Genomic DNA, 121,896 nt, shown 5'->3' with positions numbered 1-121,896 from the left:
GTTGTATAAATATTCAGTGTTTTCATGACCGTTTCCAATGGTATAAAACAAAGTTGTCATCATAAATGAACCATTACTTAGAAACCTGTGATTTTTTTTTTTGCTTCTGTCATATCTTATCCCTCAACTTCCACATCGACTGACTGGGGGAGAGGTAGCTAGGATGGTTAGCACCCTCTCTTAAATCCACCAATGTTCCCGTTTAATTAATTAATTACTTAAATAAGGGAGCAAACCTTATTGATAGCTGTGTCAATGAGATATTCCAATGCCCAGCACATTCCTACAAGGCAACTACTACAAGGCTAACGGATGTAATCACGTGGTTTTTGTCTCTCGCCCCCTATATAGCTTAATGATAGACAGTGGTTCTACCTTAGATGGAGAAACGTCTCGACATAGAAGAACATGAAGTTTAGTATACTTATTCTATGCAGCTTAATATGTCAAACCATAGCACGTGAGTCTTACCTTCTGTTGCATTCTTAACTTAAGTATAGCTTATAGCAAAACATTATCTGCCATTTTTATTTAAGCATTCAATAATGTTCTATAAATTTTCATAATAAGCACAGTGTAGTGTGGACATTTATATTCTGTGATGATTTTAGTGGTTGTTAAGGCATAGCTATTCTTTAACAGGCGCGAGACCATATAATCTTTTAAAATAAACTACTAAAAGAATTATTATGCTAAACCGAAAACAAATAAGGTTTCCCATGTTTATATATCTAACTTACAGATACGGAAGATTTGAATATTTATTTTAATTGGGCAGCGTAATGCAACAATATCAAATATATTTGGTGATTCATTCGGGTGTCAGATTTGTATTCGAATTGCTCGCAGTAAAGGCGAATATTTTACCAACTTTCCTAGAGGATTAACTCAATAACGCAAGTTTTAGCAATTCAAACCTCCTACAGGCTGGTAAATCTTGTAAGTTCTTATATGAACTTTTTGCCAACAAGTTAATGGTTTAACAACATAAGCAATGTAAAAAAAATGTCAATAACGGTTGCTAATGTAACAATTCCCCATCTAAAGAACAGAAACAACCAATAAGAAAAACACAGTAGCAGAGACGAGCAATTGAAACAAAATGGAGTAAGACAATTTCATACCATATCCAGTCTTGAAATGCTGTTGTATAAACAAATGATTGGTGTTCTCGATGACGAGAAAACCACTTGAAATAAAAATCCATCTCAGAATAGCTGGTATGAGTATTAACAACACTTCGACCTTCATAAGTCTTCTTCAGTATTATGAACTCCTGCCTTACTTATCGATTTTAAATATTCACCGAGATTAAATTAATTATTGGAACCGAAACATCATGAATAATAATAATAGTGTAGTATTGCGTTTAGAACGAATAGAAATTCCTAATATAAATAATTCAAAACTTCAATAATTTCATTAAACAATTTTCATACTATACAACTGTACAATGATAAATTGATTTTTTAAACTATTTGATAAACATAGAAAAATCGATTTTATAGTAGGTACAAAGCCAAAAAAATTATTTCTATAATGTTAACATCTAGAAACAACTCCATATTAAAATCGTTTTCCTTAGTACAACGCTAAGCAATAGGTCATCTGCATTTTGTCCACTGCAAGGTTTGTTTGAAGTTATGTGCTCTGCCTACTAGGGGTATCGAAATCCAGTTTCTAGCGCTGTAAGTCCATAGACATACTGTTGGGCACTAGGGGACCCATTGCAAGGAATCAAACCCCAGAAGTTAGTAAAGTTACAGCTGACACAACGGAAATATTGTATTAAAATAAATACGGAAATTATCGAGGCAAATGCTATAAATAAATTAAGACTTCCTAAGTGTAGTAGTTATGAATTTAATTTTATGAGAAATTGCCCTTTTAATCACTTTCAATAAAACACGTATTGATTTACGCATTAGTTTAATGTACAAAATAAATTCTAGTTTAATATATCTAAGAAAGCAGCGTATGAGGCTGTAGTACTGTCTACAATATTTTCAACAAGCAATAGACGAAAATGTTTATTAATATATTTTTTCACAGGCTAGCAACAATTTGTAATAAAAAGTAACTAAAAATGTTATTATAATTGAATTAAGCATTTCACACCAATAGTCGCACATTATACAGAAATTTATGTTTTATGAGAGATGTTTAGATTTTGATAGTTTGATAATTGTTGTTGTTTGCAATAAAACACAAAGCTACACAATGGGCAATCTGTGGTCTGCCCACCACAGATATCAAAACCCTGTTTCTAGTCTTGTAAGTCTGAAGGCATCAGCACCCGCTAGTTCAGCGGTAAGTCTACGGATTTACAACCCTAAAATCAGGGGTTCGATTCCACTCGGTGAACTCAGCAGATAGCCCCCGGTGGCTTTGCTAAATGAAAACACACGCACACGAAGACATTACGTTACTTAATTTGACGACAATCATGTACCTCCTGAATTCTTTTGACAAACACATATATGATATTTTCACGTAACTAATACTTATAATTTTATGTATAAGAGGTATATTAGTTTCAGCACGAATTAAATGGAAATAATATATCACAACATGTGTCAACTTTTTTTTTCAGTTTTGTATAAGATAAAATGGTAGATTTTGTTTACACTGATGTAAAAATATCCATTTCTAATTGCGCCGAAATGATACATATCACTTTCGGAAAAGAGAAAAAAAATTTTTTTTCAACAACATCTCCTTCCTCTCGCTTGATCATGCGTAACACGAACGCGATTCTATAAACTGTGATAAAAATACTGTGAAAATAAATGATCTCATTGACAGGTGCATCCTTCAGTTTGAGTGGTAACTTGATTAAATGAATATTGCAATTACATTTTTTTTTCTTCAAAGGATCAAGGAACTGAGACTTTAAGAGGCTCGTGCGCAGAGCTTGTTTTTTTTTTTTTTCTAATTTCACGCAAAGTTACACGAGAGCCATCCGCGCTCGCTGTCCCTAATTTTGCAGTGTAAGATTCATGAAAAGGCAGCTAATCATCACCACCCATCGCCAACTCTTAGGATGTACTCTTTTACCAACGAATAGTGGGATTGATCGTACCATTATAACGCCACCATGGCTGAAAGGGCGATAATGTTTGGTATGACGGGAATTAGAACCCGCGACCCTCGTATTACCTAATCACCAGGCCATGGTTGGACCGAGTAGAGCTTTCAAAGGAATATTACAAATATTAAATTCGAATAATCAAAAGGTATTGAGCAGTTGAAGCATTATTATAGCAATGTATAAACATATGTATTTTACTACGTGCGATTTTATTTCAAGTATCACATTATGTGTTGTGTGTGTAAAAATACTTTTGCTAAAACATATTAAAAAGTCTAGAGACTTTTAATGACTGTTTTTCCATCAGTTCTCACTTCGGGTTGAAATGAATTATTCAAAATTAAGCAATCGTAAAGACATTCTTGGTGTTAATGTGTGTTTTGAAAGAATATAGAGAAAGGAAATCAAATAAGACCCCCCAGGTAATAAGTTTAATATGAGACAAACCAATTTAGGTGTTAAAAGTTATAAAATATTTACACAATAACTTACATTTAGTCAAATAAAGCTATAATGTCATTTATTTGGATCAGTATAGGAAAAATAAAATTATACACTTATGCAAAAATGTATCTAAAATAATAAAAGGGTGTGTCTGTGTGTGCATGCGTGCGCAGCTTCCATAATTCCAACAGAAAAGAACCTAGAAACCTGAAATTTTGCACACATACTAAGTGAGAACTGAGGGTGTGCACTTGGGTGTTATTACTTAACCATATGCGTGCACATTTATTTGTGAGGTAAGCAAGAGAAAAAAAATCTGACAATCATACCCCTAAGATCAAAGAGCCTAGAAACCTGAAATTTTGTACACGTACTAAGTAGACCCTGAGAGTGTGCACCTGGGCATTACGTCTTATGTTATTTATGTGTGTGTGCGCATACGTATCTTTTTAATGAGGTAAGTTAGCGAAAACCCACATATAGCAAAAGGAGATTCCTTATATTACAAATAGAAATCACAGACCGCCATACAGACACGTGTGAGCGTGTGCATGTGCGTGTCTGTGAATATGTGATTGCCATAGCTCCAATAAGAAAGAACCAGAAACCTGATATTTTGTACCCGTACTAAATGGACCCTGAGGGTGTTAACCTGTGTATTATTTATCTTATTCACGTGCGCATGCGTGCCTGCGCGTCTTTTCAATGAGACAAGGTAGCGAAAAGCCATGTAGAAAAGAAGTGGGTCCTTATATAACAACTTTTAATATATAGAAAAGCCAGTAAGGTTTGGTAACAATACGTTCCAACAATGTCTTTCATGTCATATTGCTTATTAACAAAAGTATATAACTCATACGTTTATGCTAAAATGGGTCTAGAATACAACACTATCAATCTAATAATCCGGGACTTTTGCTAGTAATATATAATTTAATCTTTTCATCATACATCTATTGACCCAATACAAGTAGGATATAAATTTAACTTCCAGTCTTTAACTTCACTTTTTAGAAAGCTATGCTTGGAAAAGAAAACTTGCATACACTGTATCCTGCTCCACTTGCTAACATGTCATATTTGCAAGACGTAAACTAACGTATTCAATTATGAGATCCACTTTTTAGCATGTCATTCTTAAATACATATACTGATATACAGTCTTGAGATCTTCTAACCGGCATGCCAAACTTACGAGACATAAACTGACATGCTCAATATTCAGCCTCACTTGCCAGCACGACACTTGAACGGTGCAAACTGGCATGATAAATATTGAACTCCGCTTGAAAGCATATAATACTTTCTAGACGTAATATAACATATTCGGTCTTGATATCCACTTACTATATGCCACTCTTAAAGACATATACCGATATAATCAGAATTGTGGTCTTCTAGCCAGCATTAGATACTTGTAAGACATAACTCAGTTTGAAGCTTCACTTACCAGCATTTCATTTTTGTCAGACAAACTGACATAGCCAGTCCTGAGTTCCATTTTAAAGGCATCATTATTTCAAGATGATATTTTCAGTAACCAGTCTTGAATTCTTGGTGTTAGGCTGTCACAAAGGTGAGAGGTGCATTTACAATCCTAAATCTTTAACTTAACTCCTGCGTAATACGCTGGTAAGATATTCCTTTACTTTCTGGTTTTCATTACTGGCCAATATTGCGTACCACTTGTCAGATGACAATTTACTTAACCACTAGTGAGCTCCTGGTCACGATCTTGTACCACTGGTAAGATGGACATTTACGCAGTCATCGTTGAACACTGATAAACACTATATCATACTAATAACATATAATGAAAACTAAGGTGCAGTTGTCAAATTACAGCTATTAATAGTTAATTTATTAACATAATGTAATCAGAATGTGCACTATAAGTAATGGTAAATAGTGTATAAATTCATATTGTTTTGTAAATATTTTCAAGCTTGCATTATAAATGTGAGATGGAGCAATGAATTTTTATTATACATTGTTATTATGGGCGAATTGGTCATAAAATAAGCGATTTAATTTTTAAAAATTCTTTTCTACCTTTTTTTACTCACTTCTTCTAGTAACTCTGTCTGCCCCAAGGAATTTAGCGGTCACTGAATCCAGTACATTGTCACATTCTCTCGAGCTCCGCTGGGACCCACCTCTAAGTCATGACAATGATATAGTTGGTACGTATGTGGTCAACTTAATTTGATAATTTATTAATTATAACAGGTCACGTGTATCACACTTGTTGCAAAAACTTGTAATTCTGGTTGCATGATGAACTTCTGCACTGAAAGCAGTTGTTAATAAAACGTTCATTCCTTATTAAGTCATGTGAACTACATCTAAAATTTAATGACAGTTACTGGGTGTGAACCCTTTACGAAACTAATTTTTTATGGCAATGATAATTCTTATTATAAATAACTTGGGAATAAGCACAAATTAGTAATATCGCCAAATCAGAATCATTTAAATGTAATATATATATATAAATTAGTATCGACGTATAAAATTGATCAGTGGTTGAAATGTTTGATGAAATCATGATCTCACTTGGGCATTTTCACATTAGCAGATCGCAATTTGATAGTACAGTTTGGATGAGATCGATTTTGGATCTTAGTGCTAAACACATAATATTGCAAAATCCTTATTTATAAAAACATTTTTCCTAAAAGTCCATTTTTCGAATTAAAGTCTTGTTCGAGTACATCTGTTGACAAAAAATATTTATCCATTATATTCATTGTGCTTTATTTAGGGTACACAATCTACTACATAATCGATACGCCAGGGTCTCATGGAAGTTGGGAGATAGAAACAACCAAGGGAAACGAAACCTTTGCCACAGTCCCACAACCTCACCAGGTTACTTCTGAGAGCAGATATGTGTTTCGCTTACAGGCTCGTGGGAAAAACGGCGCCGGACCACCCTCAGACGACTTTATTTTTGATACAAAAGAAAGTATGTAGACGCTAAAAAATACAGTTATTTCACAGTGGATAATGATCACTATTTAATGATAAACAAGAGGGAATCCTCAATAGCTGCGTGATTTTTTAGGCAGGATAAGACGGTTTTTCTCTACCCTCTTTCTACTAGCTATATTTTTTATGTCCCAATAATACCAAGAGTGGGAGGAAGCATATACCCGATTCAGATTTATTACTCCTCAGGATCTCTTTCAGTCTACCTCAAACTGTAAAAAGAGATGACGGACCTATGAGCTAAAAGTTTGTACTTGAAAAAAACATACTGAAAAACTCAGATCCGTTTTATGAGCTGCTATGCCGCGGTTAAGGATAACAATTTTGTATTGTAAATAGATTATAATAAGGTTTAAAGTTAAATCTGATATTTTGTGTAATGGACAAAATGTTAAGGTAATTATGCCAAAATATAAAACCATTAGACATGCCATGGTTAACTGTATGTTCCTCTAGTTCATTTTTTGAACAATTTGATACATTAATTCTATATTTGATATTCTCGAGATAGTTCCGGGTGTACTGGGGACATTCCGTGAAAGCTTCGGTTCAGCACGGGATATTCCGCAAACGCTTCGGCTTAACTCAAGACAGTCTGTGAAAGCTTCACATGTACATTCCCTATACATTTAATTGTAACGTTTTTAAAACCTCGAATGAATAAATATAAGAAACTGTTGTTTGTAAACCCGCACACCGCCACGCAACCTTTTTCATTAAATGAAATACAGTTAACGCATCGAGTTACGCCAGTATAAAAAGAGGTTAGAAAGACAACCAGAAGGAACTTTATGAAAGAAAATCATATAAATTAACAACAGGTGACAAAACACATGCCATGACAAGTCGAGAACTGAATGTAACAAATCTCATAAAACAACCATTTGGAAACTGTAAGTAACAAAATCCATAAAACAGTCAACAGAAAACTGTAGGTAACAAAACCCACACCACGATCTAGTTGAAAGCTGTAGGTAACAGAACTCATACCACGACCTCGTTGAGAGGTGTAGGTAGCAAATCTCACGAAACAACCATCTGGAAACTGTAAGTAACAAAATCCATAAAAGAACCGTTTGAAAACAGGTGGTAACAAGACCCATAAAATAGTCAACAGAAAACTGTAGGTAACAAAACCCACACCACGATTTAGTTGAGAGCTGTAGGTAACAGAACTCATATCACGACCTAGTTGAGAGCTGTAGGTAACAGAACTCATATCACGACCTAGTTGAGAGATGTAGGTAAGAGAACTCATACCACGACCTAGTTGAGAGCTGTAGATAATAGGTAACAAATCTCATATCATGAACATCTGAAAATTGTAGGTAACAAAACCATCAAAACGCCCAGATGAGAATTGTATGTAACAAACCTGTACCACGACCAGTTGAGCGATGTAGTTTCAAACACCATTAGCTTTTACCGTCCGCTAAAATGACATCTTGATAGTGTATAAAGACGTGTGTGTATCTAAAAGCTATACCTATTCATTTTCTAAACCACTATTTAAACCTTCTCTGGACAAGATATAGTTGTCCAGATACACACACGTCTTTATACACTATCAAGATGTGAAAAACGTAAGTGCTAGTCTAGCTGTGACACTGAACAGACCTTTTGTTTGTTAATTGTATCAGTAGTAATGAGATAAAGATTGGCTTCAATAATTACATTCATTTGAACAAGCTCTATATTTACCCAGGTGACATTACAATTTACTTTTTCTGAGATGCGAGAAAAGCTGAATAATTTTCGGAATAATAGATTATAAATCTGCATGGATATCTAAAAAATACAAGTATTTGTTCCTAGTGCAGTTACAAGGTGTTCTGGAGGCAAGAAATACACAAATAATTCTAAATAGTGTAGCACCAATGGTAGAAACCTGAAAAAGGTATAACACTAAAGGTAGATCAGTGTAGTAATAACACCCAGAAGTCTGTGGGGCATACTGCTCCATTGGATGTACCAAACTCAGGTGAATATCCAGAAGGCTCAGAGTATCTGTGTCAATACCCAGATGGTGCTATCATTCACTTTCTACTACCAGGTTGGAGTAACTTTGGGTTAAGTCTGTATAACAATGAACTGTTCTGACGAAAGATATAAAGTTGTTAATATAATATTCTATATAAATTCCAGAAAAAGGCAATGTTACGTAAAGATCCCCAGGCTCGCTGGTTAGTTGTCGTTGTGTGTATGATGTTTCTTAGATCTATTTTCTCTATAAGTAAGTACTGTATATTCAAATCAGTTCCTTATTGGGAAAGAGAAGCGTTATATTTAATTTTTATTCAGAAAAAATATGATTTCATTTTCAAAATTACTCTTTACAATCATTCTTAAACAAGTACATGTAAGCACTTATTATTTTTTCGTGCTCCAAAGTCTTTTCTTGGTTTGTGGTAATGTGCAATATTATTGACAGTTGCAACACCTACATCATTGGTTGTGGTCTTTGTCAGCCTCGCTGTAAGAGGAAACTTGATCCCTTTATATTTCACTATAAATAGCTCCTAGCATGACAACTAATACGGACTATAATATTGTATTAATGCCTGAAAACAATTATGTGGAATTATTAGAAGGTGATTATGAAATAGTGGAAAGCTCATCACAGGTATGCTTTTAAATTTTTCCTTGGCAAATGTTCAAGTTCTGTTATGCGCACACACTCGCTTACAGTTTTCAGGTCATATAATTTGTTTAGCATTTAGCAGATACAATGGTGTGTTTCGCATGATGAGTACAACAATTCTGTTGGATCATGACCATCCTAGATCATAACAAAAGGATATAAACCCCAATCTAAATATCCTTGGCGCGTAGTAGCAGAGCTTATTGACAGTGTTTGTTGGAACACAACTTCTTGGAGGTCTGTCGAATTTCCAAGGTCATGGCTGCTAAATACTTACTGGTTCGAGACACTTCCAGCTTTCAAATTTGTTCACTGTTTTATTTATAAGTCTTCCAGTCTCCTTGTAAAATGTCAGCCTTTATTCATAATTTAGCTATTCAAAATTATTACTGCAAATATTCGAATTCAGTTCATTTTGGCTTCATAATAGTCTATATTTTTCCCTAACGAATTTGCGTTTTCTCAATAAGACGATGGAAATAGACGTTTTTGATTTACGTAGCCACAGTAATTACAGTATTAGCCAAAATGTATCCATACTGATCTATACTGATGTTATTGTCTACATGCATGTAGTTATTACTGAGCAATTACTCGAGTAGTAACAAGGAATGGAGTTTATGATCGTATAAATACGTACTACGAGTTATTATTCTAGTCTGTATAAGTTGGTTTAAACATCCGTTCGTCAGCTCATGCATACATATCTGTTTTGTATCAAACAGTGTGCTTTTGATATAATGTTTTTCGCAACAGATCAACTATTTGTTCAAACAATTTCTCTGTACTTGGTGTAGAGTCATGTCGCCAAGAATGTCTACTTTTAGATGCCGCTAAACTACTATCAACCGTGATGGCCGTGTTTTATTCAGGTTAACACGTCAAGGTCGAAATCACTCTTGCAACCTTACGACAGGAATTGCAGGAATACATTCATTTTAGGGTATTTAGAGGAACAGTGAATTATTGACGAAAGAAAATTATTTTACAAGACAGCACGTCAGCGTATACTGATGAGTTCTGATTACAGTTTGTTACAGCTGATAGTAGGATTCGTGTTCGTCGTTTGCCCCCAAAACAGATAACACACAGCAAATGGTGCAATACATATGTGGGCAGCTATTCATCATGGTGGAAAACTTCTCTTCATATCCCTCACGGAAATGTCAATGTATAGGATTATCTCGACCAGAGATTTCCCTGGTCAATAAAACCTCGAGACTGTAATCCTATTAAGAACTGACAAGTAGAACTGCGTAGAAAAACTGCTAACCATGATCTTGAACCAGATACTGTAGCCAAGTTGCAGCACCTTATAGTGACAAGTTGGAATGAATTAACGGTTTATTACATCAATAACTTTATTGTCGCATTACGGAGGTTATTAGAGTACGAGGGCTAACCACGTACTGAATGTTCAATATGAAGTGATATGTGGTTATAAACGCTATTTATAATAATATTTTGTTATATTTGCTCATTGTATATATCTTGGTAAGGGTTTGTTATACCAGGTAAAATGCTGAATTACATATCTTTCTACAGGTGCCAAATAATTTTTTGTTTGTTTTTGAATTTTGCATAAAGCTACCCCAGGGCTATCTGCGCTAGCCGTCCCTAATTTAGCAGTGTAAGACTAGAGGAAAGGCAGCTAGTCATCACCACCCATCGCCAACTCTTGGGCTACTCTTTTACCAACAAATAGTGGGATTGACCGTCGCATTATAACGCCCCAACGGCTAAAAGGGCGAGTATGTTTGGTGCGACCAGGATTCGAACTCGCAATCCTCGGATTACGAGTCGAGCCTCTTAATCACCTGGCCATGCCAGGTTTTTTGGGTGTTGTTGTTGTTCTAACAAATCATTCATAATGTCCATAGAATCTGTCTCATTATACAAATTACATATATAGATGTTTAATATAACATGCGTTTCCAAGTTTGACAACGCTAAGTGTATTTGTATGCCATCGTAATAATAACGATATTATTTGTCACAAAATATGCAAGCATTTTGGCTAAGACTGTATTTATGTATCAAGTAGGCTATATAATATGGACCATAAGCTGTTCATTCGCTTCTTTTCCTGAGCAGAAAGTGTGCGTTGTTTTATAGCAAAGCCACATCGGGCCATCTGCTGTGTCCACAGAGGAGAATCGAACCCATGATTGTAGCGTTGTAAATTCGCAGACTTACCGCTGTCCCAGCGGGGAATGTAAGCAGAGAGAGCCATGATTAAAAATAGCGAGCACAGATTTTAAATCTTTATACCCCTAACGGTATATGAACTTTGGATATAAATTTTTTTTGTCAGAAAGAAAAGTTTGGAACAACTGCTCTTAGCACTACAAAAGCTATGCTTTCCATTTGTTTTTAAGAACTACGGAGTGGTTTCCAGTTGATATACGTTATTTATTTTATTTAGTAGTTTTAAAGATGCTAGAATTCTGAGGTACTATTTCGCTCAACTGGGACACTGTATGACGTCTGTCGCATTTTACAAGCCATTTAAATTGTTTTTCTCTTAGGTTAATTGTCAGAGGTTGATGGGTACAGGAATTCCTGGTTGCAGATATATTCTTGTCTTGTATGATTGTTATCATTGAGAAACTGATTGTAAATATTCTTGAAAACTAACAAGAAATGGTCTTTGATTACAATGCTTCTGCTAAAATAGCACCTATTATACCCCCCTCCCCCAGAGTCGGTGACACCCATGCTCTTACTTATTGTCCGGCAGATTAAAGATAAGCTAAATTATTAATTGACAATATTATGTATATGTGTGTCCTCTTCTAATTGGCGTAACTCTGAATCAATTTTCACTAAACCTAGCATGTATCCTTGATGATCCCCAGAATTTACATAAGAGGTCGGCGTTGGTATATTACCTCCTGTATCGTCCCCGCAACATAAACGGATAAGACAGCTAGTACGACTGTGTCTCTGCATTCATAGAGCTAAACCAAACCATAACATGTCGCGTGATCAAACTGTTTTGATATAAGTTTTGAAATATCTGTGGGGAGGCCCGACTTAAGCGTAAAGATGCGAACAATTCGCTTAACGTGCCACAAGAAAAAAATGTTTTTATGTATAGATATATGTAAAATTTGCGCATCATTGTATTTGTGTATTAAGTAATCAAGATTTTTGAATATTCAATCTATATATAAAAATCTTTAAGCATTTTAGTTAGAACGCAGCATAAAATACTAAATATCCTTTTAATATCTCTAGAAGTACGAAATTTATTTTAAAACTCGACATTTGTAGGTTTTGTCCATTAAACAAAGAATCCAATGCTATAATACTTTACAAGGAAGTTATGTATTCCTCAATTATCGTCCATTTATACTACCATATTTAAAATGTTAGGAATGAAACTATTTTTAATTTAATAGCTACAAAAATTATCACATCAATACTGCAGTAAATGTAAAGTAATCTACAACTAAGTTCTTAAAAAAGCAGCGTTTTCTGTTCAGATTTAATTATCATTTTCAAACAAGGATAAGTTTGATCTCGAAATTCCCATTATTATTTTTTTCGAAATTATTAGTTTTGAGATGAAATAGGATGGCAAGTTCATTTTCTAGTAAAGCAAGTCGACACACCTGTTACGTATGACAAGAAGCGTAGCCACGAAAAGTTCTCGGTAAATAAGGTGTGTGTGTGTGTTTTCTTATAGCAAAACCACATCGGGCTATCTGCTGAGTCCACTGAAGGGAATCGAACCTCTGATTTTAGCATTGTAAGTCCGTAGAACTACCGCTTTACCAGCGGGGTACCGTGTGGGCTGATGTCTTTGTAATCTGAGAGAACATTTAAATACAATAAAACAAAGCTAGAAAAAATCGCTTTTTGAAACTTGAATGGGTTTAAAGCTCAGTACTTATTTTGGGCATCGTCTGTCTTGTTGCCCTCTGATCATTTTCAGTTTATTTGAAAGTGAAAATTCAAGTACCTTGTCATAAGATGTTAAATTCTTAAAGTGATTATTATAAAGTTTCAGGAGATCACACGACAAGTGAGGTAACGACTTCAGACGACGAGTGCAACCTCCCAAAAGATTCTGGCCCGTGTTTAGCATACTTGAGGAATTATTATTACAACTCTAGACATCAACAGTGTGAGGAATTTATCTACGGAGGCTGTAGAGGGAACAAAAATAATTTCAAAACTAAAGAGGAATGTGAAGAAAGGTGTATAAAGGGTCACGCTGAGGTTCAACCAGATCAAACAGATAACGGTAAACCTAAACTGTGTATGTGTGTAACTAATCAGACGAGGCCACTATTGTAGTAAATACACATTTACAGTAAGATACCCAAAGTAATTTCAAGAAATTAAGATCACAAAAAAAAGGAAAGTGTATGGCCAACTCTTTTAAATTTGTGACGATTATAGTTATACGAGCTATGGCAATTAGGCATGAGACAAAACTATAGCATTTATTCCAAAACACCTTAAGCATGTTAATAATATAAAAAAATAAATAAAGTAAGCTCCAGATAATAAGCTTTTATTTCAATTTTAATGTTGGTCTTTAGCTAAGAATAATCCAAGACTGAAATAATTCACTGCACAACAGTTTTTTAAAAAAGTTTTGCTTCCTGAAAGGTTTTTGCTGATTGTAACAGGTACCTGGTGGATATGCACAAATATAGTTTTGGTTTTGCTTCAGCACGTAGGAACTCTGAGAAATAGACAGTTAACTGTTTACCGGCAATAACGTATTTAGTTGCGTTTATGTTTCTAATACGCTATTAAGTTCAACATAATTAAAAGTGTTTTGTTTCTGATTTTCGTTTGTATTCAATGTCTGGTGCATCACGTTGCAATGTATAACAGTAGTCAGCAAGCATTGACGGATTCCAGTTGCCCTGATATCGTTTTTCCATTGTAGCAAAACTGAAGATTTCGATGAAACGGTACTTGATGGGCAAATTTGGATGTGATTTTCGTGATCAGTAGCCAAAAATCTATAAGAAACACCCAACAGTGTTCAAAAAGCAAAAACTCTGTTGTGCAATATAATTGATCTGTTGTTGGTTGAGGAACAATTTTTAGTGCTGTAAAAGCGCCACGTATTGAAATACAAATTTAATATTTAAATCGTTCCTGTTTATTATTTTATTACGATAATTCTTTTAGTTATTTTGTGTTTCGATTATATACCTAAATTAGCTTCGATTGTTACACACACTTATATTAATAAATAAAATAAATTGATCTTTTCGTTTTTTTAAGCTCTATTATCTGTTCCAAGAAACTTAGTAGTCACTGCGTCCAGAACTTTGTCACGTGTTCTTGACCTCCATTGGGACCCTCCTCTCAACCACGGTGAAGGTATAACTGGTATGTTTCTAATAAGCTTGTGGTTAAGGTTTTTTTTCACAACGATCTGTTTTTCACAGAACCTTTAGCAACACAGTCGTTCGTCTGTTTTTGAATCTTGCGCAAAGCTACCTGAAGGCTATTTGCACTAGCCATCCCTAATTAATTTAGCAGTGTAAAACTAGAGGGAAGGTAGCTAGTCATCACCACCCACTGTCAACTCTTGGACTATTCTTTTAGCAAAGAATAGAGGGATTAACCGTAACATTATAGTTAATCATCACCACCCACTGTCAACTCTTTGATTACTGTTTTAGCAAAGAGTAGTGGGATTGACCGAAAAACGCAATCGCTGTTAAAAGAACGAGCATATTTGGTGTAACGGGGTTTCAACCCGTGACCCACAGATTACGAGTCGAGAGCCTTTATATAATCATCTCAGAGCATAAGATATAGATACTTTGTGATTTTCACCCCCACCCATTCTCTAGCACTTACAGTTGTTTAATAATTTCTACCCAAATAGTTCCTAAAATTCTTAATAATTAGTTTTAATTATGAATAATAGACAAAATTCGTAAAGGCTCTCTGACCACTCTACCCAGGATTAACAACTGGGTAATCTTGTTGGTAACAGTAGCTTGGATCCTTTAAATCCATTACAAGGTTGGATCTGATCAGCGAATTACTAGGTACTAAAGAAGAATTGTCAGAAATAACGTTTCATGTACCACGCGTATTACACTCGGCCATTGTTATTATTAACGTTTAGTAATTCTAATGTCCTATATTTAATATTATAAATAAATGAAATATGTATCAAATTTAATACTTTACTTTGCAATAAGATTAAATACACACATAAATATAGGTCTTATTTAAAATTTAAAAATAATATACAAATTATACAATGGTCTTAAACATTTAACTTTTTTTCCCCCATAGATTACTGGCTGTTCCAAAACAATTTGATAACTGACTTGTAGCGGTTAATGTTTCAGTACATTTTGTGACATGTATCGCCACAATCGTCTTGAATATATAGGTGCAAATAAGCACACAAACTGTGAAGCAACAAGGGCAACTAAGGTTTGCGGGTTCGAATCCCCGTCACGCCAAATATGCTCGTCCTTTCAGCCATGGGGACGTTATAATGTGATGATCAATCCCACTGTTCGTTGGTAAAAGGATAGCCCAAGAGTTGGCGTGGGTGGTGATGACTAGCCGCCTTCCCTCTGGTCTTACGCTACTAAGTTAGAAACGGATAGCGTTGATAGCCCTCATGTAGATTTGCGCGAAATTCAACAAACAAACAAAAATAATAATATATATTTATAAGGTTTTGCAACAATGTGATTGAAACCTTTAGAACAATTGATTTGAAATACTAGCATAGAATAAAATCAATTAGTTAGAAAGTAAGAATCTTGGTTTTTAAACTTTGTGTCTGTTAACTAGGTATTTTATGTTTTATTCATATCTAGGTTTTATTGAGCGATAATTACTTAAGAAACGATATTGTCCATAAAAATGCGATAGAAGTACAAAAACAGCCTGTAACGTAGTAGGCATATCTTAACACGATAAATTCATAATAAAGACAATTGTTTAAAAAAAACATGAAAAATGCAAGGCGTTCCATAAAGTGAATTTCATTCTTTTGCTTTTTGCTAGTGGTTCAAATTTAGGACAGACTACAGAGGTTGAGTTAATTATTTTAAAACGATCCAATGATCTCACCATGGTGCTACAGTTCATGACGCAACATCCGGTCATGCTCTATTTCAGAGGTTCCCAAACATTTTAGACTTGCGGAGCTTTACATCAAAAAGGAAAAAACATTCTGGAGATTTAATAAAAATATACTAAAAATAAAAACAATCGGTCTCTTACACCATATAAAGTTTACTTCAAGCTTTTAGAATATAAATTTATTAAAAATATTAATATTTAAAGAAAAAATCTTATTTCTATTCACTTGTTCAAAAATTTCTGCTTGCAAAATTTACATCAGTAAAAATACAGTGTACTTGTTTATTTATTAGTGGCTCGGATGTGCTTGCTTTTGTTCACAAGGTAATTCAACATTTGGAGTTATGGTTGTTACCTGTAAGCCCAAATCATCTTCAATATTTAGCCTGTTTCTAAATTTGGTCTTTGTAGCTGTATAGAGTGAAAATGTTTGCTCACAAAGACATGTTGGAAAACGCATCAACATTTTCAAAGCTTTGTTACTTGTTTCAGGGTATTCCATGGCCATTTGAATCCAAAATTTTGTAATTTATATTCCTGCTGAAATTTTGTTTTTAGGGTGTAATCAGTTGATATTTCTATAAACTGTTCTTTCTCTTTCAAAGGCAAATCGTAGGTATTTGCAGACTCAACAAAAAGATTTTGAATCCACAGTAATTTTTCTAAATAAGGAGGGAATTAATCCTTAATAGTTGTACACAAACCAGATATGTGCTGCAAGACTGAAATGTTTGCATCTTCACTTAAGGAAATAACATTCATGAGTGAAAAAACACTGAGATTTTCGAAGCATTCAAGTTCTTCCATAAGTATACATTCACCCCAAAGTTTTGCTTATGTTGAAGCGCTTCCATTTTACTCTGGTCTTTGAAATACGTTACCATGGCACTCTAAATTGTAGCATTTACTTCTTTTAGATAGGTAAATACATCAGAAAGGAAAGGTATTTATGTATCCAGCACTTATTCCTAACGCAGTTCGTAAAACCGACAAAGCACTTTTTCCTGATAAAGCCATTGAACTTCAGTATCAAGCAGCAAATTTTTATGCAAACTTTCAATATCCTCACAGAATAAACTGAAAATTCTCGCAACGAGTTGTTTTGATTTCATAAAATTAACTATTTTTATAACATCATCCAACACCTCTTTTAAGTCTTCTGGCATTCGTTTCATTGCAAGTGCATGACGATGAAGTGGACACTCTCAATTTCCGGTTTTTTTTTATGCGTGCCATTGCACCTAGAAATTTCCCAATCATAGCTGCAGTCTCATCAGTGCAAATACTTGAGTAAAGCTGCCATTGGATCACATGTTTGTCCATACATAATCGATCAGTTTAAATATTTCTTGGCCTGTTGTTTGAGCAGGCAAAGGTTTGCAAATTATCATGTCTTCTTCAAAACTAACTTCGTGAATATAGCGAACAAAAAACAAGCAACATCCCATAACCTGCGACATCTGTTGATTCATCCATTTGAAAGGAAAAAGTTGGACTCGCCTTTACTCACCTTATTAACTCCGTTAAACAATTTGCTGACATATCCTTGATTCCTTGACAAACCGAGTTTTCAGACAGAAACACAGAGTTAATGCTTTTAAGAGATTTCTCACCAGTTGTGCACTTTACCAAATCTTTTGTGCATGGTTTTATCAAATCTTCTGCAATTGAATGAACTTCACTTTCTTATGCAATACTGTAACTAACACGATATGAAGCAATAAGAGCATCTTTGTTGTCCTGATGGGCAAACGAACGAAATGTAGCTTTCCTTGCATTTCATTGCAAACACTTTCTTTTGAAATACTCGGAAGTCGGATTTTTAAATTGGGAGTGTTTGGTTTCTAGATGCCGCTTTAACTTTGCTGTATGCAAACTACTGTTACTCAACATTGTATCACATTCAACACACAACCCACTAGGTCCATCTTCATTACTTGTCCATGTAAAACCATATTCAATACACCTTTCATCATACTTTCTTTTCTTTATTGTTTCAGTACTTCTTGCATGATCCAGCGTTGAAGTACGTACACACGACGATAACGCCGATAAATTCGTATTCAGCCTAGGCCTAGAAAGAGTTTTACTCATATCAGATTTATTACTGATATTCATCCACTTATCCATTATAAGGGTGACAACTAATTATTAATTTGTCTAAAAACGTATTCTTATTATCTTTGGCACTTCACAAGTATTGTCACGGATACAAAATAGTTTTTTAATGCTAACTCGTTCAAACACTTGAGTTTTATCACCGTAAAATGACATGCTGACCGACAATCAGTGTTGCCATAACGAAGTCAAAAATAAAAATTTGTGGAAAAAAGGCTAGGGCGCTAGAATAATACATTTTTCTAAAGGAAAAGGGTAACCTATTACTTGTACAGTTTTATATTTTTTACAGAAATTTTTGAGCCAAATAACAAAATATTAAGTCAGACGTGCGTCTAAATCTCGAATGAAACGAAACAAAATGAAACATGACGTCATGTGGACGTGTGACGTCATACATCTCATTTGTAGCAAGTTTGTCTTATTAAACTGCAACGAATGTAACCTAACCTAACAATTACCAATTATAGTTCTCATAAATATAATTATACTTCATATAAATATACTTTCGAGATTGAAACAATTGATCTCATTGCATCACACAATGTTTCAAACTTGAACACGTTTCAGCTATGATGTCATGTTTAATTTTGTTTCATTTCTTTCGAGATTTAGCCGCTAATCTTGATTTGGCTTTTAAAAGACAATTGGCATCATTACCCATTCATAAGAAAATTACCAGGCTATATTGCATCTGCGATGACACATGCGATCATGAGAGGATGCCATTTCTACTAGCAACCAGTGGTGCCACTGTCAAAGTTAATGAGATTGTATTAACACTTTCACCGCGAGACGTTCCCCTAAGCTAAACAAAATTGTCTGGCGTTAGGCAGAATGAAATATTAAAAGGCTCAGGCAACTATGGCGAGCCCAAGGGCTCCGCGGAGCACAGTTTGAAGAAACCATGCTCTATCTGACGACCATGCATCTTGACAATAGCAATGCATCATAGTTTTCTTTGCCAAAGGTCCATAAGAATATTATACTCAAAGGACATCCTTCTTTCCCGCATGTTTTATAACTCTTCGAATATACGAGGACGACGGTTTCTCAATCCATTTTTCAATAATGTCATTCCACAATAATTCATACACGCTGCATCCAAACACTTAACACGTTTATTTTTTAAAAGAATAACATGGATATTCGTTTCTTCCTCCAATTATCCGAGTTATGCGACAGCTGAACTGATAGTTTGTGGGAAGAAGTTGAGTATTCGTGTCAAGTTTCACCCGCATGTTCTTCAGCAGCAAGTTCGAGGGATTGTAACAATAAGAACTGAATTTTAATATTCAGTGATGACGAGAAACCCACTTGTTGAGAAATTTATATGCAAAAAACGGCTCGTTTGGGCTGAGAAAACCCTTTACATAGAAGAGCGAACAACGTTTCGACCTTCTTCGGTCATCGTCAGGTTCACAACGATGTGAACCTGTAAAGTGTTTTCTCAGCCCAAACGAGCCGTTTTTGCATATGAATTTTAATATCTTTAGTGTGCAGAAAACAGACATTATATCGTGTAGCTATGTGCTTAATAATAGCAATGGCTTCTGACTCCTTTTTCTAGACGAAGAGCTATCTTGATTATGCTACATGCTATTGCCTTGGGCACGTGGACAGCTTTTTCTAATGACCTTTAAGTTCGTGGATTCTCAGCCGTTAGAAAGCATGACTTACTGTAGACCATTTTGGATGGAACTTGTTCTCTAGTTTGATCCCCCCCCGTCTTAGAATTTATAAATCCTCAATCTGAACACAACTTTATAATCAGAGAACATAGATATTTCTACATCTGAAAGGTTTGTTTAATACCATTCTAAAACGATGTATTTTCAACGACGTCACACCATCTACGAAATGCCAAGCAATGTCAAAATGCTATTCCAATACATTCTGTTCCAATGTGATTTTATAATGGCTGTAGTTGTCACGGGATATTTTGACTTGGAGCCCCCAGTGACACAATGGTATGTATGTGGACTTACATCGTTAAAAACTGGGTATCGACATCCCTGGTGGGCAGAGCACAGATAGCACATTGTGTAGCTTTGTGCTTAATTTCAAGCATGCAAACAAATAGACTTGGATATTCAAAATCGTTTTAATACAATTTACCCAACCATTTCTATTTAAAATGTGCTGTGCGTTACATCTAATACTAGTATATGGCAATAAAATATCTAGTTTTTAAATTTATGTTATGTTAAACATAATATGTGTTTTGTTCAAAAAGACAGACGCATAAGTAATGTACCTACTAAGCTCAGTAAAAATTTGAATAAAGTTTAAAACAGTTCCTACAAATTTATGTATTTTTTACCCATTTCTGCATCTCAATGGAACAACCACTTTCACGTTCTTTACATGAGCTTGTTTGTTAAAAATATTTAAAAGGATAAATCATAAGGTTTATACTGTATAAAAATATACTAATTATTTTCAAAATATATCAAAGTCTCCACGAACTTTTTGTATTTGCTTACAAAATGAATTTTTGCTTTTCTGTTAAGGATATGTTATCTACTACTCGGTTGATACACCAGGGACCCCTAATGAATGGAATGAGATAACAACTGAAGGAAGCGAAAGTTTTACCACTATTCAAGCTCCACATTCCGCAAATGACCGCAGTAAATTTGTATTTCGTTTACAAGCTCGGGGAAGACACTCCAATGGCCCGATTTCTGAGGATTTTGTGTATGACTTTGATAAAGGTAAATAGAAAATTAAAGACTAAACCTCGTGCATAATTAATTATAACTTGTTAAAACGAATAAAACATAAATTTGAAGAGTTAAGTTACTGGATTCGTTAAATAAAGAAATAAAAACGTTTAAATAATATGATTAAAAATGAATAATTGGATTCATCGGACAAAAAAATGAAAATGAGTATATGATTAAAAAATGAATGACTGAAACTGGAAATTAAAAATCGCTTTATTTTAATTTTCAAAGGATATCATACCTGACACATTCATTTTCGTACACATTATCTTGCGTGTAATCAACTTAAGACCAGGTAACCTTAAAACTTAAAGCATAATACTTCGTCAATAATTATTATAGGAAAATGAAATTAGTATGTAAATTAGAATGACTAATGGAACTAATATTTAGTTGTTACATTAAATGAACAAACTCATTACAACTACATATATAGATGTGCATTTATCCGTGATGAAAGGAACTCTTTTTTTTTTTTTACCACTTGAACAACGTTATTTGAACTGGTAACCGCAATTCTGCCAGGCTGGAAACTAAGAAGCAACAGTAGTAAGAAATCATATCAACTACTTAAATGTTCTCATCTCGTTAAATTGTGTAATTACAAACAAAATTTGTTCGCCATTTTATTTCAGTTACTATACGAGTAGAAAACGTCAACACACCATAAATTTGTTATATATTCCACCACTACTACTAAATGAAGCCTTACTTTATTCTTTAGACTTGTTTAGAACTACTTAAAAGGGGTTGAATTCCCCGAAACCAGTACAATTCAATAACAAGTGGTGAAACAAATAACAGACAACAGAATTAATCTGAAACCCAGTGTAATTAACTTGAGAATAAATTAGATTTTATAAAACCAGTAACAAATATATGTGTAGCGTGTTTCTAAAAATTAACTATTATTTTTTACGATAAATTACCAGTTTTAAATACATCTAAAATTGATTTAACTCTTCTCAACTTCAGAAACAATATCCCGTCATCATTCTGCTTTTCTTATTACCCATTTGTACGACAGAAAAAAAAAAAAGTTTCATCATAGACATTTAGCACCATCTGTTGGAATAACGTAAAATTATTACAACAATTATCAAATAAAAAGATAAAACATTAAATACGCAATTTTGTGAGCTTCCAGTGCATATAAAATTTATAAATTCACAGTTTTTAATTTATTAAAATTTGCGCTAATGATTTATTAGATTTGTATAATATTAAAAATCAAAATATTTACTTTTACCCTCTGGAAAATAACTGTATTTTTATCTCAGTAATCACTATAAAGGCGGTAATTTTTAAAAATATCGTAGAAATCGAAAGCATGTGGATACAATTAATCACAAAATTATGTAATTAAATAGTTGAGGTGGTTTCCCATTGCCTTTCTCAACGGATGCAATTTACTGGTCGACAAACGTTGGTCATAAACCACTGAACATGGTAATGGGACCCGAACCTTAATTATCTGTATTCACGACTTGGCTCGCTAGGTACCATGACAAGCGCGACCAAAGGCACTGTAATAAGTTTACAAATATTTAAAATGGTAGTCACTTTCTATTTTCGTGTTGTTGCATTCCCCTAACAGTGAACGCTTAAATTATTCTAGACGTACGAGAGTATAATTCTAAAGTGTTGGGGTCTTTTATATTTGTAAATAATAATATTAGTTACACTTTCCTCGGCTTCATAGGTTAAGTAAAATATTGCCTCCAATAGTTACATATTACATATGGTTATAGCAACACGACAGCCACGCCACTATTGACATCAATTAACCACTATTTATTATTTGGATAAACGAAACTTGATATTGCATACCATGAGAGGCAGCAATGATCGAAAGAAAATTACATCCTTTTAAAATCAAATCATTTCTTGCTGTCGTAAAAATATCATATCTTCAACTAGCACAACATATTTTTAACATTTGTCATTAAGCAAATTTTCACCCAATGCTGATATTTTGTGAAAATAAGTAATTGTCACAATCACTGGTTTCAGTTCTCTTGCTTAATCTAAGGCTTCGTACAGTTTTTTCAGACGACAGAAGCGGTCTTGAGAATTCCCTAAACTTTTGCAACCTTCCCAGTGATACTGGTCGTTGTTTAGCGTACATCCAACGTTATTATTACAACCCTGACAGCAAAAAGTGCGAAGAATTTATTTACGGAGGGTGTGAAGGGAACGACAACAACTTCCAAACCAAAGCAGAGTGCGAATACACTTGTGGAAGAGAAGAGGAATATAGCCCCGTTTTACCTCCAATAAATAATGGTATTTCTATTACTTTATTCGGAGTTCTTTTACGGTAAGACAATTTTTAGTCGGGCAGACGAAATATTATTTCAATGTATATCTACAACATACATTAAATAATTTATTAGTAATCATATTATTTACGAGCTGCACGGAATTTCTAATACGTACATAATTTAAATTATTAGTAAAAATGTTTTGATTTGAAAAATCGCTAATTTAAAGCCTCAACGAAACTATAGAGTTCAACTACAAAAATACCTTACACCCAATGGGACAAACAAAATGAAGGTGAAATACGATCTTTGAAAAATATCAGTGTAACAAATGGTGCTTTTGGAAAACAGGGGATTTCTTACTCTCATCAACAACAAAGAAAAGACACATTTGTGTGAAAAATGGACTAATGTACATCTTTTAACAAAAATAATTTATACTTTTCTCTTTGGTTTTGGCCCAACATGGCCAAGCGTGTTAAGGCGTGCGACTCGTAATCTGAGGGTCGCGGGTTAGCATCCCCGTCGCGCCAAACATGCTCGCCCTTTCAGCCGTGGAGGCGTTATAATGTGACGGTCAATCCCACTATTCGTTGGTAAAAGAGTAGCCCAAGAGTTGGCGGTGGGTGGTGATGACTAGCTGCCTTCCCTCTAGTCTTACACTGCTTAATTAGGGACGGCTAGCACAGATAGCTCTCGAGTAGCTTTGTGCGTAATTCAAAAACAAACACAACAAACTCTTTGGTTTTATATCTGTAGCTTAAATACGTAATAGAAATTATTTTTCTATTATTTTTTTGGAGTTAAGCGTTAATCTACACAATGGACTATCCATGCTTTGTCCATCCCGGGTATCGAAATCCAGTTTCTAGCCTTTTATGTCCACAGACACGCCATTGTCACCAAAAGTCGTTCTTTTGTTGCTGATATCGTAAAGGAAAAGTATAATGATTATAGTTTAAAATATTTCAAGAATTTAAAAATATTATCTTAAATACAAAAATATAGTTTACATTTTGAGTTTGTAAAAGGGTATAAAGTTGGCACCAAAATTTCTTTTATTTACGATTTTCAACAAAAAATTAAAGAAAAGTAGACGATTAAACTTAGGAGTCCAGTTCGCTGAGAAGAAACTCCTGATTTTAATATCGTCATTTAATTTCACTTGCTGTAAAATGTTGTATAGAAATAACAACTAATGAGGAAAAAGCCAAATTATATTGAACCATTTATATAAATTTAACGATTTAAATTGAAGGTATTTTTAAAACATTTATTGTTTCTCACATAAAGTTATATATGACTTATCTCAGAACAAAAATTTATAGACAAAACAGATAAAGGAAAATATATAAATACCATGAAAAACAAAAAGGAATATGTAAGTAAAGTACTCAAAATAATTAGAATAACAACAGATGTGTGTTTCCAAAATGGTACAAATGTGAAAAAGTTAATAAAATAACATTTCATCGAGCTCTTTAACGCTGCTACTAAGATATATCATATTAAATTTGATAGTAGAACATGTTGATCCTGAAATATATGGTGTTATTATGGACTTAATATTGTCACCTCTTCTAACAGTTATTTTTACGTTTTCGTAAAAAACGATGTGTGAATAGTTACCCCAAAACCTCCACCTCATGTTTTTAAACTGTATCTATGAAAATCCATTCTTTTGATTTTACCAAAAAAAAATCTTCCGTAGAACAAAATTAATAGATGAGAAAGAAGAGAAGCCATATTTGTAAACAAATCAACATACGCTGGTCTTAACGAAAACATCATTTATTTATATTTTAATTCCCTTTCTCTCTTGTACAAAGAACGTATTTCAGTAATTAGACTCAGGCCTAAAAGTTTTATTTTATACTCAGATTAAGTAGTGTGCATTGATAATTATTTTATTGTTTATACTTTGTCAGTTGTATATTGGTAGATTATTACTATTATAAATTCTGATCTGTTTCTTTTTAAAATTTAAATTCTGTTACCCCCAGTTCTTATATGTTACCATGTTAACGGTTCCAGGTAAACCTAGTGAAACTGTGTGTTTAAAATAAACAAAATTCTATTAAATACAGCCGATAGAAATTTGTGTAAATTTCAAAACTTAGTTCCTTTTAATATTCAATCCACGTAACTAAAATTATAGGGAAATAAAAGTAGAGGGCTCAGTTACATTATATGCAAGTAGGGAATCTTTTTGTAGTAACATTACTGTATGGATAATGCCTTCGTTGTTTTTAGCAACAAAGAACATGTGAATTTATTTTTAAGAGTAACTAACCAAACAACACACTTGTTTTAAGTGTACAACTGAAAAAAAATTATGCAAATTTGCCTTTTTTAAATCTAGCTATTAATAACTTCGGTGATTATTTAGAAGCAGAAACGAATAATAAACATAAATGTATATTATAAAATGTAAGCACAACTTCATAAGTCCCTTTGTCTCACAACTTATCATATTACTTGTCATTATTATTTTCATAAAGGAATAAAAAGTGTTTAAATCTTTTGCTAAAAATCAGTTTTCTTCTCTCTATAGTTGACAACATCTTAAGACCTTCTTAAATATCGTGTAGACGCCTTCATAAAGTAAATTGTGATATGCCTGCCATTCTAAGCGTCTCTCATTTATGTTAAAAAGCTATTTTTTGATGAATAAAATTAAAAGAAAACATCTCGGAAACAAACTTTTCATAAACGTGGTGTTTCTCAAGATATAAAGACATAATTTGTAACGTTTAATGGTCTTCCCTTGTTTAACGATTTTTTTTTCGAAATAAACAAGACTAAGTGGGAAAATATCAATTTTCACCCATTTTGAGTTGATAAGAGCGAAATTACGTACCTTGTATTTTTACGACTTACGTAAAGTTTTTACTTTTATTTGCCCTATTTGTTTTTTGAACTTCACGCAAATCTACACGAGAGATTTCTGCGCTATTTGTCCCTAGAGGGAAGGGAGCTAGTCATCATCACCCACTGACAACTTTTACTAACGAATAGTGGAACTGAGTACACATTATAACACCTCCACGGTTTAAAGGTGAGCATCTTTGGTCGGGATGGGGATTCGAATCTGGGACCCTTAGAGTGCGAGTTGAACCCTCTAACCATATGTGTGCGTGTGTGTGCCTTTTAACATGGCTAGTAATGCTAGCTTTAGGTAAGTTGAGTATGGTAATAATTATAACTTTCATTAGAAAGTGAAAAGTCAGCACAACACAGTCATTACTTACCGTATCGCATTACAACAGCTTTAAGATTCAAGTTATGTTAGACTCATTCTTTTATTGACATTTTAGGAAGAATATCAGATATAATAAAACTATGCCGGTTTAACTTAGAGGATAATTATCTATGGATTCTCATTGTTATTGAAATAATGAAATTATTTTAAGTAATTATTGCATTCGTTACACCAATTAAAATATACATTTCATCTCTTAAAGAGTTTCAAAGCAGCATTGAACGTTACTTATATTCAGACGTATCGTAACAACAACAAAATAAACTTTTGGAACAGTGAGAAAGTACGGTTCTACAAAACAGACCGTCAATTTGAACAAATTTTCGATTGTATCTTATGCTGGGCTACAGACGTAAAGAACAGATCACAGCCACTTTGCAAGCCCGAATTACTTAGAAACGTATGGACAAATATCACTGTCCACTTCTGTCTTCAAATAAGTATCCTCTTGGGGTAATGAACTTGCACTTTTGGTACTCTTGTATAGATTCTCACATTTATTTCATCAGATATTGTAATTCCTACGTTGAGTGGAATGTTTCGATGCTCCAACAGGTGGCCCGGCATGGCCAAGCGCGTAAGGCGTGCGACTCGTAATCCGAGGGTCGCGGGTTCGCGCCCGCGTCGCGCTAAACATGCTCGCCCTCCCAGCCGTGGGGGCGTATAATGTGACGGTCAATCCCACTTTTCGTTGGTAAAAGAGTAGCCCAAGAGTTGGCGGTGGGTGGTGATGACTAGCTGCCTTCCCTCTAGTCTTACACTGCTAAATTAGGGACGGCTAGCACAGATAGCCCTCGAGTAGCTTTGTGCGAAATTCCAAACAAACAAACAAAAATCCAACAGGTTGTCGTTCCAAAGTGTGGAATATTCAGAATCTTTTAATAACTCCTTGCCCAGGAAGATCCCACCTTACCGACTAAAAGCTAATGCTATGGCAGAAGATATTATAATAATAGTTGGTTTTTATCTGTCCTGAAAATGACACGCACTTTACTATTTATATGCAAATACGCGCGTACTTGATTTCAATGGATGTAGATACACTTAAGTATATTTTAATAGGTTGTCTAGGCAGAACAATCATGATAAGTACATTTTAATTGATGGCAGCTGCTTATTGTAGAAAAATACAAATGTAGAAGTTTACGTTTCGAAAGTTTTCGTATTTAGTCTTCAGACGAAAAACTTTCGAAACATCGTCTTCTAAATTTGTGTCTTCTGTACAACTGATAGTTGCCGCCTATTCCATTGCAGTCACCGTACATTAGTAAACATTTTATACAACATATTAAAAACGTTTCAAATGTTTAAAAAAAAAGTCGTAAAATAACACAAGTTTATATACTGACAGTATAAAGTATCGTAAAATCTAGCTCTAACTTAACTGAAGCAAAAAACGTACATGTGTTAGTGTTAATTTATTTCCTCAACCGATATTGGCCTTACTTAATAAAAGCGTAACTAAAAGAACTCAACTCATTTCAATGTCTGTGATAGGACTTTATTTATATTATTCTAAAAATCCTGAATTTAAACAAGTTCTTTCGCAATAAAGCTAGTAGTTTGACCGCAAATGTTTTGTTAGTATCTGCCTATATTTCATCAAAATACTGGATAAAGCAGTGAGAACAAACAATATATCAATTCCTAGGAAAACACCATACGCACAACTTCTAGAAGGCCTACGGCAGAGCTTATGATTATTTGTCTCTTCTGCACCAAGCTTACATTGTTTGAAGAAAAACGAAAAGATAGTGTGTTGAGGAAGCTGCTAAAAAGAAGATGAAACACTGTTTATACACATAATAAAGCAGTCAACTCAACTTTAATAAAACCATGAGATCATATGATGGTGTGTTCGACCAAGAACATAACGCACAAAACTCCTTACGATCCTAACCTGTTAGACCCACAGAAGGACCGATGGTAACGTACAAAGATCGAGAAAACAGATTATCCAAAATGAATCCTATTTCAAAATACTGCGACAGTAACGAGATATGTAGAGGCAACAAAATTCTTACCTCAGTGAGTTAGATGACGAAATAGCACACAGTAAGAAAACCACAACCACGAAGGAAACGGAAAATCAAGCAACAACAGTACGGTATCGTATCAGAAAACAAACTACTTTCGTTTGAGTTAACTTATTGAATGTTCACGTTAGTATGACAGTTTGTATACATTGATTTGAAATCAAAACATTCCATTACTATCACTTTATTAGCTTTTAAAGCCATCCCATATTTCTTGTTTTGTTCACGTTTCAAATATTATATGGTAACCTTTTGTTTATATGCTATCTATCTACACGTGTGTTTGTGTGTGATTATAATATTACTTTATCTTACATAAAGATGAATGATTTATTTTGTAAAAAAGGGTAAGGAATGTATTGTTTGTTTTGAATTTCGCGCAAAGCTATTCAAGGGCTATCTGCGCTAGCCGTCTCTAATTTAGCAGTGTAAGATTAGAGGGAAGGCAGCTATTCATCACCATCCACCGCCAACTCTTGGGCTACTATTTTACTAACGAATAGTGGGATTGACCGTAACATTATAACGCCCCCACGGCTGAAATGGCGAGCATGTTTGGTGTGACGGGGATTCAAACCCGCGACTCTCGGATTACGAGTCGAGTGCCTTATTTACCTGGCCATGCCGGGCCGGTGAGGGATGAATTTAAATAAAAGTAATATAAATAGATTTCTTTCTCACCGTGTGGTAAAATTACGAAAGTGAACACGGGAGTGAGAAATGGGTAAAAAGAAAGGAATAGTAGTGGGAAATGAAGCAGTTGTTCTGTCTTTTTCCGAATTATGTTTTTACTCATCTATTAACACGTAAGAAAAACACTACAAATACATTGAAGATGAAGACTGGATAAAATGATTAAAACTATAAGTAGATAAAGAAAGAAAGCAAATTTAATGTGAATAAATAGGGGTTTACATATTTCCAAGTGTTTGTTTTTGTTGATAAACATAAATAAACTTACATATTTCCCTTAAAGTTAACATATATCATAATGTATCATTATTTTCACTAGGCATAATAAATGACGCAGAAAACTAACTTGTACATCTTTTGTTTCCAAGTTCCATTATCGGCTCCAAAGAATTTGGTGGTCACCGAATCTGACACAGTGTCACATACTCTTGATCTCTATTGGGACCCTCCTCTTAATCCAGATGAGGATATAATCGGTATGTGTTTCATCAATAATTTTAAGGTTAAAAAATAAGGATAAAGGCACTATAAAATTATATCAGTTCCTAATGATACAGAGCCCTCTGAACCCTTTTTTTGTGTAAACTAGTCAATGCAGTATAAAATTATATCAGAGCCTTCTTAATGCCTAAGTGTTCAAGAAGAGCCGTCCATTTTTTATATCACCCATGCAATCATAGCACTAATCACGTAATAAGGCTCTAATAATGTTTTAAATCCTTACATTATCCAATTATTATAAAAAATAAAGCAACGGAGATATTTAAACTGGTAAGTTCTGTTCTTCCCTCAAAGCTTACTTTTGTTTAGTTTTGTACTTGTTAAAAATTTTATTCAGCCAAAACAGATATCTGTGACAAAATACGTGGCAGAGAAGAAGCTGAGATATTCTAACAAAAAAATAAAACGTTTTATTTCAACATAAGTATTTCGGATAGCGACTTATTTTCCCTAATAGTATATGTAACCATCATTTTTTATTTTGAAGCTTTAAGGATGTGTTAGAATCAATAGTAAGCAATGAAACGTTACTCTACAAGTGTACATTCACTGACTTATTCTTTTTGGGTTACTTTTGGCCACATTAGTATTATTACTAGGTACCCTAGTGATGATAAAGTATTATTTGCATTTGTAAGTTAAAATGCACTTTTAAAAGTAAATATAACTGCAACTGTTTTGAAAAAAACAGCTCTTTTATTTTGTCGATTCATAAGTAGTTCTCCCACGTTAGTATCTTATAATATTGTAAATCTACAAGATGAAAGATTTTTTAAGTGTATATTTAGTGAATTCGAACGCGATTATCAATAGATGAAATCTTGAATAATATAAACAGAATACAGAAGATTAAATTTATTATCCATCTTATTACAGACTACAAAAATAATGTTTATATTTTCTTGCTATATTTCAAAGGTAGTAAAGGCGCTAGAGTTATAAGGTAACATAATGGGCTTCAGAAGATGGCATTACAATCGTACATGTGCGCCGGTGAACACTTGGATATATTTACAACCATGTTTAAGCGTAAAGTGATCTTTGCCATAAAGTTAAGTTTTAAATATTCATTTTCTATAAGACGTTCATTATAATTTATTTCATTTTCTGTAGTAAGAAAATATGAATGATTCGTAGACACACCAAACACCTTAAAACAATTGTACAAGTTCATATAATGATAGGCCCAATAATTTTTATACGTGTTATAACAAGGATTCCAAGAAGACGAAGTTATCTTGAATAAATATTCACGAATGCTTTGAAAATAATCAGGATACTAATAAATTCATTACGTAATTCAGGTTTATGTGTACGTCACAGTTATATGTATCTACGTTATGTATGATAAGTGTCTTACACCTTACTATATGAGGCAGACTTACGTACTGAACCATTCAATTTAAACTTTGAATATAGGTTAGGATATACATCTACAGCCTTCTAAAGCAAATGTACTGGCCTTAGCGAAAATAAAAAAAAAAATATCCTGGTCAGAACGTGAGTTAACAGAATGACATTTGCCAGGTCAATACGGTGCAGGTCATTCAGTGGCGTGGGCTAGAGAGAGCTCATCCGCCTATAATGAGGGCCCATTAATAATTTTATTCTATGTAAAATTACATGAGATGTAGGGCCCATAAAAATTATTAGCCCTTGGAATCACACAACTTCAAATCCGCCACTAAAGACATTACAGTGCTTGTTTATCCTGATAAAAGGGACCGCTGGTCATTCAGTGTATTATAGTTTACTGATGATACTTGTTTCGCTGTAATTAATGTTTATTTGTGATCACGTTTATACACTCTTGTGCTCTCATGAGGATAGATAATATGTTAAACTAGATGTACAGTTTCAGTTTCGTTATGATTAGGATACACAATATACTACCTCATCGACACCCCAGGGTCTCGTGGCGAGTGGAAGGTACAGAAGACTGAGGGCAGGGGAACGTTTGCGACAATCTCTCAACCGCATGTCGTGACACCAGAGAGTAGATACGTGTTCCATTTAGAAGCTCGAGGAAGAAACGGCGTGGGACCGGCTTCTGAGGATTTTATTTTTGACCATAAAGATAGTATGTCCAGGTTATTGTTTACAATGATGAGGTTATGAAGTTAATTCTCTTAATGGAAGATATGGGAAAACAATATACTAAAGACGCAATTTTATGGAACACGTGGTACTAATTACGCCTAATGTAGATTTAAAATAACTAGAAGTGAATGCTTAAAGTTTATCTTAAAGTTTAATGTTAAATTCAAGGGGAAAACCAAAATCTGAAATTTAGAGAAGGTCAAGCAATTAATATTTCTTTGTAGGCTTCCATGCATGTTTCAGTTTAGAAACCCCAATAAGAGGGCTTTGTTCGAATCTGGTATCAGTCACATATTCAGATAGAATGTTCTAGTACATCGAGAAACAGTCAATATGTATCAACAAAGGAGAATCAAGTTCTATTTTACCCTTTTAAGAAATTTATTTTTGCTGTTTTTCGCTTATTGTTATATTCTAGCTTAAACAAAAGACCGAGAGTTTTGTTTTACAAAGTTTACTAATAAAAGTCATTACCGAAAATGAAAAGAACAATAACTGCATAATTTTAAATTCGATGATTAAGAAAGGTGTCTTTGTTTGCGTTAGAGCAAAAACCATATTCGGATATCTGTTGTGCCTACCGCGGGGAATCGAACCTCGGATTTTAGCATTCTAAGTCCGTACACTTACCGCTGTCCCAGAGAGAAAGGTTAACAAATAACTAATAAATAATAATGAACATGACTAATACTTTTATGTTTCTTAACCGTAGACTCTTGTGGATGATCTAACTAAGATATTGTTTAAACAAAGTAGAAGTGGACTTTGCGATATGCACTATCTAACGTAATTATTCTTAAGTTATGACAGATTCAACGAAGAGTGGTATTTCGACTTCAACTAATCTATGCAACCTTCCGAGTAACTCTGGTCCATGCAAAGCAAACTTAAGGCACTACTATTACAACTCGGACAAAAGCGAATGCGAAGAATTTATTTACGGAGGCTGTCAAGGCAACGAAAATAACTTTCAAACCAAAGAAGAGTGTGAGGAATCATGTGGAAAAGAACAAACCGAAAATGTCCCAACACAAGCAACAAAAGGTATTATTTTTAATCTCGATAACGACTTAATGTAATGCTCTTAAGTTGCTGAATTACTCTTGCAAAAGATACCAGTATTTACTTAGTAAGTAGCATAACATTAGTAATGTAATCCATGTTAGTAAAGAGTTTGCAGAAGACGCATGAGAAAGTGACATTTATCTTTACTGTTTTTTATCCATAGTGCATAGTACTACTTTTTTAATGCAAATATTAAATGTTAATTTCGATTTTGTGTATTATTCTACATCGGCATCATAGTTACACAATTAAAGAGTTCTTTGGAAAACATAGGAAGATTATAAAGCAATAACAAAAAACTTACTATTTTCAAGTGTTTTGATTCGCTTTCAATAAATATCCACTCCCCCCCCCGCTTGAATTCTGTATCCACTATAACTTACTATACAACAGAATTAGAAGAGCTGGATTTTCGAGAGTCATGCATGGAAGATGTATTGTAAGCTTATCCCTTGAATTTTACCTTATTCTTGATTTTTTCCTTATTATTAACAGAAGTGAACTACGCATAAAAAAAACACCTGGATAGTGGTTCAGTAAAGCGAATAATATAACCGTCCATATGGTGGGTACAATTAACTCATCGTTTTGAAACTGCAATGATGAAGCTCATGACACATAAGTAACGAGTTAAAACTTCGAAGTCGTCCAATATTCTAAATCTACAATTTTCTCCTCTTACTCAATAGCAAGAGAGCAGTAAGACAGATATAAAACTATAACAAGTACATAGAAAAATAGATTTGACAATTGTCGCGTAAGAATATTAAAAATATGTAAAGAAAATGTTGCGAAAATGTATGACATCTTTTAAAATTAATATAAACATCTTCATAGTACGAAAGATACATTACTTTCTTCAGGATCTAAGTTTTATAAAAATAAACGAATCTTATGTGAAATTGGCAAAAGGAATTAAAGAATATTTGTGAATATTTGGAGGTAATTAAATGTTTAGAAACAACTATCTCAGAAATGATTTCTAGTTTTCCTACAAGTTTATTGTTTTCTGTTCACATGGAAATTTTATATCTTCTCGTCTGATAAAACAAAATATTAAAACCAAAAGTCCATACTTATTGTCAACGCTTTTATTCTTTTATTTCTTTTAGTTCCATTATCGGCTCCGAGAAATTTGGTTGTTAAAGAGTCCAGTGAAGTGTCGCACGTTTTGAATCTCCACTGGGATCCTCCCCTTAACAATGGCGAGGGCATAATCGGTATACACTTAGTTAGTTTAAGCCTCGTATTTAAGTAAACTGTACAATAAGTAAATTATTGTTTAATACTGTTAATTAAGATACACCACGTGAAACAATTTATAGATAGGAAGAATAAAAAATAACGTTTAACCGAATGTCTTAGATATACTATTCCTAAAAAATTAAACTTGTTTCTTGTTTATCCTGAGCAAAATATTTGTGTAATAATAATTGTTGTATTTATTTGTTTTAAGGATACACAATCTACTACTTAATCGACACACCAGTGTCTCGTGGCGAATGGAAGGTGGTAAAAACTGAGGGAACTAGAACTTTTACGACCATTCCACAACCTCATGTGGTGACTCCAAAGAGTAGATATGTGTTTCGTTTACAGGCTGAGGACAAAAACGGCATCGGAACGATTTCTGAGGATTTCATTTTTGAACATAACGAAAGTATGTGTAATATTATAACCATCAAGAATGTTTAGTCTTTATACTTCTGTATATAAAATGAGAATTTCAGTATCTCTTCGTATGTAAATAGTTTCCTGGGGTGCTTGTCGATGTAAGGCCAACTACCGAGGGCCAAATATACTGATGTTTTAGCATACCAATTGACCAAATGATACAAACACCCTAATAAAATTGTTGAAGTTTCTCACAACTACTTACTCCTCATGAGAATTTTATTCACTTGAGATAAAACCAATTACAGCTTACATCTTGACATATCTTACTATTACTGACCATGATTGTTCATTTTAGACACAGTATAAAGATATCTCTTGAAATTTAAAGCGTTTTGAAAGATAATACAAGTAAATTTCAAGTTTTGGAAAATGGGGATCTTGAATAAGTTATGAAATATTTAATTTCTTGAACAGCCTTGCGTCAGTGGATTAAAGCCTTGAATGTTAACTAAAATCTTATATTTTGACATTGATGGTTTAAATGCATGACACAACCAGACACTTTGGTTCGAAAGTTTTAGTTTATTATCGAAACCATTCGATTTGCAAAAAGAACCTATATTTTGGATAGAAAATAATTACACAACTTTATAAATCGGATGCCGAAAAATGACAGAAACTGAAATGTTATATTTTTATTAACTAATTTTGTAAATATAAATAAATTAATAACCAAGTAATTTGTGCAAAAAAAGGTGTCAGTAATATAACTGAGGTTACGTATCACAACGTTAAAAATTATTTTATAATACACATTAGTTTGCCTTTCAATTATTTCGCCGGTAAGGGAATATTCCATGAGAAAAATAGTACTGAATACATCTGAGAGTATTTAAAGTATTTAATAAAGTAGATGTTTTTGAGAAATTATTATCTTTTCAAAGAGAAAATCCATAACTTTGATTAAATGGATGAATATTTCAGTTTTTAGAATGACAGACTGCTATATATAGCAATTCCAATGGTACAGTTACGACAGAAAATGTTCGTATCCCTGCGTCCCGAGTAGGTTTTTGCTCATAACTTAAAAAAGTATCACGATTAGGCTAATAGAAATAAAATATATTATAAATATTATACTAACACATCTACATAAATTTTTAGGTAAATTGAACGACAAATAAACTGTTTATAAACAAATAACCAAACATAGGAGGGGAAGAAAGTGTTCGTGCGTCTATTTTAATGGCTAGTTGTGTAGCCTTTAAGGTGAATTACTTGGCGCAATCTCTCCTCATAGCCCCCCATGATCGTTTGATAGTACTCGACTGGTATTTTCTTCCATTCTTCTTTACAGAATGTCTCCAACTCTTGCAAGTTTTTCGGATTACGCTGATGAATCCTGGTCTTCAACTCATGCCAAACATTTTCAATTGGGTTGAGATTGGGTGACTGTGATGGCCACTCCAGAACGCTTATATGGCTCCTTTGCAACCAGGATTGCACATATTTTGATGTGTGCTTAGGGTCATTGTCGTGCTGGAAGATCCAACGACGCCCAAGTCGCAGGTTCCGAGCATCATTCTTGATATAAGTGCCTAATATGTCAACGTACTCTTCTTTTTTTATGATTCCGTTGACGTGGTGAAGGCTACCTACACCACAAGAGCTGAAAGAACCCCATAGCATGATCGAGCCACTTCCATGTTTAACTGTAGGGACGGTGTTCCTTGGAAGATTTCGTTCCCCCTTCTTACGGAAAATATAGCGAACATCATTGTGGACGAAAAGCTCGATTTTAGTCTCGTCTGACCAAAGAATACTCTTCCAAAAGGTAAAGGGGTTATCTACATGCTTTCTTGCATACCTCAATCGTGCTTTTAAATGAACAGGCTTTAAATATGGAGTTCTACGAAGACGGCATGCTTTCAACCCAGAAGAGCGTAACATGTTTGTAACTGTAGAGGTGCTTACTTCAACCCCAGTTTCCCTTACGAGTTTCTGTATGTCATTACTATTAAACGAGGGTTCCTACTAACTTCTCTGAGAACCTTCCTCTTTGTTCCCTCTGGAATTTTGGTGGGGCGTCCAGAACGAGGGAGATAAGCAGTTGATCCTGTAAGCTTAAACTTAGCAATTATGCTTTGAAGAGTAGATTTCGGCTCAATAAATTGTGTAGCAATACTGGAAAGAGACACACGAGACTTGTATTTTACAATAATTCGTTTTTTTTAAATCAATGGACAGTTGTTTCCTGTTCGCCATGATGACCAAGTAGATAATGACGGAGATGGCGCTAAATTGCCGGAAGTACAATTTTTTGCTGGCTAAATTCCAATAATTATGAACCAAGTGTCTAGTTCTTGAATCGTATAATGTAGTTTATTCGCCAAGCTAAATAAAATATTTACGGGAATATCAGTTTTTTTCACACGTTCTGAACTGTACTAACACTTTCTGCTCCTCCTATTTTTGGGCCTGGCATGGCCAAGCGCGTAAGGCGTGCGACTCGTAATCCGAGGGTCGTGGGTTCGCGCCCGCGTCGCGCTAAACATTCTCGCCCTCCCAGCCGTGGGGGGTGTATAATGTTACGGTCAATCCCACTATTCGTTGGTAAAATAGTAGCCCAAGAGTTGGCGGTGGTTGGTGATGACTAGCTGCCTTCCCTCTAGTCTTACACTGCTAAATTAGGGACAGCTAGCACAGATAGCCCTCGAGTAACTTTGTGCGAAATTCCAAAACAAACAAACAATCCTCCTATTTTTGGTTATTTGTTTATAAACAGTGTATTTGTCATTCAATTTGCATACAACTTTATGTAGATGTGTGTTAATATAATATTTATAACATACTGTACTTCTATTAGCCTAATCATGATACTTTTGAAGTTATGAGCAAAACACTACTCGGGACGCAGGGGTACGAACACTTTCTGTCGCAACTGTATTACCACATCACTCGAACATGAAGTTTATCAGGAAAACGTCCTCCAGATATTTTCTTTCAGTAACAAGTATTAAACACGTAATGTCAATTTTTTAAAAATAAGTTTGAAGATATCTCAAGGGAGAACTGACTGTTGTGTATATTGTTAAGAATGTTAATAAGTTTATTATTATTTTTGTTTTATATTTAGTGTTAGTTACATACTAATCTAAAACAACATTTGGTTTTACATAATTTATTAAAAATTCAATTAAAAGCCAATACTGTAAGTGTAAAATAATTTCATAATTTTGTCATTTTGCGGCTAACAAATGACAGATGATTTTATGTTTCTTAATCGTAGTTTCTTGTGTAAGATCTGAAGATATTGTTCAAATAAAGTAAGCCTGGTTTTTACAATATACTATCTAACGGAATTATTCTTAAGTTGTGACAGATTCAACGAAGAGTGGTATCTCGACTTCAACTAATCTATGCAACCTTCCGAGTGACTCTGGTCCATGCAAAGCAAACTTGAGGCACTACTATTACAACTCGGACAAAAGCGAATGCGAGGAATTTATTTACGGAGGCTGTCAAGGCAACGAAAATAACTTTCGAACCAATGAAGAGTGTGAGGAATCATGTGGAAAAGAACAAACCGAAAATGTCCCAACACAAGCAACAAAAGGTATTATTTTTAATCTCGATAACGACTTAATGTAATGCTCTTAAGTTGCTGAATTACTCTTGCAAAAGATACCAGTATTTACTTAGTAAGTAGCTTAACATTAGTAATGTAATCCATGTTAGTAAAGAGTTTGCAGAAGACGCATGAGAAAGTGACATTTATCTTTACTGTTTTTTATCCATAGTGCATAGTACTACTTTTTTAATGCAAATATTAAATGTTAATTTCGATTTTGTGTATTATTCTACATCGGCATCATGGTTACACAATCATACGTTGACCATGAAGTAATAAAACAAAGTATACTTACTTAAGTATATGGTGGGTACAATTAACTCATCGTTTTGAAACTGCAATGATGAAGCTCATGACACATAAGTAACGAGTTAAAACTTCGAAGTCGTCCAATATTCTAAATCTACAATTTTCTCCTCTTACTCAATAGCAAGAGAGCAGTAAGACAGATATAAAACTATAACAAGTACATAGAAAAAATAGATTTGACAATTGTCGCGTAAGAATATTAAAAATATGTAAAGAAAATGTTGCGAAAATGTATGACATCTTTTAAAATTAATATAAACATCTTCATAGTACGAAAGATACATTACTTTCTTCAGGATCTAAGTTTTATAAAAATAAACGAATCTTATGTGAAATTGGCAAAAAGAATTAAAGAATATTTGTGAATATTTGGAGGTAATTAAATGTTTAGAAACAACTATCTCAGAAATGATTTCTAGTTTTCCTACACGTTTATTGTTTTCTGTTCACATGGAAATTTTATATCTTCTCGTCTGATAAAACAAAATATTAAAACCAAAAGTCCATACTTATTGTCAACGCTTTTATTCTTTTATTTCTTTTAGTTCCATTATCGGCTCCGAGAAATTTGGTTGTTAAAGAGTCCAGTGAAGTGTCGCACGTTTTGAATCTCCACTGGGATCCTCCCCTTAACAATGGCGAGGGCGTAATCGGTACATACTTAGTTAATTTAAGCAAACTGAGTATTAAGTAAATTATTGTTCAATTAAGATAAACCACTACGTGAAACATTTTCTGAAAACGTTGCTAATGTCCCAACATTACGGTGATAAATATTTTTCTTTTTTGGAATATATCGTAGACTATTTCAATGAGTTTTTCTATTATTATAGAAATTACTGCTGTTGACAAAAAGAGAAAAAAGATCCTTGAATTGTTGCCCGAGTCTTTAGGTAACAGGTGTTGACAACTGATAGAGAATGTGGTACTGGTCCTGAGAAATAAAGCAGTTAAGAGGGAAAAATCAATTGGATATCAAATTGTTCTTGTTTCAAGTCTAGTTTAAATTGTTAAAAACATGTATGTACCTAAGATGAATTACTGCCAGAGAAATAGTGAAATTGAAGTTTCATTTACAAGTGGTTAGTGCTCCTTAGGTTTTTAGAGGAATTTCAATTACTGATAAGTTAGAATGGAGCTTTGATTTGAATTCTTTAAATTTTTATGTTGTGTTCATTGTTTTATCATATGTGGTTACAACAACCAACGTGATGCAAGAATAAAAACTTTAGCCACGAAGAAAGTCATCTCAAATCTCGCGGCTAAGTTTCCTTGCATTAAGAAATATTTTGGTAAAAATATATCTGTGTTAAGCACTATTATGGTTGTCATTCCTTGATTTAATGCTGAACGGACAAGAATCAATTTGGAAATATCATTCTTGTAATATTAAAATTATATGGGTTTTTAAAAACCTTTGCAAGCAAAGTATTTAAATAATGTTAGGTGTGTGTTTGATCTAAATTTCTATAAAATTATATTAGAAATTGTCTGGAAAACCCGTAAACATTGACTTAATTAATGAATATTGTAAAAAAAAAAGATTTCTTGGAATAATGGATAAGATTTTTAAACCTTTATGTAGTTCTTTATTAACAACACGAAAAATATTTTTCTTAATTTTAAAGGAAGGAATTAGCAAAAGTAAACATGGTATACTTGAAACATGCTTTTATATCATTTGTATATTTTATATGTAATGTGAAACAAGGCAGTTGTTATATTTCATGCTAAACAATATTTAACATGTTCGAATTTTTCCTACACATGATATGTCACGATTTATCATCAAAAGTGAAAGTATTAAAAATATATATGAAAAATAGGATAACAAGGGTTAATTCAATGTTTTAAATGAACGATTCTTGACAAACACAACTTGTTTCTACTTTATCCTGATCAATACAATTTTATAATAATAATTTACGTTTTTTTCGTTTTAAGGATACACAATCTACTACATAATTGACACACCAGGGTCTCGTGGCAAGTGGAAGGTGGTAAAAACTGAGGGAAGTGGAACTTTTACGACTGTCCCACAACCTCATGTTGTGACCTCAAAGAGTAGATATGTGTTTCGTTTAGAGGCTGAGGACAAAAACGGCATCGGACCGATTTCCGAGGACTTTGTTTTTGACCATTATGAAGGTATGTGTGCGTGTATGTTCTTTATATATAATCAAAATTGTTTGTTATTGGATTTCATAATAATATGTAATACGTAGAGAACAGTTAAGTCTGGTTAATAAGACCAGTATTCTGTTACTGATCCTCATCAGACTGCAGCAAATCATTGCTTAACTTGTAATTTAGTATTCCTAGGAGCTTAAACTTTTATTAATAACATGTGTGAGGCCAAAGGATTTAAGGACGTTTTCGAATTTAGAATTTTATGCTGAATTAGTAAATAATTTATTGATTAACATTGTGAAAATACAGTTTTTTCGTATCATACTTTTTGGCAACAGAGTAAAAATAAATTATTTTACAGATGAATGAAACTTACAGCCATACATAAATATAGGATATCAAAATAGATGTATTCAATTAGTGAACATACAAACATAAAAATAACATATGCAAATTGTATTACATTAATAGTTACCGGATCACACTTTATATCAAAATTGGTGAACATCCTCAAACCAGGACAACATTTTCCTTGAATCACTTTCTGTTGTGAAGATGAGGTCATATTTCACCTATCTAGTATGTACACTACAATGTTGTGCATACAAACACAATAGTTGTCAACAGAATATACGACTGTTATGAAAAACATTTATCATAATGTTACATTGGGAAATTATTAGTTTCCTACAGACATGACAGTTCAGCTGCATTATGCGAGCTAAATTTTGTCCTATAGTTTTTTTTGTATTCAGAGCATCCCATTAAAAAAGTGTGCAGTTATTTTTGATAAATGAAATATATTGTTAAAAACTCACTCCTTTCATGTTATATAAAGAATCAAGACTATTGTTAATTTGAAATATAAAGATTTTCCTGTGTTATTCTGACTTGACTAACATGTATGAAACTCTGATTAAAATAATTATGTAATGTTAGTTTTCATTCATTGAAATATCACTCATTAGTTACTTTAACAGCGATGTTATCTTCAATGTGACAGTATACATGTTCTGGGACCTGTCACCCTTTAGATCACTTAACATCAAAACAAGCAATTTCTGGCATCCATCCATTTTACTCTGGACCCCAGTTGTATAACTTTAAAGTTAATGCATTTTCTCGCATTGATGTTACCAAACCTGTACGGTTCTATTTCTCCAAGAGTACATGTATACATGGCGGTGGGTTATTAGGGCCTGTTTTGTTATTTTAATATTTAGGTTGAAATCAGTTTTTTATTGCAAAAGTGCCGATAACAGAACACATATACTGTATTCACCAATGCTAACGCTATTTTGGGTTTCTTATACATGCTACAAGAAATAAGCTTCCATGGCTGTTAACACATGTGTGATTATGTGGGGCGACTCTATCAACTTATCGAGTGCTGCCTTGAGCCTTTGGTCCTTTTATACATTTAATCAGATGCGAACTTGCATATATAAAAACACGCAATTAGTTGTATAGTCACAACTTTTAAAGGTACTGGCTCTAGGTGTTTAGCTTTTGATTTTAAAAAACAGTTTATAGAAAACTAGCAACTCAAGTATTTCAACGTCATTTTGTGGTGTATGCAAATAATGAGGAAGAAACTTCCTAGTCAAAGGTCTAAGTTAACCATCACGTTTTGACAAATGTGTGTGTTAGAGTTATTTTGAAACTCTTTCATAATACACATATAATGGTTTACACTGAGAAGTTATACAATTAATTGTTTAATTCTAACTATCAGTCAGAATCCACACGTAATTTCTATCATATCGGTTACAAGTGCCCGTCAGTTTAAAGACATACATAAAGTGTAGGTTGTAGACTGACAGTTCAAGTTTTTTAACATAATAACTGAATGCTTTTAATTTTCTATTATCAAAACGAGTAATAATGATACAAAATGAGAAGAATGGTTAGGATTATTCATCACAGTGATTCAAGTTTACTAAATAATTACCCTCTTACAGTGATTCAAGTTTACTAAATAATTCCCCTCCTACAGTGATTCAAGTTCACTAAATAATTCCCCTCCTACAGTGATTCAAGTTTACAAAATAATTCTCCTCCTACAGTAATTCAAGCTTACTAAATAATTCCCCTCCTACAGTAATTCAAGTTTTCTAAGTAATTCGCCTCCTACAGTAATTCAAGTTTACTAAATATTTCCTCTCCTAAAGATGACAATATTTCCTCGCTGACCTTTATTTTTCTTTGATATTTTACACTCTCATCTGGATAGCTAGTGGTACCAGTATCTCGTCATTAATATGTTTTAATTTCAATTATTCTTTTTAAATGACAAAATTACCTTAATTACATTGAAATTAAAGTTGTTGTACACCAGACCTATTGGTAAGTTGAAAGTGGTCTTTCAACAATCACACAGAATAAACCTAAGATGTGTTGGTTTGTTTGTTTGAATTTCGCACAAAGCTACACGAGAGCTATCTGCGCTAGCCGTTCCTACTTTAGCAGTGTAAGACTAGAGGGAAGGTAATTAATCATCATAACGCACCGCCAACTCTTAGGCTACTCTTTTACCACGAATAGTGGGATTGACCGAACATTATAACGCTCCCACGGCTGAAAGGGCGGGCATGTTTGGTGTAACGGGTATTCACACCAGGGACCCTCAGATTACGAGTCGAGCACCCTAACCACCTGGCCATGCCGGACACATAAGATGTGCTATCGAAGTTACCAAATAGTTATATTTATCTTAATTTGATTATTACTATAGCAACTAATTTAAACAAATATGACGCACGGCAGGATAGTATTAGTTTACAAACTAATCGTGAGTTATTAAACTGGAAAAAGTACATTCAACATGCCTATCGTAAAGAAAAATATGTTATCAAAATTAATATACACATAATTAATTAATATTTTTTAGTCTGGTGTCTAATGAAATCAATCTGTATTTACTGCAGTTTCCACGACCAGTGAACCTGTAACTGATGATAATTTGTGCAACCTTCCAAGTGATGCAGGGCAATGTTCTGACTACTTAAAGCGCTATTATTACAATCCAAATTACAATGGATGCCGTCAATTTATCTACAGTGGCTGTGGAGGAAACAATAATAATTTTGAAACAAAGGTAGAATGTGAAGACGCTTGTGGAGAGAAACAATTTCAACCTCATAGGACTTCGAACGTTTATGGTAAACGTTTTTCACTATTATCAACGTTTTCGTTAATATATGACAGTGGCTCTCAAACTCTCTTGTTCGCAGACCATTTCGCTGGAAGAAAGACCTGCGGTCCTACTCAACTTTTTCTGTTCTCTGATATGGCTTCAAGGACTGCAAGTGAGCTGCGAACCACACAACCACACTTTGAGTACCACTGACATAAAATGTACATTATAAAGTTAAATAAGTCAAAATGCAGGACCCTATCATATAGTTATATAGAGGTGTTATGAAACATTTAGAGCAGAAATTCGCAACTGGTTTACAGTAATTGCACGATTGGTAATAAATACTTGTTGCTTGGTTTTTTGGTAATCAAAAGCTTACTTTTTCCAAAATCATGCTGCGTTATTCAGCAAAAAAAATAAATTAAACCATTTAGAGACTTGAAGGCTCAAAATAGCTCGGTTAAGTGTTTTGTTTGTTTGTTTTGAATTTCGCGCAAAGCTACACGAGGGCTATCTGCGATAGCTGTAACTAATTTAGCAGTATAAGACTAAGAGGTAGGCAGCTAGTCATCACCACCCACCGCCAACTCTTGGGCTACTCTTTTACCAACGAATAGTGGGATTGATTGTCACATTATAACGCCCCACGGCTGACAGGGTGAGCATGTTTGGCGCGACGGGGATGCGAACCCGCGACCCTCAGGTTACGAGTCGCACGCCTTAACACGCTTGGCCATGCCGGGCCTCGGGCGAGAAGAATGAGACACTTAAGATTATTTATCTTAATTATATACCCCAGACTTCAAAATGTCAGAGATAGAAGAATAGATCATTAGATTCAATTCAAAAACTTTCATTTAAATATCTGCAATATGTCATAACGCAGTCGTATACAAATATTAGTAAGTTACTTTGACTTTTCCACGATTATAATTATTAGAACCTTTAATTTATATCAACTCTAAAATTCCCACAATGAGCTTTTCTTTTCCGTATTTAGTTCAAGGACTCTACAATAAAAAAAGAAAAAGAAAATAGATTATCTGCACGTCTAAGTATATTAGGGTTAATAGTTAACATCTTAAGGTTTCTGATCCACTTTAATGTATGATGAATGTTGTTTTTTACGAGCTAGGAATCTTTTAAGAAACTAAACCAAGAAGTTGTAGTCCTGTCACACGAAGGTTATTAAAAGCACCTTCAACCATTTTGAAATGAGCACTGTAATATCGTGTGTTATTAGACTAAATTTTTGAAATCATTGGCCACGAAACACTGGTTAGTAAAACACGGCCTTGTTACACCAGTGATCAGATACATTAAATTATCAGTTCTCAACCTTGTCGATACCAGGTATCGCTCGCAGCCTTCTTAAACTGAATATTAAAATACAATAGTAACAAAAACAACATTACGACTTAACATGTTCATATTCTGTCAGTTTTTTTTATTCGCTTGTTTTTATAAAATTCCACTGATTGGCAAGGTGTTTGAGAAACAGTGCACTATATGACTGTCAGCAGTAATTTAGACTGACACTAGGGTACAGCACTTTCAGAAATTCTTGTTGGTTTGAAAGAGCGAATGGCAGGAAAATTAAAACAACTTAAGTAAAACATGTTTGGTTTTACAAATGTGAATAAACAAGGAAAGATAATGTAACGGTGGATATAGTAGCAATTTACACAAAGGTTTAGCTGAAGAGTTGGTTTTAAAACTATTGCATGAATCGGAACTAGGATGAAAAGAAAATTTGTGAGAATAAAAATAGAATCCTAAACTGTAAAACTTTAAAATGTTGTACAGTTCTATTTACGAGATTTTTAACTTTATCAGTTTATAAATAAAGAAATTACAGATGGAATTTATTTGTGTCGCGTTAAGAAGAGATAACATCGTTTGGTCATGTAACAAAAACTACAAACCCTAAATAACACCATTTTAGAAGGTTTAGTGAAAAGTAGAAAAAAAGAGTGGTTGTCCCAGACAACAAGGTAAAACAATATTGTCACGTGGAATGACCAACAAGTAACTGCTACAAGCTCCAGTGGTTACCATTGGTTCAATGGTGGTGTCCTGGCGATAAAGACGGTTGGTCGGTTTGTTGAATTTCACATAAAGCTACTCGAGGGCTATCTGCGCAGGTCATCCTGAAATGATAGACTAGAGGTAAGGCAGTTACTGAAACCATCCATCTCCAGCTCTTGGGCTACTATTTATTAACTAACAGTGGAATTGACCTAAACATTATAACACTCCACAAGTATGTACATGAGTACGTTCGGTGACTGGTTTCGAATTTGAAACCAGAAAATTGTAAATCATGGAACAAATGAATTGATTGAAATAAATGTAAAAAAGAAACCACCGTCTATTTAAGGAAGTTTTGTTTTAGTTACAATAAAATATGAACAAACTTTGTTTTATAAAAACTGAAGCTTCAAGAAACTATCTGTTACCTCTTATTTAAAATAATTACTTCATTATTACATAATAGCCGGTTTGGTATGGTCAAGTGATTAGGGCGTTCTACTCACAATATGAGGGTCGCAGATTCGAATCTACGTCTTACCAAACATGCTCGTCCTTTCATCTGTTTGGACATTTTAATGTGATGGTCGTTGGTGAAAGAGTAGCCCAAGGGTTGGCAGTGGGTGATATGACCAAGTGCCTTTCGCTGCTAAATAAAATACAGCTAGCGCGGATAGCCATCGTGTAGGTTTGCGCAAAATTCCAGACAAACATAAACTTTCAAGACAATCCATGGCCAGATGAATTCCATTTTTAAAATTTAATAATAGAGTACCCCACAAGTTAAATGTGCATGCTTATGACATAGATTATAAACAGAGAACTAATGAATTCAAACAATTAAAGATAAAAAAGAAAACAACAAACATAATCTAATTTGAACCTTTTCACATAATGCATTGAGCAACAATTAATTTATTTCATTATTTTCAATACTTTGCATTATTTTTAATGAATTGAAAACGTAGTTTTCATTAAAAACCCGAAATGTTTATTAGTGGTCACAGAGCAGTTCAGTAAATTATTCTTTGATTAAAATTCTCCATTCCGATAAAGAACCCATGAGCGTTAACATCATCGTTTGAATTAAATGGAAGTTAATACTAATTAATTAATGAATCACGTTCTTTAGCTTGGTTCTCTATAGATAGTAAACTACCTGAAAAGGTGATTGACAAAAAGTAGTAAAATATTTAAAATTTACCGGCATACACTTTTCACATTCTGAGATTACTGAAATATTTATCCAAACCACAAAAGATGGTGGAGATTTACAAGGAAAGGATATTCTTAAACCGGAGTTTAACTGTAATTAGTTATTGTTATTTTTGTAACGATAGTTAACATCTTGTTACTTTTCTTTGACTACATAGTTCCACTGTCTGCTCCGAAAGACCTGTTCGTCGTCAAGTCCAGAGAGGAGTCACCCACTCTTGAACTTCACTGGAATGCTCCTCCTCAAGCAACCGAGGAAATACTTGGTATCTATAATATTAAAACGAGATTTTCATCATAACGTTTTATAGTTTGAAGAATTACATGCAACACTGTAGCATTGTTACCTGACATTACGAAAAGCCACATGTCGATAGAGTAAAATAATACGAAACAATTTTAGAAATTAGTGCAGGCGGGTCCAATAACGCTAAATATCCATACAGTAAAATAATAGACGAAAACTTCTACAGATAGTTCCGGTGAATAAAGACATAAACGCCAATCAGTATATGTGTGTTTTATTTACTAATTATAAAGTTTAATCGAAAGAGCAAATTAGTAGAAAGAGTGTAATTCTCATTGACTGTTGTCAGATAGTAAAAAGGACTTAGAAAAAGAAAAGCTCCAATACTTGGTATTTTGTAAAACAATCATGATGGTTTCATGTATTAAACTAAAACAAATATTAAATGTCAGTCAAACGTTTTTTTGAAATGATGTAATTTTCAAATATTATTATTATTATAACATACTTGAAAACTGGAATAGTGAGTAAGAAACAAAAATTCAATTTGCATATAGTTAAACCTGTTTACGAAGTTACCTCGAAATACACAGGAATTATACTAATTCACATGACAAGTAATAGTTTTATAAGTATGTTATTTCTTTAAAAAGTAGAAATTGTTTACTTGTAATAACGGATACAAAAGAATTGCTTTGATTCATGACAGCGTAGTTCCCGTTATGTTCCTACTGTAAAGTATACTAGAACAGGCTAGGTAAGAACTAATATAATGTGTTTCGCTTAAATAAACCTAAAACGATAAATTCAAACACTATTAACTTTCATCAGCCGATATACGTTTATGATGGAGTACAAACCTGGATGAATGAAACGACATTTCATCCAGACAAACATATCCACTTTGGCGCACACTAAGTAACACATCTCTCTCTCAAAAGTTTATCTGTCGATTACGTTTGATGTGTTTTACTTATCTGATATTCATTTTTAAATGTCTAAGGAATGTCTAAACATTCCTTAGACTCTGTCGCTTTTGAACTAGATCTGTTTGTTTTTAATTTCGCGCACAGCTACACGACGACTATCTGCGTTAGCCGTCCCTACTTTAGCAGTGTGAAATTAGAGCGAAGGCAACTAATCATCATCACTCACCGCTAACTCTTAGGCTACTCTCTTACCACAAATAGTGGGATTGCCCGAACATTATAACGTCCCCACGGCTGAAAGGGCGAGCATGTTTGGTGTGACGGGGATTCGATCCCGCGACCCTGGGATTACGAATCAAACGCCTTAACCGACCTGGCCATGCCGGGCCTTGAACTAGATCTAGAACTTTTTAATTTTCCTTTTACGAAATATTAAGCAAGTCTTAAATAGACATCAAAGTACGTACGTAATAAAAGTGGACCGATGTTCTCAGTTTTCCTTATTTTAGCCATTTCAATTATATATATGAGCCATACTATTAATTCACTTTTTTAATATATAACTTCTAACACTATGATTTTAGTTCCTTCCTTTTTTTAAATCTTTTCTTCGATTTACAAAAGAACAAGAAATTAACTTTACATTTCAAGTTCGAAAATTTCACAACTTTTGTTGTCAAGTAAATAAGATGCCTTCTGTCCATTCTAAAGGATAAACAGTAAATTTATTTTAATTCTCTTAAGGATACGTTATATATTATGCGTTCGGCACACCAGAGACCCCTGATAGCTGGAGGGTGAAGCAAGTATCCGGGAATAACACTTTTGTCAAAATAGCAGATCCTCATCTAGAAAATTACAAAAAAGGCCTCATCATCCGGTTACAGGCTCGTGGAAAAGAGCGCTTTGGAAGAGTTTCTGATGATTTTATGTTTGAAGTTGAAGATCGTAAGTACCTTGCTTTATTTGTTTGCTTTGAATGAATTTTAAACATTAGAACTAACCCATTTTCATTCTTTTATATTTCTGTTTGTTTGTTGAATTACTCGAAAGGCATCTAAGCTAATCGTCCTTATTTTAAATAGGCAGACCAGATAGAATGTTCATAGTCAATAATAACTACTGCAAACACTTGGACTGCTTTTTACCAACCAATAGTTGGATTGACCATTACATTATAAAGCCCTCACAGCACATAAGGAATGGAGTGAGTCTAACCAAAAAACAATGCTGAGCCCTTTTATATTTAAGTTAATTATACCTAATGAAATAATTGAAATTAATTTTAATAACTAAGTTAGCGAAAAATAATGATAATATATTACTAACCATAATGTTTGCTATAACGAAACCTTTTCAAAGAATAAAAAATTAATATTAAAAAACAAACTCCATTAAACGTATTCATATAATGACGTACAGTTATTCTAATGCAAAATTAAAACTTAAAAAAATATCTTACGTAAACCTTTGAAATTACTCTTACAAAGCCTAAACGACATTGTAAAATTATAAGGTTCTTATAATTACTACTGACATATATCGGTATAATGTAAATTATATCAAATTTCCCTTTGAATTTGAACTGCGGGATTGTTTATAAGATTTCAATTGTATAAAACATTCACATAATTTTGTTTAAAGTATGCCTGCGTCATAAGAATTGGTTTGTTTCTTCCAATCATTTATAAATTTCATTATCACAAATTTCTAAGGTTTTATGAAATTAGTTTTTTTGAAGTAGATAAGAAAATAATAAGCGCTGTAAACCCGTGATGAGCCAAAATTACACCATAGCAAAATTTTCATTTTTATATTTGATTGGCATTAAATAAGCCTCTATAAACTTATGGAAAACAGCTCGTTTCTTCTCCTTATTCAGTCATCAAAAAGAACAATTAAATGCTGATATTTGAACATATCGTCTAATAAACCTCGAGGGAGAATAGAATAGCTCAGACACTTTATAGTTTCGCTTTAACAGGCACATTAAAATACATTAAAATAATCTAATCCCAATGTAATGACCAAATCAAAAGATGACATGTCATTCAAGACATTTCATAACGAGCAAAAGTGTAATATACTGGGTAACTATCATTCACGTTTTGGATGTTTAAAACGTATGCCGTATATAATCGATAATATTCTACAGTTTTGACAGGTAGAGAAGCAAGTAGTTATTCAGAAGCAAATACTTTCTGCCATCTTCCAAGTGACAGTGGCCCATGTAGAGCTGGTTTCAGACATTACTACTATAACTCGGATAATAAGCGATGTGAAGAATTTATCTACGGAGGCTGTGATGGGAACGACAATAATTTCAAAACAAAGGCTGAATGTGAAGAAACTTGTGGAAGAGAAACTCATGCTCGTATAATTCCAGTCAGTAGAGGTAACTGTTTTCTATTATTTGTGTAAGAGCAACTACGTAAAAAAAGAAAAAAACTTATTGAGTTGTGTAGTGGCAAGAGTGATAAACTATTATTTCTCTGTTTTCCACACCTCATATGACGTAAAAAAAGGAAGCTTCTATGAAAATATATTATAAAAGTAACAAAATTTACTTTTGAAAAAGATAAACATTTTTAATTGATTTAATCAAAACAGCTCAGGATATATTTAAAATCATTTTCATCCAGCTACGTCGTGTACTCTTATAATGTATTATAAAGCTAATGCCACTTAAGAAACTGTACTCATATGAAAACACCGTTATTTCACACCTCACTATGTATCCTAAAAAAATCAAATATAACTTACGTAGATTTATTTTCGTTTGTTTTGAATTTTGCGCAAAGCTACACGAGGGCTCTCTGCGCTATCCGTCACTAATTTATCAGTATAAGACTAGAGGGAAAGCAGCTAGTTATCACAACCCACCGCCCACTATTGGGCTACTTTTTTACCAACGAATAGTGGGATTGATCGTTACATTATAGCGCCCCATGGCTGAAAAGACGAGCACATTTGGTGGCGGAGATTCGAACTCGCGACCCTCAGATTACGATTCGAGTGTCTTAATCACCCGGCCATCCCGGGCCGTACTACGCAGAACAAAAATATATTTATACATACACATATGTAGGTTTCTGTGTGCTTTTCTTTCGTGGGATAGAGTTACCAATTATGTATTTCCTTCTTCACAAGTTCCATTTCTTCTATCAACTTTATATGAAAATATAGAGCCTAGCTTTTGACATGAACCTTCCACTTACCCACTTCGTTTTTAAATTATTTATTTTCTATAAAAATATGTTCACATGTTAAAAGGATTAACTAGTGTCTCATTTGTCACCTGTTGTTCACCTTATTTGAAAATTCGTATAAAAAGTAAATCTAATTCATTATTTGTATTTTATTCAGTATATCTTTTGTTTCTTTCAGTTCAACTTTCATGTAATGTTTTATTACATCTATTATGATCTTAAATACTTAAGGCTTTTAAATAACATTTTTTGTAGTTCTAGTAAACACGAAATTAAATGGCTGTAAACCCATGATGAGTAATCATTTCATAATATCAGAAATTGTCGTTTTTACAAACGGAGAAACCAAAACTATTCACCTAACAAGAAGTACACATACAGAGATCGAGAATCTAACTCGTATCCTCCCACATACTGATTACGATTGTCATATTAAATGCAGGTATCTGAACAATTAGTCCAATCAAGCTGTACTAGCGAAAAAAAGAATAGATTAAATATTTTATAACTTCGCTTTAACCAAATAATTAAACATATTATCTAATAGCGACGTAAAAAACAAACCAAACACTACATATATCTTCTTAACACTTTACAAACGGCAAAGAATTATACACTAAATTACAGTAATGACTTTAAAAATTATGTATGTTTAATGATATCTGATATTTTATGTACTATCTAATCTATCCTTTACATACTGATTAAAACAGTCAAATTAAATGCAGGTATTTGAACAAATAGCGAAACCAAGCTGTACTAGCGAATAACAGAATAGATTACCCATAACTTCGCTTTAACCATTTTAATCAAACACGTTGTCTAATCACGGCGTAAAAAACAAACCAAACACTACGTATATTTTCTAACATTTTATAAACGGCAAAGAATTATACACTAAATTACAGTAATAACCTTGACAATTATGGACGTTTAACGACATTGGCTATTTTAAGTAGTATCTAATCTATAACAATCTACAGTTTTTACAGGCAGAGAAGCTGATACTCCTTCTGAAGCAAATAACTTCTGTCACCTTCCAAGTGACACGGGTCCATGTAGAGCTTATTCCAGAAACTACTACTACAACTCGGAAAATGAACGATGTGAAGTATTTGTCTACGGTGGCTGTGAAGGGAACAAAAATAATTTCAAAACCAAAGAAGAATGTGAAGAAACATGTGGAAAAATAACTCATACTTCGATGCGCAATGGTAATTTGTTTTCCTGTTATTTATATTAGGGAGTAATACAGGCTGTTTGAGAAAAGTCAGCTGTAATGGAATGAAACGTTTCGGTGCCCAAATTAAAAAAAAACAAACCCAGATAAATAGAACATAATATTGAAAACAAGAAATTAAACTTAAGATTAGGCTTTTTCTTTCTTTATCACGTTTTTTGGTAATTTGTATAACCCTGAACCCCACATATAAACCACTATTTTAAAGCATATATTGGATATTTCTCTCCGTTTCAGTGTCCTCTTAAATGCCCAGCTATATTTCTTGGTAAGTTTCCGCTACACGTAAAACTGACACCATTTTAGGCTAATAGTTTTTCTTGACTTTTTTTACAAATTTTTCACATTCATTGGTGTTTTTTGTTTTCTGAATTTCGCGCAAATATTCTTGAGGACTATCTGCCTCACTTAGTAATAAATAATTAATAAAATAATGATCAGTTATATTTCACATCTTTATGTAGCTGATTTCATATTTTTACTCAAAATACTCAAAGTAACTATCTAATTTGAATCTTAACACATCTCTTTCTACCATTTATGATTACTACAACATTGCCATTCTCGCTGACGTAGTTAATTATTTTATCAGGTTGTTGAGTGCTTGTTTACAATGATCAGTCCACCAAAACGCGTATTTGGTTTTTCAAGTAATTTATGTAGAGGATGAGCTATGTGGTAGAGTATTTTTACAAAATAAATATAGTTTGACCGCATTCCCAGAAATCCTCTTAACTTGTTTAAAACAAGTTATCTGGTATTGCCTAATTATGAACTGACTCAGTGTAGATGGGTCTGTACACATTTTATTTATTTGTTATGTGACCCAGAAAGCTCACATGTTGAGGGGAAAAATCACACTTCTCGAGACTTAACTAAAGGTTCTCTTTCATCAACCAATCTAGAACTTTCTTTAGCCAGTAGGTGAGTACGACATAGTGGACAGTTCAGCAGAAGCACACTCCATTATTCATTTAAATGTAGGAGGATCATTATTGGATAAATCAATTGGTAACAAAAATTGGCAATCTATTTCCTGCAGTAAAGGCTGTCTTCTCTCTACTTGCGTTATTGACCTGCACAAGTTAATATGGACTCTTAAGATTCAATACTGCAAACCAGTTTTAACCAGATATAACATACTAAATATAGTCTATCCTTGTCAATGGGTAGGTATTTCTCTCTGTGATTACTTCATTTACATCATTAGTCCATCTAGAATCATACGATTCTATTCTCCTTCACAAGTACAACAAGCGACGCTCAAGAAGTAGTACTTGGTTCTTTCACAGTTTTTCTATCTTAGAAAGACCCATATTCTTTTGCCAATGGAAATACTCTGGATAACTGGTACATTGAGGCTTAAGTCACTAGGTCCACTGGAGCAGGTATCTTATACTTCACAGAAAGATAAATGTAATCTATAGCAATGACCAGCTGTAACTCCTCCACATTTTGGTCATAAAGTTGTTTCAGTTGAAATGATAAGCTATCGTTATGTGATAACTTACGTCACACTTTACACACATTACATCACAAGTGATTATTTCTGATGTTCTTTAGTGTTGAAGTACTACCTGTACAGTTTCACAACTTATGATGTTCCACCAAAACACAAACTTTGTGGTTTGTTGCACGTGCCTCTAATAATGACATTTTTATTTTCAAACCCATGGGAGGTCTCCCAATTATTAATCTTTCAGGACATACTGGAGTACTTGGTTCTATAAAGCCCCAGTCACTAGATATAAATTTGTTTCTTATTTACTTCACTTCATTTTACAAATACTACCTTCCTTGTCATTGGAAGTTCAATCTCTGCTGTAGTAATTAACCCTTAAATGGCGGCCATCATCAACTGATGCTGCTATTTGCAACATTCCCGCTGTTTAAGGGTTAAAATGTCATGCATCGTGAATGATTTGAAGCTAGCCTAACTTTGTATCGACGTCTGTATAAATTCAGTTCCTAATGTTAAATCTTTCTCATTACCAATTACTTACACATTATGCAGTAAGGATATCTTCTAACTTGTTTAGGCTGAACTTCACGTCCACTTGGTATTTACATCAATCCGTCTTCTTGCTTTATTTCTAAAGATAATTTTCTACCTTTCATTATTAAACTGGATAAGCTATGGAATCAGTATTGATAAGCATATGCAAATACTTAGTTTGGTTTTTTGAATTTCGTGCAAAGCTACACAAGGGCTATCTGCGCTAGATGTCCCAGATTTTGCAGTATAAGACTAGAGGGAAGGCAGCTAGTCATCACCACCCACCACCAACTTTTGGGCTACTCTTTTGCCAACGAATAGTGGGATTAGCCGTCACATTATAACTCCCATCTCTGTGAGCCTGCAGGTTTGTAGATATTGGGAAGTATTTACAGGGCCCGGCATGGTCAAGTGGTTAAGGCACTCGACTGGTAGAATGGTTTCCTTCAACACTAATCTTTTGGAATAGATTAAGTATCCTCAGCTGAACTATATCTTATAAGCCCAGATAATGTCTGGTTTTCAATAGCTAGTTAGTTTTTTTGTTGTTTCCTTTAATACTGTTATGTGGTAAGTCTAATCTCTATGGTATTGCCCACTTATTATATTACCATCTGTTCATACCTCATTATCTTGGCTATAATTTTTATGTTCTCTAGATTTAAGATAATTTCCATTTTCTCACATTTTTGGAAGGAGCTTTTATTCTCTCTAGACTTTTGTCTGCAGTTCTTCTTGTATTTTTTTTTAGTTTCCTCTATTCTGTGTAACTAGTTGCCGAACTAATATTTTGTCTTATAGATTTTTGCTAGAGGGAACTGACATTTCAATAATGCTCGGGTTGAAGATTAATACTTGACTTCTAGATGGTAACAAGGTATTTAGCTTCGGCAACGTTAATCGATACAGTTCCATCAACAACAGAAGAGTTTTTTTCAAAGATGTAAATGTACCTTGCTTCAGGGTAATTCTCATATTCTTGTCTTTTATATCATCTGTAAGATAGTCATTCAACAAATTGATCATTTCATGTGCATCATCGAGGGAAGGTAAATTTGCAAGCTTTTTCAAATTTTTAGGATATTCGTAATCCATCTTCTTTCCTCCATACTCTTGGATTGTTTCGATATTCTGATATATTATTCCAAACCTGTTGAAGTTATCTAAGGCAGTTATCAATGCTTGATAATTTTTAAGTGTCTCATTTAGAAGGTAACATAGTATCATCAAGGCTATTTAAAAGAAAAAATTAAACAGCTGAACGAATAACTTATTGTTCACTATTCTACTCGTTCATGCTGGAAATTATCTTCAATTAAATTTTATATGCATTTCCATATTACTTCATTGTTTGATAAGGCACATGAAGTCGCACAAGGCACAGCAGTAGTGATAACAGATGTAGGTCAAGTAAATTTTCTTATCTCATGTTTGCAGAAAATGACATGTTGGGTAAAACTTCTTGGGCGTTTGCAGTAGGAGAAGCTGTTTTGATCTTTCCATTTATTAATTCATTTTCAAATTTGTTTTGTCATAAGTGTTATTTTCTATGTTATAGGTCTAGCTGATGTGATCACTGTACATGTACAGTTTCGTCAGTACAGTCTTCCTGCACTTTGGTGATTTAGTTTTTGTACTTCTTCAATTTTGTTCTTGTAATTCCTCTGAACATCCAATAATAGCTTCAAGAATCTTGTTTTCAATCATACTGATTTTTCTTATTTTTTTAAGTATTATGAATGTTTCTTGTAACTATTTTCTTAAATTCCTATCACTCAGTTTTCAAATTCCGTAAATATTTCTTTTTGATAGTAATTTTAATTTTCTGTCTTTTTCTTCTCGATCTTCTTTCCATTTTTGCATAATTTTTAGACAGTTTTCGATTTCACAAGTTTTCAAATTCGTTCCATCATTAGGTAGATTCTCTTGGAATATTTGATAATAAGAATATCAAATTTATTCCATGTAATGATAACAAAGAAATTTGTTTTTTTCAACAGCCTATGCAACAGAATAAATTCAAATGTAGATCAAATTTTAGAAACAAAGTTTCAATGGAAACTCCAAAATTGACATACGCCGAACTTACGTCCAAAATATCCTCAATAATGGATTGATAATGAAGGTTCTAAATAATACATTCTTTACCTCAGGGGTTCCCAAACGTTTTAGATATGCGTAGCTTCACATCAGAAAGAAAATCATTCAGATATCTTAATAAAAAAAATACACTAAAATAGAAACAATCGATCACTAGCACCAGATAAATTTTACTTCAAGCTTTTATAATATAAATTTATTAAAATATAAATATTTAAAGAAAAAATATACTTCCACTTACCTGTTCAAAAATTTCTGCTTGCAAAATTTATATCAGCATAAGTTAGTTATCATCATTAGATTCCATCAAGGAACATAAGGCCGCAATCGCTTGCGGATTCTTCAACAAGTATTTAAGCGAGTAGGTTGTTAGCCCACTGCACCGAGCCGTCCCTACTTTAGTAGTGTAAGACTAGAGGGAAGGCAGCTAGTCATCACCACCACCCACCGCCAACTCTTGGGCTACTCTTTTACTAACGAATAGTGGGATTGACCGTCACATTATTAACACCCCTACGGCTGGGAGGGCGAGCATGTTTGGTGCGACGCTGGCGCGAACCCGCGACCCTCTGGATTACGAGTCGCACGCCTTACGCGCTTGGCCATGCCAGGCCCTTCAACAAACCTACAGTGTACTTATTTATTTATTAGTGGCTCGGATGGGCTTGCTTTTGTTCACAAGTTAGTTCAATATTTGGAGTTATGGTTGTTACCTTTAAACGCAAATATTTAATCTCTTTCTAAATTCGGTCTTTCCAGCTGTATACAGTGAAAATGTTTGCTCACAAAAATATGTTGTTGGAAAACGGATCGAAATTTTCAAAGCTCTGTGTATTCTGGATATTCCATGGCCATTTTAATCCAAAATTGTGTAATTTCTTCTTTCTGAAATTTGTTTTTAGGGTGTAATCAGTTGAAATTTCCATATGCTGTTCTTTCTCTTTCAAGTTCTTCCTTAAGTCTGCATTCAACCCAAAGTTTTAGCTTATGTTGAAGCGCTTCCATTTTACTCTGAACATTGAAGTGCCTTATCCTGGTACGCTGCATTGCAGCATTCACATCATTTAGACAGGCAAATACATCCGAACGATAAACCACTTTCTGTATCCAGCACTTGTCTCTTAATTTGTATGCAAGTTCAAAATGGCATTCATATAGAAAGAAACTTATTTCCTCACGCAGTTCGTAAAACCGACAAAGCACATTTTCCTGATAAAGCCATTGAACTTCAGTATCAAGCAGCAAATTTTTATGCAAACTTTCAATATCCTCACAGAATAAACTGAAAATTCTCGCAACGAGTTGTTTTGATTTCATAAAATTAACTATTTTTATAACATCATCCAACACCTCTTTTAAGTCTTCTGGCATTCGTTTCATTGCAAGTGCATGACGATGAAGTGGACACTCTCAATTTCCGTTTTTTTTTTTATGCGTGCCATTGCGCCTAGAAATTTCCCAATCATAGCTGCAGTCTCATCAGTGCAAATACTTGAGTAAAGCTGCCATTGGATCACATGTTTGTCCATACATAATCGATCAGTTTAAATATTTCTTGGCCTGTTGTTTGAGCAGGCAAAGGTTTGCAAATTATCATGTCTTCTTCAAAACTAACTTCGTGAATATAGCGAACAAAAAACAAGCAACATCCCATAACCTGCGACATCTGTTGATTCATCCATTTGAAAGGAAAAAGTTGGACTCGCCTTTACTCACCTTATTAACTCCGTTAAACAATTTTCTGACATATCCTTGATTCCTTGACAAACCGAGTTGTCAGACAGAAACACAGAGTTAATGCTTTTAAGAGATTTCTCACCAGTTGTGCACTCTACCAAATCTTTTGTGCATGGTTTTATCAAATCTTCTGCAATTGAATGAACTTCATTTTCTTATGCAATACTGTAACTAACACGATATGAAGCAATAAGAGCATCTTTGTTGTCCTGATGGGCAAACGAACGAAATGTAGCTTTCCTTGCATTTCATTGCAAACACTTTCTTTTGAAATACTCGGAAGTCGGATTTTTAAATTGGGAGTGTTTGGTTTCTAGATGCCGCTTTAACTTTGCTGTATGCAAACTACTGTTACTCAACATTGTATCACATTCAACACACAACCCACTAGGTCCATCTTCATTACCTGTCCATGTAAAACCATATTCAATACACCTTTCATCATACTTTCTTTTCTTTATTGTTTCAGTACTTCTTGCATGATCCAGCGTTGAAGTACGTACACACGACGATAACGCCGATAAATTCGTATTCAGCCTAGGCCTAGAAAGAGTTTTACTCATATCAGATTTATTACTGATATTCATCCACTTATCCATTATAAGGGTGACAACTAATTATTAATTTGTCTAAAAACGTATTCTTATTATCTTTGGCACTTCACAGGTATTTTCACGGATACAAAATAGTTTCTTAATGCTAACTCGTTCAAACACTTGAGTTTTATCACCGTAAAATGACATGCTGACTGACAATCAGTGTTGCCATAACGAAGTCAAAAATAAAAATTTGTGGAAAAAAGGCTAGGCCGCTACAATAATATATTTTTCTAAAGGAAAAGGGTAACCTATTACTTGTACAGTTTTATATTTTTTACAGAAATTTTTGAGCCAAATAACAAAATATTAAGTCAGACGTGCGTCTAAATCTCGAATGAAACGAAACCAAATGAAACATGACGTCATGCGGACGTGTGACGTCATACATCTCATTTGTAGCAAGTTTGTCTAATTAAACTGCAACGAATGTAACCTAACCTAACAATTACCAATTATAGTTCTCATAAATATAATTATACTTCATATAAATATACTTTCGAGATTGAAACAATTGATCTCATTGCATCACACAATGTTTCAAACTTGAACACGTTTCAGCTATGATGTCATGTTTAATTTTGTTTCATTTCTTTCGAGATTTAGCCGCTAATCTTGATTTGGCTTTTAAAAGACAATTGGCATCATTACCCATTCATAAGAAAATTACCAGGCTATATTGCATCTGCGATGACACATGCGATCATGAGAGGATGCCATTTCTACTAGCAACCAGTGGTGCCACTGTCAAAGTTAATGAGATTGTATTAACACTTTCACCGCGAGAAGTTCCCCTAAGCTAAACAAAATTGTCTGGCGTTAGGCAGAATGAAATATTAAAAGGCTCAGGCAACTATGGCGAGCCCAAGGGCTCCGCGGAGCACAGTTTGAAGAAACCATGCTCTATCTGACGACCATGCATCTTGACAATAACAATGCATCATAGTTTTCTTTGCCAAAGGTCCATAAGAATATTATACTCAAAGGACATCCTTCTTTCCCGCATGTTTTATAACTCTTCGAATATACGAGGACGACGGTTTCTCAATCCATTTTTCAATAACGTCATTCCACAATAATTCATACACGCTGCATCCAAACACTTAACACGTTTATTTTTTAAAAGAATAACATGGATATTCGTTTCTTCCTCAAATTATCCGAGTTATGCGACAGCTGAACTGATAGTTTGTGGGAAGAAGTTGAGTATTCGTGTCAAGTTTCACCCGCATGTTCTTCAGCAGCAAGTTCGAGGGATTGTAACAATAAGAACTGAATTTTAATATCTTTAGTGTGCAGAAAACAGACATTATATCGTGTAGCTATGTGCTTAATAATAGCAATGGCTTCTGACTCCTTTTTTTAGACGAAGAGCTATCTTGATTATGCTACATGCTATTGCCTTGGGCACGTGGACAGCTTTTTCCAATGACCTTTAAGTTCGTGGATTCTCAGCCGTTAGAAAGCATGACTTACTGTAGACCATTTTGGATGGAACTTGTTCTCTAGTTTGATCACCCCGTCTTAGAATTTATAAATCCTCAATCTGAACACAACTTTATAATCAGAGAACATAGATATTTCTACATCTGAAAGGTTTGTTTAATACCATTCTAAAACGATGTATTTTCAACGACGTCACACCACCTACGAAATGCCAAGCAATGTCAAAATGCTATTCCAATACATTCTGTTCCAATGTGATTTTATAATGGCTGTAGTTGTCACGGGATATTCTGACTTGGAGCCCCCAGTGACACAATGGTATGTATGTCGACTTACATCGTTAAAAACTGAGTATCGACATCCCTGGTGGGCAGAGCACAGATAGCACATTGTGTAGATTTGTGCTTAACTTCAAGCATGCAAACAAATAGACTTGGATATTCAAAATCGTTTTAATATAATTTACCCAACCATTTCTATTTAAAATGTGTTGTGCGTTACAGCTAATACTGATATATGGCAATAAAATATCTAGTTTTTAAATTTATGTTATGTTAAAAAAACTAACATAGCACTTTTGTGTTGCTGTGTTTTGTTCAAAACGACAGACGCATAAGTAATACACTTAGAAGCTCATATTTATTACTGATATTTAGCCACTTATCCATTATAAGTGTGACAACTTATTGTTAATTTGTCTTAAAACGTATTCTTAAATCTTTGGCACTTCAAAAGTATTAATACGGACACAAAATAGTTTCTTAATGCTAGCTCGTTCAAACACTTGTCATACAATGACAGGGCTGACCGAAGATTAGTGTTGACATAAGGAAGTCAGAAACAAAGATTTGTGAGAAAAAGGCTAGGTCGCTAGAATAACATATTTTTTTTTAAAGGAAAGGATAACCTGTTATTTGAACCGTTTTGTTTTTTAACAGAATATTTTTTTTCATTTTCTTTGAGACTCAGACGCTAATCCTGATCTGGCTATTAAAAAACTGTTGGCATCACTACCCAAGAATGACCGATGTTGTATACGAAAATTACCAGACTCTCTTGCATTTCCAATGGTGTCATATCTACTAGCAACCAGTGGTGCCATTGTCGAAGTTAATTGAGATTACATTGACACCTTCGTCCCCCGCTGGTACAGCGGTAAGTTTAAGGATTTACAACGCTAAAATCAGAGGTTCGATTTCCCTGGGTGGACTCAGCAGATAGTTAGATGTGGCTTTGCTATAAGAAAAAATATACTTTCACCGTGAGAACATCCCCTAAGCTAAAAAAATCATCTGGCGTTAGGCAAAATAAAATATCAAAAGGCCCAATACGCGATAAACATGTTATATTAAAAACGTATTTTACTTTTTTGTACAAGTTACTCTGATTCAATTTTATAGTTTTAGGAAATAATATTAACATTCTAAATTTCTTCGCGGAGCCCCAGATAGCTGTGGCCGAGCCCAAGGGCTCCGCAGAGAATGGTTTTTCAACCCATGCTTTAATTCACTAACTGAATTTCTGTGATACACAGTCATTCAACTCAGAACAATGTCCGGCACTGAAATGATCCACTTATTGATTCACTAAATAATATATTAACTTTAACTCCAACCACCTCAAATGAAAACTTTAAAACATAACTTTTGTTGGTAACAAATACTATAACTCAAAAAATGAGAACTTCAAATGATTTATTTGTGGTGATTGTGAAGGAAACAGTTTTGCTCTGGTATTTTGCACGAAGCTAGTCGAGAATAATCCGCAATAGCTGCCTGTAATTTTGAAGTTATAAACTAGAGAGAAAGCAACTAATCAACACGGCCAACAATTAATTGTTGGATTATTCACGGTAGTCAGAGCAGTGAGGAATGTAATTTATTTCTATCCGCAACAGGACGCGAATCACAGAATCACAGATCAATTTCATAGTTTGACATGCTAATAACTGGGCTGCGTGCAGACCTTAAAGGGCACAGAAATAACATGAAAACCAAAGTAGAGGGCGAAGAACCTTGTAGAAGAGAAATTCATGCTCGTGTAATTCCGGTCATCAGCTTTAATTTACTATTATTATTATTTATGCATATTTATTGTACAATGATAATATAAGCATCACATGAAAACCAAATATTTTAAATACTTCATTTTCAAGTAATCCAAAAGATCTTTCTTCCTAAAAAACAACAACAGGATATAATAATTCATATGCATATTAGCTGCAGGTGCTGACAACAAGGAGATGCATATGGCACAATTACTCAGTGAGCAATTTAGGTTTACACGCTTGAAGTGGAAATACAAATATCAGACGTTTGTGAAACAATTAGTTGTGTAACCGCAGACCTGATTAACTGGAGTTGTAATGAAAATTTTTTTTGACTAATAACTGTCGCAGCTTGTGTGTTTTTCTTATAGCAAAGTCACATCAGGCTATCAGCTGTGTCCACCAAGGGGAATCAAACTCCTGACTTAAGTGTTATAATCCAAAGGCTTACCGCTGTCCCAGCGGGGTACAACTATCTCAGTACCTGAAAAAAAAAAGTGCTCATTTATGAAACAATCGCTAAGAGGCCTGAATGTTAAAATATAGATTTATTTATAAAACACCTTGCGTGGAATAATTCAGCAATTGTTTTTATTAAAACTTGGTTAGTAGTTGCTCGATGATACACAACAAGGGTAAGACATTCAGTAATAAATTAATTCATTAATAAATTATCTTGTCTCATATTATATATTTGTTTTGCTGTTAAAATTAATTAATTATTGTAATTGAAACGTTAGTTTATTGAAATAAAACGTCTCATGTTCGTTCATTTTTTATGGAAACATTACATATTTATATAAATCACAGCTTATAATTTCATTAGTATATTCTATTTACTATTGTTTAGTTCAGTGATAATAAGATAATTCTGTCTCTTTAAATGTTCGACTTATTTTATTAGACACTTAAATATTGATACAAGTTATCAAATACAAGTAGAAAACTGAAATTTTAATTTTCCGCAAAAGAAAAATACTTAATTTTTTAAGTTCATTATGTTGTTGTAAATTATTATTTACAAGCGATTTATTGAACAATAATGTTACACAAAAAATACTTCTTTAGGATTTATGTATTTCAAGATATTTTAGTGAAATTATTATTTAAGTTTTGTACAACCATGTTTCATTTAGAGGCTCACCATCTTCCTTGAGTGTATTAATAACTAATTTATCTAATTCATTCATTATACAAATTATTTTAACAACAAATTAAACTTATTCAACCAACACTAAAAACCTGTTATTTTCGTGGAAAAACACACTAAATCAGCAGCATCTAATAAAGTTAGTAACTTTTCCTTTAACACAAAATGCATGTTTTGTTTCAAGATCCGTGTGCTCTGGTGAAACAAAAAAGGGTGGGGCAAGAGATATTGTTTTGTCTTACCCCCTTCTCAGAAGAAAACTTACAAGTCTATTATTTTTCTTTACTCTATTCTTTTTCATAACACAAAAAATAGACAAAAACTAGCATAACATTATTTTTTGTTAACATTCCAGTTGTCAAAGAGTTTAAACAAAGATTGATCCCCCTTGAACCAGCATTATGCGTGCGGACATGTAACGCAAGAAACCGGGTTTCGATACCTGTAGTAGATAGTTCACAGACTGCCTATTGGATAGCTTTGTGCTTAATTACAAACAAAAAAATTAGACAAAGTCACTGTAATTGAAACCCTAATTGATAATTATCCAATGTGCTATACGGCTAATGCCACTCATGGACAAATTGTTGTTTGAAAGCAGCTAAACTTTAATAAAAACGACGTGATGTGAAATCTTACTTCCTATCATAAATAACTTGTGAAATATATCTCATACATCTGAGTGTGTGTTTACTGTTTCTGCGAAGTGACTGAGTCGTCAATTTCATTTTTTTATTACTTCCTATGCTTTATTATTTTCATATCAAGGTCGATCTTCAATATGGCTCTTAAAAGTTGAGTGCTGCATTTTTTAGTGTTTTAGATTCCATAGAGATATGTTTTTGTCAGTAACTATATTCTGGTATTTCCAGATTTTCTCAACTTCTCTTTTTTCCAATAACGAAAAATTAAATACCTTCTTTATTCTTTCTAGGTGAGTTTCTTTTATATTTCGTAAGTATGTTAGTTGTCCAAAATCTATTCTAGCTTTCTAAAACGAACAAAACATGAATTTGTACACTTGGACAGCTATATCTTTTTTAACATTATTTATATTTATTGGTTTTAATAATTCTGTAACATAAATACAGAAATTTAACAAAAGCGCACCAGTATCAAAAATTAATTCATTTTGTTCAATCTTCGTGTGATTTTTTTACTATAACAGATACGTTCGAATATTTTAAGGTTTTTCTAAATAAATAATGCTATATATATTCTCGTAACTTACTTGCTGTCATAGCATAAACAGGAAAATAAATATCGCTGTGAAACCGTGGCGAACAATCATTTCCTCACAGCGGAAACTGCCATTTCTATATGTAAAGAAAGTAATAACCAAGTGTACAGTAAATTTATACAATTTAACACGCTCCTTTTACATACTAAAATTATCCAGAAGATAAATGAAGGTATTCGAAATTATTCTCAAATCAAGGTGTAACATAGTTCGCGTGTTGTGGTACTTCCAGTATTCAATACGTTTCTTCTACATACTAATTATCATATCTTCATATCAAATGCTGGTATTCGAACATATTGGTTAATCAAGCTGTAATAGTAAGTAACATAACAGATTAAATATGTTACAACTGTTATTTAATCAGGAAATCAAAACACTGTCTAATCGCGATGTAATAGGCAAACTTAGTACTCTTTATCTCTTTTTAAAATTTTATAAATAATAAAATATAATACATTAAATTACAGTAATTGCCTTCAAAGTTATGGACGTTTAAATATATTTGTTATTGTACGTAATATCTAACCTATAATATTTTACAGTTTTGACAGGAAGAGACGCCGGTAGTCATTCAGAGGCAAGTAACGTATGTCATCTTCCAAGTGACGCTGGTCTATGCAAAGCTCATTTCACAAACTATTACTACAACTCGGAAAATAAGCGATGTGAAGAATTTATCTACGGAGGTTGTGATGGAAACGAAAACAATTTCAAAACCAAAGATGAATGTGAAGAAACTTGTGGAAGAGAAACTCATTCTCCTGTAAACTCAGCCAGTAATGGTAATCATTTTCTATTAGTTGTGTAAAAATATCAACAACGTAAAGAAAAAAAACTTAACGAGTCGTGTAGGGACAAGAGTAATAAACTACACCCAGTTATTTTTCCATAATTCACAAGATATAAAAAAGAAAGCTTCTACGAAAATCTACTGTAAAAGTCACAAAAATGAAATTTTGATTTTGCAGCGTATCGGGTAGACGCCCTTGATCTATTTTAAAAAGCAAACGTTTTGTGATATACAAAAATAATACTATGTACACAAATTTTGTTCCTGGATAAGATGTGTTATTTCTTAATTGCTTATGTTGTAAAAGTACAGAAAATGGACATTATTCCCTTCAAACTTTGTTTTTGGGAACTTGATAATGAAATTTAGAAAGTAATCTAATTTTATATAAAATCTGGCAAATTTGCACATTTTCATCTACATAAGGTCTGAATAAAACAACATATGAATCAAGATGTACATGTATTTACACTAAAGTCATACAAAAATGAGCAAAAATGTTTAGAAGTGAGTAGTTTTTCGAGATTTGCGACTGTAATGTAAATCTCTTTCACATATCAGCCCTCAAATATAGTTTCCCATCATGTTTTCATTATATGCTCCTTGGTAGCGGCGTTTAAAGTCCAATATACCTTGGTGAAAGCGCTCGCCTTGCTTCTTTGAGTATGCTCCCATGTTCTCCTTGAATTTATCAAGATGAGCGTCAAGGATATGGACTTTCAGGGACATCCTGCAGCCCATTTTGCCGTAGTTATTCACCAGAGCCTCAACCAGTTCCACATAATATTTGGCTTTGTGATTGCTCAGAAAGCCCCAAACCACTGCGACAAAGCTGCCCCAAGCATTTTTTCCCCTTCCTACTAAGCTACTTGGGGAATTTTGTGCACTCCAGTATCTTTTTTATTTGTGGTCCAACAAAGACACCAGCTTTGACCTTTGCCTCAGACAGCATAGGGAAGAAGTTTCGGAGGTATCTGTGCCTCGCCACAGAAAACTCGGTCCTTTGTAGCCAGTGCTTCCTCTTGTAGTGCGCTGCGGTGTCCCTGCTGTCCCAAAGGCAAAGATAACTGGGAAACTTGGTAAAGCCTCAGACAGCATAGGGAAGAAGTTTCGGAGGTATCTGTGCCTCGCCACAGAAAACTCGGTCCTTTGTAGCCAGTGCTTCCTCTTGTAGTGCGATGCGGTGTCCCTGCTGTCCCAAAGGCAAAGATAACTGGGAAACTTGGTAAAGCCTCCTTGGATACCCATCAGGAATGCCAGCATTTTGAAGTCTCCGATAACCTTCCAGCTATCTTATCATTCTTCAAGGTTTCTAGCAAGGTCTTGACGCTGTTATATTCCTCTTTGAGGTGCACCGAATCAGCCAGAAGAAGAGACGGATACTTATTTCCGTTATGGATCAGCACAGCTTTGAGGCTTCTGGATGAGCTATCAATGAAGTGGCGCCACTCGTTCGGGTTACAGGAAATTCCAGTTGCCTCGCACAGACAGGATACATTGTGGCAGAAGTAGAGTTTATCTTGACGAGTGAAGTTCTTCAACATTCTAGAAAGTTCCTGAAAATTCTCTATGAGTTACCCAGTACTGAATCTACCTGGAATGTTCTGGAAAATAGGTAAATTTGAAAATTTTATTACCCAGGTCACATAAGCAAAGCTTGAAGAGAAAAATAGGTCTTTTCCATTTACTTTAAGTATAAGCAATTGGGAAATAACATTTTCTGCCCAGGAACAAGAAAAAGTAAAAATTTTGTTACTTAGAGTAACCATTTAAACTATAAACCTAAAGCGTGAATGTCGCTTGAAACTGTTGATAAATAATATCATTGAATGTTTCGTGTAGTTTCTGCTGCAGTATTGCCTGTTTTAAACTCATAAATGTGCTCCTCAGACACATCCATCTTTATAAGGGTTTATTTGATTCATTATCTGAAAAAGTGGAGTTGTGTTAGTTTCTTTTATTTGTCTGAACATTTTTATACACGTCCTACTACATATTTCAGTCATTGAAACCTTCTACAAAGATAGAAATTATGATGCACTTTTTGTATTAAACTCTCTGACATTACTTGTAGGATAATTTGATAGTTCGTCTGTTGTGGAACTTAGAGTTTAACACGTTTCTTCTATATACTAATTATCATATCTTCATATTGGTACTTGCTAATGCAAGTACCAATACTTTCATAATGCTGGTACTTGAACCTATTGGCCAATCAAATTGTAATAGTAAGTAACATAACAGATTAAATATGTTACAACTGTTATTTAATCAGGAAATCAAAAACTGTCTAATCGCGATGTAATAGGCAAACTTAGTACTCTTTATCTCTTTTTAAAATTTTATAAATAATAAAATATAATACATTAAATTACAGTAATTGCCTTCAAAGTTATGGACGTTTAAATATATTTGTTATTGTACGTAATATCTGACCTATAATATTCTACAGTTTCGACAGGAAGAGACGCCGGTAGTCATTCAGAGGCAAGTAACGTATGTCATCTTCCAAGTGACACTGGTCCATGCAAAGCTCATTTGACAAACTACTATTATAGCTCGGAAAATAAACGATGTGAAGAATTTATCTTCGGAGGTTGTGGTGGAAACGAAAACAATTTCAAAACGAAAGCTGAATGTGAAAAAACTTGCGAAAGAGAAACTTATGTTTTTGTTAACCCAACCAGTAATGGTAACTATTTTGTATTATTCGTGTAAGAATGTTAAGAATTTAAATTTTAAGAAATCTGATTGAGTTGATGGTGACAAGAGTAATAAACTGTATCAGACTATTTTTCTTGTGCTTTAAACACGTCAGAAGACGTAAAAGTGGAAGCTTCTATGCAAATATATCATAAAAGTCACAAAAGTGAAATTTTGATTTTGCGACGTTTCGTGTAGACGCCCGTGATCCATGTTAAACGATAAGGATTTCGTCATAAACAGAAAACTGTTATCTGTCAGTGTTGTTACAATTGAGATTAAATATCCATTTATCCAAAATTGTTACAAACATACACAGGCTTTCATAGGGTGTCCTAATTTTTTCACATGACTGTACATGAAACAATACACTGCTGGACAAAATCTTAAGGCCAATGAACATAAAGAAAAGATATGCATTTGGCGTTTGTAGGCTCAACCACTTATTTGAGTAGAGCTTCGAAAGATGAAAACAAGAAAAGGGAAAACAAAATAAAAAACGTTTTTAGCATTTAATAGGAAAAATGTGAACACTATGAAATTAGCCTAAATAGTAACTGGTTAGAAGTTTAAGACCATACCAAAACGAAATTTTAAACATGGTAGGAAATGCCCAACAAGAGGTCCCAGTAGTGAGTTGCACGGCCGTCATTGCGAATAATTTCAAATATTCGCTTTGATATGGTCAATATAAGCGTTTGCAGAAGGCTGGCTGGAATGTTATTTCAAGTGGTGAAGATGGCTTCACGAAGATCATACACTGTTTGGAATCGACGTCCATTTCCATAGACTTCCCTTCCCATCTACCCCCAAATATTTTCAATGAGGTTCAGTTTGAATGAACACGCTGGATGGTCCAAAAGAATCACGTTATTTGCCATGAAAAATTCCTTTCTCCAGGGGGCATTGTGGATTGCAACATTGTCCTGATGAAAGATCCAGTCATTTCCACACAAGCGAGGGCCTTCAGTCAATAAGGATATTCTCTCCAACATGTCAATGTAGCCAGCCGCTGTTTGATGCCCCTGTATAACCTGAAGCTCCATTGTTCCATGGAAGAAGAAAGCACCCCAGATCATGATGGAACCTCCTCCACTGTGTCGTGTAGAAAATGTCTCCGGTGGGATATATCCTTATTGTGCCAGTAACGTTGGAAGCCATCTGGATCATCCAGGCTAAATTTTTTCTCATCAGAGAACAAAACCCTCGTCCACTTTTCTACGTCTCATGTTTGGTGGTTCTCAGCAAAGTTTAACCGAGCTGTTTCGTGGTGTGGAAGGAGGCGTGGCCTTTGAAGACGTTTACGGTTTTTAAAGCCTTTCTCTCGTAGATGCCGTCTTATTGTTCTTGAGCTGCATTCTGCGTCCATGAGGGCCTTAATCTGGTTCGACAATCGGCTGGTGTCTTGTCAGACAACCCGTCTAATCCTCCTGCTCAACGCCGGCGAAATTTTCTTAGGCCGACTACTTAAAATTCTCGTTTCATATTTCTCAGGGTCTTTTAAGAAATTTGCAAAAGCAGTTTTACTACGCCCAATCTCACCAGCGACGGCACGTTGAGAGAGACCTTGATTTTGCAGCTCGACAATTCTGCCACGTTCAAACTCTGTCAACTTTTTAGCCTTTGCTATATTTTTACCCAATGTAACACAGGAGATGTCAGTGGGAGATGTTGACAATGCTAATGCTTGAACACAGATGTCTAAATTTTGTTACGTGTTTACCGATTAACACTTCGTTTCAGTATGGTCTTAAACTTTTGACCAGCTAGTATTTAGGCTAATTTCACGGTGTTCACATTTTCCCTATTAAATGCTAAAAGTTTTTTATTTTTATTTTCCCTTTTCTTAATTTCATTTTTCGAAGCTCTACTCATATAAGTGGTTGAGTCTAACAACGCAAAATGCATATTTTCCTTTATGTTCATTGGCTTTAAGATTTTGGCCAGCAGTGTATAATAGCCGAATAGAAAATTATAATTCAGTTAAACCGAGTCTGCAATGTTTTTAATATCCTATTAAAAATAGACGAGATTATGAAATTAAAAGAGAGAACAATATTTAAATTACACGATCAAAATTGTAATGGAAGTGTTTGACAGTCCCAATCGTGTATCTCTAACACGTTCCCCTTGGACTTAATGAAATTTTTATTACGTATTTTAAACTGCTTTCCTGTTGTGAATTTTCAATAGGTAGGATTATTATAACAGGATTATTAGTATATTTATTTTTTTTATTTTAAACACATTTAGAGAGATGTGTCATATTCGTCCATTTGTGGTGTAAAAATTACTTAATATAATTGTGTAAATATTTACGTTATTCATTCATTTAAAACACTATACTTAAATTTGTTAGCTATATAGTAATGATTAATGAAATTGTTTTAATTACATTTAGTTTCGTGTTTTCCTAACTTCAGTATTATATATACATATATGAGAATTAATCTCCCCCAGTGTATTCAGAAACTAATTTTTGTGTTCTTGATAATTTAATAAACTTCACTATATGTTTAGCAACATCATAGAACATTTTCTTTTTCAAGTTACCTATTTTATTGAATACAGTACTTCTACTTTAATCACAATTATTAAGCTTGAGTTCAAATCATATCATCGTCTTGGAAAAACACAAATTATTCTGTACAATTCCTTAAACTCTCTTTAATTATTTAGTTTGAATATCGCGCTGATCTACACAATGGCTATCAAAGATATTCGTCCTTAATATTAGCTACTTTTGGGGTACACTTTTTACCAATTAATATTGAGAATAACCTTCACTTAATAACGCCCCCATGAATGAAAGGTCCTGCTTCATTGGTGGGACAGGAATTCGAACCCGCTACACTCGGATTTCGAGTCCACACCCTGACAACATGGTTATGCTGTGTCGTATATACAGAAGTGAAATCTATTCGCTTTACAAATAGTGCGCTTAATGTGGAACTTTGAGTGTTTAACACGTTTCTTCTACATACTATATATCATATTTTCGTAGTAAATGTAGGTATTCAAACATATTGGCTAATCAAGCTGTAACAATCAATTACAGAATAGATCAAATATATTATAACTTCTGTTCAACCAGAAAATCAAAGTACTTCGTCTAATTGCAATATAATAAGCAAATAAAGTACTCCAGATCTCTTCTTGAAATTGTTTATAGATTGTAAAATATAATACATCAAATTACAGTAATTGCCTTCAATGTTAAGGGCATTTAAATATATGTGTTACTTCAGGTAATATCTAATCTACAATATTCTACAGTTTTGACAGGTAGAGAAGCCGATAGTCATTTAGAGGCAAATAATTTCTGTCATCTTCCAAGTGACACTGGCCCATGTAAAGCTCATTTCACAAACTATTACTACAACTCGGAAAATAAGCGATGTGAAGAATTTATCTACGGAGGCTGTCGTGGAAACGAAAACAATTTCAAAACCAAAGCTGAATGTGAAGAAACTTGTGGAAGAGAAACTCATGCTCCTGTAAACCCAGCCAGTAGTGGTAACTATTTTCTGTTATTTGTGTAATAATATCAAGAACTTAAAAAAATCTGATTGAGTTTTATGGTGAGAAAAGTCACAAACTGTATTATTTTTTCTTGTGGTTCAATATAGACTATTCAGGTTTGGCAACATCATAAAGCATATTTACTTTTTCAGACTACCTATTTTCTTAAACACAATACTTCTTTGATTTATCTAGATTAATAAAGAACTTAATTTAATCACATTTATTGAAGTTGCGTTTTAACCATATTATTGTCTCGGAAGCGCACATTAGACAATCAACCTTCACTAAAGTTTTCTTTGAATTCCATATAATCAGTCGAACTGTTTAGTTTGAACATCTGGCAAATATACACGAGGTTTACCTGCGCTAGACGCTTCTAATTTTAGGTACTCTTGAACAACTCTTTATCTACAAATAGTGAAATTAATGCTCACATTTTAACGCCCCCATGACTGAAAGGTCGTTCTTGTTTGATGGGACGGGTGATTCGAAACCGCTACCTTCAGATTTCGACTCAAGCGCTCAAACCAACTAGTTATGCTGGACCCTTACAATTCCTCGAAAGTAATTTGTTAAAGTCTATAAAGGAATGTTATCCACTTCTATGATGGAAACGTAAAAAACTTCCATTATTTTCTAATTTATGAAATTGAAACATTTCTTGGGGACTCGAACCCGTAAATTTCATATTACAAGTCGATCGCCCTGACCACGTGGTCCTGCTGTGTCGTATACAGAAAACTGCAATTTATTCGCTTAACAAATAGTGCGCTTATTGTGGAACTTGGAGTGTTTAACACGTTTCTTCTATATACTAATTATCATATTTTCGTAGTAAATGTAGGTATTCGAACATATTGGCTAATCAAGCTGTAACAGCGAATTACAGAGTAGATCAAATATATTATAACTTCTGTTCAACCAGAAAATCAAAATACTTTGTCTAATTGCAATATACTAAGCAAATAAAGTACTCCAGATCTCTTCTTGAAATTGTTTATAGATTGTAAAATATAATACATCAAATTACAGTAATTGCCTTCAGAGTTATGGACGTTTAAATATTTTAGTCATTTTACGTAATATCTAATCTATAATATTCCACAGTTTTGACAGGTAGAGAAGTCGATAGTAATTCAGAGGCCAATAATTTCTGTCATCTTCCAAGTGACACTGGTCCATGCAAAGCTCATTTCACAAACTATTACTACAACTCGGAAAATAAGCGATGTGAAGAATTTATCTATGGAGGCTGTCGTGGAAACGAAAACAATTTCAAAACCAAAGCTGAATGTGAAGAAACTTGTGGAAGAGAAACTCATGCTCCTGTAAAACCAGCCAGTAGTGGTAACTATTTTATGTTGTTTGTGTAATAATATCAAGAACTTAAAAAAATCTGAGTTTTATGGCAACATTACAGAACATATTTTCTTTTTCCGGCTGCCTATTTTCTTAAATACAGTACATTTTTTATTTACTTAGATTAATAATGAATATATTTGAATCACAATTATTCAACTTCCAGTGAAACCATATTATTGTCTCAGAAAAATAGATTAAGCAATGAGCAATTAATAAAGTTTTCTTTAAAAATCCATACATTCTATTGTAATATTCAGTTTGTTCATGGCGCAAATCTACATGAGGGTTATCTCGCTAGAACGTTCCTAATTTTAGCTGTTTTTGGGCTGCTCTTTTTATCAATAAATAGTAAAATTAATCTTCAGACGTAATACCACCATGATTGAAAGGTCGTTCTGGTGTGGTGGGACAGGGATTCGAATTCGTTACCCTCAGATTTCGAGTCAAGCACCCAAACCAATTGGCTGTGATGGAAACTTATACTCTCTCCATAATTAATAGAGATATATAAACGTATATTACCCACTTCTCAGAAGGAAACAATCAATCGCACCCTGTTATCTTCTTTATAAAACCATAAGATTTTCCAGAATGAAAGAAAAACAACCGTAAATAAATGTTTTTTGAATCTTCTCCTAACCGAGAAAAGGTTAGAGAAAATTTCATCAAGACAGTACTTCACAATTATCCACTACACTATATGTTCAAATATATATCTTTTAAATTCAATAATTTGTTTATAAACTTCTACAAGTACCTGATAACTAAGTAACATCTCTATGTTTCTCAGACTTTATTTCTATAACAAATTAGTACAAGAACATCTATTTTCAATGAACTAGATATGTCCTCTTTTTCAAAATACAGTAAACTACATAAATTAAGTCACTAGAAACTAAAACACCAGAATGTGTTATCGTTCTTTAGTTTCTTAATACTTAGAATTTATGTAATTTATTTAAAAATCCTAAATACTGTCTATTTTATCTTTACTGACAAATCATTATTACATAAACTTATACTCATCTAATCGTAATCATTAACAATTGGAAAATATCATCTACTGTGAACATTAACAGCTAATAGAAATCTATACCCTTCTAAATTGGTCGAAACGTTAACATTGGTCGCGTAAAAGTTTTAGAACAGTATTATAATCTTTAATAACTGCGAAATTCATATAGACTATTTCCTTGCGATATTTTTTTTTACTTTTTTCACGTAATAAGAAAATTTACAAATCATTTGTACCCACATAACGCAATATGATTCGCTATGTCCCATGTTAAATTGTATTTAACAAGAACCTCGCGAACTGGTGGGGACATTTTTGTTGAAAAAAAAATACTCGTTCCTGTTTTCCTTAACGTAAACTGAAATTTTTAGACATTTTTATTGGCTAAAAAGAAGGCATTTCCCACGTAATTTTAACGTTGGGCTATGAAAAGTAGCTTGAAGTGGTAAGACAACTGAAATCCATTAGCACATCATGAGCTCAATACCCAAGCACAAGAAACATAGAAGTTTTTTTCGAATGCAATAGCGTTACAATTTTTTTCGCGATTCCATACTTTTATTTAGTTTAATTACATTACGTAATTAGGTATAAAAATCATTGAGTTTTTTTGGAAAACATCACAAATGATATAATTAAAACAACTCTGGATATTTAAAGTCATATTCATTCGAACAATTCTGTGTATTCTGACGATGTATTAGAGCTAATACCTTTAAACGAGAAACAAATGAACTTCAACAAAAATGACTATTTGAAACCTCACTACGTATCCCAAAGAAGTCGTCGAATATATTTCACGTAGAACAAGAATATATTTAGACATACAAATAGTTGTGTATGTATGTGTGAGATTAACTTTTGTGCAATGGAATTATCAATTACATGTTTCCTTCTTAAGTTTAGTATGAATATGGCCTTTCCAAACTAACCACTACGTTTTTAAATGATTTAGTTTCTATAAAGATATCTTTCAATGTCACCACATCATCTAGCATCTCAGTTGTCACCTGTTTCATAGACAGTGCTAAGTATTTTCTCCACATTAACAAATATTCTTCATATCGTTAAATAGATAAACTTATGTTTCATTCTCTATAAAAAATTATGTTTAATAAATGTTAATTGCCTAAACATATTCTAAAGTGCTCATAGAGGATAGAAAGCGTGTAGTTTCTGAAGTCAATAAAATTTCCTTATTTTAAAATTCTTATAGAATGTAAATCTAGTTTATTGTTGATATTTTATTCAGTAAAATATAAGTTGTTTCTTTTAATTCAAAATGCGTAAGGTTTATTGGTTTTTCAGAGCGCAATTTTGTTCAAACTCCACGCGATATTTTGTTATGGCTATTATGGTCTTAAATTCTTAAGGTTTTTAAATAATGTGTTGTTGTTTTTTTGTAGTTCTAGCGTAAATATCAAATTGATTGGCTGTAAAGTCATGGTGAATAAACATTTTATCATATCAGAAACTGTCATTTTTATAAATGGAGAAACGAAAACTATTCGCCTAACAAGAAGTACACCTACAGAGAACGAATGTCGAAAGTTCTATCCTTCACATACTGATTAAAACAGTCAAATTAAATGCAGGTATTTGAACAAATAGCGAAACCAAGCTGTACTAGCGAATAACAGAATAGATTACCCATAACTTCGCTTTAACCATTTTAATCAAACACGTTGTCTAATCACGGCGTAAAAAACAAACCAAACACTACGTATATTTTCTAACATTTTATAAACGGCAAAGAATTATACACTAAATTACAGTAATAACCTTGACAATTATGGACGTTTAACGACATTGGCTATTTTAAGTAGTATCTAATCTATAACAATCTACAGTTTTTACAGGCAGAGAAGCTGATACTCCTTCAGAAGCAAATAACTTCTGTCACCTTCCAAGTGACACGGGTCCATGTAGAGCTTATTCCAGAAACTACTACTACAACTCGGAAAATGAACGATGTGAAGTATTTGTCTACGGTGGCTGTGAAGGGAACAAAAATAATTTCAAAACTAAAGAAGAATGTGAAGAAACATGTGGAAAAATAACTCATACTTCGATGCGCAATGGTAATTTGTTTTCCTGTTATTTATATTAGGGAGTAATACAGGCTAAATTTGAGAAGTGCTGCCTCTTGTAGACAGAACTTTTAGGTGTGAAAATTCGAAAACAACCAGATAAACAGAACACAAAATCGAACACAAGAAATTAAATACTTACTTAGATTTTCTTTCTTTATCACGTCTTTTAGTGCTTTGTCTAACACTGAACCCCGTGTGAATAGATGCACTTAAATATAACACAATATTTTAAATCCTATATTAAGTGTTTCGGTCCCTTTGAACGTCTCTGTAACCCTCTAGCTATAATTCTCGGTAAGTTTCCTTCACACACAAAACTGGCACCTCTTTAGGATAATAGTTTATTTTGGCTTCTTTTCACACGTTTGTCACACTCATTGGTATTGTTTTTATCAGATTTTTTTATAGGACGAGGTCCAGCATAGTCAGATTTTAAAGGCGATCCACTCGTAACCTGAGTGTCGTTGATTCGAATTCCCGTCACACCAAACATGCTCGCCCTTACAGCTATGAGGACTTTACAATGTAATGATCAATTGCAATATTCATTGCTAAAAGAATAACCCAGAAGTTGGCAGTGGGTGGCGACGATTAGCTGCCTTCCTTCTAGTGTAACACTTCCAAATAAGAGACGGATAGCACAAAGATTCTCTAGGGCCTTGAACGGGGATCAGTAATAACTCTTAAAATTCATATCAATTATATTTCGTAACTTTATGTAGCTGTTTTAATATTTGTACTCAAAATACTCAAAGAAATTAACTAATCTGAATCTTAACACCTCTCTTTCTACCATAAGAACCACTATCAATCCATTATTCTCGCTGATGTCCTGCATGACAGTCCAAAAATCTTCTCCTGTATTAGACAAAAATACCTAAAGAGACAATGTACAATACGTAGTATATCGTCTAGTCATATAAAAATAAGAAGAAAAAATAGGCTAAATAATGTTTTACATTGAAATTAGGGTTGTTTTAAATGATTTTTAAATTTGTAATGCTCAATCGATGATATATCACAGTTTTGAAAAGTATAAAATACGATACTCGTTTAGTATATTACAGTTTTGAAAAGTATAAAATACGATACTCGTTTAGTATATTACAGTTTTGAAAAGTATAAAATACGATACTCGTTTAGCCAAAAATGTTATCTTCAATCCTGTGATGTAACGTGTTCTTCTATTGATAGGCAAGTTATTTTGAATTATTTGGTAATTAAAATTCCAAGACCAATCCACATAAAGACAACAAAGTAATATTTCTTGAGTAACGTTTGCTACAAACTACGTTCACTAGTAGGCTTAACCTCACAAATAATGTTTCAAAAGAAAGTTTGAAACTATTTTTAAGCTTACAATTTCCCAACTAATCGATCGATAACAAGTACGCTAACACGTTGTTTATCTGATTCACTGGATTTCGGAACCGAATAACTCATTGATTCACACTAAACTGATCCACTTAATAACTCAGTCATTTTTTTATTCGTTACTCATTTTCTGCTCACTACAAAAAAATTCGAGTTTCAGCTTTCATGAAATTTCTAGATGACGTCAGCGCCTGTATGCTACAGGGGTTTATTTTAATATTCGTAATATTTTATGAATCTAATAATACACTAAATTAAACTAATAGCCTTTAAAGATATGTTATTTTTTTCATAATATCTTATCTATAACATATTCTACAGTTTTGACAGGTAGAGAAGTCGATAGTAATTCAGAGGCCAATAATTTCTGTCATCTTCCAAGTGACACTGGCCCATGTAAAGCTCATTTCACAAACTATTACTACAACTCGGAAAATAAGCGATGTGAAGAATTTATCTATAGAGGCTGTGGTGGAAATGAAAACAATTTCAAAACTAAAGTTGAATGTGAAGAAACTTGTGGAAGAGAAACTCATGCTCCTGTAAACCCAGCCAGTAAATATTTTTTGTTATTTGTGTGAGAATATAAACTAAGTCAGTAAAAGAAATCTGATTGAGTTTTATGATGACGACAGTATTAGACTATATTAAAATACTTTTCTCGTGTCTTCCACACGTTACAAGACGTATAAAAGGAAGCTTCTCTGACAATGTGTTATAAAACTCACATACGTGAAATTTTGGATTTGCGAGTTTTCGGGTAGACGCCCTTGTTCTATTTTAAAGGGCAAATGTTTTGTGATATGCAAAATTAATCATTTAAACTGTTAACCTACAGCGTGAAAGTCGCTTGAAACTGTTGATAAATAATATTAAAATGTGTTCGAATATACACGAAACAATCTAATAAACTGAATAGAAAATTAAATTACATTTAAACTGAGCCTACTATGTTTATAATACACAATTAAATAATAAACGAGCTTATGAAATTAAGAGCAGGAACAATGTTTAATTCACACAATCAAAACTCTCATAGAAGCTTATGACTGACCAATCATGTAACTTTTATATGTTCGTCATTAAACCAGTGATGTTTCTGCAATGTAATTCAAACTTTATTTCTCTACTAAACGTTCAATGTTGCTATATTTAAATACATTCAAAGCGAGGTCTCATGTTTGTTGATTTATGTTGGAAAAATTTCTTATTAATACTAACTGTGTAAACATTTACGTTATACATTCATTAGTACGATATTATTAAGTTTAGTTACTTTACAAATAACTGATGGCATTTTAAAACACATTAAATATTTCTGTGTAGTCGGCCATTTGTAACAATAACAGCATATTCTTTAATATATTTATTCAAATTCTGATGTTTGACTAGTTATTTTCATTTTCTTGGTAAACTTTTTCTAAATTTATTCGTACATTTGTTTATATTACTGTAAATCGTTTTAATGTTTGACATTTTGTTGGTAACCACTTAACCTTTAAAGAATCTTATATTACAAACCCTGTATTTACAAACTTTATCAAATCCTCATACATACTGAGGGGCATTAAAAACGCAACAATGTACATACAGTTAAACAGTTTTAATACGCTAAGTTAAACATAAGTTTTGAATGTACATATCATGAAATCATCATGTGTTTGAACAACACAATAAACAAATTTGATCAGGAACTGCACACAAACAGTTTGATCAGGATTTCAACGTCCAGAATACTAACAACGGGTATGTTCTCCATTCGCCGCCAGAAGAGCCTGGATCCTGCGTGGCATAGATGTCAATCTGCCTCCGGAGGATGGTGTTCCACTCAGCCAGAAGTGTTACACGTTGTTCAGCGAGAGAGCTGGGCACAGGATCCCGATGACGGATGCTCTGATCCATAATGTCCCAGAGATGCTCAATGGGATTCATATCAGGCGAATATGGAAGACAGTCTAGAACATTCACATTGTTCTCATTCAAACAATTAGTACACACCCTTGTCGTGCACGAAAGTTCACCCCAAAGTGTGCCGCGATCCTGGGTGGTATCATCCCTGTCATCAGCATCCCGACCGCCTGATCTCTGCTTTCTTGCGTTAGCCGTGACATCTTTCTTTGTGGTGAAATTAAACTTTTAAAACCCGGCATTTTATAGGCTGAAGGAATAGTGTGTACTGCATACAAAAGTTTTTCCATACTCTCACATTATGTACAACAGCATGGGATGGGTAAGTTTTGACTGGTTTAAACACTGACACGTGATCACGTTGATTAAAATGATCTGAACTGCTGAATTGTTTTCAGAGAATACTCATGATTAAAACCCAGGCATGTTTGCACTGTTATTGCCCAACCTGTATGAAACAACTCATTTTATTACTTGTTGGGTTTTTAATACCGTTCAGTATCTGTGGCACCTGCGACATTTCACTCGGATATTTTGCGTTACTTCAATTTAGGACAACTACCTCTTTCATATAATTATTAAACCGATTTGTCTTCGCTGCAGTTCAATAAATGTAAATAGTGTTTCATTGTTCTCATTAGTTATAGGTTCCTTTCATAGTTTACCACGTTGTTTTCTTACTACAATATATATATATACACACACACACACACTCACAGACATGAGAATTAATCTCCACATTGTGTTTAAAAAGTAATTTCTTATTTATTCCTGGGTATATTAATGACCTTTATTATTAAAGTTAAGCATCATCATAGAATTTGTTTACTATTGCAGGCTAATTTGTTTGTTTATTTGGTTTTGAACTTCGCGCAAAGCTACACGAGGTTTATCTGTCCTAGCCGTACCTAATTTAGCAGCGTAAGATTAGATGAAAAGCAGGAAGTCATCACTACCTAACGCCAACTCCTGGGTTATTATTTTACCAACGAATAGTGGGAAAGACCGTCAGATTAACACGCCTCCACAACTGAAAAGGCAAACGTGTTTCGTGTGACGGAGATTCGAACTCTCGACTTTGAGAGTCGTGCGCCCTGACCACCTCACCTTGCTGAGCCACATAATGAGGAAAGATATCTCTTGTCTTAAAAATAGTCCATCTGTTGTGGAACTTTTAGTGTTTAACAAGTTTTCACCACATACTGATTATCACATAGTCATATAAAATACAGGTATTCGAAAATATTGTCTAATCAAGCTGTAATAGCCGGTAACAGAACAGATTAAATCATCATACCATAATGGAAGTCTGGTTTATTATTTTTTATTACGCGATATGCAACCCCCAACTTCGCGAAATTATTATCCTGTGTACGTATAGATTTGCAATAATGGTGACAGTTTTCCCATTTCGCCTCCGTTTCTAGCCACGGATAACTTTATTTTTTTCCATTTTCAGGTTACGTAAACGACGTCGTGAAACATCACACGCGTACTTAAGGCACTGGCGCCATCTATAAAAATATAATAGTGTTGTTTGTTGCATGTCCATGTAAATACTTCGCATGGTGGGGATAGATCTTCAACAAAATTGGTATGGAGGTTCGTTAGTTCCATGGAGAAATACACGCATATTTTTAATATTGCAGTTTTTATGAGTGTTTTTGCTGTTTTTTTACCACTACTTTGTCCCTGTTAATGGATCTTCACCAAATTTGGCATGAAGGTCAGTTGTGTCCATGAGGAGGTACTTGCAAATTTACTGTTTTATATTTTGTGTTTTGTTGTTTTTAGAGCGTTTAGGGTTATTTAAATACATATAAAGGAAACAACGTTTTATGGCCTACGATAACATATAATTAATCATGAATTCACATACCTTCTGCTCAGCATATTGGTATCCAAGGTAGTATCTGATAACTTCGCTTTAATCGCTAAATCAAAACATCACCAAATCGTGATGTAAAATGCAAACCAAATACTCTAATTCTCTACTTAACATTTTATAAATAGTAAAATGCATTACATTAAATTACAGTAATTGCCTTCAGAGTTATGGACGTTTAAATATTTTAGTCATTTTACGTAATATCTAATCTATAATATTCCACAGTTTTGACAGGTAGAGAAGACGATAGTCATTCAGAGGCCAATAATTTCTGTCATCTTCCAAGTGACACTGGTCCATGCAAAGCTCATTTCACAAACTATTACTACAACTCGGAAAATAAGCGATGTGAAGAATTTATCTATGGAGGCTGTGGTGGAAACGAAAACAATTTCAAAACCAAAGCTGAATGTGAAGAAACTTGTGGAAGAGAAACTCATGCTCCTGTAAACCCAGCTAGTAGTGGTAACTATTTTCTGTTATTTGTGTAATAATAGCAACAACTTAAAAAAAAATCTGATTGAGTTTTATGGTGAGAAAAGTCACAAACTGTATTATTTTTTCTTGTGGTTCAATATAGACTATTCAGGTTTGGCAACATCATAAAGCATATTTACTTTTTCAGACTACCTATTTTCTTAAACACAATACTTCTTTGATTTATCTAGATTAATAAAGAACTTAATTTAATCACATTTATTGAAGTTGCGTTTTAACCATATTATTGTCTCGGAAGCGCACATTAGACAATCAACCTTCACTAAAGTTTTCTTTGAATTCCATATAATCAGTCGAACTGTTTAGTTTGAACATCTGGCAAATATACACGAGGTTTACCTGCGCTAGACGCTTCTAATTTTAGGTACTCCTGGACAACTCTTTATCTACGAATAGTGAAATTAATGCTCACATTTTAACGTCCCCATGACTGAAAGGTCGTTCTTGTTTGATGGGACGGGGGATTCGAATCCGCTACCTTCAGATTTCGACTCAAGCGCTCAAACCAACTAGTTATGCTGGACCCTTACAATTCCTCGAAAGTAATTTGTTAAAGTCTATAAAGGAATGTTATCCACTTCTATGATGGAAACGTAAAAACTTCCCTTATTTTCTAATTTATAAAATTGAAACATTTCTTGGGGACTCGAACCCGTAAATTGCATATTACAAGTCGATCGCCCTGACCACGTGGTCATGCTGTGTCGTATATAGAAAACTGCAATTTATTCGCTTAACAAATAGTGCGCTTATTGCGGAACTTGTAGTGTTTAACACGTTTCTTCTATATACTAATTATCATATTTTCGTAGTAAATGTAGGTATTCGAACATATTGGCTAATCAAGCTGTAACAGCGAATTACAGAGTAGATCAAATATATTATAAATTCTGTTCAACCAGAAAATCAAAATACTTTGTCTAATTGCAATATAATAAGCAAATAAAGTACACCAGATCTCTTCTTGAAATTGTTTATGGATTGTAAAATATAATACATCAAATTACAGTAATTGCCTTCAATGTTAAGGGCATTTAAATATATGTGTTACTTCAGGTAATATCTAATCTACAATATTCTACAGGTTTGACAGGTAGAGAAGCCGATAGTCATTCAGAGGCCAATAATTTCTGTCATCTTCCAAGTGACACTGGCCCATGTAAAGCTCATTTCACAAACCATTACTACAACTCGGAAAATAAGCGATGTGAAGAATTTATCTATGGAGGCTGTGGTGGAAATGAAAACAATTTCAAAACTAAAGTTGAATGTGAAGAAACTTGTGGAAGAGAAACTCATGCTCCTGTAAACCCAGCCAGTAAATATTTTTTGTTATTTAAATATAAATATAATATAAATAGAATATAAACTAAGTCAGTAAAAGAAATCTGATTGAGTTTTATGATGACGACAGTATTAGACTATATTAAAATACTTTTCTCGTGTCTTCCACACGTTACAAGACGTATAAAAGGAAGCTTCTCTGACAATGTGTTATAAAACTCACATACGTGAAATTTTGGATTTGCGAGTTTTCGGGTAGTCGCCCTTGTTCTGTTTTAAAGGGCAAGTGTTTCGTGGTATACAAAATTAATAAATTAAACTATAAACCTACAGCGTGAAAGTCGCTTGAAACTGTTGATGAATAATATCATTAAAAGTTGTTCGAATATACACGAAACAATCTAATAAACTGTATAGAAAATTAAATTACAGTTAAACTGAGCCTACTGTGCTTATAATACACAATTAAATAATAAACGAACTTATGAAATTAAGATCAGGAATAATGTTTAATTCACACAATCAAAACTTTCATAGAAGCTTATGACTGACCAATCATGTAACTTTTACATGTTCATTGTTGGCCCAATAAAGTTTCTGTTATGTATTTTAAACTTGATTTCTGTTCTGACTGTTCAGTATGTAAGATTATAACAGCAGTGTTGCTGTATTTAAATACATTCAAAGCTAGGTCTCATGCTCATTGATTTATGGTGGAAAAATTACTTATTGATACAAATTGTGTAAACATTTTCGTTATTCATTCATTAATACGAAATTATTAAGTTTAGTTTCTTTACTTATAACTAATAGCATTGTTTTAATTACATTTGAATTCATAAAATAAGTGAAATATTTCTGTGTAGTCGACCATCTGTAACAATAACAGTATATTCCTTAACAGTTCTGTAATATACTCATTGAAATTCTAATGTTTGACTAGTTATTTCCATTTTCTTCGTAAACGTTTTCTATATTTATTGGTACATTTGTTTATACTACTGCAAATCATTTTAATTTTTGACATTCCGTTGACCGTTTCTGTTGTTAACCACTTAACCTTTAAAGAATCTTTTATTGCAATGCCCCGTATTTACAAACTTTATCAAATCTCCATATATGTGAGGCCTGTGAAATTTTTCTCAGACATTTTGCATTCCTTCAATTTAAAATAGCCACCTTTTTCATATAATTATCAAATCGATATTTTTTCGCTACAATTCAATAAATTTAAATAGTATTTTATTGTTCTAATTGGTGTTATAAGTTCTTTTCTTACTACAATATTGTGTGTGAGTATACATATACATACACATGACAATTAATCTCCACATTGTGGTTAAAAACTAATTTCTTATCTATTCCTGGATATATTAATGACCTTAATTATTTAAGTTAGACACCGTCATATAATTTGTTTACTATTTCAGGTTCTGTTCTTTCTCTCTCGGGTTTTGGGTATCATATATATACCCTGGAGGGTTAGGTGCTCTTTCAACTCTTCCCCCTTCCTTTACTTGTATAGTCATGCAGTGATGGTTGGTGTTAGTTACTGCTTTAGGGTCAGGGTGGGCTGAATTGCCCCGACACTTTTTAGGGCAATCTCCATGTACTGGTATACACAATGTCCATGTACTGGTATACATTTACAGATATTTTTTTACCCTATCAGTAGGAAGTCTACTTTGATGGTGGCCTTCCCCCCCTATATATATATATATCTTTTTATTTATTTATTTTTATGTTTAAAATATATGTTGATCGCGAAGAGGTGTTTAGGACTATCTTCATCATGTACGAGGTACCTGTCTAGTTTGCATAATAATTCATTTTTCATCCAATTTTTATCAAAATACGTTATTGTACTATGTAGGAGTTTATTTGGTATAGTTGGTATGTTTGAATATTTGAATATGAATTTAGATGATGTTGCTCTGGAAACTCTGTTGTAAGGAGTGTGTGTTGTATTGTTTGTAGCTTGGTTTTAATTGTTTTGTCACTTACAGTTATCCATACTGGAGCTGCATAGTCGATTACTGGTCTAATGTATATTTTGTAAAATTTTATTATGTTGTTTGTTGATGCTTCACTATTTTTGCCAGTTAGACTCCTAACACAGTTGGTTCTTCGACAGACTTTATTTTTAATTTCATTTACATGGCAGTGTGAAGTAGTGTTCCATTCATATAAATTTCAGGCTGTAGTTTTTGTATTTTGTTAGCTTTGTAAAGACAAGTTGTGATTTTGTTGTTTTTTTTTATTCTATATTTTTGACAGTATTCTCTTATTCTATTTGTGTTGTATGTTTGTGGCTGCTATTGTTGGTGCTGTGGCACTTTTCCAGACTGCCACATCATCAGCAAACTGTGAGGAGAATCCATGATTAGGATCCTTCAATGGCAAATTATTTACATACATAATGAAGAGTATAGGGCTAACCATTCCTCCTTGAGGGACGCCAGCTTCTGTAGTAAAGTACTCAAAAAAGTCTCCCTCCCTCTACATTTTCTATTTTCCAAAAGTTAGATAACCAGCGAATAATTCCAAGTGGTAGTCCAATTTCATTCATACGGAACCGTAGACCATTGTGCCATGCAGTGTCGAATGTTTCCTCAACGTCAAGAAAGCAGGCAACAGTGCATTGTTTTTTGTTAAAGCTGTCTATTATCTCTTCAGTTCGTCTGACTAAGTGGTCGGTTATTTGTCTAAATTTTCTGAATCCATTTTGTTCTTCTGGTAATTTTGATGTTAGTTCCAAGAATGTGGAGAGTCTGTTACTGATTGTTCCCACAAGAATTTTTCCTACACAGCTGGTCAGGCTGATTGGTCAGTAGCTATTAAGTTTATTTGCTGGCTTTCCTTTGTTATGGAACATTAATATATTAGCAAGATACCAAGAAACTGGTATATATCCTGAAGATAGTGATAAATTAAAAAGTGTTTTTAGGTGGGTAAACAATTTCGGAGTGCCCCTTTTTAGGAGGATGGCTTGTATCTCATCTTCATCCGGAGATTTGTTTTGTGTGTTTTTATTGCTTCAAGAAGTTCATGTATGGATATTTCTTTCATTAGGTTCGTGTCTTCTTAGTTTGTTATGTGTTTTGTGTTTGTCTCATATTTAGTTGTTGGAAAAAATTGGTTCAAATTGTTATTTATTGTTTAGTATATAAATAAGTATTCATATCTGGATCAGTATGTATTTTAAATCTATTCTGTAGTTCGTCGTTGAAAGCTTCGGCTTTTCCTTTATTTGTGTAAGCTATTTCTTGTGTAGGATATTTCTTTGCGGCTGAATTGTCATTAGTGAGTCGTCTAAGGTGTGTCCAGAATTTTCTCGGGTCAGTTTTATCATTTAATTTTGAGCAGAAATTATCCCATTTATCTTGTTTTTGTTGTTTTATTTATGCTCTAATGTGATTTCTTATATTGTTTATTTGTATTTTGGTTTCTCTATCTCTTGTCATCATGAATTGTCTTAATTGTCTTCGTTTCCATGTGTTATTTGTTGTTTTATGGTTTTGTTTCGGTATTATTTTATTGGCCGCTTTCTGAAAGCACTCCGTTATTGTTTGACAGTAGTTATCCAATTCAATATGTTTTTTTTTTTTTTACTTTTTCTATAACGTTATTAGGTAATTGATCGTCTAACTCCTTTTGATAGTTTTGCCAATTTATTTTATCACAATCGAATTTTTCTTTTCTGTAGGTTGTATTTTTATGGGGGGCGAGGTCGAAGACACAACATACCGGTTAAATGATCGCTATCCACATTTTTTCCCACCTGAAATTGTACGAGCTTTTAACCCATATTGTATGTGCTAAGACACAGATCTAGTATGTCGCTGGTGTTAGCGACACATACGCTGTATGTCTGTGTGTGTGTGTGTGTGTGGGGGGGTGATATCATTTATGAACTGTAAGAGACTTCTTCCATTATTGTTTGTATAGTTGCATCCAAAGTTAACATTTTTACTGTTGAGGTCTCCAGCGGCTATAGAGTTATAGTTGTGGGAAAATATGTTAAGTAATGCTAGTTGCTTATGTGGTGAACAGTATACTCCCGCTATTGCCATTTAGTATTGTTTGTGTGCAGAATATCTAGAGTAACATGTTCGTTGTTACTGCTCATACTGATTTCTGTGACTGATAGATATGTTTTATATAGCATCATTATGCCTCTACTTTCATCGTTTTTGTTTATTCTGTCTCTCCTTATTGTTGTGTAATTTGGTATCTTAAATCTATTGTTGTTGTATATTAGTTTTCCTTACTATTGTAATGTGGAGGTTAATTTCTTGTATAAGGTCTTTGATCTTATGGTTTTTGGAAGTTATTGCGCCTTGAATGTTGATATACGCCACTGTGAACTTTATGTTGTCAACAGATGCGTCATGATTGTTGTTATTATGTGTGATATATGAGGTATAATGTGTTTTTTCAAATGTTGATTATCAAATCAATACATTTGGTTGTTTGTTTTCGTTTTGTGTATTCTGTTATAAATTCTGTGATTATGTTTTGTCAGGTGTGTTAGTGTTTGTTTCCAGGAGTGTGGTATTTGTTTTCTCGTGATTTTTGTGTTTGTGTTGAGGTATTATTTTCTTGTGTAATATTACTTTGTTCTTGCAGTTTTTGTGTTTTGTTTCCTTTTAATATTTGTGCGTACGTTGTTTTAGATGTTTTGCTAACTTTTGTTGTTTGTTGCGTACTTGTGTTAGGTTGTTCCTGTTCTGTTATTGTTCTTATCTGATAAATACGTTGTTTTATTTGTTTATATTTGTCACATGCTTTATAATTTGCTGTGTGGGTTTGTTTACAGTTACAGCATTTAGGTGTTTCTTGTTCCTTTTTGCAATAAGATATATGGTGTTCTCCGCCACATCCGCAGCACCTCAGTGTTGCTAGACATGTCGCAGAAACGTGCCCATATATTTGGCAATTGTAGCATTGAGTTACTACAATTGCCGGAGTTTTTAGTTGTTCAACTTTGTATCTTTGATACCAAAGCATAATTCCATTTTTAATGAAGTTTTGAATGTTGTAGCTGTCATCTATATCAATTTGTATTAAATTTGTAGGTGCTTCTGTTTTGTTCTTTTTGGAAATTATTCGTTTTATTATTTCAGGCTATTTGGTTGTTTACATGGTTTTAAATTTCGCGCAAAGCTACACGAGGTCTATCTGCGCAAGCTATCCCTAATTTAGCAGCATAAGGTTAAATAGAAGGCAGCTAATCATTACCATTGGGCTATTCTTTTACCAACGAATAGTGAGATATACAGTCATCTTAAAACGCCTTCACAGCTGAAAGGGCGAACATGCTTGGTTTGACGGAGATTCGAACACACGACTTTCACATTAAGAGTCGTACGCCCTGACCAACTGGCTATGCTGAGTCACATATTGAGAAAGGAAATCTCTTTGCTTAAGAAATGGTTCGTCTATTATTGAACTTGTAGTGTTTAACAAGTTTCCACCACATACGGATTATTGTATAGTCATTAAATGCAGATTTTCGAAAATATTGTCTAATCAAGCTGTAATAGTTAGTAACAGAACAGATTAAGTAATCACACTATAATGGACTCATGCTTATATGATACTGGAAAAACTTTATTACGCGATGTGCAATCCCCAACTTCTCGAAATTTTTATCTTGTGTATATGTAGATTTGCAGTAAGGATGACGGTTTTCTCCTTTTTCCCCCGTTTCTCGCCAGAGAGAACTATTTCTTTCCATTTTCAGGTTACATACACGACGTTATGAAATGTCAAAAGCGAACCTAAGGCACTGGCGTCATCTATACAAATATAATAGTACTGTTTGTTGCATGTCCAAGCAAATACTTCGCATGGCGTGGATGGATCTTCAAAATTCGTATGGAGGCTCATTAGTTCCATGGAGAAATACACACAACTTTTCAATTTTGCATTTTGTTGTTTATATCAGTGTTTTTGCTGGTTTTTTTACCACCACTTCGTCCCTATTGAGAGATCTTCACCAAATTTGGCATGAAGGTCAGTTGGGTCCATGAGGATATACTTGTAAATTTACGGTTTCATATTTTGTGTTTTGTTGTTTTTATGGACGTTTAGGTTTTGTTGGTTTTTAAATTATATATAAAGGAAATAACTTTCCATGGCCTACGATAACAAAAAATCAACCATGAATTTACATACCTTCTGTTCAGCATATGGGTATCTGATAACTTCGCTTTAATCGCTAAATCAAATCACCAAATTGTGATGTAAAATGCAAACCAAATACTCTAATTCTCTACTTAACATTTTATAAATAGTAAAATACAATACATTAAATTACAGTAATTGCCTTCAGAGTTATGGACGTTTAAATATTTTAGTCATTTTACGTAATATCTAATCTATAATATTCCACAGTTTTGACAGGTAGAGAAGTCGATAGTAATTCAGAGGCCAATAATTTCTGTCATCTTCCAAGTGACACTGGTCCATGCAAAGCTCATTTCACAAACTATTACTACAACTCGGAAAATAAGCGATGTGAAGAATTTATCTACGGAGGCTGTCGTGGAAACGAAAACAATTTCAAAACCAAAGCTGAATGTGAAGAAACTTGTGGAAGAGAAACTCATGCTCCTGTAAACCCAGCCAGTAGTGGTAACTATTTTCTGTTATTTGTGTAATAATAGCAACAACTTAAAAAAAAATCTGAGTTTTATGGCAACATTACAGAACATATTTTCTTTTTCAGGCTGCCTATTTTCTTAAATACAGTACATTTTTTATTTACTTAGATTAATAATGAATATATTTGAATCACAATTATTTAACTTGCGTTCAAACCATATAATTGTCTCGGAAAACACAATAAATGAACCGTTAATAAAGTTTTCTTTAAGAATCGTATATTCTACTGAACTGTATAGTTTGAACATTTCTTAAATATACACGAAGGCTATCTGTGCTAGCCGTCTGTAATTTAAGTTAATTTTGTGCTACTCTTTTTATCAATGAATAGTGGGGTTAGCCACACATTATATCGTTTCCCAGCTTGTTTGATTGGACGGAGATTCAAATCTGCTACCCTCAGATTTAGAGTCAAGCGCCCAAACCAATTGGTTATGTTGGACCCTTATACTCCCTTGAAAGTAATGTTGAGACATTTCAGTTAGACGTACTTGATCTATGTTAAAGGATAAGGGTTTCGTCATAAACAAAAAACAATTTTAACTATAAACCCGCAGCGTGAAGCGCGCTTGCTACTGTTGATGTATATCATGGTTGAAAGCTACTCGAATAAACATGAAACAGTGTAGTAACCGAATACAAAATTATAATGCAGCTAAACTAAGCCTGCTATGTTTTTATTACCCTTGTAAATAATAGACGGGATTACGAAATTAAAAAGAGAAAAATGTTTAAATAACAACATCAAAATTACTATGAAAGCTGCCCAATCTTGTGTTTCTTACAGGTTCTTCATCGGCCAAATAAATTTTCTGTTATATTTTAAAATTTGTTCCTTTTCTGAATTTGCAATAACAAGAATATTGGTGTATTTAAACACATTCAAAGTGAATTCCCATCGTGAGGCCAAGGCAGATGAATTTGAAAATAGCAAAGGAAGAAGCAGAATACCTAAAGTCAATGTTAAATATCTTCGTTTATATAGTCTTCGGGACAGAAGGGAGACTGCTACTAATCTTAAGCATGAGATAAACGAACAAGTATCAAATGACAGAAAAGTTTCCAGATCTATAGTGTCAAGAAGTTTCAACCAGAATAGGATATTTGGTCGTGTAGCAGTGAGAAAACCTTCTCTTTGATCTCCAATTATTGTCAAAAGACTGACATTTGCTAATAAGGATAAAAATTGGACTACTACCGATTGGAAAATGACGTTACGGACGGTGAGGTGCGATTGATAAATATGATTCAGCAATAAGCTAAAACATAGATAGTATTATGAAGTTACAAAGGCTAAAATTAATGGCCTGGCAGCAAAGCTAATACAACTTAACAAACAACATTCATAGGTAAACAGTTGAACTCTAACGAAATCATTTGTGTGATTACTAATCCTTCAGAAGTAAAAGAAAAAAAAAGCTTAAGTATAATAAAAATTTATGTAACTAACACTTCTACCTTTAGCAATTGGTTTTACTTTATGTTCTTAACATATCCTAGTTTGTTCTAAAGTTAGTTACATATCACCGTTTCTGTTTCGGTTATTCGTGCAAGACTACGTGAAGGGAATTTGCGTTATCTGTCCGTATTTTAGAAGTGACAAACTAGAGGGAATGTAGCTAGTCAAAAATACCAAAAGTAACTCTTTCGCTAGTCTTATAACGTACCCACGGCCCAAAACTGCGGGGTACAACGTTTGGCAAATGGACTCGAACCTAGAATTAACCATTTGGCAGGCTAACCAATACCGTGTTGGACCCAACCTTCCCATCTACGTGGTGTTGGCCTGTAGGTTCAGAAAAATAATCACATATAATTCGTTGGACACAATCAAAACTAAAGTGATTATTTACTCTTTACAGAATTAAATCTATCTCATAACATGTTACAATACAGCCACCCAATCAACTGCGCAATTCTTAAAGACACGTAGAGAATATTTGTACAACGATATATCTTGTACAAATAACAACAACAAAAATCTGTTACTGAACACTTAAGTCTCTTTAGGAGTGTAATGACATAGTTAAGTACTCGAACATTTTTATAACTAAAACAAATAAACACCAAAAACGTTTACTTATTGGAATGTCACAATGAACAGTTTAGACATGAATCTAGGACCATTGATCTTTGATTTTTAATGTTTTCTATGTCATTCAAAATTAACCTACTTTTAGCAAAAAATCTTTAACTTTATCCAAATGTTTTTGACTCAATGTAGATTTGAAATTTTATAATAGTTTTATTGAACTCTAGAAATCTGTAAAGAACCTAAAGAACCAGGGATATGTTATGGTTACTCCATTCGTTACTACTACGACATCTTTCGGCAGAGATGCGAATCTTTTGTGTACGGAGGTTGCCTTGGAAACCGAAACAACTTCAAAACACGAGATGAATGCGAGAAAACGTGCATGAAATCAGCAGACCATTCAGAAAGTTGATACCAGGTGATGTTGAATTTTGTTTTTAAAAACTTATTACAGTTGTTTTTTATATATCCTTTTTATGTTACATAATAAGATATATAAAATTATTTAAAATATTTAAAAATTGTATATTTTAAATATAAAGCATAAAAACACTTCTGTCCTTCTTTTTATTAAAATGCAACTATCTTCAATGATGAATCAAGAAACAATATATTAAATCTTGCATTAAACTACTAACCTTTTTGCTTATTTTTCAGATTGTCACTTTATGTATATGAAACTTTGTCGACATAAAATGTCATTACAACATGTCAGGTTATTTATACTGATTGTTTGCTCTCACTACCTTTATTTAGGTTATATAGTAACTACCTGGTGGTTACAGCACTTGATTCGTAATATGCGGGTCGCAGGTTTGAATCCCCGTCGCAAACATTCTCACCACCTCAGCCATGGAAGCCATAATGTAACAGTCTATCCCATCTTTCGCTGGTAAAAGAGTAGCCCGAGGGACGATGCGACGGTGGTTGATTTACAGCCCTCCCTCTAAGATAGGGGCGCTCATCTAGAAAGGAGATGGGTGCTACCAGGTAAATTTTGGCTGATAATATAGATCAATCACAGAGATTGCACACCATCAACTCTCCCCGCTCCTTTGTAAAACTGCATACGTTCATATTGGACGAGAGTATGAAAAAATTATGAATTTTAAAATGAGCATGCTATAGAATTAATGAAATAAGAATTAAAACCAAAATCAGAAATTTAATCCCTACCTAGGTAGTCTTATACATTTATCTGCGTGTGTTTATGAAAATACCAAAAAGGATATCCATAGAACAGTTACGTAAGCTGAAGAAATCTTCCAGTGATGGCCTATGACGGAGACGTCTAGGCGCTAGCCCCACTGACGTGATCAGGTAAATAGTTAGTAGACGAAAAAAGTTGCTGTTATGGAAATTTTTTAAACGTTTCACTCAGTTTTTTGCTTAGCAATTAGATAGGTTGGTATTCCAGTGCGTGAATTATTTTGAATACTTGTCTATCCCTACTATTAAGACTACCTATTTAAAATTGCGTCAGATTTCGAAAACTCAGAAAATCTTCATAAATCCAGAATGATGAAAAATACGGATTATTTTTTTGAAATGTAACAAGGATTCTGAACCTTAATGAGGCCATGAAATTTGGTACAAATCAGATCACACTTTACAGAGTTATTAACTCCAAACTTTGAAGATGTCCAATGTTCCTACTTTTTATGCTTTAAAATAATCCAGAATCTGGATCTGGATTTAGTTCCGGGATAAATTTGGGAAGAACTGTCTCTTACCGACGTCCATTCTTGTGTAAAACATAATGCCAGCAGAAATTCAAGAGAAAAATAGACGACATAGTGTTATGTGAAGGACGTGATAAAACAAACATTCAAAGAAGGACTTCTGCAGCGAGAAGTCATAAAAGTACAACTTCGTGATCACAGAAAAGGCTTAATTTACTTAGGATTTTTCGATCAGTTATTGTTTGCACTCACTCACTCACTTCAAAGTCCACAAACTGAATGAACTGTTTTGGAGTTTATGTGGCTTCATTATGCTTGGCACCATTTCTTTGCTGGATAACAACGTCAGTAAAACTTATTCGTTAGTACAAAATAATAAAAATGATAATATTTTTCGATTGAAATTAAACTGTTTTAAGCAAAGTAAACGAAATTGGAAAAATGTTTGTTGTGTGTTTTTGTGTAGTTTCTTATCTCGCACAAGACTGCTTATGGCTTATCTGCGCTAGCAGTCCCTAATTTTAAAGAGAGAGACTCAAGGGAAGTTAGCTAGTTAAGACCGTCAACTGTTGGGCTATTCTTTACCAAAATGAAGTTGACTGTCGCATCATAATGCCCCTAAGGCTGAAAATGCGAGCATTTTTGACGACAAGTTTCAATCCCGCCACTCAGATTGATTGTTTTTGTTTGAAATTCAGCAGAAAGCTACACAGTTGGCTATCTGTGCTCTGGCCACCATAGGTATTGAAACCTAGTTTCTGGTAGTGCGAGTCGGCAGACATAACTTTGTGCCACTGGGGGACGATTCACTTTGATATTAAAGTAGGTATACATTTTCAAAACTATTTTTTATGAAGTGCACAATGAAGCAATCTAATTCGTTGGTTCTTTAAAATATGTCCTGACTACAAGATCCTTAATAAAACTTACTATTTACTCGTAAGAACGTGAACTATTCTCGATATCTGTTTGAAAGGGATATATTTTGGAAAGATTTTCGAAAAAAAAACAAATCACACTCCACGTGTTTAGAATTTTTTACATGCTTTTAGTTAGAATGATTACTATTTTTTGTGGTCCAATTCTATGAACTGTTTTACAATGATATTTTTCTTAATGTTCGTAGGCATACTTGAGTATCAGAGGACAGAAAATTATCCAAGACTACATCTTGTCAACTGTATGATTGGTTGTTATATGGTTTGTTGAACTACATTTTATTAAACAATGATTTCATTTTGTAGACATAAAGAACTGAAAAATATAATTTCGTAATAACTGCTTCACGTATTTATCTATGCCTTTCTTCATACACCTTTTATATATGCTTCATTTTACCATAAGTACTATGATTATGTAAGGTTAATTGGAATACTAGAACACTGTTTTATGTCTGAGATTTGTTTCGTTAGAGGAACTTAAAATCTGTGTAGTACATGCAAAATATCTGGCATATAGTTATATTATAAAAAATTAAAGTAGACGTATATTAGCTAAACTATCATCTTCTGAAAGCATACTATCTTGAACCAGCCGATAATGTACATGTTTTGTAGAAATTGATAAAATGTTGTTGTTATAAGAAATTAATTAATGCTACTTTAGATTTTAAAACCATAATTCTTAATAATCTGATATGGAATTGAAAGGTTTTAGTTTGATTTTGTGTTTCATCGATAGATGTCATCGTGAAACTGAAACCTGTTAGTTGGCTTTACATGCTTTGTTTCTAATAAAACACAAAGCTACATAATGTACTATCTATGCTGTACCCAACACGGGTATCACAACTATTTTTAGCAATATAGCCCTCAGACATTGCTCGAGTCACAGGATTGGTGAGTTTAAAGGCACAAATCAAATCATAATAATAACCTGCATGACGAATATTAAATCGCTGTATATACATAGTTCAGTCGCATTAAACTGTAATATACTTAAACATCTATTTTTTAACTTTCATCCCATAGGGACATACACAGCTCTAGTTACTTTTTTAAGTAAACGCTTTCCAGCATTTTTCTAAACAGTTTTAATACATCCGGTTTTTACTGCTGAAATTTTAAAATCTTCTTAACTACATATGTATGTGTCTTCTTATACCGAAGCCACTTCGGGCCATCTGCTGAGTAACTATGAACAGTCTTTAAAGGGATTCCAAATGTTACCAGCTTATAATCTCTGACTGAATTTTTAATACAAATTATAATGTGCATTTTATAAGTACTTAACTATCTTTTCCCAAGATTAAGCTGATAAGTCTTATTACTCATTGCAAATATATTTTTGTCTTTTTTATATGTTTATCAACTATTTTACTTCATTTTATCTCTTCCTGCAAGGAAAAAAACTGTTTTTCATCCATGTCGATAATTAAACTGCTTTAAATAATGATCAAGGTTGTTACATTTCAAAAGTAAAAAATAAATAAATGAAAACAGCACAAATGAAAATTCGAACTTCACATTCAATAATGGTTGAAAGTTACTTATTTAAAGCCACTAAAACACTTTTAAAAATGATGTAGAAAAGATAATGAAACTATGTGGATCATGTTACATTGAAAATGTGTCCAACAGACAACGAAAATACTGAACTACGAGATTCTATCAATCTCTTCAACATACGACGACAGAAACATCCAACTTGTATTGTAGCTTTCTCTACTATTTAATGTAGTACACATTTTTAAAATTACAATCTGTTCAGTTATGTTCGCTTTCTAGGAAGTGCTTGATTATCAGTACAAAATGAAGAAATCATTAATTAAAATAAAAAATAATATAGCTTTAAATAGTCACGGAGAAAAATACACCAGACAAATTAGGACATAAGCTAATTAACATTTAGAATTTCCTTGACATTGCACGAATGTGCGTAACAGGAATGAGGTTAAGACTCGATCATTTTTAAGATCATCAAATACAGGAAGTTTCAGTTCGTCTGCATTTTGACATGATGATAACAAATATTTCAAACAAATCTATTTAAAAAAACAACAGCAATGAAATGAGGAAACAATTAATATAAATCCTAAAAAAATGAATTAGTCAAATTGTTGATGAAATGTGGGCGCACAAGTTTGAAATAACTGACCAGTTAAGAAGAATCAAATTATCTTTTGAACCAAACTAAAAATCCACAGTTATTGAATATGCTGTTGTTTTAAATTAAGCACAAAGCTACTCAATGGGCTATCTGTGCTCTTACCACCACGGGTATCGAAACCTGGTTTTTAGCTTTGTAAGTTCGCAGAGATGCCGCTGAGCCACTGAGAGGCATCGAATATGCAAACCACAACAATTTATAGTATTACTTTGTTAAGTAAAAACACCAAACATTGGTCTCAAATATTAGGTGATAGAAAGAACCACTTTTCACTGTTTCAAAATGACCGGAAGGAAGTCACGTGGAGTAACCTGACGAATAACTTTCATGATAAATAGACAAACATGTTTTCCTTTTTACTCAACTAAATGTGTTCTTTCACGATATCATCTAATTACACATAGAGCATGAAGTACGGGTATGAAAAAATAATGCAGAAATTCCGTATTATCTTGGAAGTTTATTACAATAGTAAATATATCGTCAATCAGTTGACTGAAATTATAAGTACGTTAAGTTTACTAGAAAAATGTATTACCATCCAACACTGCTTAAGATGTATAACGCTTAAGGAACTCAAAACAATTGGACTCCTCTTTTCAATTCGCTCGAATATAATTAGTCAAGTTTATTTTCACAGATGTAATGAATAGAAGCCCCCTTAAAAGCACAGGGTTTATAAATTACGAAAATCTACGTATAGATTTTCAGGTTGGCGAAGCTACTTTAGTTGTGCCTTGTCTCCGTATACACCTAAGAATAAATTTGATATCATGAGCACGAACAGCTAAAATAGGATAGAAATAAAATACAAAAAAAAAATCACAGAATAGAAAGGAGACGACATACCAAGGGTGATGAAACGTAGTTTTCCTGAATGTTTTATATCCAGTTTTAGCCTTTTTAATTGTTTAATATCAATATATTTGCCGATTAACAGAAGCTCATCAAAATCTTAAATGCAGAAAAATTACTTATTTTGTATGTAGAAATATTTTCAAAATTACTGTGAAATTGTTTGTTGGTAATAAATATTTGCTTTGCAAACATGCATTTGCTGTGCTTAATACAAAACGCTTTCGAGCAAAGAGAAACGATACTTTTTAGCTAGTGTAAACGTGACGGTCCATATTTATTTCACAGCAGGATAGTAATAAGACATACATAAATAAGAAAACAAGAAAGTTATTTCTCTCATAATTAGTTTACGTCGAAATTAGCATCAACAAAAAATCAAATATCAAAGTAGCATACACCTTTTACGATGTTTCTTCAAAGAAACGTTTAAATGCACATGTAAGAATATTAATATAGTAAAACAGTTTTTAGTAAAAAGTTCTAATGTGACAAAACGTCTCAACTGAAAACAGAATAAATTAAACCGGCGTTTAGCAATAATTTTTTTGAGATAATGTGAATTTCGCGTAATTACGCTAAATTCTCTTGGTATTTATATATCCATTTAAGAAATATGGAGATAGTATTTTTCAGCAAATACCACAAATGAGACTGTCGCTGGAATATAAAGAAAATTTGAAGATATTACAAAGTAGTGTAAAAGTTTAACTTTATTATTCAACGCTAGGGGCATAATTTTCACGTTATCAAGTGCAATTATTTTGGGCTGATAAAAGTTCCATTTGATAAAAGAAAAGATTCTGTTTGAAATGCGAACATGCGATCCTTGTAATTAATCCTTTGTAATTAGATTTAATGCATAAGTTATTTGAATGTGCGATAATATTAACTAAAATAACTAAATGCACTCATATAATTAATCTAAAGATAACAGATTTTCTAATCGAGAATAATGAGAAGGAGTTTTATTCTCTGGTAATGTTTTTGCTAAAATATATGGTGCAATCATCTTTATGTACTTTGTATTTATGGCAAAGCGTCTAACACAAATACTAAATAAAGAAATAAACATGAACAAAGCAAAATTAAAGAAGCCTCACTTATACAACAACTCAAGCCTGAAATAAACCAATACAAAGAAACATCTTTATACCTATATTAATATATATATCCAGCATATAAGCACGCCCTCTACATTATTACACTCAATAACACAACCGTCTTCAAATATGTGGTCAGCTGTCGGTCAGTAACCCTTTCTTTCTTTGTGAACCTGACAATGACGAAAGAAGGTCGAAACGTTGTTCGCTTCTCAACATAGTGTTTTTCTACCAATACCAGTCATTTTTACATATATAATTTTCTCTACAAGTGGATTTTCTTGTCATCACGGATCTCTTGGTTTTATAAAATCTCAACTTACATTTCCCCAACTTTGATTTACAAGAAACTAACATTGTCTTGGATAAAACTATCAGTATAAAATATGTTCTGTTTGAGACTGTACCTCTGTATTTGAGTCGCGACAGGAAAAAAAAAATCGGTTTAGTTTGTAATCTAATTTTCTATCATGTTTTTTTCTCGAAGTATTATATATATTTATATGTATATGTACGTGTCTTTTTAAAATCACTAAAAACTAGAATGATATTATGAATTTAACCAGCGGATACTAGTAAGTGGTGAAATATTTGGATTGTTTAAAAGAAACTGTTTAGAATCGAAGGCACACTTATAATTAATAATTCATAATGTTTATTCTACAACACTAAAAATCGTTTTTGATAATAACGAAAGCTGGACAGAATTAAATGAAGATGAAGTTCCAATTCTCAACAACATACACTGGTGGCCAAAATCATAAGGTCAATGAACATAAAGAAAAAATATGCATTTTGCGTTGTTAGACTCAACCACTTCTTTGAGTAGAGCTTCGAAAGATAAAAATAAGAAAAGGGATAAAAAAAAACCTTTTTAGCATTTAATAGGGAAAATGTGAACACTATGAAATTAGCTTAAATACTAGCTGGTCAAAAGTTTAAGACCATACTGAAACGAAACGTTAATTGGTAAACACTTAACGAAATTTAGTCATTTGTGTTCAAGCATTAGCGTTCTCAACATCTCCTACTGACATCTCCTGTGTTATATTGGATAAAAAAACATGGCAAAGGCTAAAAAGTTGACGGAGTTTGAACGTGGCAGGATTGTTGAGCTGCAAAAGCAAGGTTTTTCTCAACGTGCCGTTGCTGGTGAGATTGGGCGTAGTAAAATTGCTGTTGCAAATTTCTTAAAAGACCCCTGAGGGTTACGGAACGAGAATTTCAAGTAGTCGGTTCAAGAAAATTTCGCTGGTGTTGAGCAGGATAATTCGACGGGTTGTCTGACAAGACACCAGCCGATCGTCGAACCAGATTAAGGCCCTTACGGACGCAAAATGCAGCTCAAGAACAATAAGACGGCATCTACGAGAGAAAGGCTTTAAAAACCGTAAACGTCTTCAAAGGCCACGCCTCCTTCCACACCACGAAACAGTTCGGTTAAACTTTGTTGAGAACCACCAAACATGAGACGTAGAAAAGTGGACGAAGGTTTTGTTCTCTGATAAGAAATACTTTAACCTGGATGGTCCAGATGGCTTCCAACGTTACTGGCATAATAAGGATACATCCCACCGGAGACATTTTCTACACGAAGCAGTGGAGGAGGTTCCATCATGATCTGGGGTGCTTTCTTCTTCCATGGAACAATGGAGCTTTAGGTTATACAGGGGCGTCAAACAGCAGCTGGCTACATTGGCATGTTGGAGAGAGCATCCTTATTGACTGAAGGCCCTCGCTTGTGTGGAAATGACTGGATCTTTCAGCAGGACAATACTGCAATCCATAATGCCGCAGGACAAAGGAATTTTTCATGGCGAATAACGTGATTCTTTTGGACCATCCAGCGTGTTTGTCCGAACTTAACCCAATTGAAAATGTTGAGAGTGGATGGCAAGGGAAGTCTATAAAAATGGACGTCAATTCCAAACAGTGCATGATCTTCGTGAAGTCATCTTCATCACTTGGAATAACATTCCAGCCAGCCTTCTGCAAACGCTTATATCGACCATGCCATAGCGAATGTTTGAAGTTATTCGCAATGACGGCCGTGCAACTCACTACTGAGACCTCTTGTTGGGCGTTTCCTACCCTGTTTAGGACTTCTTTTTGGCATGGTCTTAAACTTTTGACTAGATAGTATTTAGGCTAATTTCATAGTGTTCACATTTTCCCTATTAAATGCTAATTTTTTTTTATTTTTTCCCTTTTCTTATTTTCATCTTTCGAAACTCTACTCAAATAAGTGGTTGAGTCTAACAACGCAAAATACATATTTTTCTTTATGTTCATTGGCCTTAAGATTTTGCCCAGCAGTGTATATAATTCACAATTGCTTGTATACCTCGTGTTAGAAACTGTTATAATTAACTGGCTGAACCAACTTCGATGAAATTTGGTAAAAGAACACCAAGTGGATCTCCAAGGATCGAATGTAAATAGATTTGTTTGTTTGTTTTGAATTTTGCGTATAGCAACACGAGGGCTTTCTGCGCTAGCCGTCCCTAATTTGCCAGTGTAAGACTAGAGGAAAGGCTACTAGTCATTGCCATCCACCATCAACTCCTGAGCTACTCTTTTACAAATGAATAGTGGAATTGACAGTCACATTATTATGTCCCCACGGCTAAACGGGCGAGCATGTTTGGTGTGACAAGGATTCGAACTCGCAACCCTCGAATTACGAGTCGAGTGCCTTAACCACCTGGTCACGCCGGATCCTTACTTTAGGACTACTAAGTTAGCATGGAAAGTTTGGCCAGGACTCATCAACTTGTGTAAAAGGACATAGTCCACAGACAGATAGAAACTGTTTCTTAATATTGCACCGATATGGTTAAATTTGCATATATGTAATATTTATATATAGCACATATGTGCAAAACGCCCGTAACAAAACTTAAATACCCTGAAGTCATTGGACTTACGACCCTAGAAACAGAGTTTCGATACCCGTGGTGGACCGAGCACAGATAGCCCATTGTGTAGCTTTGTGATTAACTTAAAATAAAATGTGAAAGAGAAATGGGCCAGTCGGTTTTGAATATCGACAAGAACAGGATGTGAAGATTCCAGGGCTAGTAGAGAACTAAGCAAGTCGGTATAAACAGTACAGTTTGAGTACTACTTAGCTTCTCTATGTCAAAGAATATTGATACAAGAAGTTGTAGTTTGAGAAAGGCTTCTCTGATTGACGTTTCAAATCGAATCAGGTGGTTCTTGGTGGAGCGCTGTCGTCGGAACCTACACTGGGTGGGCGAGAGGAAGTTGTTTGATTCGAGGAACCAAACAAGACAAGCATTAACAATCTTCTCTAAGGCCTTACAGAGATAGTTCGTCAAAGTAATCGGATGGTAGTTTGAAGGAATTTTGGGATCCTTCCCAGGCTTACAGAAAGAAAGGTAGGACAATAGGCACGCGCCAGACATCAGGAGAAACATTCTCCTGATAGATCCGGTTAAAAACAATAAGAATAATAACAAGAGAAGCAGGAGATAGATGGCGCAGCATTTCCTAGTGTACATCATCAGGTCCAACCGATGTACTGTCAGACCGATGAGGGCCAGTTTGAGTTCCACCAGTGTAAAGGGACGATATAGTCATAGAGACAATAAGCTCGAAAAGAAAGAGGTTATCGCTCTGCTAGAGTATTGGCGATGCTCCGGGTATTAGCTACTTCCTGGCCATCAGAGAGCAAGATCGAGAGGGGAACAGAATTATATTGCCCACTGACCTTTCGAATCTTGTCCCATATGACATTGGAACTGATGTGAGAAGATATGCTGGTTGTGAACGTAATCCAATATTGCTTCTGGCTTTCACGTCTTACACACTGAGCATGTGCACGGGCCTGCGAGGAAGCAATGCGGTTTGAGAGTGTGGGATACCTACGTAAAGTATCCCAGGCCCGTTTTTAGCCTTCCGTATCATGTGGTAGGCAGGATTCCACCACGGACGAGGATATCGTAGAAAACAGTCGAGTTTTTAGGAATACTGCAGCTGCTTGTATAATACAGTCAGTTACTGCTACCACACAGTCGTCTATTGATGGCTTACAGATGATGGCAGTATCAAGTTCTACGAGAGCAGTGAAACCGAGCCAGTTTGCTTGATCCAGCTTCCACTGGGTGACGCGGGTCGGGTGACATCAACCACGGCCAGTCTCTCTCAAAATTATAGGAAAATGATCATTGCCTCGTGCATTATTGTCAACCCTCCATGAAAAATGGAAGAGTAGTGAAGGGGAGCAAACTGAGAGATCAATAGCAGTAAAGGAAGTAGAAGAACCAGTATTGAAAAGAGAAAGGTTGTGAGCATAGAGCATACATATTACAGAGCGACCCCTCCTATCAATAGCAGCACTTTTCTAGAGGGGATGATGTCCATTAAAGTCCCCCAGGATGAAAGAGGGAGTCGGCAACTGTTCAATGAGAGCATCAAGGTCTGATTGATCATATGTCTCTCCAGGCGACAGGTAGAGAGAACAAACAGTGATGGTATGACCCAAAAAAACACAGATGACTACGGCTTCCAAGGGTGTGTCGAGTGGCAAAAACAGGATGGGCACATGCTGATCAACCAACAGTGCCACCGGAGAGGTGCTTCCATGCACTTGTCCATCACAAAGTCTGTCATTTCTGTACAAAGGAAACCGCTGAAAGGTGACTGTATCGGCAGGTTTCAGAAATGTTTCCTGTAAGGAAAGACATCCAGGATGGTATGAAGCAATCAGTGTTTCGATGTCATACAGATTACAATGTAAACCTCGACAGTTCCTTTGTACCAAAGTGGCCACTTTTATTTATGTGTAGGCGAAATGGGTGGAGAAACCTTCTGTTTACAACCCCGCCTTTTTTATTTACTGTCTTTATTCGAGGAATGTCTATCAACCTCCATGGATCCTGCCCTGGGGTCCATTTGGCAGGTCTTTGCTGTTAGAAGAGGATTTCAGTGGCCAAGAACGTAAACAAATGATTGTATCCGTGGAAATTCCCGTACCGGAAACCAAAGGATGTGGATCTTGGGATTTGTTGGAATGTATGTAAGGGACAGAGATGGGTGTTGAAGTTAATTCATGCCTTGATGATGGCACGTGGACGTGGTGATGTAAATGTCAGAATGGGGACATTAGCTGGCATCGTAATTCCATCTTTGCAGGTGGAGATACGCCTCACTGCATAAACTCCTTGGGTGGAGAAACCAGCGAGAATTTCTGACTCTGGGATGTTCTTCAAATCCTTCTCAACAATAACTCCTTGTGATGAATTTAAAGTAGCATGAGGTGTAACCTCAATAGGTATATCTCTAATTGCCTTTGAATACAAGAGAAGTTCACTGTGTTGAGATGTGGATGTTTCCACCAATATGTCACCAGGTCGAAGCTTCTTTACTGACATTGGAGAGCCAGCAAGTCCCTCTAGTCCCTTCTGAATGAAAAAGGGAGACATTTTCCCTAAAGGTTTGTCTGAAAGAGAATGTGGTATAAAAAATGAGGTGCAACAGGTGTTACAGATGTTGATGATTTCTGCTCAGAATCTTCAAGACGTGGTCGTTTACCTATGGACTGTTTTTCACTATTTTATTTAAGTTTTTATTTGGAGGATCCATAATAAAAAAGGAATACTTCAGTGCCCGCTGACCTTACCTACTATTGGAGCCCTACCAGAGGACGCACTACAATGCGAAACAAGGACATTGCAGCAACGCCAGGGTTTCGTGAGCACTATACCCAAACACAATCATCATGCTGGACTGAGGATTAAAAGCTTCAATGTTCGCGTCACGATACTGCTTCTATGCAGGTGGCGTAAGGCAAAATTTTATAATGATGGAAAATTTTATACTGGGTGAAACAAAAGCACCAGATCTGACACATTCATCGCCTAAGAAGTGGAGAACATTATTAGACGGGTTGTACTGGGTTGTCCATTTGGGACTTTGGTTGTCTTTTTAACAGAATGATCTCTCTGGAAATACTGTTTTAGACTTATCATAAAAATGTACTGTTTCACTCTGACTAGAAAGTAAACAAAATGTGTTCCTTGTTTAAATACATGAAATATGTATGAATTGGAAACAACTTTAAATTGATTGTAAAGGTTGTTGAGACTTTAAATTTCCTGCTGAAAACATTTAGAAAAACGGATTACACGACTTTTGTTCAGAATGTTCTCGAATTTTGAAACCTTAAAGTCTTGCCCAAGGAAATGGAACTGAGACAACGTCACAGCTGAAGTTCGTGATGACGAGAAACCCACTTGAAGTAAAAATGTATTCTCAATTAAAATGTTAATACCCATACAAGCCGTCTAGAGAATTACAGCTGAAGTTGCTTTATGGTTGTTTGTTTGAAAGTCGTGCTAACTGGCTCCTTTCAAACTAGGAATGGTTCATGAAGAACAAATATAAACCTGGCAACAGTGTATCAAGTTAATAAGGTGATGGAGAGGGTAGTCAATCCAAATCCTTGACCCTTATTCCAGTCTTGGCGTTTCCATGAATCTGTCTAGAAATCTAAACCTCTGTACAACCACTCAGCTTGACCAAAACCATCAGAAGGTGGCCAAAAAATTAATGATCATTATTGGCAAAAATCTAAGAATGAGACTTGGCGCCAATTGAAGCCAATTACTACATCATTAGCTAAATGTCAACAGAATCAGTTACAGATTTATGCATAGGAGAAGTCAAAGTGCTTCAGATAGCAATGAAGATGGAGTATTGAAAGCCAGAGCTCTTGTTAAGCAAGTACCTTAGATTGAATGTCGAGTTGAGAACAGATGGTAATTTTTAAGCTTTCTGAGGTGCATGCTTTAATGAAATTTACTAGACGATGAAGAAGTTCAAGAACCATAAACAAGACCAGATTTATGACTTAGCTCCTGGAATATTTTTTACAACAATGATAAGAATAAGCAGACCGGGGAAAAATGTTCTGCTGGTGTCTGAAGCAACTTTCCAAGTAGGCTTTAGCTTTTCGTAATTATACAGCTGAAACTGTTTCTAAGACCGAAATTATAAACATTTTAAGAACAGAAGTGCTTGACCAGGATCCTTTCCGTTATCAGCTGTATTACAAGTGACAGTATGCTTCGATTTGTTAGGTTCAAAGCTGAACAAAACTATTGTATCAACTCGAAGCTTCGATGTAACACAGTCAAACAAATTACAAAGGAATAGAAGATAGAACAATAACAAACACAAATCTCGTGAGGCTGTAAAAATTTACAAGAACGCATTTTCCAAATGAACATTTCCTTACTTCAATAGACTGTGGATTTATAACTATTCCTAACTTATGAGATTATGGTTTGCTACCTTGTAAGGTAAAGTGAACTATTTTTTGCTCTTTATTTATTTTAAAAAAAATAAACACATATCTGTCTTTAATTTTTAAACATATTATATATAGGATCACACTGTATTTGACTTCAGTCCGTACACATCATAATCATACACAGAAAAAATAAAAAAAAAACGTTTAGACCTCCAATTCTGTCATTCACTTTCATTGTTTAATCAGTATAAATGGCTTAACTGGCTTAAATAGACAACGTAGTTGCTTCTTAAAAAGCTGTTCAAATAAATTTACATCTCTTCATAACTAATCTGAACTCTTATAAAAATAACATTTACTAACGTTTTGGTACCAACTTAACATTTCCTTGTGGTGGGACCAGCCTCTTCCCAGTAAAGAAATTGAAGTAGAGTCGACAAATAATTAAAAGGACGATGGACTTTATATCTTGTTGGCACACACAATGTAGCGTTGAGAAAGAAATCAACTTTAACAATAAGCATTGACTGCTGGTTGTGGGGCAACAGATGAAGCGAATTCATATTTTGGGACAGCATCAGCCCCAGAAAGCCCTCTACCACTGTCCCTGACACTTTTTTCTGAATCACGTGAAATGCTTGACACATCAGGCTTTGTATTTTTTACGCTAAATTATTTTGATTTAGATCGTTAAATTTTGTTCTTCCAAACTTCCAAAGGAAATGGCATGGCCATTTAAGGGTAAAGATAAAATATGAATTCACCTTTTAACTTTTTATATTTCATTACTCTAAGTTTTTCTTACTATAATCCTTTAGATATTGACTTCCGAATTCTACGACTTAAAACCTGAAAACATAAACATTTAACAAGAAAAGATATTTAAAATAATTATATTTTATCTTAACCTCCACTTGTGTATGTATGTGAAGTGTTTATTCTCTTCCTTTTTTCTGAGAATTTACAGTTCGTACCCCTGCGTCCCGAGTGGTTTTTTGCTCATAACTTAAAAAGTATCACGACTAGGCAAATAGAACTGTAATATATTATCAATATTATATTAACACACATCTACATAAATTTTCATGTAAATTGCACGACAAATAAACTGTTTATAAACAAATAACCAAAAATAGGAGCAGAAATTGTTAGTACAGTTCAGAATGTGTGAAAGAACTGATATTCCCGTAAATATTTTGTTTAGTTTGGCAAATAAACTACATTTTACCATTCAAGAACTAGACACTTGGTTCATAATTATTAGAATTTAGCCAGCAAAGACTGTACTTCCGGCAATTTAGCGCTATCTCCGTCATTATCTACTTGGTCATCATGGCAAACAGGAAACAACTGTCCATTGATTTTAAAAAAAAACGAATTATTGTAAAATACAAGTCTCATGTGTCTGTTTCCGGTATTGCTATACAACTTATTGAGCCAAAATATACTCTTCAAAGCATAATTGCCAAGTTTAAGCTTACAGGATCAACTGCTAATCTCCCTCGTTCTGGACGCCCCACCATAATTCCAGAGAGAACCAAGAGGAAGGTTCTCAGAGAAGTTAGTAGGAACCCTCGTTTAACACGTAATGACATACAGAAACTAGTAAGGGAAACTGGAGTTGAAGTAAGCACCTCTACAGTTACGAACATGTTACGCTCTTCTGGGTTGAAAGCATACCATCTTCGTATAAATCCATATTTAAAGCCTGTTCATTTAGAAGCACGATTGAGGTATGCAAGAAAGCATGTAGATAAACCCTTTACCTATTGGAAGAGTATTCTTTGGTCAGACGAGACTAAAATCGAGCTTTTCGGCCACAATGATGTTCGTTACATTTTCCGTAAGAAGGGGGAACGAAATCTTCCAAGGAACACCGTCCCTACAGTTAAACACGGAAGTGGCTCGATCATGCTATGGGGTTCTTTCAGCTCTTGTGGTGTAGGTAGCCTTCACCGCGTCAACGGAATCATGAAAAAAGAAAAGTACGTTGATATATTAGGCACTTATATCAAGAATAATACTCGAAACTTGCGGCTTGGGCGTTGTTGGATCTTCTAGCACGACAATGACCCTAAGCACACATTGAAATATGTGCAATCCTGGTTGCAGAGGAACCATATAAGCGTTCTGGAGTCACCTGATCTCAACCAAATTGTAACCGTTTGGCATGAGTTGAAGACCAGGGTTCATCAGCGTCATCCGAAAAACTTGCAAGAGTTGGAGGCCTTGTGTAAAGAAGAATGGAAAAAAATACCAGTCGAGTACTATCAAACGATCATGGAGATTTTGCGCCAAGTAATTCACCTGAAAGGCTACACAACTGGCCATTAAAGTAGACGCACGAACACTTTCTGTTTATAAACAGTTTCTTTTTCGTTCAATTTACATAAAAATTTATGTAGATGTGTGTTAGTATAATATTTATAATATACCATACTTTAATTATCCTAATCATGATACTGTTTAAGTTATGAGGAAAAAACTACTCACGACGCAAGGGTACGAACACTTTCTGTCGTAACTGTAATAAAATTATGAAAATATTAAATCGTAACAATGAAATACTGTATTGTTATGTTAGTAATAAGCAGAAGCCGAGTTTTATTATTCACATTTTTAAAAATTTTATTAATATTTGAAGTTATGAGCATTCGTTTTATGACAATGATTGCAGCATTATAAACTTTGAAACTTACTTTCGAATTTAATATTATCTTTCTTATATTTTGAATTGACTAAAAGAAAACAAAGTTAACCTTAGGTTTTGAAGTGTGTTTTTTTTTAGTCTCCTGACTTTTACTGTATAATACTTACACTAAATCTTTTGAGAGTTTCAAAAACTAATTACAATAGAGATGAGAAATAAATAGCTTTGCATTAGTTACCATATGCGTTAAAAGTACTTTGAATTATGAAATGTATCGTTGTTTTAATGGTATATTATTATTATCAAGGGATATCAGGATATTTTGAAAGTGTCAAGAACAAAAAAAAATGAAAATGTGATAGCTAATGTGCAATCATCTTTTCACCTATCTTAACTATGTTTGCTTCTTAGAATATAAAACTAAAATGCAATCTAAAATCAAACTGTTCTGTACCTATTGTTTAGTCTAAGAAAAAAAACACGTTTGGGGTTTCGAAAAATAGGAAGAAACCGGGGTCCTTCTTTAATTTCTTTTACAGCAAATTTGCACGTTTTTTTCATTATTGTCGTTTGTTTTCAAAGGGTCCTCATCAAACAAAAGTTATTTTTTTCATTTTCAGAAAAACGATAAAGAAAAGAAAAAATGAATCAATTGTGCTCATTTTTTGAATTCAGAAGTCTTCTTTGTTTCGTTGTATGATCGATAAAACGATAATTCAAAAAAGTCGACAAATAAAAGTGGTGGGAGAAATGAGGCAACTGCAAAAAAAAGTGAAGTGGGCGGTGGCACTAAACATTTTTCTTTTTTTATTAACTTGGGCGAATTGATGAAAGTATTATCAATAAAAACGACGTTTTAATTCAAGATACTTATTGGTTTCATAAGTACGATCATTAAACTATTAACAAAATGAGTTAATCACTTTACGAAATATGCCTAATTGCCTGAAATGTACAAACAATTACTTTTTTTTGTAAAACTAATATTTTTTCATCCAGCATTTCTTTAGCTTCTTTCATTGAATTTGAATAAACAGGTTTATTATGACAACTATGTTATCAGTACTATCTATTAACGATATTTTTCAACCTCGTGTTACTTCATATTTTTAGGTTTACAATAAAGGCAAAAAACAAACTACAAACATGCATGTTTATACTTACACTATTTCTTTATCCAGGTGTAACATATTTTCTTTAAACTTCTAAATGCTTGAATATCACAAAGTACAAGTAGACAATCCTTTCAGTAAATTAATATCCCAAGTTACAAATGACTAAATATCAGACAAAATGTTATCCGAAAAGCGCCATCTGAATGATTTTTTTTATATAATCTCACGTCAAGTTATTGTTTTGTTTCGCCAATATTATTTGGCCATATTTTGTTGTTTTATGTTTTCATATGTTGAATGACCATCGAAATAAAGAAAGTTATGAAAAACTCGTTCTTCAGAATATTTATTTAACAAAGAAACACCTGAATTTTGTAAGAATTTTTTTCTGTTTATAATTAATAATTTTTTTATCTTCTAATATCCTTCTAAAAATGTTACAATCAAACCAAGTATACAAAATTTAATTGTTATTTTGTTAAAATAGTTTAGATATGAGTTTTTAGCATTTACTCTTTGCCCTTCGTTTAAATACAATTTTTCCGTATGGAAAAAATTGATTTCGAATTGATATCAGTATTAACAAGTTATGACGAATATAAGAGTCTACAAAATAAAATGACGCTGCTTGTTGAATTACTATTTTATCGAGAATGTTAATTGAACTTTAACGTCAAGCTAGCTAATAGGTAGTGATTCTGTCTTATTTCAGTTCATATTTTTTTACAGAAAATAACATTTTTGTCATTTTTATTACTCTTACATGATTATCAAATACAAATTATAATTTAAGGAAGTAGCAGTTATTGATAAAATTAATCAAAACACATCAAAAATCAACTTTTGTTATTTTTATATGTTTGTTAGTAAACGTACTGTTAAGATATTCTGCATCTAGTTTGTGAAAATATTATTTTATCAACATCAGCAATGTATGAATTATATGTTGTTGTTTTTAGTAAATCTTATACAAAAAGTTTACATGTTTTCTTTAAATAAAATAACTTTTATTGTACTAAAATAATACATTTTATATTTATTGAAACGAGGATTTCTATTCAACAGCATTTCAGCTGTAGATATTCTGATTACAGAGATTATTCAAAACTTGGCCATCAGCTGGTTCCATTTTATTTCATATCTTAAAGGCCCGGCATAGCCAGGAGGTTAGGGCGCTCGACTTATAATCTGAGTGTGTCGGGTTCGAACCCCGTCGCACCAAACATGTTCGCGTTTTTAGCCGTGGGGGGCGATATAATGTGATGGTCAATCGCATTGTTCATTGGTGAAAGTGTAGCCCAAGAGTTGGCGGTTGGTGGTGATAACTAGCTGCTTCTCTCTATTCTTACACAGCTAAATTAGGGACAGCTAGCGAAGATAGCCCTCGTGTAGCTTTGAGCGAAATTCAAAAACAAACAAACACATCTTAAATCCTTTTAAAGTAATTGTATTTTGTCTTTACTCGAATATATTTGTAACAGCAAAACTACAAACATCTTATCCTTCTCTCATACTTCTTTCTAATAATCACATTATAAACTCTGGCTAAAAATGTTAAGCCTTTCCAAAAATCAATTGTGTAATTCCCTTCCAATCCGTTTTGGCTCTCTTTGATGTTCATTGATTATTTTACCAATAATGTATATTTGTGATTGATGTATTTCCAGATATCAACATCCCTGGTCACTTGCAAGTATATACATATGTACGTGCACGTCATATTTTATTAAAGATAAAATACTGTCCAAAAGATCAATCACATCCAGTCGTTTCCTCCATCACCTAACCTGAATTGAGTACAAACCGATTTTTGTCCAGGTGACTTTTGCAGCATGAGAGTCTAGTAAGGATGACAAACGATATATAACATATTTCTTTGGTATGTGCTTCAAATAGCACAACGATCAAATGAGTGCATTGATTTGATTATTTGTCTTAAGTGTTTAGGCTTTTGTGATCTAATTTACTTGAGTAAGATGTGAGGGAACAGCTATGTGTAGTATGCCGTTTGCATGATGGAGGGGTCAACAAGTGTATGGAGTTTAGAACAGTAGGATGTTGATTGCATCTTGTACATATGAAACCATCCTTTTCAGATGTTTTATTCTTTCTATAAATATGCATCTATATATGCATCTCCTCCCTTTAGTTAAAAATTTTTCATAGAATAAAACAGCTTTTTTTTTTTTGAATGGCTGAATGTTGTCTCACTAACATTAAATTGGTGTAAGTCTTCTAACTCAAACAGAGAGCGTTGTGACAACAACATTACTGGTTCCAGAACCACAAAAGCATCAGGTTTATTGGAAAATATAACTTACAGTACGTATATCATGCAAATGGTTGTATTGAGCCAAGTAAGACTTATTAACTAACTTATACGTATGGTGTATATAAGATTAGTGTTCCATGCTAGTCTTTTGCATTAGCACTACAATATTAAAAACATAAACACTTTGATATAAGGTAAAAAATTACTCTGGACACTTTAGCACAGATAAAAGTTTTTATAATAAAATAGACGGTGACATCCTTAAAAATTATCAATATGATTGATATTTATCATTTGTCATTATAATAACGAAATAATATAAAATGATATAATATGAAACTGTTTACAGGCGACGCTTATAATGAAATATTTATGCAAATTAAACGGGGCAAAATTGCAAGCGGGTGACATAGAATTCTATACACATGACCTAATAAATACAGGTGTAGCAAATATAAATTATAGTGCTTCCAATACAGATGAAAGAAGTAATGATTTTAACTATTCGTTTTTTAACATCACTTGTACATAAACATTTGAATGACCGCTTTCATTTCACTTTTATGTAATTTCTCTTAATACACATCCAGTTTATGTTGCTAAACCTCAGAAATATATGTTGTGTGTTTGACGCTTCCGAATTACTTATTTTCCTACTTATTTCAGACTGCTACTTCTGAGCAATGTAAGACACGAGAGAGGAGTTGTTAAGTTTTTGGCTAATCCTTTGTCGTTATTATTCTAAAACCATCTAGGAAGTACACCTCACAGGTCTAGGAAATACACCTCACAGGTCTAGGTGGTACACCTCACAAGTCTAGGAAGTACACCTCACAGGTCTAGGAAGTACACCTCACAGGTCTAGGTAGTACACCTCACAGGTCTAGGTAGTACACCTCACAGGTCTAGGAAGTACATCTCACAGGTCTAGGTAGTACACCTCACAGGTCTAGGTAGTACACCTCACAGGTCTAGGAAGTACACCTCACAGGTCTAGGAAGTACACCTCACAGGTCTAGGTAGTACACCTCACAGGTCTAGGTAGTACACCTCACAGGTCTAGGAAGTACATCTCACAGGTCTAGGTAGTACACCTCACAGGTCTAGGTAGTACACCTTACAGGTCTAGGAAGTACACCTCACAGGTCTAGGTAGTACACCTCACAGGTCTAGGAAGTACACCTCACAGGTCTTCTGTTAATTCTTCATGTTAATTTTTTAAGCACCAAAAACTTGAATCTTTCGTTTTAAATTTCTATGGATTATTCTTATTTATTTGACACTATTTATTCCTTAAACCTATTGAATCAACACTACTTTTTTTGGTGTAGAGTTTAAATATTGCCTTTTTTATTTGTAAAAAACACTTTTCTAATGTTCACTTCTGATGATATTTTTGATATGCTTCATTTGTAGTTCATTTTGTTTCGATGAATTAGGCGAGAACTCGTGGTGTGTGTTTTCATGACAAAGCCAAGTGGAGCTATCTGTTGTGTTTACTCAGTGTAATCGAACCCCTGTTTTAAATTATGTAAACCCATAGACCTACCACTGTGTCCCCGGGAAACAAGTCTAGCGTTGAAACTTCAAGTTCTAAATAACTAATAGTGCCGAAATTAAAGCATGGTATAGAATGGTGATATTGCTTTATTAAACTTACCGAGTTGTCAGTTAGTTTTGACAATTGCTTACAAAATGTAACAATTGGATTTATTAATTATGGAATGAATCCTTTCGAGAGCGTCGTAATTTTTTAAACAAATTTAAAATGTTATCTTTTCAACATGAAATGGATGCTTGCAACGTTCTCAAACCAATCACAAACCGATATGTTACTCTGTATACTTCCTTTTCTCTTATATTGACATATATATATATATAGTGTCTTGACCTGCACGCAGCCCAGATACCAAACTTATTAAGGCTGCATGTGCTTATATGGAAACTAAAAATATCAAACAGAAACCACACAGATAAATTATGGGAAGCAACAAAGGACAACTGGGAGAATGCTTTAACAATCATAGATTGATAAAATTATGTTAGCATAAAAACAGATTGTATTCTTCCGTTTAAAGGAAATACAAAATAGTAATGCGTATAGAATTTACTTGCTTTTGTCTTTGCTGTAATAGTGTACTAAATTAAAGATAAATTTCCCATTTAATTGTAATTACTAATTTTTTGTAACTTCTGAAGTATATCATCTGGGTTTGTTTGTTTAAAGTTAAGCACAGAGCTACAAAAAGGGTTATCTGTGCTCAACCCACCATGGGTATCGAAATCCTATTTCTAGCGTCTATGCTTTTCCATGTTTAGTTTCAATGTGTATGTATATAAGAATAAAAGGACTAACAGACAAATCTGGCAAATTCCATTGTATTCTACAAGAGTTTCATAGTTTAAAATAAATTTCTTCCTAGCTTTATGAAAAGAACGTCATTTAATCAAACGACACATTCCCAAGTATTTGAAAATTAGATTACGACTGTTGAAAGTGAAGTTGTTGTTGTTGTTTTTTACATAGAAAATAATTCATGAAAATACTTTATCTTAATGTATAATTTAAAATTAATTGTATTTTTCTTTATAAGGACCACAGTAAATTTCTTAGATGCTGTATTTTCGCACTCTGGGTTGTTATGCGTGAAATTTTATTTTAGTAATAATGCTTTGTGAGGAATGTTGTTTTCTATAGGTCTGGTTCGTTGCAACCTAACAATTTCGTTTTCGTCGATTTAAGGATTTTCGATCAAGTTACTATTAGATTTGCAAGGCTTCGAAATTTTGGATTCTTTGTAATAAGCTCTATCTGACATCATTTAGGTTCTTTCGTCGTTTTTAATTGGAAAGATGTTAAAATGCTAATGAGGTGAAAGTTATTAAACGATTCTTAAAATTGTTAAGCTGTTTCAAACATAAGATCCAGTTTACGATGTAGAAAATATTACACACTGATCAATTTTTATTTTATTTCAAAATCCTGAGCTTGTTTTCAGCTGGGTATGTTAAACTTTTTCTGCTTCCAAATAGTTTGATGTTTAAGTTCTGCTTGTTTTTAATAAAACATTTCCTTTTCTTCGATGAACAAAAATGATCCCACTGCAGTTCGAATGTTGTCCTCCAGTTACTTTCACTACGGAGTGGGATTTAATCGGGAGCTACTGACGAGTGAGCTTCTAAGCTTACACTTTATATGCCTTATTATGTGGGATAGAAAACAAAATTCCCTAGCATCGAATGATAGCTAAATATATAACATTCTGTAAAATATGTTTATTCTAAGTTGTAGCAAGATCAGCCACTCTCGTCTAGATAAACAGGCTGGCGAAAATAATTAAATTTATTCTTAGTACTCAAGGTTTCCAATTGCCCGAGGGAAATGTATTGAACCATGTTTTTCATAAATGCTGGAACTTTTTCTGTAATGCATCATATTTTGATGTATGTATGTATATATATATTATATATTTTCCCACACATGAAAAGGGCATAAAAGATAATCAAAAAGTGAAATAGATACTGCAGTAAAATGACCTGAGACACAAGCTGGCACCAAACTTTACAACATCACACGTTTATTTTAGAATATACATACAAATAGAATTTTCTCGGAGGAATTACATTATTCAAACTGTATAATGACCTGTTACTAAACAAGACACACGTGGACGGTAAGACAACACGTAACCCGTACAGTATATTGACTTTATGTGTATGCCACATCTTGAGCATTTTTAAATTAAACGAAGGTGAATGCGTATAACATATAGGAAGGATTTAAAATATAACATCAAACAGCATTGACTCTATATATATCTACTCTTATTTATTGACAAGGAGATAAATTGATGCTTACATATACGTAAATAAATTGTTTCTAAACGCAAACATAATATTTTATCATTTCGAAGGAAAATACGACCTTGCGTAATAGGTGAGATATTCCAAGATAATTAATTTGATAGTAATTTTACTTCTGACATTCTTTACTTAGTGAATACGGATCGCTGTTAAACCTATACAATAGCGTATCCAATACACTCTGTAACATGTTGCTACCAGTTAGACCCTAGGTGTAGCACGCGTATTTCTTCACTTCATAAAGTTGTTCTTAAAACAATGAGCAAATAAGGAAGGGAAATAAAAATCATGTCTATATATATTTACACAATATAGTGACATAAAGTTCTTGAAACAATGAGCAAACAACTATGTGAAACAGAAATCGCATCTATATATATATTACATATTCCAGAGGTAAATTATTAAAATGAAAGTAAAGCATGGCACTTGCGCTCATTGCAAGAGCTCGTCAGTTGATTGACTTAAAATATAATATTTAAAATATATTATTGTTGAAATTATATTTATATTGGGGGTTTGTAAGACATCGACGTTTATGGTGGCGAACGTCAAGTTGACGAAGTGGGATTTCTTAACGATTAGTGCATATGTTTATTACATCACATACGTGTTTTATTACAATATTTCATAGCTCATTAATCTATAACTGTGTATGTAATACAGTTTTGAGTAACATTCAGAGCTTTATCTACACACTTATGGCTCAGTACTAAGACTTATCTGGACGACTCAATTATGTCGCCATATCCCTAGCTGAAACTTTATCTGTGTAATTTATTTACGAGACGTCAAGTTTAATGTCTATAACGGCTGAGCTTACAACTAGTTTCGCCAGCTCGAACCTTAATAATCATAAAACAATTAACTAGAATACTTGAAAAATCTTTAACCTGGCAAGTGATATAAACAAAGGACCCAGCATGGCCAAGCGCGTAAGGCGTGCGACTCGTAATCCGAGGGTCGCGGGTTCGCGCCCGCGTCGCGCTAAACATGCTCGCCCTCCCAGCCGAGGGGGTGAATAATGTGACGGTCAATCCCACTATTCGTTGGTAAAAGAATAGCCCAAGAGTTGGCGGTGGGTGGTGATGACTAGCTGCCTTCCCTCTAGTCTTACACTGCTAAATTAGGGACGGCTAGCACAGATAGCCCTCGAGTAGCTTTGTGCGAAAATTCAAAACAAACAAGTTTGCCATCTAGTTACTTGCTTTGATATCTCGGTATTCTTGCTAAAATACCCGAATTTTTCATTTCAAACAATTTTGTAGGATGGATAAATAGATATATATGAGTTTAGTTTTCAAATCAGCTGCTGAGATTTTTTTCGAATCTTTCAAGATATGGATAGAGAATATTTTCAAACCCAATAATTTATTAATAATAGTACAATACACAAAATAAACAACGTCAGGAGGTACAGTTACTAATATAAATATAAGCTTAATTAGTGATGTAGTGTTTTATCTCTTCCCCTCTAATCTTAAATAAATTATATACTAAATGTTAGCTAGGGCTAGCACAGATAGCCCTCGAGTAGCTTTGTGCGAAATTTCAAAAACAAACGATATAAACAAAAAATATCAACTAAAGATATACTTTGTCACGCTTGATGTTGATTAAAATTTTTATAATTAAATATTTATTATATTCTATACAGTGCACTATTCGTCAAGCAAAATTATGTCAGTCCAGAATTCATTAATTCGACAAAGAGTTATACTATAGGCTATGAAAAATTTTAGTTATTCTGAAATAATAGACTTGGGTTAAGAATATTCTAGAATAAAAGTATTTACTGAATAATTCCGTTAATGCACATTCACAAAATGTTTTACATAACACACCACAAAATTCGTTAGTCCTATGAATAATAAAGAAACATTTCACCCTATTGAAATTATCTTCCTGTGAAATACTAAATACAAGTCAAATTAGATTACACTTGAAATCTAAATAACAAAAACTAGGTAATTTTACAACTAATAAAAGTACATTTGAATATTGCCCGCTTCATTTGTTTTACGTTTAGTTACTTTTTCTTTCTTTTTTTTTCTTTGGAATTTCGCACAAAGCTACTCGAGGGCTATCTGTGCTAGCCGTCCCTAATTTAGCAGTGTAAGACTAGAGGGAAGGCAGCTAGTCATCACCACCCACCGCCAGCTCTTAGGCTACTCTTTTACCAACGAAAAGTGGGATTGACCGTCACATTATAACGCCCCCACGGCTGGGAGGGCGAGCATGTTTGACGAGACTCGGGCGCGAACCCGCGACCCTCAGATTACGAAGCGCACGCCTTAACGCGCTAGGCCATGCCAGGCCCTACGTTTAGTTACACTTTAACTATTAATAGGCTTCACCTAGTGATAAAAGTATATTAAAAAGAGGCATAAGACTAATTTAATCTCAATTATTATTATATCTTAAATTATAAGTATAAACCACTCAGATGATTAAATATTTTCATAAATAAAGACTTTTTTTCAAAACATAAGACACTAAAGTACCACCCCTCCTCCAGCGGCACAGTAGTATGTCTACGGGCATACAGCACTAAAAACCGGGTTTCAATACCCGCGGTGAGCACAGCACAGAGAATCATTTGTGTGGTTAATTACAAATTAATACAAAAGTAATTTTAATTTAATAATTTTCTATTAGCATTAAAAACTAATTACACTGTCAAGATAGAGGTACAGCAATAGGCTAACAAGCTATACTCATTTAACTAAGCTTTAATCTCAGTTTACCAATAAAATGCTTCTCTTTTATTCTTAGATATTTTGGTTTAATACAATCATTCATCAAACAACACCGCCATTTTTTTATTAGTAAATAATATTTACGTGCTACAATAGTTTTGGGTTCATGTTAGATCGCATATCGAATGGTTGTCGATTTATGCATTTAGTTTATTTCATATTATTTTTTACTTATTTATTTATCGCTATGATATGCACAATTTTAAACAAAAAAATGAAATTCAATTTGAAAACTAAATCATTGAGCACTTATTTCGTCAAGTCCCCCGCTGGTACAGCGGTAAGTCTACGGATTTACAACACTAAAATCAGGCACTCGATTCCACTCGATGGGCACAGCAGATATCCCGATGTGCTTTGTTATAAAGAACACATGTTTCATCGAAAAGTACGTTCAACATTCACACGGGCTCCCATTGTGCCGTAGTGCTCATTTTTGTTGTTTGTTTGTAATCACAAAGAAACAAAATGGACTATTTGTGCTTTGCCCACACGAGTAACGAAACCAGATCTTTAGCATTATAAACCCGGTGACTTTCTTCTGTATCACTGGTGTTGCGTTTACGCTCTCTGATATTGGATACTAATTTCTGAAATACAATTTTTACCTTTTAACAATGATTTAAAAAAGTTAGGATTAATTTAATACCAGAAGGTAATTCCATGATCATTTAATTCAAATTAACATTTTATATAAAAAAATTTCTCTGCCTGAAATTTATGTATAAAGTATGCAAATATATGATATAATAGATCAAATATCTTTAAAATTTAATAAACGTATTGTAGTTAGCACGATTTGCCCATCCTTTCAAGGTTTATCATGTAAACGTATCTAAGTTTTTTCTGTTAGTTTTACTGAAATGAACACTTAAACCTCAATACCAACCTGCCCTGAAAAGAATCATAATTTCGCAAAATAAAGTACTATTCTTTAAATTTCTATCAATCTATAAGATAACTTTCTTTGTCCTGAACGACTATGAAATAGATTCTGCTTCATAATCTTATGCTGATGACTACTACAGACTTTTATAAAAATATTTGTGAAGAAAATGATTAAAAAATTGTTTGCTTCTCATAAGCTACAATTGACTACCGAAATTATTATCTTATGGCTTGATAATATTCACACAACTATGCTTTTATTTCTATTTTCAGAAAGCAGTGCGAAGATTTCCAACTGAATAAACTTTACTACTCCGTTTGCTATTATAATTTAAGGCTATTCAAGAGTTTTCATATAGCTAGAAAATTAATTTCAAAATAAGATCCTAGATTGGTAGGTTACAACAGAAATGAAGAAATAATTTTAAACCTTCTTTTACATCATTCAAAGTATTACTTCAGTTTATATTTATATAAAAAAAGCTTTGTTAATCAAAGGAGGAATGCGTAGCGTGTGAAACTGAATTATGGTTTAACGTCACCAGTATTTTTCTTTGATCTAATTTAAAATCGAGCTATTTCTAAATCCTAGGAATCGTATGAAACTAGAATAAAAAGAGAAAAGCTTTTTAATTAAACTTCTTTCTCGGTAGAATTAGCAAGGAACGAAATGAAAAAAGTTCTTTTTTTTAAGCTACTGAAGCCAGGAGCAGCCTAGTGATTAGTTTGTTGTTCTGTTAATCCGAAGATCGTAACTCATTGCCTCAAAACTGCGTTCTTCACCTTGAGGTCATGGGTGTGACAGCTAAATCCCACGATTTGATACGAGTAGTCTAAGAATCGGCTATGGATACCGTTGATAGCTGCCTTCTCTCTAGTCTATTGGCTCATAAATTGAGGCGACTATGCTCAGATCGCCCTTTGTGTATTTAACAAACATGTTAGTCTGGGAAGATCTACGCTATCGCTGAGATTTCTCCCGTAATTGTTCAAAGCATATATATATATAGACATATATAGGTATATATACTGTCTAAACAATCATTGGTTTTAGGCGGGGATAAATGAAGGCAAACATCAGCTGTATTACTACCAATAAGCTGCGGAAATGCAAAAGTTTTATATTTGGTATCTTCATTCTCAGAGATATCTTATTTGACTACCTCGAATAGCTTAAAGCTCAAAATGAGATTCCATACCTGTGATGATCACAGCACAGATAGCAAAATATGAATCTTTTTACTTAATACCAAACAAACATCTTATCTGGTTTGCTTCACGATAGATATCAGGTATATGCTATCGGAAGTCACAAGTTTAGAACATTTTGTAATTTTTATGGGACTGCAATGTTTTTAAAGTGTTTTTTTGAGGCGTGTTTGACCATTTCAGTTAAACACACACACGTATATAGTACAACATACGCATAAAATTGTTCGACGTCCGATAACTAAAGTAAGTTAGGTGGTACAAAAATTCGCGATTAACATTAACATGCAAAAATCACATGTAATTTTATTACCTTGACAAATAACTTAAAAAAAAAGATTTTTTCTTAAATGTTAACAGGCTAAACTGACAGATCAAAATAAGGTGTTTCAATCCTTAAATTTCAAAACTGTTGACTAACAGGATAACAGCTAGTCATCCAATACTAATTGGGAGGCATGGCAATGTTGTAATAGCGGTTGGAATTTTACTGGCTATGGGAGGTAATTTTTTACTTTAGTGGCTGGCCTATGAAACACTTTGTGTAAGTAATGCATTTTAATCTCGTTTGGAGGCTTTTTTCTTTTTAATATGAGAATAGTTGCAGTTTTTGTGTTGTTGTTAACCATTTTTATTAATTATTATTTTACTGAATGTGTATGATTAAACTTGAACTTCAAGTGTCTATTTGTTCGGATTGGTTTTCTGTATATGTTCGTCGTGGTCTTGTCTGATCGTTAAATTCAGGAAAGGAAATGGATCTGTTGATTGGTGTTTGAGCTGTGAACCGAATATTTGGGTTTGTGACACTAATGTGTTCTTGAAATTCTGTTATGGTGTCATCTGCACATGGTCAAATGGCTAATAGTAGTTTCAATTGCTCAAGTCCAATAAACAGTTTTATTTCTGGTACGTGATATACGTAACTCGTG

At 33.7% G+C, this 121,896-nt stretch overlaps 1 protein-coding gene across 10 annotated transcripts; it reads left to right on the top strand.

Moving 5' to 3' along the window:
- The first annotated feature begins 302 nt into the window (after positions 1 to 302).
- Positions 303 to 95,147, top strand: LOC143246253 (uncharacterized). Of its 10 annotated transcripts, none has more exons than XM_076492662.1 (31): positions 303 to 460; positions 5,611 to 5,718; positions 6,300 to 6,503; positions 13,177 to 13,419; positions 14,421 to 14,528; positions 20,891 to 21,094; positions 23,150 to 23,392; positions 29,730 to 29,837; positions 31,739 to 31,942; positions 32,764 to 33,006; positions 34,140 to 34,247; positions 34,484 to 34,687; positions 38,018 to 38,260; positions 39,130 to 39,237; positions 40,529 to 40,732; positions 43,642 to 43,875; positions 47,258 to 47,365; positions 49,020 to 49,223; positions 50,431 to 50,670; positions 52,468 to 52,698; positions 65,582 to 65,821; positions 68,282 to 68,521; positions 71,809 to 72,042; positions 73,165 to 73,404; positions 76,285 to 76,515; positions 78,223 to 78,456; positions 81,923 to 82,162; positions 83,280 to 83,513; positions 89,879 to 90,118; positions 92,408 to 92,601; positions 94,992 to 95,147. In XM_076492662.1, the coding sequence occupies exons 1-30, from the start codon at positions 409 to 411 to the stop codon at positions 92,593 to 92,595; spliced, it is 5,922 nt and encodes a 1,973-aa protein (XP_076348777.1). In that variant the 5' UTR covers positions 303 to 408; the 3' UTR covers positions 92,596 to 92,601; positions 94,992 to 95,147. The 10 variants fall into 10 exon arrangements, with proteins under 10 accessions (XP_076348777.1, XP_076348776.1, XP_076348775.1 ...); XM_076492661.1 differs by having other exon boundaries at positions 71,809 to 72,048; positions 81,923 to 82,156; XM_076492660.1 differs by having other exon boundaries at positions 71,809 to 72,048.
- The last annotated feature ends 26,749 nt before the right edge of the window (positions 95,148 to 121,896 follow it).

Source organism: Tachypleus tridentatus, chromosome 3 (genome assembly GCF_004210375.1).
Source record: "Tachypleus tridentatus isolate NWPU-2018 chromosome 3, ASM421037v1, whole genome shotgun sequence".
In the NCBI taxonomy this organism is placed as follows: domain Eukaryota; kingdom Metazoa; phylum Arthropoda; class Merostomata; order Xiphosura; family Limulidae; genus Tachypleus; species Tachypleus tridentatus.
Note: the sequence above shows the minus strand (reverse complement) of the source record. Positions and strands in the feature narration are given on the sequence as shown.

Bases quoted from the DNA above. Each gene is read 5' to 3' on its own strand.
- LOC143246253 (XM_076492660.1), top strand. From the start codon at position 409: ATGAAGTTTAGTATACTTATTCTATGCAGCTTAATATGTCAAACCATA. The intron at 29,838-31,738 runs GTATGTGTTTCA...CGTTATGATTAG, and splicing joins TCCAGATGAGGATATAATCG to GATACACAATATACTACCTC. The intron at 73,405-76,284 runs GTAACTATTTTA...AACAATCTACAG, and splicing joins TGTAAAACCAGCCAGTAGTG to TTTTTACAGGCAGAGAAGCT.